The sequence below is a fragment of the Salmo salar genome, chromosome 13 (genome assembly GCF_965601325.2).
Source record: "Salmo salar chromosome 13, fSalSal1, whole genome shotgun sequence".
Taxonomy (NCBI): Eukaryota; Metazoa; Chordata; class Actinopteri; order Salmoniformes; family Salmonidae; genus Salmo; species Salmo salar.
Window position 1 is genome coordinate 43,460,723 of NC_138303.1, and position 144,179 is coordinate 43,604,901.

Consider the following 144,179-nt stretch of genomic DNA (forward strand, 5'->3'; position numbering starts at 1 on the left):
AAACAAGATTCTCCCCATCCAACCATCGTTTTTGGAGTTCGTAATTATGGGAGGAAGTTCACCCTTCTTACTGATGACGAGCATCTCTGGACCGCATACTGGGTTTCCGTCACTTGCTGCAAGCTGATTGCAAAGGTGGGCTTTGTTGTTGTCAGCACACACCTACAACATCAAGTACCGCAAGTCAGAACTGCACTGCAACGCAGATGGACATTCCAGGTTGCCTGTGGTCAAGCCAGATTCATGCCAAGTGGACATCTTCTACTTCAGACAAGTGGAAAATGCACCAGTCACTTCAACACAAGTCTGGAAAAACACCAGAAATTACCCAGTGTTATCTGAAGTGATGGACATCATCATCAAAGGTAGAGCCTCAGGGGATGCTCCGGAACTGAAACCTTACATTTCGAGGAGAACTGAGCTGTCAGTACAGTCCGGTTGTCTGCTGTGGGGAAGGAGAGATATCATTCCTCCTTCGTTGAGGAAACCAGTGTTACAACAGCTACACTCAGGTCATTGTGGAATGGTTCGCGTGAAGGAAATCGCACAAAGTCACTTCTGTTGGCCTGGATTAGATGGAAGCATTGAAGAAAAAGTAAAAACATGTTCCTCATGCCATAAGGTTCGCAACGTACCACAACTTGTACCTCTTCATCCGTGGGATTGGCCGGACGAGGCATGACAACGCATACACATCGACTTTGCAGGTCCATTCGAAGACAGAATGTTTCTTGTGGTCGTGGATGCTCATAGCAAGTGGCCAGATGTTGCCATCATGAGGTCTACTACAGCTGTGAAGACCATCGAGATGCTTGGAGAAGTGTTTAGCTGCCACTCCAACTTGTTAGGGACAACGGACCACAGCTAGTGTCACAAGAAATGGTCACGTTCCAACAGGTGATTGGTGTACAACTCATCAGGTCCGCGCCGTATCATCCATCTACCAAAGGGTTGGTGGAGAGGTTTGTTCAGACCATGAAACATGTCTTAAAAGCATCTCAGGTTCAAGGGACTTGAACAGCTTTGTGATATCCTACAGGAAAACACCTTACTATGGGTTCTATGTATTGTAGACCGAGCACATTCAAGATAAATGGTTAAACTGATTCCCATCTCCCGTCACATCATTATTGAACTGTTATAAAGACATGGTTATGAAACCCACGAGACATGACAGAAGATGTTACCCTTTATAAAACCACCACCTTGAAAAAATTCTACATCCTTGACAAATTCTTCCTGGGTCAAAGGTTCATTGGAGGCGGGGCTGTTTTGAAAAGCACATGAGTCTGCACTCTCTCTTCATATGTTGGCAATTTGATGATTCATTTTGTAATTTTATGCAAGGCCTTAATGTGTCAATGGTGTTACACAGTTTATAGTAACGAAAAAATCTACGTTTAAAATAATTGATCAAATCACATGATTAAGTGATTTATTTACAATTTAAGAAGTGTGGTTTGAGCTACTAGCCACTGCATGGTGGTAATGGAGTAGTGTTAATAGTGTTACTGGTCTGGTGTTACTGTCACTGGTGTTAATAGAATAATGTCATACAATAACTTTACACATACCTGTTTAAAGTACATTATTACTAATCAAAACATGTTCTTAATATTATCATTAACCTTTTCTGTCTTTGATTATATATGCAAATTAAATAGTCAAATTAGATTCTAGAAAGCCTGAATTGTCATCTAAAATATAGGTAACACCAGTGACAAAAAGGCAGCACAAGCATAGAATGACCCAGTTAAGTCTTCATGCAATGTTGCTTGAGAAAGACAAACAGATGAACAGTGTGTTTACACAACATCATCATCAAGTAGGCCTAATAGGCCTAGCCCTAATATCATGGTATCCTATCTCAATCATCATACTTACACAGGGCCTGCTCTTGCCTTTCGGGGACCCTAAACAAGATTTGGTTGCCCCCCCCCCCCCCGTAACAAAATGTGGAAAAAGTCAGGGGGTCTGAATAATTTCCCAATGCACTGTATAGCCACCCTTATGCCATTTTAATGATATCTGAGTGAGAGTGACTAACAAAATCTATAGCGACCCCCTGGAGGTTAGGGCCCCTGGGCATGTGCCCTCCGTGCCTGGTCGGTATTCAGCCATTAAGTTTAGATAGCTGGTTAGATCAACTTATCAATCAAAAAATTGTTAGCTGACATGGCTAATTGAGTGACTCTCAGTGACAGATATAACAAGACAAAAAATGTATGATGCGCAACCAAATTTCATACTTGCACATTGTGTATTCTACTATTCTAACGCTCAACAGTAAAATGAGACCCCAACTTAATATATTTTTTTTTTTAAGTTGTTTATTAATATTTTTGGGGGCCCTCTAGCAGCCTGGGGCCCTAAGCAACTGCATATGTCGCTCATGCCTTGAGGATGCCCTGTACCTAAAAATCCCTGCATATTAATCTAAACGTTATCTGATCAATTAGGCCTACATTTGTTGTCTGCTCAATGGGCCATCTCGACTATCATCCCAAAGAAAAAAAAATCTGAAAGCATGCCATAAAGGGGGTTGAGGTGACAACGATGGGATTACAGCTCTCTCTAGTGACAAAAGAATGAACTGCAATTGATTGTTACCATATTTATAATCCAGCCACCAAGGGGCGCATTCTTCTTGCAAACCAGCAGGCATTTATTTGTGCAGGCTCCACAGAAGGGGAGAACAAAATTCAAAAGGAAGAGACCTTCTTTAAGACCATTATGTGTACACAAGCCACATTTGACCACTGCGGGCATATGTCTTAGTAAATTAACATTGTAGGCCCTATCTATAACAGGAATAAGTTGCACTTGATGGGCCCCTGAATTGACTAAAACTAAAATACTGTATGTTATACTGGCATAGTCTACATTTCCTCCATTAACACACACACACACAGTCTTGTATAACTAACCTTGTGGGGACACACAATTCAGTCCCATTCAAAATCCTATTTTCCCTAACCCGTACCCTAACCTTAAGCCGAAAACCTAACCCTGACCCTAAACCTAACCCTAGCTCCTAACACTAATTCTAAACTTAACCCCCCTAGAAATAGCATTTGACCTTGTAGGGACTAACAAAATGTCCGTAGTTGGTCACATTTTTGTTTGTTTACTATTCTTGTTGGGACTTCTGGGCCCCACAAATATAGTTAAACACGTCCACACACACACATACAAACGTATGACAAAGCGGCCATACTTCCGAACATAAGCAACCATTTAAATGTAAACAATTTCTCTGGCTCAAAATGCGTATCAACCAATTAACGTGACAGGTGACAGAACGCTAAATTGTAGTTGGTCCCATTAGATAATGGCACACATTAGCCCTATGCGCACCTCACCAGGTGGCAGTGGTTATATCCTGAAACAACCAATTAAATCGTTAAAGTAGATGGATGTGTTCACACTTGTTCACGGAAGCATCCTTAACATACAGTACCTCAGTCCAACAGCATGTTCTGATCATCAAAGCAACTCTCCTGTGTATTTGACTGACCGGTCAAATTGCTCTCTGTGTAAAGTGACGGGTCCACGTAATTGTCGCAGATTGAGCAAAGCGTTCGAATCTCACATGAGTCCCCCCTCATTTGCATTTTGATTTACATGTATTGTGTTAGTGTGTTGAAAAGGGACACAGTCTACATCCAACAGCTTGAATATGCATATGGTACACCTCAATTCATGATGAGCCCCATTAGCCACCTTGGTTGTATTCCATATGTAGCCTCTGCTTCCAGGCTGATGGGGTGAAAGCCTGGTGGAGTCTACCCATAGACTGATTACGCCCTCTCCTGGCGAGGAGACATCAGTGTAAGCTATCATTAGTAAGCTATATTGTTATGTATGCTACACTCACATGTAGGCCTACAGCGTTGTATAGGCTATGCATTATTATAATCATCCACTTCGTCACATGAGTTTTGAATCGAGCATCAACTTGAACCCACGATTAAAGTGCACTATCAATTTCAAGTTAACCACTTTAAGCGGTGCGCGCCACCTAAAAGCAATGATGATAATGGTAGCCTTCATGACTGCTGTTTGACAAATCCCTAAGTCTCTTCTGTTTTTTTTTTACGATGTACAATAACGTACATGTTGTAAGGAACTCATTTATCTTTTTGCCTTAAAAGCACATGGAGGTGTGTGAAACAGATGAACAAAAACATAGGACTTTGTCATATACGCGAAAATGTTGTCTAATGTCAGTAGTAGCTAGAAGCCTAGACAAGCATGCATCAATGCAATATCGGCTCCCAACATTTTGTTTCAGACCAACAGAACAAAAGTAAACCTTGAATTTGTAGGTTTAAAATAGCCCTCCAGTGGCGAAGGTTGATCTATTTTACGAAATGCCATTGGTTGGTGCATATAAAGTCTAAGATCTTTGATAGGCTGATGAAGAATTTGTTACAGGATATAATCAGTGCCACCTGGTGAGGTTAGCATTAGGGCTAACGTGTGCCATGTTATCTGATGGGACCGGCTACAATTTAGCGTTCTGTCACGTGCAAGTAAATCGATGATTTGAATTGGCTGATAGGCATTTTGAGCTGGAGAAAGTATTTACATTGAAATGGTTGCTTATGTTCGCAAGTATGGCCCCAACGTGTATTACTTGTTTGTTTATATTTTCGTAAGACACATGATCTGAATGTTTGGCCATCGACTTCAAGTAGCACCACCGCTACTAACAACAACAAAAAAATCGGCCCAAAATCTCCACAAAATATTACCAAGAAATTAATAATTTTTGTATGGAGGTCAATGAATGTCTCTATTTTCGTTAACAACAAAAAAGTATTGCTAATTTCCTACGTGAGGCTTGTTTGATCAAATAGAAGTTTCATAATGGTTAGGTAGCATTTCGGCAACTTTGAAAAAAACTACATTATATCAAGAGTTGTGCCTGTTGGCGCCTATCTGCCCTCTCATTGACTAGAATGGTCCTACCTAATCTCGCCTCCTCCCGCCTGCCGCCTGCCTTCCATCTTTGAGGACATGTATTTCCATTGTTAGAGCGGTCCCTCGACTATCTTGTCAATATAGTAGATCATGGTCGCACTCCCCTGCTCAGACATTACATGCATCAACCAATGGTTGGGCGTCACATAATCGACAGTGTCATCGACTGAATGATTGCTTTAACATATAATACGGTTTGCTAATTCTTAAAATACCTGTAAGATCTGTCATGTGTCAGTAATGCAACGCGCCCAATCTTTGTAACAACTACCATACCAGTCACGGTGAGCACTGCCCATTGTGCACGTGCCTCATCCTCCCACCTCTCGTTATGGCACGCTCAGTATTATGCATAAAATGTATGTCAGTAGGGCAGCGCTGAGCGCTCGCCCCGGCACATGCACAGTGCACATGCATCGTGGCTTTAGTAAACACATAGCAGGTCAGGTTGAATAAGCACATTAAAACTCCCCTCGGATCGAGGTACCGGCCAATGAGAACACACCCAATAGCAAAAGGAAGGAGGGAGAGAGTGACAGTAGAGTGAATTAACAGGGGACATATAGTGAGATGAGATGCACCCCTTTAACCAAACAGACACAACCGAAGTTGAGAGAGGACATAAGGAGCGAGTCACATTTATTTCAGTTACCTGAAAACGTTATTGATGTGGAAGTGGGTGGGTAGCTGTATTATTGGGTGTGTCTAGCCTGACTAAATTCAGTTCATTCTCGGAGATGCTGATGTGTATTCTTGGGATTTCAGAAAATCCCTTGTTTGTTCTCGGCTTGTGACACTCAAATCCGCTGAACCAAGCAACTCACTAGTCTAGTAGCCTGGAGTTTTTCAGAGCGCAGAACGGATTCAGGTAGCTTCCGAGAAAATCTCTCCTGCACACCTGAGACAATTAGACATAACTGTTCTGCATAGCATACAGCTGGACATAACTGTGCTTACAGTATACGACGGAAGTTTCAGTCGTTTGGCAGATCAATACGATTGTCTTCAACCGCGCGCTCGTTCTATGGGTCAGGTATCCACGCATAACTAGTTCTCGACTCCTACCTGTCTCCACTTGAGTATTGATCCTGCAGCTATATATCGAAAAGTCAGCATCATTCACCACAGCAAACAAAAGACACATCAAGAAACATGGACACTCCAGGTGGTAAGTACTATGATTGTGATTATATTTGTTGCACATTTTTTTTGTAGCTCAATATTGCATTTGGCGTTGGAGTTATACCCGTTTAGTTGAGAATGCTTAAGGTTTTTTAATATCTTTTTTTACATTTTTGTTATTGTATTGCATTGGTATGCTTTCTCTTTGCAGTCGTCCGTAATCATGGGAACGTATTTGCGCACAATGAGGTTTTGCATTAAAAGTGTCTCTTCATCACCATATGTTAGACAGGCAGTCGAGTTAATACGATTGAAAACAATGTTATTAGGCTAGCACTGTATGTCCAATTCTATATGTTTATCAAATTGCGAGATGAGAACAATTCATCTTTACAGCAGGACCGTCATGTTTTTTTTTTTGCATTATCCTCCCATGCATGAACCTGGAAAATGAAATGAACCCTGATTTGATATAAGTTATGAAAGTTGTAATATCCCAAGAAGTGGTTGTTTTCTTTTAAGCCTGCAAAGGTGCACTCCGAAAATGTTACAAAGTTTGACGATGATGATAGGTGACAGTGCTTGAAGTTCACGCAGCTTTGATCCACTTCGTGTTTTTCCTCATAAAAACAAACTCGCGTGGAGCGAGCTGTCATTGGTTCCAACGCATGCGATGCCTTTTGCAAACAGTAGGCAGATTATTTGGTTTTCGTGCGTATCTAAATTAAATTATTCTCTATACCAGTGGTTCCCAAACTGTGGGGCGCCCCCCTTTTTTTATATACACCTCCGTTCAAACGTTTGGCTTCACTTAGAAATGTCCTTGTTCTTGAAAGAAAAGGGGGAAAAAATGTGTCCACTCAAATTGATCAGAAATACATGGTAGACATTGTTCATGTTGAAAATGACTGTTGTTGCTGGAAACTGCTGATTTTTTTTGTAGTTGATTTTTTTATGGAATATCTACATATGCCTACTATCAGCCCATTATCAGCAACCATCACTCCTGTGTTCTAATGGCACGTTGTGTTAGCTAATCCAAGTTTATCATTTTAAAAGACTAATTGGTCATTAGAAAACCCTTTTGCAATTATGTTAGCACAGCTGGAAACTGTTGTCCTGATTTAAAGAAGCAATAAAACTGGCCTTCTTTAGACTAGTTGAGTATCTTGAGCATCAGCATTTGTGGGTTCGATTACAGGCTCAAAATGGCCAGAAACAAATAACTTTATTCTGAAAGTCGTCAGTATATTCTTGTTCTGAGAAATGAAGGCTATTCCATGCGAGAGATCGCCAAGAAACTGAAGATCTCGTACAACGCTGTGTACTACTCCCTTCACAGAACCGCGCAAACTGGCTCTAACCAGAATAGAAAGAGGAGTGGGAGGCCCTGGTGCACAACTGAGCAAGAGGACAAGTACATCAGTGTCTAGTTTGAGAAACAGACACCTCACAAGTCCTCAACAGGCAACTTCATTAAATAGTACCCGCAAAACACCAGTCTCAACGTCAACAGCAAAGAGGCGACTCCGGGATGCTGGCCTTGTTGGCCGAGTTGCAAAGAAAAAGCCATATCTCTGTCCAGTGTCTGTGGCCCATCTTAATCTTTTCTTTTTATTGGCCAGTCTGAGATATGGCTTTTTCTTTGCAACTCTTTTTAGCCCATAGATTGTCATTTTTTAATCACTCAAATATCACACAAGTACACATTAGACATGTCACAATTTATAGAATTGCATGAAAATAAGCTTTAAAACTGCTAAATGTTCTTCGCACCACATGACAAAATGTCTTGAATTGCAGGAACTAAGATATAAACCGGCAAAATTCTCTCCACCAACAATAGGGGTGTGAACAATTTGTGTCAAGAATAGTGCTTGTGCACACAGAAATAGACATGGTGCATGGGGCCATGGGATATTCCCTAATGATGAAAGGGGGGCCTGAGTGAAAAGGTTTGGAAACCCCTGCTCTATACATTAGCATTGAGATAATAAATAGGTAGAAGTGTTGTGATTACTATTGGAGGCGGGAGCAGTGATATTGGTTCATAAGGCAAAGTTTATGGCCATGGGAAGGTCTACAGTTACGCATGGAGCATTGGGCTTTTGTTTCCGTGAGGTTAGCCAAAGTACACCAGGCACCATAATATTCGTTCAACTATTCCACTTCCAGCTGTTGAGTGGTAATTAATTTACTAACTCTGCAGTCACGTTCCAGTACATGGATGGAAACGACTGTGGAAACGGCTTTGGTCAAGGCACCTGTTTCCACAGTCGTTTCCATCACATGTACTGGAACCACTCAACAGCTGGAAGTGGAATAGGTGAACGAAATATTATGATGCACTCTGCAAGTGCATCGCCGTGAGGAGGAATGGAGAATGCGAGGAGTGCATTCAGTGGGAAGACTCACGCTGCATGAAGCTCCCATCAGAAGTCAGAACTTGTTCCATGTCAGTTATTATCTGTAGAGGGCAATGGGGCGTGTCAGAGCTCTGCATACTTTACTATGTTAATAATTTATTGGTAAAAATAACTAAATTCAATAACGTATTCAGTAACTATTGGCCTTTTGTATGTGCCTACATTTGGCTTGGCTAGGGGTTAGGGTTAAGTTTAGGATTTAGGTTAGCTAAAAGGGTTAGGGTTAGGTGAATGGATAGCTAATATGCTAAGTAGTTACAAAGTAGCTAATTAGCTAAAATGCTAATGTTGTCTGTGATGAGATTCGAACTTGGTTTGCTAGATGTTTGTGTTATACACCCACCCATCCACTATGTCTTATGTAACCATACCAAACATAACATATCATACTAAATGGAGTGTTCCTGATTTACATACAGAATAACACGAAGTGCTCTGAGACCAGGTTGTGCTATGCGGTGCATGGGTCTCCTTGGAGTGGGCAGCGAATGATTCTGGAGCGAACTCAGAACATCCTCAGCCAACGCTACATCCTGCTCTATTTATTTTTCCCTCTTTAATTATGACAGAGACTATATGCTGCGTGCGGTGCTTAGAAATTCTGACTTCTGATGGGAGCTTCATGCAGCGTGAGTCTTCCCACTGAATGCACTCCTCGCTTTCTCCATTCATCCTCACGTTGATGCACTTGCAGAGCCGCGTGCGGCGCGTGATTTCCCAGGACCTCCTCCCCTACGGTTCTCTATCTCTCTCAGCTATGTCTTCTCTCTCTCGTACACTTCTGTTGTGATGCCGCCTGAAGTGATGGAAAGGGGGGGGAGGTTGGTCAGTGGATCAGCGATTTCATGCATTAACTTTATCTGTAGTCACGTTTTCCCACCTCATGCGCGCTTTATTGTATTCTAAGCAAATCAATTAGTCCTGTTTCCTATAGCATATGTCCCTTGCATAAACATCTGTCCCAAACGCATACATACAATATAAATATACATGCAGGCAATCCATAACATAATATAATTCATTCTATTCACCCCCATTGAGGCCCTTTGGCCCACTGGGGGCAGGTGAAATTGGACAAGCTGTGAATGCTTCCTCCTGCTGCAGCATCTGTTTCAGCCACAGAGTGGATATCCAAATACAATTCACCTTTAACTGAGACAGTGATCTACTTCTCTACTCCTAGCTAGGTTAATCTTATAGACATAGAAACACACTCCTCATAGGTCAATGATGTTTACTGTAATGTACAGTATTTACTTAGATCATCATCCTGTTGCATCCTTATATTACATAGGATGCATTTGCAACAGTACATTTGGATCCTGGCTTTAATATTATATCAACATTAATTGACTGACTGTTATAATCTAACATTATGTGGGGTAAACATCGTATGGAGCCGAATGTGTGCCACCCTCCATGACCGGTCATTGCACAAAACACTAGCAGCCTTACCAGGCTTACAGCGTTGTGTGTGTGTGTGGCTTCATGACCCACAGCAGAGAGCAAACAAAAGAAAGGATAGAATAGGGAGGAGGAGGAGGGGAGGAAGATGGGCGGAAGGATTGTTGTGCCTGTAAAGTGCTCAATGCTCACGTTTCTCTGCCTGCCTGGCTCTACTCACCCACTCAGGCAGATTAGTGGATGTAGGGGTTACTGACCTCACGATGGGAAGCTGCTCGCCTCACTCTCCAACCTGCTGCCGATTCCACAATTAACACCAGTGTCTGTCTGCGCTGACCTCAATTCTAACTGGCTTGCCAGTGAGTGTATGGCTCTTTTGTCTTCTCTGAGTTACATGGGGCATCCTCTGGAGTTTGCTATAGGCTATGTACTACTATCCTACTGGGTAAACATCAAAGACAATTCACAATCCAAATTCCTATGGCCCCCTATATTTTCTCTACTGTCATGAGGGCCATACCATGATGTCCTCTGAATTGGAGTTAATTGACAAAAAGGCCCTATACTCTACATAGAGCTCTTGGCCAAGTATATGGTATATTATGGGAGCACCGAGCAGTATAGTCAAGCTTAGCCTTGGAGAGGCCTGTAAAAGCTGATTATTAATTGACTAGGCTACCATTTATGGCATGGTAGTTCAGTCCTAAAGGCCACTCACAAACGTAAACACAGAATTAGCTTACATGTGAGTGTTCAAGTGGACATGCAATGTGTTTGGGTGGGTGTGGAGGTTTGGCAAGCCCCGGCTGGGTCTGCAGGCTGTCTGTTTCCAGTCTCAGGTAGTGGCTGGCCAGGACAGGACAGCAGGTCCCTCCCTGTCATATGTCTGCTAAGACTTGCTCTAGATCTCTGGCTCTGCAGTGTGTCAATAATAAATCCTGTAGCACGTGCTGCCTGAGGGATTATAACAACACTTGAAATAAACAAATACTTGGCGCAGCAGCATCAGCAGCCCCACAGGGAAAAACTGAGAAGTCAATAAGAGGAAAGAAATACAAGCCCAGGGCATATTTACTAATGTTTCTCATACAAATGTAAGACTCCATGACAGGTGCATAGTATTTGGGAATATACAGTGCCTTCGACAAGTATTCATACCTCTTGACTTTTTCCACATTTTGTTACGTTACAGCCTTATTCTAAAATTGATTAAATATTTTTTTCTCTCAGCAATCTATACAAAAATAACCCATAATGACAAAGTGAAAACAGGTTTAGCAATTTTAGCAAATTTATTACAAATAAAAATCTGAAATACCTTATTTACATTAGTATTCAGACCATTTGCTATGACACTTGAAATGGAGCTCTCAGGTGCATCCTGTTTCCATTGATCATCCTTGAGATGTTTCTACAACTTGATTGGAGTCCACCTGTGGAAGATTCAATTGATTGGACATGATTTGGAATGGCACACAACTGTCTATATAAGGTCCCACAGTTGACAGTGCATGTCAGAGCAAAAACCAAGCCATGAGGTCAAAGGAATTGTCCGTAGAACTCCGAGACAGGATTGTGTCGAGGCACAGATCTGGGGAAGGGTACCCAAAAATGTCTGCAGCATTTAAGGTCCCAAAGACCACAGTGGCCTCAATCATTCTTAAATGGAAGAAGTTTGGAACCACCAAGACTCTTCCTAGAGCTGGCAGCCCGACAAAACTGAGCCATCGGGGAAGAAGGGCCTTGGTCAGGGAGGTGACCAAGAACCCGATGGTCACTCTGACAGAGCTCCAAAGGTTCCTCTGTGGAAATGGGAGAACCTTCCAGAAGGACAACCATCTCTGCAGCACTCCACCAATCAGACCTGTATGGTAGAGTGGCTAGACGGAAGCCACTTATCAGTAAAAGGCACATGACAGCCCGCTTGGAGTTTGCCAAAACAAACAAGGTTCTCTGGACTGATGAAACCAAGATTGAACTCTTTGGCCTGACTCCCAAGCGTCACATCTGGGTGAAACCTGGCACCATCTCTACATTGAAGCATGGTGGTGGCAGCATCATGCTGTGGGGATGTTTTTTCAGAGGCAAGGAAAGGGAGACTAGTCAGGATCAAGGCAAAGATTAAAGGAGTAAAGTACAGAGAGATCCTTGTTGAAAACCTGCTTCAGAGGGCTCAGAACCTCAGACTGGGGCGACGGTTCACTTTCCAACAAGACAACGACCCTAAGCACACAGCCAAGACAACTCAGGAGTGGCTTCGGGACACGTCTCTGAATGTCCTGGAGTGGCCCAACCAGAGCCCGGACTTGAACCAGAACGATCATCTCTGGAGAGACCTGAAAAAAACTGTGCAGTGACGCTCCCCATCCAACCTGACAGAGCTTGAGAGAATCTGCAGAGGAATGGGAGAAACTCCCCAAATACAGGTGTGCCAAGCTTGTTGCATCATACACAAGAAGACTCAAGGCTGTAATCGCTGCCAAAGGTGCTTCAGCAAGTACTGAGTAAATGGTCTGAATAGTTATGTAAATGTGATATTTCAGTTGTTTTATATATTAGCTTTGTCATTATGGGGCCTGAGAGGATATCGGTCCACCCACTTTGGGGGCCACGCCCACCCACTGAGGAGCCAGGCCCAGACAATCAGCATGAGTTTTTACCCACAAAAGTGCTTTATTACAGACAGAAATACTCCTCAGCACCTCCTCAGACAATCCTGCAGGTATTTGGTATTTTATTAGAATTCCCATTAACTGTTGCAAAAGCAGCAGCTACTCTTCCCGGGGTCCACATGAAACATGACATAATACAGAACATTAATAGACAAGGACAGAACTGGTTACATGGTTACATGTGGTCTAAGGTTGTGAGGCCGGTTGGAAGTACTGCCAAATTCTCTAAAATGACATTGGAGGTGGCTTATGGTAGAGAAATTAACATTAAATTCTCTAGCAACAGCTCTGTTGGTCTGTTGGACATTCCGGCAGTCACCATGCCAATTGCACGCTCCCTCCACTTGAGACATCTGTGGCATTATGTTGTGTGACAAAACTGCACATTTTGGAGTTGCCTTTTATTGTCCCCAGCACAAGGTGCACATGTGTAATGATCATGCTGTTTAATCAGCTTCTTGATATGCCACAACTGTCAGTTGGATGGATTATCTTGGCTCTGAGAAATGCTCACTAACAGGGATGTAAACAAATTTGTGCACAAATGGAACATTTCTGAAATCATTTATTTCAGCTCATGAAACATGGTACCAGAACTTGTTACATGTTAGTTTATATTTTTGTTCAGTGTAGTTTATATTCTATGTATACATACGATAGGCTAACTATTACCATGACACCTTGTGTAGGTGGCTGCTATCTTTTTATCACTGCCCTGTCTCACAAACTCACCAATAAATGTTTGTAGTTAGGTAGCCCGTTCGAGTGGTTCTCTCTTTATGGGAAAACGGGACTCACTTTCTCCATAGCTTACTGTCGGTGACGACACGAGTACAGTTCTCTACCACAGCATCCCTGGGAATCCCCCAGTATATGTCTTTTAATCACATAACCGGTTTGTGATTGTTGTAAATGTCTACACGATACTGCAGATTTGGTCCAGGCAGTAACCGTGTCAGAAGTCCATGTGAGTCGGCGGCCAGGTGTCGTGCTGCTTGCGGGCGCCGGGCAAGGAGGGAGCGGAAGCACCGCATAGCCCGCTCGGCGGTGTCTCAGAGATGCAAAAGATTTTTAGAGAGGATGCGAAGGCAGACGAACAGAGGTTTAAAAAAAAACGAAAAAAGAGCAACGTTGATTTATTTACTGTCATTTATAATGACTACCTATATAAATACTGAAGTTGTTTGCATGAGGCAAAAAAGTCTATAGCTAGATTTCCATTCAATTGGCGACAGATTTTCATGTGAATATTCTAAAATCCGCATAAACAATATGCGCACTTTCCTACCAGAAATGTGTTTCCATCCAATTTAAATTCCCATGTACCGAATAAGAAAAATGCAAGTTAAATGGGTTTTCATCGCAATTTTACTGATGGGTTTTCTCACATTTTTAAAAACGTGCTAAATAGCACACGTATAGCCTACATCTGGGATCATCAACTAGATTCAGACCAAAAAAATTTATTGAGCGGATGGTCGGGGGGCGGAACATAATACAAAATACATTTTAGATTGCAAAATGACCGAAAGAAGCCAAAACAGATATTTGACTAAAACAATAATTTAATCCCTTGCTTACATTTGTATAAGATCACATACAGTGCCTTCAGAAAGTATTCACACCCCTTGACTTATTCCACATTTTGTTGTTACAGCCTGAATTCAAAATTGATTAAATACTTTTTTCTCATTCATCTACACACAAAACCCCATAATGTTAAAGTAGAAACATGTGTTTTTAGAAATTTTAGCAAAAATATATAAGTATTTACACCCCCGAGGCAATGCTTTGTAAAAGCACATTTGGCAGAGATTAGTCTTTCTGGGTAAATCTCTAAGAGCTTTCCACACCTGGATTGTGCAGTTTTTGCCCATTATTCTTTTCAAAAATTTTAAAACGGTCAAATTGGTTGTTGATCATTGCTCGACAACCATTTTCAGGTCTTGCCATAGATTTTCAAGCAGATTTAAGTCAAAACTGTAATTCGGCCACTTAGATATAGAAACTTACAAACTGCTTTGTCATTTAAAAAAAAAGTATTACTTTAGTGCCTTGATGCAAAAATTATGCATGTTTTGGAATATTTGCATTCTGTATAGGCTTCCTTCTTTTCACTCTGTCATTTAGGTTAGTATTGTGTAGTAACTTCACGGTTTTTGGTCCATCCTCAGTTTTCTCCTATCACAGCCATTAAACTCTTAACTGTTTTAAAGTCATCATTGGCCTCATGGTGAAATCCCTGTGCAGTTTCCGTCCTCTCCGGCAACCGAGTTAGGACACCATCTTTGTGGTAATTAATAACTTCACCATGCTCAAAGGAAAATTCAATGTCTGCTTTTAAAAAAATTATTTTCCCATCTACCAATAGCTGCCCTTCTTTGTGAGACATTGGAAAACCTCCCTGGTCTTTGTGGTTGAATCTGTGTTTGAAATTCACTGCTCAACTGAGGAGTACAGAGATGAGGCAGTCATTCAAAAAACATGTTAAACACTATTATTGCACTCAGTGAGTCCATGCAACTTATTATGTGACTTGTTAAGCACATTTTTACTACTGAACTTATTTAGGCTTGTCATAACAAAGGGTTTGAATACTTATTGACTCAAGACATTTCAGCTTTGAATTTGTATTCATTTTTTATTTAAATCTCAAAAAAAATATCCACTTTGACATTATGGGGTATTGTGTGTGTGTGTGTGTGTGTGTGTGTAGGCCAGTGACAATCTCAATTTAATCCATTTTAAATTCAGGCTGTAACACCATTTTTTTTGGGGGGGGGGAAAGTCAAGGGTTGTGAATACTTTCTACATCTCTCTATTATGCATGGGAATACATGGGAAAAGATTTCCAAAACAAAAATCACTTGGAGTCGATTTCCTGGTGTTTTTACAGTCAATGAATTAAAAAAATTATTTAAGCACAATTTTTTTGTGCTCAGAACTTGGGGGGCCAAATGGCCCGCGGGCTGCCATTTGGGGAACCTTGGCCTACATGATGAGATTATTATGGACAAAAGAGCAACATTTATTTTCATATGTCAAACGGTAGCCAAGCATTGATGATCATGTCACCAGAATAAGACCCTTGTTATTTATTGGAAAGTAGCATCAAGCTCATCAGCTTGCACTTCACCACCCTGTGAAGTACATCACAATTTATTTAATCTGGTAGCCTAATAAACTTGCATGCTTTCCCAACGAGTCATAGTGGAAAGACCACACATGTCATCGTGTGACTCCAAGTTTACTTCGATATGATGGTTATTATATCTATATTTGCGCATAGAATAATTTCCACCGCTTTTCTCGCATCATTTATTTTACAGACACAAAAAGATCCCCATGTCAAACAAACAAATCATCTGTTGGCATTTATGAAATTGTACCGGCACTTCCTGTTTCCATCACAGCTGTTGTGAAAAATGTTTTTATACGGTATGACTTTACACGCATAAAACTGTGGATGGAAACGTGGTTAGTGTGAGTTTGGTTGGGACAGAATCCGCGCTTACTCTGTTACTGTGCTTCCAACCATTTTTGGCACCTTTTTTCTCCCTGAATGCACAATTATACCTATTAGTCCTACAGAGAGCTAGCTGTCTTTTGCCACCATCTACCACAAATGGTAGCGGCATAACCTCAACTTTTAAAGGAAGAACCACTGTATGCTTTTGCATGCCTTTAAACGTTGCATTCTGCACCACGTCTTGAACTTGGTGACCTTTTTTTAGAGTAAACTTCTTTTCAGCTATCTGACTAACCCCACTACCTCTCTGTCTCTGTTTTTCCAACAGGAGGTGTTATTCTGTATGCACGCTCCTCAGGCAGCCCCAGCCCTGGCAGCCCGTCCAGTGGGTACCAGACCCAGTCCCCCTCCTCCACCCTCTCCCAGCCCTCCTCCCCAGAGGAGATCACCTTCACAGAACTGGGGTCCCTGAAGGGCCAGAGAGGGGGAGGATGCACACCTCCATCCTCCAAGCTGGTGTTCCACTTCCCAGAAGTCTACAATGTGGCTACATCAACGTCCACCCACCAGCACACGTACCAACACCCCATCGCTGGGAAAAGACCTAGTGGATTCACAGGACCTTTCACCAGTGAGTAGCATTCCTTCCGGACTTCTTTTGTCATCCCTCCTTACTCTTTCTAGCCTAAACCAAAACATCCAACCTATCCAATACTCACCTCCTCCCAATCTCTTTCTGTAATGTACACTACACGACGTGCTTTGTTGCTTGTAACGTCGGTCGGTAGTCACCTTCACTTATGATCACATTTCTGACTGGCTGTACCTCTGTCTCTCTCTCTGTATATCTACAGAGACTGGTGGTATGGTGCTCCTGTGTACAGTGTGTGGAGACATTGCATCTGGGTTCCACTACGGAGTGCACGCCTGTGAGGGTTGCAAGGTAAGAAGACCATGATGACTAAACACATACAGTAAGTGCCCCTGAAATGGCTCCCTATTCCCTATATAGCACACTTCTTTTGACCATTTCAGATGCACTCTTACTGTGTATAATAAGGTGGTGGGTCACTTTCACTATTTTAAAACCAACCAGGATGCTAATTAACTGTACATCTGCTTGAGTTTCCTATCTAGGGCTTCTTCCGTCGCAGCATTCAGCAAAACATAAACTACAAGATGTGTGTGAAGAACGAGAACTGCCTCATTATGAGAATGAACCGCAACCGCTGCCAACACTGTCGCTTCAAGAAATGCCTCTCCGTGGGCATGTCCAGAGATGGTAAGAGTTATAGTGAAATCTTACTGAGAGTGCAGGCTCAGACAATCGTTTGAGGCCATACAATGCGAGTTTCTCAGCACTGCACCAGCCTTATCTTTCACCTGAGACATAGCTCTGACCTACTGTTGAAGGGCACACGTTGGAAAATAACCTATATCCACACAGCCTCTTGCACATTCATAAGTTTCAAAGTCAGTCTTTCTTCCTCTTGTTCAGATTCCTCCCCTCTCCATGTTCCTCCCCTCCGTGTTCCCTGAGCTCTCCCTCTGTACCACTCTTCTCTCCTCTCCGACAGTGATTTATGAGAACGGGAGCCTTGAAGTCCCTGAAGCTATCTGTCATACAGAAAACTGCAGCAAACACAGGAATTATTTTGGGGAATTGGAACAGGGGCAACTTGATTACCTTGTATACTGTTTACCCTTATAACATCTTGTACAATTAATGAGGGAGACGGCAAACAATTAAGCTGGAGATGCAGAACAAAACAGCCCGTCCTTGTCACACAATTAATCAGCCGTATGCAAAGCTAATCTCACCTACTTTACTTTTAGCCTTGATAGCTAAGTATTGATAAATTGCCCCATCGTAACGGATTACGAAAATAGTGTGGGATGGTTTCAGTTGACCTAAAAAAGCAAAGCAAGCATTTTACCTATAGCATGCTGGTACATGGTGACCTAGTTGGGATAGTTTGCCTGCCTTTAGTGTCTTCTCAGTGTGGCTTCAACCCTCCTGTGTTCTCTCTCTCGTGCTTAATCCATTGCCTAATCTACAAGAGAACCAAGTGATTTCTGCATGCAGTCGACATTTTGGGCGCTCAAAAGGTGGGGTACGAGAAACGAGGGTAGTGAAGATGTTTTGATGGAAGGAAAAACACTCATATTGACCCTGTTAAAAACACGATCTCGAAAGTGTCAAGAACCACAACCTAGAAACCTATTTCCTTCGCCTGCAGCTGTTGTGAAAACAGAAAAACCTCAGTCAACTGTCTGCAGTCCACATGGCAGAAGACGTCCTGATTTCTCAGGAGCCTGTGATTGGTGTATCTTGGGATTACCATATAAACAAGGCAAATATTGAAGTCACTTTCCCTCCCTGAAACCAGTTCATCTTCTTAAAAGACACAGCCAACACTGTCAACCTCAACACAGTGCATTAAAGCCCATTCTCACAACTGTAATGACTAGCTAAAGTCTAGACAGACTATCCATGCACACATAACAAAGTGGATTGATGTAAATGAATATAGCAGAATTCCATAGATCTGCTGTAACAGAATGTCACTGTTATAGCCCTTTTTTAGCATGATCTAGATCCTATGCTCTTTAGGGACAGTGCATTGCACACTGCAGAGAGAGACCCAAGAGATCATGTAATGATGCCAGAGATGTGTTAACACAGATGTTCACAGTCATACATTTAACTGAAGCAGAACACAAATAATTCTTCCCGATGTCATAGCTTAGTGCAGTATCTTGTTTTGATCTCAAACACTTTAAGTTAGTTTGTTTCTATGAATTATAGATCATTTACATCTTGCCTGACGCATTGTGCTGGCTTGGTTGAAGAACTCTCAGCAGCAGGACTGCCATTTGAAGTTTCTCTTTTATGTCACACTCCACTTTGTGGTGTTTCACTCACTACTTTCTCTCTGCAAGCTCCTATTTTCAACACTACTCTTCACTCTCACGAACACCCTCCTTCTCTGCAACCTCTCCTCCCTCACTCCCTCCTTCCTTCTCTACATCCTCTTTCCTCCCCCTTGCGTGCTGAGAGCCCACCTCTATTTCTCTCCCTCCGTCGCAGTAGCGGTGACATCACGTTCACGATGAGCCACTGCCCTACTTACAAAGTATAGAGGGAGGGAAGGAGAGGAGAGAGAGAGATGGATAGGGGGTCTATAAATAGCATTTTCAGCTGATGGATATTGTTGGAGAGGGGGATGGAGAGTAGGAGGGATGGGATCCACAAAAGACTGCTTACACATTCATGCATGAAATACACAAGATGCAATTAATGCATTTTTGTTACAAAGGGGAATGTATGAACATTATATATTTGTTTCTGTGTAGACTGGACCTTAAGACTTAATATCTATAAGAGAACTATGGCCAGAAGTTGACCACTCTGTTTGTGTCTTCATCAGCTGTGCGTTTTGGCCGTATCCCTAAGAGGGAGAAGCAGAGGCTTCTGGATGAGATGCAAAGTTACATGAACAGCCTGAATGAGTCTAACACCATGGACATAGAGTCCTCCCCCGTCTCCGAAGCTCCTCCCAGCACAGCAGAGGTTCCTTCTAAAGAGGCCATCAGAGCCATCTCACGGGCCTATCAGGACATCTCTTCCAGCAGCCAAGACAGGGCAGCCAAGAGGGAAATCAACATCACCAACTTACCAACAACATCTCTGTTCAAGAGCAACACATCTCAGGAGACCAGCTACACCAATGGCTCCTCCCACCTCAGCTCTGACTCCACCCAGGGGTACCAGTCCTGTCTTGCAGGCCTTGCCCCTCACTGCCCAGACACCAATGACAACCACCATACGTTCCCCTCTGTAGACAAAAGTCGCTATAGTTGCCCCGCTACTTTGTCCAATCATGACCACGGACAGTCTAATGTGGGCACACCTCAACGGGCCAGCTCGGCCAATCACAACAGTTTCTCCATGAAGGAAGAGACCCAAGAGCCCCAACCTCAGACATCCTGTCCATGGAAATTAGCTGCTGGAACCAAAGTGCTGGTGAGTAAACCAAGAGTCGTTAGAAAGTTATGAAGCTTTACATACGTGAAGTTTAAAAAAAAAACAACAGTATGGATTTGAATCTAACTTTCTCTATCCCTCAGGCCTGTCCTCTCAATGCGTGTCCTGTATCTGCGGCCAGTCGTTCTGGACAGCAGATATGGGAGTCTTTCTCCCAGTGTTTCACCCCGGCAGTGAGGGAAGTGGTGGAGTTCGCTAAGGGTATCCCTGGCTTCCAGGAGCTCAGCCAGCACGACCAGGTCATGCTTCTCAAATCAGGCACCTTCCAGGTAATAACCGCTTGTTTTTTAAAGTAGTCTATTTTTGTCCAGGACTAAGCTTTACCTGTACCCAGGAAACTGGCCCTAAATCAGATTTTTTCAGCTGTGTTTACAAATATAAAAAGGACAAAACACCTTAATTCTCTCTCCCAATTAATGCAATCCCAATCCATATTGACTAACCTTCCACTGGGTCTTCTGTCTCGGTCAGGTGTTGATGGTGAAGTTCTGTACAATGTTTAACCCTGAGGAGCGGACGGTGACCTTCCTGAATGGCCAGACGTACCCTCTGTCCACCCTGCGGGCGCTGGGGATGGGGGCCCTGCTCGACGCCATCTTTGACTTCAGTGAGAAGCTGGGATCTCTGAGGCTGGAGCCTGATGAGATGGCTCTGTTCATGGCTGTGGTGCTGGTCTCTGCAGGTGAGGGGGAAAATAGCCATTGAATTCATCACTAAAGCAGTGTCAATATGAACAACATGGCATTAGGAAGTCATAGAAGAGAAGTACATCTTAAATGGTATGATAAGAAAATGTGACCGAGTAAGTATGAAGAGCTTATTATGAGCATAACGATAAAGCTGTGTAGACATCCATAGATGGATAACTATTGTGTCTCTCAAACAAGCTCTCACCCTCTCTTCTTGTCTCCTTAGACCTTTCTGGCATCGTTGATATGGGGGCAGTAGAACAGCTCCAGGAGGGGTTAATCCGTGCCTTGCATTCCCTCATCCACTGCCGTCGTCCCGAAGAGAGTGCGTCCATCTTCCCCAAGCTGCTCCTGCACTTGCCCGACCTGCGCACCCTCAACAACCTGCACTCCGACAAGCTGCTGGCCTTCCGGATTGACTTGTGAACAGCCCTGAACACACACACACACACACACACACACACACATAGCAATTCAGAACTCGCCGACCACCACCACTCTCTCAGGGCAAGACTTCCCAGGAGATTGAGGAACACTGACTTGGGCAATCAATCAACAACAACAAAGATGTTTAAGATGCATGTTTGAAAAAGGACAATAATTAATATATTGATCTCCATCCTGTTTTCATGCACACACACACACACACACACACACACACACACAACCTCAAGATCTACACTTGGGGAAAGATGGTCTGTTAGAACGTACATCAGTGTTTTAGGCTTACCGTTACCCTTTTGGACACATCAGATGTGTATGGCAGTTTACCCATTGTTTTCCAGTCTTTAGGAGACCAAAAGCCAGTTCACTTACTTGTTTAACTTATTCCTAATCTCCTGACCATTGCCAAACCACAGTTGAGAGAGAATCAGAGAGGAAGATGTTTGTGGACAATGATAAGTTAGGGACCATTATTGGTGACTGAATGTGTGGGTGTTTAGTGTTTGTATATATTATTATAATAATACATACAATTTACACTTAAGATCATATGACTCCCATTTCACTTATAAACACATCTGGGGTTTAAATATACAATTAAGTCTCAAATATATTCAACAGACTAATTGCATATAGAAATGCGATATTCTGTATATTGGCAAATCAAATTGTATTTGTCACATTCACATGTTTAGCAGATGTTATTGCGGGTGTAGAGAAATGCTTGTGTTTCTAGCTCCAACAGTGCAGTAGTATCTAACAATTCACACAACCTAAAATTAAAAGAATGGAATTAAGGAATATATAAATATTAAGATGAGCAATGTCGGAGTGGTATAGACTAAATACAGTAGAATAGAATATAGTATATACATATGAGATGAGTAAAGCAAAAATATGTACACTACCATTCAAAAGTTTGGGGTCCCTTAGAAATTTCAATTTTTTTGTCCATTAAAATAACATAAAATTGATCAGAAATACAGTTAATTGTTAATGTTGTAAATGACTATTGTACCTGGAAGCAGCTTATTTTTTTAATGGAATATCTACTGTTGAGGTTGGAAGTTTACATACACTTAGGTTGGAGTCATTAAAACTCGTTTTTCAACCACTCCACAAATTTCTTGTTAACAAACTATAGTTTTGGCAAGTCGGTTAGGACATCTACTTAGTGCATGACACAAGTCATTTTTCCAACAATTGTTTACAGACAGATTATTTCACTTATTAACTGTATCACAATTCCACTGAGTCAGAAGTTTACATACACTAAGTTGACTGTGCCTTTAAACTGCTTGGAAAATTCCAGAAAATTGTCATGGCTTCTGATAGGCTAATTGATGCAATTTGAGTCAATTGGAGGTGTACCTCTGGATGTATTTAAAAAGCCTACCTTCAAACTCAGTGCCTCTTTGCTTGACATCATGGGAAAATCTAAAGAAATCAGCCAAGACCTCAGAAAAAAAAAATGTCCTCTGGTCTGATGAAACAAAAATGTAACTGTTTGGCCATAATGACCATCGTTATGTTTGGAGGAGAAAGGGGGATCCTTGCAAGCCGAAGAACACCATCCCAACCGTGAAGCGCGGGGGTGGCAGCATCATGTTGTGGGGGTGCTTTGCTGCAGGAGGGACTGGTGCACTTCACAAAATAGATGGCATCATGAGGGAGGAAAATTATGTGGCTATATTGAAGCAACATCTCAAGACATCAGTCAGGAAGTTAAAGCTTGGTCGCAAATGGGTCTTCCAAATGGACAATGACCCCAAGCATACTTCCAAAGTTGTGGCAAAATGGCTTAAGGACAACAAAGTCTAGGTATTGGAGTGGCCTTCACAAATCTCTGACCTCAATCCTATTGAAAATTTGTGGGCAGAACTGAAAAAGCGTGTGCGAGCAAGGAGTACAACTGTACAAACCTGACTCAGTTACACCAGCTCTGTCAGGAGGAATGGGTCAAAATTCACCCAACTTATTGTGGGAAGCTTGTGGACGGCTACCCGAAACGTTTGACCCAAGTTAAACAATTTAAAGGCAATGCTACCAAATACTAATTCAGTGTATGTAAACTTCTGCCCCACTGGGAATGTGATGAAAGAAATAAAAGCTGAATTAAATAATTCCCTCAACTATTATTCTGACATTTCACATTCTTAAAATAAAATGGTGATCCTAACTGACCTACAGACAGGGAATTTTTACTAGGATTAAATGTCAGGAATTGTGAAAAACTGAGTTGAAATGTATTTGGCTAAGGTGTATGTAAACTTCCGACTTAAACTGTACATAGACGTAGAGTGGCCCATTATCAGCAACCATCACTCCTGTGTTCCAATGGCACGTTGTGTTAGCTAATCCAAGTTTATAATTTTAAAAGGCTAACTGATCATTAGAAAACCCTTTTGCAATAATGTTAGCACCGCTGAAAACTGTTGTGATGATTTAAAGAAGCAGTAAAACTGGCCTTCTTTAGACTAGTTGTGTATCTGGAGCATCAGCATTTGTGGGTTCGATTACAGGCTCAAAATGGCCAGAAACAAATAACTTTCTTATGAAACTCGTCAGTCTATTCTTGTTCTGAGAAATGAAGGCTATTCCATGCGAGAAATTGCCAAGAAACTGAAGATCTCGTACAATGCTGTGTACGACTCCCTTCACAGAACAGCGCAAACTGTCTCTAACCAGAATAGAAAGAGGAGTGAGAGGCCCCGGTGCACAACTGAGCAAGAGGACAAGTACATTAGAGTGTTTGGTCTGAGAAACAGATGCCTCACAAGTCCTCAACTGGCAGCTTCATTGAATAGTACCCGCAAAACACCAGTCTCAAAGTCAACAGTGAAGAGGTGACTCCGGGATCCTGGCCTTCTAGGCAGAGGTGCAAAGAAAACGCCATAACTCAGACTGGCCAATAAAAGATTAAGAACACAGACACTGGACAGAGGAAGATTGAAAAAAGTGTTATGTACAGACGAATCTAAGTTTGACGTTTTCGGATCACAAAGAAGATCATTTGTGAGACGCAGAAAAAAATGAAAAGATGCTGGAGGAGTGCTTGACGCCATCTGTCAAGCATGGTGGAGGCAATGTGATGGTCTGGGGGTGCTTTGGTAATGGTAAAGTGGGAGATATGTACAGGGTAAAATGGATCTTGTAGAAGGAAGGCTATCACTCCATTTTGCAACGCCATGCCATACCCTGTGGACGGCGCTTAATTGGAGCCAATTTCCTCCTATAACAGGACAATGACCCAAAGCACAGCTCCAAACTATGTAAGAACTATTTATGGAAGAAGCAGTCAGCTGGTATTCTGTCTATAATGGAGTGGCCAGCACAGTCACTGGATCTCAACCCTATTGAACTGTTGAGGGAGCAGCTTGACCGTATGGTACGTAAGAAGTGCCCATCAAGCCAATCCAACTTGTGGGAGGGGCTTCAGGAAGCATGGGATGAAATCTCTTCAGATTACCTCAACAAATTGACAACTAGAATGCGAAAGATCTGCAAGACTGTAATTGCTGCAAATGGAGGATTCTTTGACAAAAGCCAAGTTGGAAGGACACAATTATTTAAATGAATCATTATTTATAACCTTGTCAACATCTTGACTATATTTCCTATTAATTTTGCAACTAATTTCATGTATGTTTTCATGGAAAACAAGGACATTTCTAAGTGATCCCAAACTTTTGAACGGCAGTGTAAACTTTATTAAAGTGGCCAGTGATTTCAAGTCTATGTTTATGGGGCAGCAGCCTCGAAGGTGCAGGGTTACGTAACCCGGGTGGAAGCCGCCTAGTGATGGCTTTAACAGTCTGATGGCCTTGAGATAGATAAAAGTGTGTGGGTTTTAGGTGCCAAGCCAAATTTCTTCAGCCTCCTGAGGTTGAAGAGGCACTGTTGCGCTTTCTTCACAACACTGTCTGTGTGGGTATATTAAGTCTACATCAGGAATCACATCAGGTGTAATGGAGACAGAACCAGAACTTTGTCTCCAAGCATGTTAGGTTTGTTTTGATTATTTTGTTGTTGTAAATAATATTGTGTTATTCAAATGTCTCTGTATTAATAACAATATATGGCAGATCTGCTGGGCAAGATCAGAGTGTATAAGATAAGTCTATGGATCAGAGATTATAGGAGCATAATAGAGTATCTGTAAAGGGTGGGGGTTGGCAATGAAGAAGTGGGTTATGCACAGGAGGAAATTATGTTGGAGAGGGCTCTGTATTGTATTGGTGAGAGGGACTGTGCCAGTAACACTCACCATGGTGTCAGGTCAGATCAGATGAGGTACCAAACCAGCGGAATACCTGCATTCACCAGCACTCCTCACTCCACAACCCACAAAATGCACCTTCTCCCCTATCCCCATCCCCAAGGTTTGTCATACAAACTGAAAAAAGATACTTTCAAGGTGGAGGATCTCATTTGATTGCTACAGATCTGATCCACTCACTGCTAGTTGAGATTATGGTTGACTAAGCACATCTTCTACATTTTGTAAATTGTTATTTCTTCCATATAATAAGATATAAATATGAAATGATGTACCTATTGAATTCTGCCTCTTGCGTTTCTTCTTTGGTGTTCATTCTGTCCTATGAACAGAATAAAAATCAACATGTAAACATTACAGGAGGTTTGACAAACAATCCATGAGATACATATTTACTTTTTTATGTAAAATGTAAAATCTTTAACAAAACAGCAACCAACATATTAAACAAAACAAATACAAAACCACATAGGGAGATCTTTCCTGATAAATTCTATGCTATTTCATGCCAAAGTATTATTTTTTTGTGCCCTTAGTAAGGAAACACAAGAATCATTCCCATATATTTTTGGAGTCTGTATTTTTCTCCAGCCTCTTTGCTAAGATGAGTTCATATGACATTGTTTTGATCAACATACTCATCCACTCCATGAACATTGGCTCATTAGAGCTTTTCCAATGTTTCAGGACCAGCCTTAACACAGACACAATACTTAAACATAATATTTTAACCTCTGTCTGGTTAATCCCTCTTATTTAAGCCTTGTCACTCAACAGTCTTGGTGGAATCCAGCCATGGAATCCAAGGCCATTTCCCATGCACTGTGAGGCTTTGTCCCATAGGGGGTGCACAACCGGTCATTTCCACAGCGCATGTAGGAGGGTTCCTTTTGCCCCTTCACATCGCCAACATACATCATCCTTTGACAAACCCATCCTATGTATCCTTGGGGGAGTGAAATAAAATCGATGAAAAACTTTAAATTGGATACCTTTTCCCTTAGCTTTTCTGACAATTTACCCAATATTTGAAATAATATACAACCATTCTAAATCCCTTTGCCACACAATTCTCACGTTTTCACAGGTGTCATTATTAACCTTTAACAGCATTTTGTAACACAAAGAGGCTGATTGTACAGAGGTTGGTAGTGAAAATAAATCTTCTACAACATTGTTGCCTTTGGACATAATCAAATCAAATTATATTTGTCACATTCGCTGAATACAACAGGTGTAGACCTTACTGTGAAATGCTTACTTATGAGCCCTTAACCAACAATGCAGTTCAAGAAAGAGTTAAGAAAATATTTACAAAATAAACTAAAGTAAAAAATAAAATAACAAGGCTATATACAGGGGGTACCGGTACCGAGTCAATGTGCGGGGATACGGGCTAATCGAGGTAATTTGTACATATACACTACCGTTCAAAAGATTGGTGTCACTTAGAAATGTCCTTGTTTTTGAAAGAAAAGCACACTTTTTTGTCCATTAAAATAACATAAAATTGATCAGAAATACAGTGTAGACATTGTAATGTTGTAAATGACTATTGTAGCTGGAAACAGCAGGTTTTTTAATGGAATATCTACTATCAGCCCATTATCAGCAATCATCACTCCTGTGTTCCAATGGCACGTTGTGTTAGCTAATCCAAGTTTATCATTTTAAAAGGCTAATTAATTATTAGAAAACCCTTCTGCAATTATGTTAGCACAGCTGACAACTGTTGTTCTGATTAAAGAAGCAATAAAACTGGCCTTCTTTAGACCAGTTGAGTATCTGGAGCATCCGCATTTGTGGGTTTGATTACAGGCTCAAAATGGACAGAAACAAAGCACTTTCTTTTGAAACTGGTCAGTCTATTCTTGTTCTGAGAAATGAAGGCTATTCCATGCAAGAAATTGCCAAGAAACTGAAGATCTCATACAACACTGTGTACTACTCCCTTCACAGAACTGCGCAAACTGCCTCCAACCAGAACAGAAAGAGGAGTGGGAGGCCCCGGTGCACAACTGAGCAATAGGACATTAGTGTCTAGTTTGAGAAATAGATGCCTCACAAGTCCTCAACTGGCAGCTTCATTCTTGTTGTCCTGGCACCACACTGCCAGGTCTCTGACCTCCTCACTATCGACTGTCTCTTCTTGTCGATGATCAGGCATACCAAATTTTTATTGTCGTCAGCAAACTTAATGATGGTGTTGGAGTCGTGCTTGGCCACACAGTCGTAGGTGAACATGGAGTACAGGAGGGGACTAAGCATGCACCCCTGAGGGGCCCCCATGTTGAGGATCAGCACCATCTAGTGTTAACACACAGCTTTTAATTAGCATATATCTCTATATATCATTATCACACAGTTTACACTTATTCCACATTTCTTCAGATTCAGATTTCCACAAAAATCATGCTTCAACATAATGCGTTGCAATGACCCAGTTCCTCATTTCATAGGCAAAACTGGAAGTTGCATGAATAATATTTTTGACTATGGCATTAGATTTATGAAAATACCCCAGTAAAAATCTCGTTATACAGTGCTTTCGGAAAGTATTCAGACCCCTTGAATTTTTCCACATTTTGTTACGTTACAGCCTTATTCTAAAATGGAATTGTTTCCCCCCTCATCAAACTACACACAATACCTCATAATGACAGAGCAAAAACAGGTTTTTACAAAATGTTGCACTTTTTTTTTTTTATAAAATAATATTACATTTAAATAAGTATTCAGACACTTTACTCAGGACATTGTTGAAGCACCTTTGGCAGCGATTATAGCCTTGAGTCTTCTTGGGTATGACACTACAAGCTTGGCACACCTGTATTTGGGGAGTTACTCCCATTCTTCTCTGCAGATCCTCTCAAGCCCTGTCAGGTTGGATTGGGAGCGTCGCTGCATAGCTATTTTCAGGTCTCTCCGGAGATGTTCTGGGCTTTGGTTGGGACACTGAAGGACATTCAGAGACTTGTCTCAAAGCCACACCTGCATTGTCTTGACTGTGTGCTTAGGGTTGTTGTCCTGTTGGAAGGTCTACATTCGCCTCAGTCTGACATCCTGAGTGTTCTGGAACACGTTTTCATCAAGGATCTCTGACTAGATCCTGACTAGTCTCCCAGTCCCTGCTGCTGAAAAACATCCCCACAGCATGATGCTGCCACCACCATGCTTCACCGTAGGGATGGTGCCAGGTTTCCTCCCGACGTGACGCTTGGCATTCAGGCCAAAGAGTTCAATCTTGGTTTCATCAGACCAGAGCATCTTGTTTCTCATGGTCTGAGAGTCCTTTAGGTGCCTTTTGGCAAACTCCAAGCGGGCTGTCATGTGCCATTTACTGAGGAGTGGCTTCCATCTGGCCACTCTACCATAAAGGCCTGATTGGTGGAGTGCTGCAGAGATGGTTGTCCTTCTGGAAGGTTCTCCCATCTCTACAGAGGAACTCTGGAGCTCTGTCAGCGTGACAATCGGGTTCTTGGTCACCTCCCTGACCAAGGCCCTTCTCCCCCGATGGCTCAGTTCGGCTGGGTGGCTAGCTCTAGGAGGAGTCTTGGTGGTTCCAAACTTCTTTAATTTAAGAATAATGGAGGCCACTGTGTTTTTGGGGACCTGCAGAAACGTTTTGGCACCCTTCCCCAGATCTGTGCCTCGACACAATCCTGTCTCGGAGCTCTACGGACAATTCCTTCAACCTCATGGCTTGGTTTTTGCTCTGACATGCACTGTCAACTGTGGGACCCTATATAGACAGGTGTGTGCCTTTCCAAAGCATGTCCAATCAATTAAATTTACTACAGGTGGACTCCAATCAAGTTGTAGAAACATCTCAAGGATGATCAATGGAAACAGGATGCACCTGAGATCAATTTCAAGCCTCATTGCAAAAGGTCTGAATACTTGTGTAAATAAGGTATTTCTCTTTAAAAATATATATAAATTTGCTAAAATGTATAAAAACCAGTTTTTGCTTTGTCATTATTTGTATTGTGTGTAGATTGATGAGGAAAATGTGAATTTAATCAATTGTAGAATAAGGCTGTAACGTAACAAAATGTGGAAAAACTCAAGGGGTCTGAATACTTTCCGAAGACACTGTAAATAAAACTATGCCTTAAAGAATTTCAAACCAGTATTCACAGTAGTACAATGGCCAATATACCACGGCTAAGGGCTGTTCTCAGGCACGATGCTAAGCGGAAACCCCAGAGGTGCCTTATTGCTATTCTAAACTGGTTACCAACATATGTAGAATAAAGGTATTTTTGCATCAAACCCGTGGTATATTGTCTGATATAGACACGGCTGAAATGCTGTTCAAGCCAATGGGTCGGTGAAAGTGACTCGAAGTGGAATCGTGTTGATTTTTTTGCGTTTCTTCCGTCCAGAGGGCACGTGAGCTCCCACATCACACGACTGGAGACAAGAACTGTGACTTGCTTTCCACTCCAGAGCAGGGCGCCATTGAAAGGAGTGATAACTGGAGTTGAAGATTCCCAGTGTCTGTGACTCCCGCCATTTGGTGCAACGCAGACCCGGTGGAGAATGTGGTGAAACAGAGAAGATACTGTCTGTACTACTGAACTTTGATGCAGTCTTCACCAGATAAAGTGAAGTTAGGATGTGTCAGTTATCCTGTAAGACCTTTTGTCCCAAATCCATTACGGTGTTTTAGGTGTCAAGTTTATGTTCATGTGGCAGCAGTGTGTAGGAAGGAGATTCCTAGATGTGAGAAGTGTGCAGGAGGACATGAGACAAAGGAATGTGTAGTATCGGTGGGAAAAGTTGTGTGTGTAAACTGTAGGGCTACCCATGGTGCTGGAGATCAGAGGTGTCCTGTGAGAGAAAGGCAGGTTGAGGTTGCCAGGATCAGAATAGTGCAGAAGGTGTCATATGCTGAGTCAGTGAAGAGTGTAGTAGAGGAAGATGGGTCCAGGTTCATTGATCCTAAGAGGACAATAGAGTGATAGAGAGTGATAGGAATAGCATTTTCTAGGTTGTTTTTTTGGCCGTCATGGCCATGGTTGTCAATAGTACCACAGGAATGGAACGGAAAGTAATGGAACGGAAATCACAGAGGATATATGTTGGCTGTGGCAGCTGCAGAGAAGCACTTGAGTGTACAAGATTTTACTGCAGAATAGTTAAGATGTTTTGAACGATAGTGTCCCATCCTCCCAGGCTGCTGGCCTGGTGTAGGATCATGTAAGGCCAAAGTAGTGGAATAGGGGTGAGGGTTTTAATGGGTGCAGAGTTAGTTGGTATGGCAATTTTTTCACAAAATGTAATGAATTCATACTACAGCATTGTGGGCTGATACACAGCCAATATAATATCTGGCGGCGTGCACCTATAACCTTTGTTTGCGGACCGCCATAATACCAAAGAAGAAGAAGACTGACCGCACCATCGGTATAGAGAAAGGCTGCCGCTCAGTGGTGAAGTTGAAAACAGAACTGCAGCAAAACCCGGAAGTTGGAGGATGTTGTTGTCGAGCACGGTTTATCGAACTTCGAAGCTAGCTATCTAGCTAATTCCTTTCTTATTGATTTTAACACGACTTTGAGCATGTAAAGTGGTATGATGCGAGTATCAAACAAGATGGTAAGCAAATCAGTCAGCTTGTTTGTAGCCGATTAGGTGGCGTCACATGGCAAGATGGCTAACTATGCTATCTGCCTAGCTCTGGCCCAGTGCAGTTGTAACTAGTTACCACAGCCACAAAGTCAGAATGGGCTATATCGTAAAAATGCATGAAAACAAACATGTGCCTATTTGGTCTTAAGGTACGGGTTAGTCATAGGGGTAGAAGTTTGGTTTAGGTTAGGTTCAAAATCAGATTTTTAAGAAATTGTAGAAATGGGCGGGGTTTAGCCATAATTGTGACTGTGGTAACTATTGACGACCGTTACGTGAGGCCAACTCCCTGAATCTTTCCATTCATGCCTCCATAGTATGTTTTTCACGCTTTTGTTTAATGACTGGTTTCAACATACTTTTGTTACTCACCAAAGTGTAAATGTTCCTGTCGAAGTGCTGAGGAACTTTTATTCCAATGTCGCCAAAGTAGACTGTTTAGCTGTTTACTTGCGCATGTGTTGTTTGCGCATTGACCACACCACAGCTAGACTGGCGGTAAACAAATTGTTCAAAAGTTTAGGTCGTATTTTAGAAAAACGATAGTTTGCACATACATAGAAAACTTCGCAGTCAGTACGAAAATAATACTATATGGAGGGATAAATGGAAATATGCACGGCGTTAAAGAAGGCTTTGGCTACATATAACGCACAAGATCAGAGCTACTAGCTAACTGCCTAGGCTAGTTGCTTTTAACTTGTGCGTTATCGTCAGCAAACGTACACCATTTACGTTGGTGGTCAGTGAGTTTGCCACCTTACAGACCTTTGGTTCAGTTTTCAGCCTCGAACATTTCGAACACAGTATAGACCTGGCTACATTCTATGTTACCATGAAGGATGATGACACTACGCAAACAACTTCTCTGGCAAGTGTGGATGCCACGTTGACATGACCTACCTTATTTATGTTACCAGATATTCAATATTTCTGTCTTTAAGTAAAGGTTATGTCCTCTCTTTCTCCACAGCCTTTGATTAATCCTCCTAGGACTACAAGACTGGAGTGAATAGACCTCCCTCATCCCTCGAACAGTCTCACTTGGACAAACTCACCATGTTGGTGACAGCCTACCTGGCCATCGTGGTCCTACTGGCTTTGTGTGTCGGTCTGGAGCTCACGGCACGTCGCCTCACCCCTCCTCAACCCACTCCCTCTGCTGAGGGCACCAACCCTGCTTTCCGTCGCTTCCAGGCCCTGTTCCTAAGATGCTACCTCCTAGCCCTGTGGGCTGACTGGCTGCAGGGGCCATACCTCTACAAGCTGTACCGTCACTACAGCTTCCTGGAGTCCCAGATAGCCATCCTGTATGTTGTTGGCCTTGCCTCCTGTGTTCTGTTTGCCCCTGTGGCCGGCTGGCTCCCTCAGGTAACAATAATGAAGACCACAAAGTAAATACTTTGTTAGACTTTTTTATTTTATCCTCAATAATTGTTTTATGTATGTATGGCTAAGGCAATTGTGTTTATTGAAACTTTTTTTTAAAAAATGCATTAATTCAGGTCCTGGGGCGCAGACAGACCTGCCTGCTCTTCTGCGTAGCCTACTCAGCCTGTTGCCTCACCAAGCTGTCCCGTGACTACTTTGTCCTTATCGTGGGTCGCATGCTAGGGGGCCTGTCCACCTCTCTGCTCTCCACAGCCTTCGAGGCCTGGTATGTGCATCGACATGTGAACGCCCACGACTTCCCTAAAGAATGGATCCCCAGCACCTTCACCAAGGCTGCTAGCTGGAACCACGGGCTGGCGGTGGGGGCAGGGCTGGTGGCTAACATGCTGGCTGAGTGGCTCCACCTGGGGCCTGTGGCTCCCTTCCTCCTGGCTGTGCCCTGCCTGGGGGCCTGTGGCTGGGTGGTGCTGACTGACTGGGGCATGGAGGAGAAGGGAGGCCTGGAGGGGGACAACAAGACATCCTTGCTTGGTCCTTCTGCTTCAGTGCCTCTGGCCCGGGCATCTGCACGGGCCCGGTTCTGGCGCAGCTGTCAGGAAGGTCTCCGCTGTCTGTTATCAGACAGACGGGTGATGCTGCTAGGAGGTGTCCAAGCTCTGTTTGAGAGTGTACTTTATATATTTGTCTTCCTGTGGACCCCGGTCCTGGACCCCCACGGCCCTCCGCTGGGCATCGTCTTCTCCTGCCTGATGGCAGCCAGTATGGCTGGGTCCCTGCTCTACCGCCTGGCCACCTCCACCCGCTACCGCCTCCAGCCTGGTCACCTCCTCTGCTTCTCCATGCTGCTCGCCTTTTTCTCCTTCTTCATGCTTATCTTCTCCACAGCCCCAGGCCAGCCCAGACCCCGCGAGTCCCTGCTGGCCTTCCTGCTGCTGGAGCTGGCTAGTGGCCTCTACTTCCCCGCTGTCAGCTTTCTCCAGGGGAGGGTGATCCCAGAGGAGAAGAGGGCCGGGGTGCTGGCCTGGTTCAGGCTGCCTCTGCACCTTCTGGCCTGCCTGGGGCTCCTCGCGCTCCATGGGGAGGTGTCTGGGACCGGAGGGGGCGAGAGTGGTAGTGGAACTAGAAACATGTTTGGGGGCTGTGCTGTTATGATGCTAGCTGCACTCTTGGCTGTGGTCAGTCTCTTTACTCTGGGAAGGAATGATGTGGATCTCAGACTAGAGGGGCCCAAAGGAGAGGGAGAGATATGACATTCAGAGAACTTTGTCCCAACATTGGACAATGACTAGGAATACAGTTACTGCTTTGTTGACAGATGAAGACTCGTTTGGGAAAGTAAAATGAACTTTTGAGGGACTGAAACCTGACATTTAATCAACCGTGGAGTTACCAATATTAGACAATGATTTAAAATAATCTGGTGTCGGTAAGGTGTATATATATTTGTTTACAAGATTTCCTGATATTTATTTGTTTTTGTTTTGTTAACTGGGACTAGCAATTGTTTAGCTATATTGTTGGGTATATGAAGAAAAATATTTTTATTTTGAGTTATTATGCTGCAGTCTGCGTCATCTCTTGGCCTTCTTTTGAAGCACACTTGCATACGCACTGACGCACATGCTGGTGTAATAATGTTGTGCCAGTAGGTGGTGCCAGTCTAGCTCTAGGATGTTCTTCATATTCTAGCCTGTACATGTTGTAGTGTTTATCAACTGCGTTGTTCAGGGTGTACCACTCAGCCACGGCAGAACAGGGCTTACAACACTAGCACAGCTGCTTGCTTCAGCAGAAATATCACCCACTCTCATATCATTTAACAAGTACAATATATCAATTCAGTCTTACTGTTTATGATGAAAGCAACTGTGAAATCAATCAATAGGCATGTGTAGCTACACTTTGGAGTTCTTGACATTATCAGTAGTGTCCAAAAGGAGAAAAATATTATACATAGCTTGTTGCGTGGACGAATATCGGTGCCATTCCATTATCAATGCCTGTTTTGGTATACAAACAGTTGCTATTTTGACTTATGGGGCTTGCTAGGTACATTGTAGTAATTAAACACCAATGTTAAGGGTGTTTAGATTCTGAATGGATATTTCATGTGTCATGGAGAGGCATGTATATTTGCCTTGTTCTTTTTCGCTTTCTATTCTCCAGAACCTTCAGTAAAATAGGACATATTGTAAACATGGAATAAATATGATTTTAATAGTGTCTTTGTCATTTTGTGATTCTTTTGAATTGCAGTGATAATGTCAGACAGATTCAAGTTGTGATACTACACATGCACTCGCTGTCCAGTTTATTAGGTACGCCACCCTGTTCACAAAAATGGATCGCATCAACAGACAGTGAGTCACTTGGCCGTGGCTTGTTATATAAAGCAGGCAAAGGGGTGATGGGTTCACACTCAAAAAGCTTACTTCATTATTCTATGTGTTTTATTATTTTCACTGCATCAGGGATAGCATACACAGACGTTTTGGCATTCCAGCCTTCTTCAGTATGTGTAGGTACAATTTTCTTTTAATTTGCCTATCAGGAATGTGGCTTTTTTTGGTCTACCTGTGTACAAATTAGTCACAAAGAAATACAGAATTATAGGGTATGGGATTGGGCACGAAGGGCAACTCACAAATCAATTGCCCCAGGTGTCCGCTCACCTAAATGCATCATATCAATTCAAGGACATTAGGCAAAGCCGTTCATAAATATGTGGGGTCAACTCATAAACAACATGCAAAATTTGATATGGACTGTTTCTTTGAATATTTTTTTTTTCACCTTTATTTAACCAGGTAGGCAAGTTGAGAACAAGTTCTCATTTACAATTGCGACCTGGCCAAGATAAAGCAAAGCAGTTTGACACATACAACAACACAGAGTTACACATGGAGTAAAACAAACATACAGTCAATAATACAGTAGAAAAATAAGTCTATATGCAATGTGAGCAAATGAGGTGAGATAAGGGAGGTAAAGGCAAAAAAGGCCATGGTGGCAAAGTACAGTTGGGGGAAAAAAGTATTTGATCCTCTGCTGATTTTGTACGTTTGCCCACTGACAAAGAAAGGACCTGTCTATAATTTTAATGGTAGGTGTATTTGAACAGTGAGAGACAGAATAACAACAAAAATATCCAGAAAAACAAATGTCAAAAATGTTATAAATTGATTTGCATTTTAATGAGGGAAATAAGTATTTGACCCCCTCTCAATCAGAAAGATTTCTGGCTCCCAGGTGTCTTTGAAACAGGTAACGAGCTGAGATTAGGAGCACACTCTTAAAGGGAGTGCTCCTAACCACAGCTTGTTACCTGTATAAAAGACACCTGTCCACAGAAGCAATCAATCAATCAGATTCCAAACTCTCCACCATGGCCAAGACCAAAGAGCTCTCCAAGGATGTCAGGGACAAGATTGTAGACCTACACAAGGCTGGAATGGGCTACAAGACCATTGCCAAGCAGCTTGGTGAGAAGGTGACAACATTTGGTACGATTATTCGCAAATGGAAGAAACACAAAAGAACTGTCAATACCCCTCGGCCTGGGGCTCCATGCAAGATCTCACCTCGTGGAGTTGCAATGATCATGAGAACGGTGAGGAATCAGCCCAGAACTACACGGGAGGATCTTGTCAATGATCTCAAGGCAGCTGGGACCATAGTCACCAAGAAAACAATTGGTAACACACTACGCCGTGAAGGACTGAAATCCTGCAACGCCCGCAAGGTCCCCCTGCTCAAGAATACATATACATGCCTGTCTGAAGTTTGCCAATGAACATCTGAATGACTCAGAGGACAACAGGTGAAAGTGTTGTGGTCAGATGAGACCAAAATGGAGCTCTTTGGCATCAACTCAACTCGCCGTGTTTGGAGGAGGAGGAATTCTGCCTATGACCCCAAGAACACCATCTCCACCGTCAAACATGGAGGTGGAAACATTATGCTTTGTGGGTGCTTTTCTGCTAAGGGTACAGGACAACTTCACTGCATCAAAGGGACGATGGACGGGGCCATGTACCGTCAAATCTTGGGTGAGAACCTCCTTCCCTCAGCCAGGGCATTGAAAATGGGTCGTGGATGGGTATTCCAGCATGACAATGACCCAAAACACACGGCCAACGCAACAAAGGAGTGGCTCAAGAAGAAGCACATTAAGGTCCTGGAGTGGCCTAGCCAGTCTCCAGACCTTAATCCCATAGAAAATCTGAGGAGGGAGCTGAAGGTTCGAGTTGCCAAACGTCAGCCTCGAAACCTTAATGACTTGGAGAAGATCTGCAAAGAGGAGTGGGACAAAATCCCTCCTGAGATGTATGCAAACCTGGTGGCCAACTACAAGAAACGTCTGACCTCTGTGATTGCCAACAAGGGTTTTGCCACCAAGTACTAAGTCATGCTTTGCAGAGGGGTCAAATACTTATTTCCCTCATTAAAATGCAAATCATTTTATAACATTTTTGACATGCGTTTTTCTGGATTTTTTTGTTGTTGTTATTCTGTCTCTCACTGTTCATATAAACCTACCGTTCAAATTATAGACTGATCATTTCTTTGTAAGTGGGCAAACGTACAAAATCAGCAGGGGATCAAATACTTTTTTTTTACTGCTCAAAAAAATAAAGGGAACACTTAAACAACACATCCTAGATCTGAATGAAAGAAATAATCTTATTAAATACTTTTTTCTTTACATAGTTGAATGTGCTGACAACAAAATCACACAAAAATAATCAATGGAAATCCAATTTATCAACCCATGGAGGTCTGGATTTGGAGTCACACTCAAAATTAAAGTGGAAAACCACACTACAGGCTGATCCAACTTTGATGTAATGTCCTTAAAACAAGTCAAAATGAGGCTCGGTAGTGTGTGTGGCCTCCACGTGCCTATATGACCTCCCTACAACGCCTGGGCATGCTCCTGATGAGGTGGCGGATGGTCTCCTGAGGGATCTCCTCCTAGACCTGGACTAAAGCATCCGCCAACTCCTGGACAGTCTGTGGTGCAACGTGGCGTTGGTGGATGGAGCGAGACATGATGTCCAGATGTGCTCAATTGGATTCAGGTCTGGGGAACGGGCGGGCCAGTCCATAGCATCAATGCCTTCCTCTTGCAGGAACTGCTGACACACTCCAGCCACATGAGGTCTAGCATTGTCTTGCATTAGGAGGAACCCAGGGCCAACCGCACCAGCATATGGTCTCACAAGGGGTCTGAGGATCTCATCTCGGTACCTAATGGCAGTCAGGCTACCTCTGGCGAACACATGGAGGGCTGTGCGGCCCCCCAAAGAAATGCCACCCTACACCATGACTGACCCACCGCCAAACCGGTCATGCTGAAGGATATTGCAGGCAGCAGAACGTTCTCCACGGCGTCTCCAGACTCTGTCACGTCTGTCACGTGCTCAGTGTGAACCTGCTTTCATCTGTGAAGAGCACAGTGCGCCAGTGGCGAATTTGCAAATCTTGGTGTTCTCCGGCAAATGCCAAATGTCCTGCACAGTGTTGGGCTGTAAGCACAACCCCCACCTGTGGACGTCGGGCCCTCATACCACCCTCATGGAGTCTGTTTCTGACCGTTTGAGCAGTCACATGCACATTTGTGGCCTGCTGGAGGTCATTTTGCAGGGCTCTGGCAGTGCTTCTCCTGCTCCTCCTTGCACAAAGGCGGAGGTAGCGGTCCTGCTGCTGGGTTGTTGCCCTCCTACGGCCTCCTCCACGTCTCCTGATGTACTGGCCTGTCTCCTGGTAGCGCCTCCATGCTCTGGACACTACGCTGACAGACACAGCAAACCTTCTTGCCACAGCTCGCATTGATGTGCCATCCTGGATGAGCTGCACTACCTGAGCCACTTGTGTGGGTTGTAGACTCCGTCTCATGCTACCACTAGAGTGAAAGCACCGCCAGCATTCAAAAGTGACCAAAACATCAGCCAGGAAGCATAGGAACTGAGAAGTGGTCTGCGGTCCCCACCTGCAGAACCACTCCTTTATTGGGGGTGTCTTGCTAATTGCCTATAATTTCCACCTGTTGTCTATGCCATTTGCACAACAGCATGTGAAATTTATTGTCAATCAGTGTTGCTTCCTAAGTGGACAGTTTGATTTCACAGAAGTGTGATTGACTTGAAGTTACATTGTGTTGTTTAAGTGTTCCCTTTATTTTTTTGAGCAGTGTATAATATAGCAAGTAAAACACTGGATTGGTAGATTTGTAGTGGGAAGAAAGTAGAAATAGAAATAATGGGGTGCAAAGGAGCTAAATAAATACAGTAGGGGAAGAGGTAGTTGTTTGGGCTAAATTATTGATGGGCTATGTACAGGTGCAGTGATCTGTGAGCTGCTCTGACAGCTGGTGCTTAAAGCTAGTGAGGGGGATAAGTGTTTCCAGTTTCAGAGATTTTTGTAGTTTGTTCCAGTCATTGGCAGCAGAGAACTGGAAGGAGAGACGGCCAAAGGAGGAATTGGCTTTGGGGGTGACCAGAGAGATATAATCATAATTTGTAGACCGGAAAAGCCACATCCCTGGCAACCCTGATTAGAAGCACCTGCTGCTCATCTGTGGATCTTTACAAATGCTGTTTTCAATTAAAGAAAAGTGTACCTACGCACACGCTGAAGAAGGCTGTAAAGCCGAAACGTCTGTACGCTATCCCTGATGCAGTGAAAATAATTAAACATAGAATAATGAAGTAAGCTTTGTGACAACTTTTTGAGTTTGAACCCATATGTTTGTCTGAATTCGCAGGCTTTACGCACCAGCCAAGCTTCTGGGAGAGCGCTATGGTTCTCTTTTGATGATAAAAGGCTGGCAGACAGGCATTGAGGTATTCAGTTACTGAGGTTGTTGCAGCACCTCCTGATAAATTGAAATTAAAACATTTATAATAACGTTGACATCACCCCCAACATCTTCCCGCGGCCACGGGTGTGCGGAACGGCATCTCGAAACGCACAACTCGTCGATCCTTGTGGCGGATGGGCTATTGCAGCAGACGACCACACCGGGTTACACTCCTATCAGCTAAAAACAAGAAGCAGCTCCAGTGGGCATGGGATCACCAAAACTGGGCAATTGAGATGTGGAAAAACATTGCCTGGAACATGACAGCAAATTCAGTTTACTTGAGTGGCCTGCGCAGGACCCAGACCTCAATCCAATAGAGCATCTTTGGGATGAGATGCAATGGGCTGTTCACAGCATGAATGTACCAAGGTCCAATCTGCAGCAACTGCGTGATGCCATCGCATCAGCATGGTCCAACATTCCTGTGGAAGGTTTCCGACACCTTGTAGAATTCCCTGAATAATTCAGGCTGTTCTGGAGGCAAAGGGGGGTCTGACCCGGTACCAGATGGGTGTACCTAATAAACTGTCCATGTGTATGTAGATAAAATGCAGGCCTCTTCTACAGTCTTACATGAATGTTTTATTAGTAGGAGCTTCTAGTATTTTCATGAATGTTAGTAGCCTTTCATGAATTAATGCAGAACGCTGCATCAGTGCATTACCTAAACATTGAACATATTAAACCAGTGATGCTTTTTCTTGCTCTTTAGTTAATGGAGAAAATATATATGTGATGTCAAAACAAGAGGGAAAAAAAAGGTTTTATTTTTAGCCTAAGTGCTACGGACAGAGAAGTAGAGGGAAAAGATGTAACTTTCAGATCATGTATTCCCTTCTACGCCACCCTCTCTCCTTTTTTACTGCAGACCAAATATTCCAGTTCTCTCTGGCCCTATCCTCACTTGAGTCACATACTGTTACAACATCTGTCCACCCCTTTTTGCCAAGCAGTTTGGTACTGTCCAAGCTTCCCACAGCACTGCTGCTTCACCTGGATGTTTCTAGAATGTTCCTTTTTTTTGGGGGGGGGGGGGGGCTGTGAGAATCCTAACTGCGTGGGCTGTTAGATTAAGCCACTGCTGCAGCATCAGAAGGGGTTTAATCTACGAGAAGCAGCAGCAGAGAGAGACACTATTTCCCAGGCTCTATCTTACCTAGTGTCAGTTCTTTTATTTGACTGTACAAGAACCGCTGGTCATCAAGGACACATACAAGAGGATAGAATATCAAGGAAGGAGGAAAACTGAGCTTCTTTGACTGGAGCAGAGAGATAAATAAAGCATCATAGTGTCTGCTGCAGACACCAGACACAGCCATTATGACCCAGGGCAAGGTAAGGGCTTTACAGATACATTATATAGATCTCATTGTATCCTCATTCATTCCATGCTCATTCTGCAGTAAACCCATAGTAGAAAGGGAAGGTTCTTGGCTTATATTTTATTTCAGTGCGTGTGGTGCACAATGTTATGTAATCATTGTGGCAGCATGTACGTAGGCTGTATCTGTCGCTCCATCCTCTCACCTGCCTCTGTTGAGGAGCTAATCTCATTGTGTTGCTCAGTAACGATGCAACGTCTCTTCAGCAGCAGAGAATAGTATTGTCATCAGAGAATGGCAGAGTGAATGAAATGACAGCTATAAACTAGATTGTATAGAGATGGAGAGAGGGTAATGTTCCACCTGCGTCACTATGCTTCAGTTCAGAGACATGGACGTACCCCCCCCCCCCCCCATTATATATAACCTTAAGTGTTGCTGTTATGCATTGACTCAAAGCTGAGGAAGTTAAAGAAATAGGATTAACCTACCCTTACTAATGACTGTAAATGACATCACAATAGACTACTACTTCTATTTTTATGTAGGAAATATGGAGAGAGAGAGAGAGGAGAGGGATATTCATATTCATTGGTACATTCATTAGCCATCTGGACAGTGTTGTGTAATGATGACTCATTCACTGATCCTGGATCGTCTACACCCACAGTGTGGAGCTATGCTACAGCAGATGGTTCGTCTAAGGACTGATCTCAGTCCAAATCTTACAGTCAGCAAGCAGAGCATCAGATCAGATATCAAATTAGTCCCAAATTGTGAATCTGAATTCATCGTATTTGCTTTTAAAATGTGGACTTAAAAAAAAATAGTTGTTAAAAAAGGAATTTGGATTTAAAAGTTTCTGCTCAAGTTTCTCAGTTGATTAGTGGCTCATAATCTTCTTCTGTTGTTTTATTAAAAGGTATTTTATTTCCAAACAGCTATTTAGTCCTGATTCGTTATCTTATGTTATGTACCCTCAGCTTACAGTCGCAAACAAGGCTGCTGAAGCAGGAGAGAAGCAGTATGGCACTTCGAGTGGAGAAGCAGGAGGGCCACCGGCCCCTCCCACCTATGAGGAGGCCACTGGCGCAGGTGAGAAAGGTATGTCAGTGTCGCAGAAACAACCGTCATTTCTTCACTCCTCTCTCTTTATAAACAAAAGTGTGAAAAACAACTGACCATTTACTGTGTGTTTGTGTTGAACTTGCCAGCAGGCCTCAGCGGCAGCCCCTGTTACAGCGGGGCTTATCCTAGTGATGGGGAGATGCTCACAGAATTCAGCTGGAGTGATAAAAACATCAGACGGATCTTTATCCGCAAGGTAGGCTTTGACTATAGCTATTAGTACCTTATTACTACCTTATTACATTGCACTACCTATACAAGCCAATTACTACTATAATACTACCCCATTACTACATTATTACTACCGTATGTTAAGGCCATACAGATACTGTATGCTGTTTTTAAACTGTATTTTTCATTACCTCCTTTTAGTTGTCTTTTCTTCCCCGTTACCACCGTTTAGGTTTACGCCATCTTGATGATTCAACTTCTTGTCACTCTTTCCATTGTGGCTCTCTTCACATTCTGGTAAGTGTTCTATAACCTCTAAATATGGATGCTACTCTCCATCCTTCAATAGTTTTACCTGGTCAGGCAATAGATGGTCATGACAATCGCAGGAAGTCCTACACTTTGATACAGTAATGTTACATCACTGTGTACCAGACATGAACCTGTCACAGGTGCTAGATAGGAACACACACAGGAACAAGTACTTCGATGAAAATGGGCAAACATTGCATATTTACAATTATTTCTGGTTCCTTCATCAGTGAACCAGTGAAGAACTACATTCAATCCAACCCTGGATGGTACTGGGCTTCTTAGTAAGTCACAGCTTTGATCTTGCATACATCATTACTATGTTGATTTCATTCTGAAAGTACTAAAATATGTGTTATTTCTTTACACAGTGCTGTGTTCTTTGTCACATATATTACACTCGTCTGCTGTCCTGGACCAAGGTGAGTTTACAATGTTAATGTGTGTGGTTAACACAACTCTCAGTTATTATGATACTAGAGAATGTATCATTTTAGCAGAATTTAACGACAGTACTTATTATGTTTGATTTGTATTTCCTACAGGAGACAGTTTCCATGGAATCTGATCCTGCTCGCCATCTTTGTACGTATCATAGAGTGTTTGAAACAATCCATATCTTTACAACATTTAAACACATTGTCTAAAGACTTTAAAGTACTACACATACTTCAGAATCACAGACTTCTCCTTTGTGTAACCCCTCTTTCTCGGTAATGTCTGTTCACTTTGTCATCTCTCCTGTTGCAGACCCTCTCTCTCTCCTATATGACAGGGATGCTATCCAGGTACAGTCTCCCATAACAGTGTCTACAGTTTGTTTGTCTCCGTTGTCCGCTATGCTTTGCATGCCTGCTTCTTCAGACTTTCAGTATGGCTAACATGATGGTTTTTGCAGCCAGGTAAACAGCTAATGTGTTACATTAACTTCAGCTAAGGTTTTGGTGAACAGCTAATAAGTAGAATCAGGTGGGTTAAATTAGTTTGGGATTGAAAACACGTATGGGTTGGTAAATCTCTAGGAAGAGGTTTGGGCAGCCCTGCATTAACCGGTGTCAGTATCAATCAGATATGCCAAAGATATACATGGGCTTAGTAACACTGTTATACATTTTAGGCTTGCTTAGTTACTGTGTATTCACCAAAATAAGTCATTAATATGTTATTCCTGTATCATTTTTTTTTTGAGTATGTCATTTCTTAGTAAATAAATACTTGGCAAATAATTCCTGTACCATATCTTCCCCCCTCTAATAGTTATTACAACACCAAGTCAGTGGTGATGTGTTTGGGTATTACTGCTATGGTCTGCCTTACTGTCACTCTTGTCAGCTTCCAAACTAAGGTCAGTCTGCCTGCGAAAAAGGAAATTCTATAATTTAATAGGATCTCTGTGCTTCTATGATTCACAATTTGTTATAGGTTATTTTTCCTCATGGCCAAGTTACCTTCTCTTTTTCTGGCCTATCTTCCCTTTTTTCCTATTCAGTTTGATGTGACATCATGCCAAGGTGTATTGTTTACCTTCTGCATGGTTATGATGGTGTCTGGACTGGTCCTGGCCATCGCATTGCCCTATGGATATGTAAGTTATAATAATAATACACTTTATTTGTAGAACACGTTGTCATACATGAAAGCCTGCAAAGTAAAGTGCTATACATAGCAGGAAGTAAAACTACCCTAATCAGAAACTATATAATGAATGAGGTGAATAAATAAATGCAGGTGGAGACTAACATGAGGAATTAGACAGAGGTCTCCAACGCTGTGTTTAGACACGCTGCCAATTCTGTTCTTTTTTTCCCCCACTAACTAGTCTTTTGACAAATCAGATCAGATCTTTTTCAGAGCTCATCCGATTGGTCAGAAGACCAATTAGTGAGAAAAAAAAACATCAAGCATACAGCTGCGTCAGATCTAATTGTACATTCACATTTTCAAGAGATATAATATCAGCTTGTTTTGTGCTCCAGGTGCCCTGGGTGCATGGTGTCTATGGTGCCTTGGGAGCGTTACTTTTTACCATGGTAAAGTGTAAAACCTATATAGTCTGTTTTTACTTGACAGTCCACAAATGACAAAGAGAGATGTACAACTACTGTAATACTTCAACTCTTTTCTCCGTTTCAGTTTTTGGCGTTTGACACCCAGCTACTGATGGGGAACAAGCGCTACACAATAAGTCCAGAGGAATACGTCTTTGCCACTCTCAACATCTACCTCGACATTATCTACATCTTCTCCTTCTTCCTGTCCCTGTTCGGAACAGAGAGGACAAACTGAATCCACCTCCAGGCCAGCATCTCAGCTTTTCCATCCAAACACGGCCCGTATTCATAGTCTCAGAGTAGTAGTGCTGATTTAGGATCGGCTTTGCCATTTAGATCACGGTGAAAAGTGTCGTACACACATTTGAGCCTAGGTCGGCACTACTCGGAGACACGGTATGAATACAGGCTCTGATCTCACCATCAAGATGTACTGTACACAACCTATTGATCCTTGATCCACCACTTCTTCCCACAGTCTCAGCTTAGTGTGATCCTCCTTCCCCCTCTAGCATGATATGGACCTATACTACTTTATTGTCTGCTTAGCTGTCAATCTCCAGAATGTACAGTACTTTTCACCTATAGGGTCGGCGATCTATAGAATTACATTGCTAACGGTAGATAGGTGTGAAAAACACATGCAAAATCCTGAGTCTGTCTAAAAGCTAGAACTGTAGGTGTTTTTGTCTTATGCAGATGTGATGTCCTTGCTTTCTCCTGTCTTTTAACAACAGCAGTTATGAATGACACTGCTCTACAGGGGATTATCACCTCTTATGAAGAGGAACTTAAAGTATCTGCCCTAAAGGCATGAATATCTGAATATATTTCAGTGTAGCAACATAGACATCATTGTGCTTAGTTCATCAGTAGTGCACTTGGCTACATCCAATTCCATCAGTGTATAACACATTGTGATGACCCTCAGCTTTAGAGTAGAGAGAGAGAGTGAGTGTAAAGTATTACTTTATTGACCTGAACTTGGGAAATTGTTTTGTCACTCAGCATCGTCAATAAATTAAAAATGACAAGACACGTATCCATGACAATATCAATTAAACACATATTAAGACACATATAAATCAATGGCATCTGTGCACAGTATGTCTGTGGTTTGTTGTTTCTCCTCCAGTCTGTCAACTCTTAACCTACTGGTTGAAATCTCAAAGGAACATAAGATCTGGAACATGCAGGCAATTCAATCCAATTCTGATTTAATTTGAATGTAGGCAAATTACTTGGCTTTCCTTAGCTGCTTTAGACTAAAATAGTTAATCTAGTTGCACTAAAACTGGAGATGTAATGCAATCCTGTCAATATGATGAGCCATAGTCCAATGATGTCAGTAGGGGTTTACTCACCACCCTTCTCTTTCTTTGTAACATTCTGTTCTGTATTATTGTGTTGTGTTAACACACCCCTCCATGTTAACATTTTCCAGCTAGGTTGGCGGCTATTTAACTCTTCACTTTTTATTTATTTACAGATAGCTAAACCAGAGTCATCCCACTGGGCACAGATGTCAATCCAATGTCTATTCCACATTGGTTCAACGTCATTTTTGTTGAAATGACGTGGAAACAACGTTGATTCAACCAGTGTGTGCCCAGTGGAATATATTTAGAATCTAAATATCTGGTTCTGGGACTGGGTTAAACCAATGATTTGATACATATGCTTTGCTAAGCATGTTTTGGGGGCCAATCTGGAAAACTTTTACAATGTGGGGATGTGGAAAATGTATGTATTTGCTCCAGTAGTTATACAGTGCCCTCCGTAATTATTGGGACAGTGACACATTGTTGTTGTTTTGGCTCTGTACTGCAGCGCTTTGGATTTTAAATTATACAATGACCATGAGGTTAACATGCAGACTGTCAGGTTGAATTTGTGGGTATTTTCATCCATATCGGGTGAACCATTTAGAAATTACAGCACCTTTTGTATATAGTCTGACCATTTTAGGGGACCAAAATTATTGGGACAAATTCCCTTTATATGTGTATTAAAGTAGTCAAGTTTAGTATTTGGTCCCATATTCCTAGCACACAATGATTAAATCAAGCTTGTGACTCTACAAACTTGTTGGATGCATTTGCTGTTTGTTTTGGTTGTGTTTCCGATTATTTTGTGCCCAATAGACATTCATGGTAAATAATGTATTGCATTACAATATCAGGGGAGGTAATCATAGTAGCATCCACATTAATGTAGAAGTGTTTAGAAATATTATATTCTTATTTACAGTAAAAGTGACTCCAAAGTGACACAATACATTATTTACCATTCATTTCTATTGGGCACAAAATGATCTGAAACACGACCAAAACAAACAGCAAATGCATCCAACAAGTTTGTAGTCAAAAGTTAAATGTAATTGTTGCGTGCTAGGAACATGGGACGAAATACTACACTTTTGACTACTTTAATCAAATCAAATTTTATTGGTCACATACACATGGTTAGCAGATGTTAAGGTGAGTGTAGCGAAATGCTTGTACATATATAAGTGAATTTATCCCAATACTTTGGGTCCCCTAAAATGGGGGGGGGGGGGGGGGGGGGGGACTATGTACAAAAAGTCCTGTAATTTCTAAACGGTTCACCGTCATTGTATAATTTCAAATCCAAAGTGCTGGAGTACAGAGCAACAACAAAATCACTGTCCCAATAATTACGGAGGGCACTGTAAATTGATGGCTTAACCTTGTGACATAATGTTTTTATAGACACTGAAAGAGTTGATATTTTTTTGTAAAAGCAAAGAGTTTTGATTATTGTGACAAGAAAGAGTTAACTTTAAACATGCTTGCAAACTTTCTTGATGTGTACATGGCAAGAAAATAATACTACATTGTATTTGGCCTGAAAAACGCATACATATATTTTCTTAATAAAACCCTGAATGGTTCATCTGTGTATGAAATATGTGGCCTTGGAATAGTCTTATCTGAACAAATTGTAATTAATTTGCTGTTGTAAAAAAAATGCTTCTCTTGGTTAAGTGCGTTGAGTGTTATTCCATAGTGTGTTAAGAAATTAATTTCTATTTACAATTCTTGCTGTAAATAAAAGAAAAATGTACTCACCAATCTTCTAGTTTTTTTTGTATCTCAGACACTAAACTAGATACGAGCAACGATTTCTATTATATTGACAAGACAGTGGAGGGACCGCTCTAGCAATGGATATTTTTCCAAATTCGACAATCATTTTATCCTCCACAGAAAAATTCCTCACTTTGTGGTCTCATTTTGGTGGACACATTTCGGATGTAGTAAACCCTCTCGTTCCTCTACTTTTTCGATACGCGTTGAACTGACATTGACATCGTCAAAGAAGCGCCATAAAAAAGTATTCCAACCAGCCAATCACGTTTCACAATAATTGTATCTATACGATTTGCTCATCCAATGAAAACGTTTCATGGTAGAACGCCAAGGTCGGCCATGTTGTGTGGTTTCCACTAGTTACCACAGCCACAAAGTCAAACGTGGCTATTTCCTACAAATTAATTGGTAAGACATTCGCTTTTTGGTCCTAATTTAAGTTTAGTGTTAGACACATGGTTGGCATTGTGGTTAAGGTTAGGTTTAAAATCACATTTTAAAAATATACATTTTAGAAATAGGGATGGTTTATGACTTAGTGGCTGTGGTAACTAGTGACGACCATGTTGTGGTTTTGAATGAGGAAGAAGCGGGAGAGGTTAGAGGTTATCGTTTAATGAGTTATTTTTTATTTAAAGTACTACATTGAGTTACTTTGGACTTCTTTGCTATTTAAGAAAGATGCATGGCATTGTCGAATGTGGTACTAGTGATTAAAATCCTAGTCGCTTCAGCCACATAACCCGGATTGTTAGCTAGCTAGTTTAGCTAACCACAAGCTAGCTAATTTCAAGGGAAGGGGAAAGGTAACTTGATAGCTAGCTGGTTAGCAGTGTTGTTTAGCTAACTAGCTACGATTTACTTTCCCCGGTCGAATGACGTTGGGTGGCTTTATGTGCTTTTTCCTGCGCTGGCAGGCGGGTTGGAAGCAACCATAGCGATACACATTTTCGCGGGCGGGAGGTTTTAAACTTCTCTAAACATGTTCAATAAATTTTACGAATTAATTGGAACGGGTTTCGCTAATCTCCGCAATGGAGTACCAGCTCCCGACCAACAAGATAATGATACACACGGAGTACAACAAGGGGGTCGGATAAGGAGAAAAAGACCCATCGACTGGTAAGTTAAGGTTATTCTAATGTTAGCTAGCTAATTTATCTGTAATATATTTGTTGTGTAGTAATCTAATTTAGCTAACGTTACGTAGCTAATTTAGCTTAGTGTACTAGCTGGTGGCGGCACTGGATGACCTAACTAGATGGTTAACGTTAGCTAATTGTCAACTATGTGTGAGTTGTAGCTAAACTTGCGGACTTGTCTATTTGAGATGGTGGTGAGATTTTGACCAGCCAGTTAGCTACTACTAGCTAGCTAACGTTACAGAAGTATGGCACACTGTCTGACACGTTTGGGAGTCGGGTTGAGCAACCAACGTGCGCCCCCTCCCAAATACCATGACCGAATATAACCCCGATGAGTGGAGCCGGTCACTGACTAAAGTGAATGTAGCTAGCTTGCTTGCTATACCAGAATTATCACAGCAAAAAAAAAAATATGAGGCTGCCCGCACAGTCAGTGATTCTCTGGCACGTATTCATGTTGGATATTGTTTCCCCCCTGTTTTTATAGTTTGGAGGATGGTGACCAGGCACTAGCAGTGAAGAGATTTCGGATGGGTAAGCTAACTGCAATCTTGGTAGTGCATATATGCAAAAGTATTTGGACACCTTTTGAAATTAGTGGATTAAGCTATTTCAGCCACACCCATTGCTGACAGGTGTATAAAATAGAGCACACCGCCATGCAATCTCCATAGACAAACATTGGCAGTAGAATGGTCTTACTGAAAAGCTCAGTGACTTTCAAAGTGGCACCACCTTTCCAACAAGTCAGTTTGTCAAATTTCTGCTATGCTAGAGCTGCCCCGGGCAACTATAAGTGTCGTTATTGTGAAGTGGAAACGTCTAGGAGCAACAACGGCTTAGCCGTGAAGTGCTAGGCCACACAAGCTCACAGAACGGGAGTGCTGAAGCACGTAGCGCATAAAAGTTATGTCCTCGGTTGCAACAAGTTATCGAGTTCCAAACTGCCTCTGGAAGCACAAGATCTGTTCACCGGGAGCTTCATGAAATGGGTTTCCATGGCCGAGCAGCTGTACACAAGCCTAAGATCACCATGCGCAATGCCAAGCATTGCTGGCGTGGTGTAAAGCTTGCCGCTTTTGGACTCTGGAGCAGTGGAGCATGCTTCACCATCTGGCAGTCCAACGGACAAATCTAGGTTTGGTGGATGCCAGGAGGACGCTACCTGCCCCAATGCATAGTGCCAACTGTACATTTTGGTGGAATAATGGTCTGGGGTTGTTTTTCATGGTTCGAGCTAGACCCCTTAGTTTCAGTGAAGGGAAATCTTAACACTACAGCATATAGACAATTCTGTGCTCCCATCTTTGTGGCAACAGTTTGGAATGCCCTTTCCTGTTCCAGCATGGCAATGCCCCTGTGCGCAAAGTGAGGTCCATACAGAAATGGTTTGTTGAGATCGGTGTGGAAGAACTTGACTGGCCTGCACAGAGCCTTGACCTCAACCCCATCGAACAACTTTGGGATGAATTGGAACACCGACTGCGAGCCAGCCCTACTCGCCCAACATTCCCGGTGTCACTAACGCTCTTGTGGTTGAATGGAAGCAAGTCCCTCCAACATCTAGTGGAAAGCCTTCCCAGAAGAGTGGAGGCTGTTATAGCAGTAGAGAGGGTGACCAACTCCTTATTAATGCCCATGATTTTGGAATGAGATACTTTTGGTCATGTAGTGTATCGTGTGGTGTCGAAACATGTTCCCGGCACAACGGTGTATACAGTGTTTGATAAACAGTCCATGGTTCCCTATCTGACCTGATATGATGTGTTTGTGGATATGACAACAGGGGTCTTCATTGACACAGTGAAGACTGCGGCTGAAGGGGTGAAGAGCCATAGCTCTAACGTGGCATCCTGGGTACGGAATAGTGTGACTCCTACCTTGAGGAACATACTGCCCGCTTCCCCAGACCCCCCTCCGGAAGAACACTTTGATGAAGAGCCAGCAAAAGAGCTTCAACCGGAACCCTCAACTAATGCACCTCGTCCCTCAACTGTCTGGGAAGAGACTGAGGTATTGGATCTCTTTATGATGTTTCAGGGCTCTTAATTCACAAAGTATTAGTGCTGATCTTGGATAAGTTTTTGAGTTTTAAATCAAAATGAATAAGGGGGGGACTTGATCCTAGATCAGCACTTGAGACCGTTTTTGAATATGGGCCCAGATCTAGTACTAGATTTATACGTATTCATTACTCCAGTTTATTACAGGCCAGCACTCTCTTATAGTCATATTGAACAATAATGTCATTTGTTTTTATGGTATTTTTTTCAGGTCCTTGAGGTGAGGTACTCTGATCCCCTGGATGGGATGTGTGTTGCTCCCTCGACAACTCTGGAATGGAAAAGCTCTAAATCAGGCAAGACTCTATTCTAAGAATGTCTATGAAACCATTCCTGCTGCCGGCTGGAAATGTCAGTAATGTTGCTATGGAAATGGAACAGTTGTTTGATCCACACACTCTTTCTCTCCTTCTCTGTTCACTGCAGAGTCCTTTAGAATTGAGAAGACGATGATAGGATCGAAGGTTTGCAGACGCCAAGTGTGCATGGCTCTCACACATCGTGATGCGCCCAAAACGAATGGGCACTCTGTCAGTCTGCCTCATTCCTCTAGCAGTACCCCTAAGCCATGTCCCTCTACCCGCCTGGGCAGGAGCCAACTCAGAACACCTGCATCAACAAGGTATGCTCGTATTGTCAATCGATATAGGCCTGCCTTTCTCACTGGGTAAAAAATGCATTCTGCTATTAATCAAGCATTGAAAAGGCTTGATTTCTGATCAGGGCCGTTTCAAGGTTGTTAGAGCTTGAATTTCAAAGTGCTTGAAACTGTTCCATTTTCTGTGCATGATATTGTTCTATTCACAATAATATGAGTAACATGTTTGGTGCAGTAATTGAATTCTCTCTGTAGCCAGTTGACCTCCGCAGGATGCAGCTCTTTCACCAGCATGTATGAGAAGTCCTTCCCCATCCGCGTTGTGCAGAGTCCTTCACACGGCAGCCCTTCCACCCGCCTCCTCAGAGCCAGGGCTCGCTGCACCGCGCAAGAGGTGAGAGACCACCTACCAGAATATTTAGGGCTCCCACTTGCTGAACTTTTGCTATTGGTCTGTTTTCAAATAACGCTGTTATGTAACAGAGTTATTTGAAAGCAGCCCAATAGCTGAAAGGATCCAGCTATATTCTGGACTACGTGATATAAGCATGGTGTAACTGAACTTCCCTCTGGGGGAAAGAGTTATTCTATTGTATCTATCTATCTGTGTGTGTGTGTCGACTCACATAAGTCCATATAGATACAATAGAATAACTATTTTTTTCCCCCAGAGGGAAGTTCAGTTACAACATGCTCATATCACGTAGTCCTGAATATACCTGGAGAATGCCACATTGAGTTTTGTTGCCTCTACTTCATATCCAAGCTTTATTTATAATATAGAGTGATGGGTCCTCTCTGTGTTGCTCCAGTCTGTCTGTGAGGAGGAGAAGATGGTGTACAGACAGCTGCTGGCCATGGTCTCAGGTGGCCAGTCCTTGTCGTTCCACAACGGCAGCTCCCATGGCTTTCCGCGCTCACACAGAGACTTGTGAGTACAACAACCACAAGGCTAATGCTACAGTCCTCTCACTCTCCTCAAGTCCCCGAGGATGACTGGCAATTCAGTTGTGCTCAATGACCTGTACTCGCCCGTTGATGCAACCACACACATTTTCATGAGGAAATCTACCCCTTTCTACTTCTCCCCAGGTTTGATTGTCCTACATCTTGGCCATTTGGTTTGCTGGTGTTCCTTTCTAATAATCTCTCTCTCAGCACCAGCTTCCTGAGCACCAGCAGGCATCTGCTCCAGTGTTCGTCCCCTACGGGGGCAGGAGATGCCTCAGAGGGCCCCAGTGAACCCCCAAGCCCCCGTCCAGAGTTCAGCCAGGGCTACAGCAACGTCCCCAGCCCAGGGAAGGGCTCCTCCAGTGGGGCAGGGAACCACACCTGGGCCCCTGACTCAGACCTCAGCCCCAGGGGACCAGAGATACTACAGTCTGCCCCCTCTCCAGCTACCCTACAAGACACCTCTTCTCAGGACACACAATCATCAGGTGAAACGCCTTAGCCCATTTCCACTTCATCAGAGTTGATGTAGTAGTTTATTGACCCCAAGGAGGGACATTGATTTATCACCACCAGCATCAGCAGTATACAGAGACAGGACATGATAACGCCTTAGTGCCATCTTTAGTTTTATGTGTTGTGTTTCTATAAAAGCCTGTTTGTCTCTCTCGTACTAATTTTGACCATGGCTTGTTCTGCAGCGCATGATGGGGACTCCGTAATCATTGTGAAAGAGCAGAAGGGCAAAAAGCCATGCAGTTCAAGGTATGTGTTTTGAATAGTTTTTGTTGGTGTGTGTTATGTACTTTGTTTCCCATCTAGCCTGGTTACTCTCTCTCTGTCTCTCCAGTGTACCATGCTTCCAAGCTGAACTCTGGATCAAGGAATTGTAAGTCCCCTAATTTGTCACCGTTCCTTAGTAAATTCATACGGCGTATCTTGCTATATATCGCCGTGCGCCTGTGCTTACTGAATAGAATTGAAATCCTCCTCTAGCTCATTCTAGAAGTCCTCAAGTCGGATGTGTGTGTTTTCCAGGACTAGCATGTATGACTCTCGTGCCCGGGAGAGACGGAGGCAGATAGAGGAGCAGGAGGCCCTAGCTGCTCAGCTGCTGAGACAGGTAGTTAGCATCTCCTTCTCTGTCCTCATTGGCGTGACGTCAGCACTCATGTCTATACCAAGTCCTACATTTACCACCGATGCGGCCAATGGAAATAGATGGGAAGTTTTCCCCTCTATGCTTCATTCAAGCTATAGTTTATTAACTATATGAAATGAGATGCTCTTTTACACGGTGAGGACCGCAATGAAATCAACATTCAACTCTATAGTTGTCCTACTAAGCCTTTACTCAATAGAAAATGATATGGTGGTCCGTCTAACCCTCCTGTCCTGTGGTCTGGTCCAGCGTCTGTCAGATGACAGCCAGCTGGGCAACAGGTCCGTGGAGCTGCATGTCAGAGTCCCCCTGGAGAAGGAGGTTCCTCTTGCTCCTCTCATAGAGGGACCCAAACCCGCTGAGGAGTTCCCTGAGCTCACTGAGGTACCATTCACAGTATTTTAGCTCTGTGTGTTGTGCATATTTCTGCACTTTGTTTGTGAGCCAGCGCATTACCAATAAAATGCATTGTAATAATTGTACTAAGTGCTTTTTTTGAGACGTTTTGAGATTTTATCACTGTGTGCGTCAGGAATGTACATAGCGCGCAGCCTTTAGCTGAGCCGGCATGTTTGTGTGTCTGTGACCAGGATATGGAGGGGGAGGTGTGCCGGGCGCTGAGGGGAGGCAGCCAGGACGAGATGCTGAGTGAAGGATTCAGACTCACCATCACGCGCAAAGATCTCCAGACGCTCAGCCACCTCAACTGGCTCAACGACGAGGTGAGAGCACGTCACACTCTGCTTCTGTTTATATCGCCGTCTCATACCTCTGTTTTTGGAGACTGCTAGTCATTTCTTCTCTCTCTGTGTGTCTGTGCCTATGCCGATACAGAAAAGAGAATAACTAATACAGGAGGTGTTGATCCGTGGGCCTATGCTGTTTTCTTTGCTTGACCCCGCTCTCTCCTTCCTCTCTCCAAGGTGATCAACTTCTACATGAACCTGCTAGTGGAGCGCGGGAAGGATCCCAGCCTGCCCACGGTCCACACCTTCAACACCTTCTTCTTCCCCAAGCTCCGCGGCGCAGGCTACTCTGCCGTACGTCGCTGGACCAAAAAGATGGACATCTTCTCAGTGGACATCATACTGGTGCCCGTCCACCTGGGGGTGCACTGGTGCCTCTCTGTGAGTTAACATACAATATATTGTACTTTGCTGCTGCCCGTCTACCTGGGGGTACAGTGGCCTGGTCTGGTTATGCATCCACCATAGTTGCTGGAACCATGCTGGAAAGGACAACGTGAAAATGAAAAAGTTGGAGCCAGCAAAGTACGGTTTAGATGGGTTCTATAGTGGTAATCACACTAGACAGAATCTGTAGTGTGATGTTTATATTGACTATTAATTTTATATATATATATATTTATTTTCTCTCAGGTGGTGGATCTCCGTAAGAAGACTGTCACATACTTAGATTCAATGGGAGGGAACAATGACGAAGCCTGCAGGATATTGCTGCAATACCTGCAGCAGGAAAGCAAGGACAAGAAGGGCAAAGACCTGGATACGTCAGAATGGACTCTGCAGAGCAAGAAACGCAACGTACGTGTTACACTATCTAACCGAGATCTCTGTCAACTCAACATGCTTTGACACTTCACTGATAGATGTTGCCGTCTTTTGAAAAATGGATCTCAAACTATTTCTCCCAACAGGAGATTCCTCAGCAGATGAACGGAAGTGACTGTGGAATGTTCACCTGCAAATATGCCGAGTACATCACCAAAGACAAGCCAATCACATTTACACAAGTAAGTACTTCAACCGCCAAGCTGCCCCTGTGTGTTGGGGAGAGGCCCGTGTTTAATACCATCTGAGGTGTTTTGAAAAAGTTTTTTTTATTTGATACAATTTTGAATTTGGCCTTTACTACTACAGTCCAACGCAGTGAATAACACATTCATAAATGGCAAAGACAGTCCAAAAAATGAATACGGTGTGGAAGTGTCTGTCCTTTATCTAGGAGATAAACAAAACTTTTCCTCACCCTTTTTATTTTTGACACATTTAACCCCTTATTTTTGTAGGCACAAAACTCATAGCTTCAGATGAGTCCCGTGACACTTGTGGGGGTCATAGAGCAAAACGGAGAACACCAGCGTGTTCGTGAGAGTCAACTTTCCATGGATGGTTCATATTCGTTTTTGTAGGCCTAACCGTTCGGACGCTAAGGATCATTTTTGTGAGAAGACTGATTTTTTTCCCCCGGGATGTTTCATGGTCTGACAAACACCGACGCGGTGGATTGAGACGCAGCCCATGCAAATAAACTTATATCTTTAGCTTAAACTGTTGGATTTTATTATTATATTACTTGGATTGACGCATGGGTGTGTCGATAGACTCTAAAACAGCCTTGTTCTATATTTGGAACACTGGTTGCATTTAGAATGCACTGCATATGTTGCCAAAGCCATTGAATGAATCAGTATTTCTCCCTGGTTATACGGAGAGACTTGCGTTTTGAAATGCAGGGATCAATCGTTTGGCGCGAGGTAGAGAGATGCTGTGAAATTCCACCAGAGCACACTGGCCTGAAGCTTTTTTGACCTGGCACTTGTAAGAGACCGCTGTTTATTTGCTCAAATGTGATGCCCGGTCACTATAAGAGACTGGCACTTGTTGGCGACTCTGCTTTTAATGGAAGCGTAACGGTAAGCATGAGCATTCCTGCCAGTACTGAAAATGTCCTACAATCCAATGACTTGACTGGCTCAAGCCCCCATCCGTCCGTCGGTGGAAGTGTCCCCCTCAAACAGAGAAACTAGTGGTAGGGAGAGATGAATAACCCTGTGGAACGGGACATCACTCGAGAACAACAGAAGCGGCCAAAGGGTAACCTGCCACGCAATTCATTGAGGACGAGCCTTGTTTTTCACAGTGCCTGTAGCTGCGGTAATAATAGCTTTCCTTCCATTTCTCACTGTATGAGAAGTACAAAATACCAATGTGCCTGTAGTGTTACCCATCCTCTGGCTGTAGTCCAATGTGGAGTAGTACTGAAGCATGACGTTGCATAATAGCAGTTTGCTAGCTACATTACTTCAACTGCATTGCATGACCAATATTTTCAATCTCTAATGTTACCACAATAAAGAACAATGACAAGTCAGACTTTTACTCTTTTATTTTTATTTTTTTTTTATGAACGGGAAGGCAAGCTTACGAAAATAGTTTTTTAAATTTGCAGAAAGTTAAATGCTTTAGCTAGATTCTTTTAAATCCGCTGGTTTGCTCAGGAGTCCCTAAAACACGAGTAACTAACTCAGTATTTCCCTTCCCTCCAATTGACAGAAACACATGCCCTACTTCAGAAGACGCATGGTCTGGGAGATATTGAATCGGAAACTGTTGTGATGAAATTGGGAAGAGATTTCTGAACAGGTCAAGAGCGAGGAGGTGTCTGAAATGATGACGGTGCCCATGACACTGTGGCTGTTCCATTCAGGAGGATACATTTATTGCAACCACAACCTCCTGTGTATTAGCAAGCAAAGGTCTCTCTTTCAATTGAGGTTCTCATTTACAAATCATACTCTGAAATGTTCCTGTCAGAGCGTGAAGTTGGTCCAACCAGTGCAACTGCTTGTATTTTGCCACTGATATTTTTGTAAACTACTCAAAAGTATAGTTCAACGAGAGCTTGGTGTTCTGATGCGATGACTGTTAACACCTTTATTTTTATAGTCTATGGTCAACACCCATACCTGGTTCAATAAACTGGTTCAATGAGAGAACAGAGCTCGAGATGCAGTGACATTCTTTGATTTATATCTGGACACCCACATTTGATAGTCGTTTTTAGCCAAATAGAAAATATATGCAACTGACCTCAGAGTATAATTTGTAAAAGGGTAGGCCTAGATATGGCACTGGTGTGTTGCCATACATGGCTATTGTGTGGTACTTCAGGTGACGCGAGTATCTTCATTGGTTATTTGGACCCCAAAACAGATAAGCAGCAGTGATGCTTCCTTGACCAAGAGACCCGTTATTCCAAGATGAAATTGTGTAACCTGAAATTGAAAGTCTATTTTGTTTAAATAAGCAAAGCAACAAAAAAAATAATTGTGCATTTCTCTGGATATTTTCAACATGTATATACTGATGAGTATACCGTTTCTTGGATAATGTATTTAATATACATTTTGTACCTTTTTTATTATCTGTTTTGTATCTAGAACAAAATCTTTTTAGAAATAAATTCCTCAAGTATTGTGTGTGTGCATCTGTTTGGAAAGGTGTACTTTACATGACATACACACTCTTGGTAATGAAAGGCACATGGACAAGCTGTTAAAAAAAACTGGATTCCTTTTAATAAAAAAAAATGACCTAGTTCAAAAACAACAGCAAACCCCAAAAAATATTTTGAAAAGCTGTTAGTCTAGAAAGGGGAATGTTTAGGCTGTGTTTTCACAGGCATCCCAATTAGAAAAAGAGCAGAATTGAGCTGCCTGTTTAAACAGCCATAGACCTGCTAGTGTGGCACATAAGGACAAATTAACCATTGACAAAAGTGAATAAGATTGGACTTGATAAAGCCAGGGGATAGTAAGGCTGTGAGCCAATGACTATGAAATGTGTTCCTTTTAACCTGTCTGACAGTTCCTTACATGACGTGGATGACTTATTGCTGGACGGAGCTTCAACTAATATTTTCTCCCTCTAGTTGGCATTGTACAATGAAAGACAACGCTGTAGAGCCCACTCCTACGCAACCTTTAAAATCCTAAATTAGCAGCAAGATGTTTCAAGTGGACTTCATGGTAAATGATTGAACTACGGCAAAGGGCATTCTGACATCGCAAACTAATGCTGAATATTTTTGATTTAAACAAAAATCTGGAATGATTATGGCCTCAAATGAGTGTAACAAACATTAAATTGTGGTTTCCTAAGATTGATACTACATGGGAGTAAATCTTACAAGAAAATAATTCCTGTTATATCAAACTATTTGCAGACAGTGCATGAATGTTTCCAGATAGCAATTTAGTGTGTAGCACCCTTTTAAATCCTCTTGATGAAATCTATAAGGCATTTCTGATATTCTTCCTACCACAAATTAATTCATAAAGCTTATTACTAGTGTCAACAAACCTTTTCATGTACAGTCACAAATCAAGGAAAAAGAAAGAACTACAGAGGTATTCTAAACCAAGCATTGATCACTTAGAAATGTCTACCGGATGTCGTCTTTGGTAAAAAAAAATCTACAACCAATATTTCGGTTGACCAACAATAAGGACTGTGTCTGGATGGACAAGGTAGTCACTATCCCATTTTTAGGACATGGTGTGATGCCTTCAGCAAGATAGCCGAGTGAATTTTCTCCAACCTCATGAACCATGCTGTACATGAAAACATGGTTAGGGTTAGTAGATAGCCTGTAGAGCATATACAGATATTCTCTTCTATGCAGCGATCTCACTGTCATTAGATGAACAATGAGGCGTATAATCTTACAACTAAACGTTTTGGATGAACTGAAATGAAAGACACCAATAGCAGAATGCTACGTTTCAAAAGTCACTACTGTTGTCACCTGAAAAAGAAAAAGTTCTGAAATTCATCGACAGCGTAAGTATTGCATTATTGTGGAGTTAAATTTTGTTGTTGTTGCATAGATCACTGGCCATTTTAAGAAACAAAACAGTCTGATTGGATGTTTGATCTGGGATTTAGGCCTGGTTTGCGAACGTTTTACGGAAGAGCGAAGCTATGGAGACAGTACCCGCTGTGACTGTGCGGGACAGCCTGGAGAACCATAGAAGTTATGAGCTTAGAAAACGTCTCTGAATCTTGCACACTAACACTCAGCTGACTTTACATTGCTCTTGTTGCGTAGGAGGTAATGTTACTTTTCACACTGCATTCCCTAACCACTGACTTAGTGACTACTCTACCACATAGGACACATTTCTAAGAGGTATTACACTTAGAGCTCGATTCAGTCTGTAAAGCTGAACTGTTACGGATTGCGCAATAGACATTTAAAGGTAATTTCCAATTGAGCCGACATATGCAGCGTTTACCGTGAATGCGGTCTCCGACCAATGCGGGAACATTGCCTTTAAATTTCAATTGGGATTGAAAAGAGCCCGTAATTATCTTGGAGTGATGAGCAGTTGAGCACACCTCTTTAAATGGTGGACGTGCCAAAACTGATGACACAGACTGATTTTGAAATCTCTCAAACATTTAGAGCATTTTCCATGTGTTTGAAAATTAAAACAGAGATTGAGAAAAAGAAAAATGACCGTAATGACAGACATTATTTCAAAAGAAAAAGACAAATCTTTCAAAAACAAATCTACTTGTCCATAGAAACATGTAACTACTCAATGCACGCTACCAATTAAATGTATCAATCTGAAAAGTATTAAATCGAATAAAAAAATCTCACAAACGTTCTTTAAATAAAAAAACAGTCACTCGGAATCAAAACCAAATAAACAAAAACAGAGGCATCTATAAACAGACAGAGAGAAAGTAGCGTTGTGGGAGCAAAAAGACACAGCAATGCATCTCAGTAGCCTACTGGCCATAGGTTTAGGATCTCTAATTTACTAAACTACTAGCGCAACACTCAATAATGTAAACTCCTAACAACTATGGGTCTGTTTAAAGGGTAGCAGCTTAACCCACTAAAACCAAATGTAAAGACTTATTTATGTTGTTGGTTGGTATTGGAGCAATATAGGATTAAATTCCCCAAATATAACCAGCAACTAAATGTATTTCATGTCAAATTTAATCATGCATATATTTTTTATTCCCTGTATGATTTTATTATAATTGGCCAGAATCAGGAAATAATCAATTCAATGTTTGATTGTCTTAAGCTTTATTTCTAAATATCTATTTAGATTCTGAGAATTATTGTGAGAATTTCAACTAGGGACCCAAGTGCTAAAAAACGTATCTGAGTTGATAGTACCAAATATGACACCGTCTATGATCTAAGTAACTTAAGCAGTTGGTTCAGCCTTCTCTCGTCAAACATTAAAAACACGTGAAGTGAACAAAAACAACAATGGCATTGTGAAATTAAGAAAACAAATCTTTGATTAGTGACTTTGAATCTATACCAAAAAAGCTTACAAACAACAGATGATGAAATGAAAAACGAAATCAGCATATTTTACAAAAAAAGTACAGCTAATCGACAACACATGTTGTTGTAACTTTATGTTCCTGATTTCATTCTGGCTCCCCAGAATATTTAGGAAAATAATTTGTTAATATGTGCACAAAAAAAATCATGTGTGTGTTTCTTTCTTCGACATGTTCTGTGGTCAAAATAGATGCTCCGTGTTCTGTTCGTTTTCACAGTATCCATTCATCTGTATTCAAGAGTTTGCCATAACCTCTGATTTTTAAATATCCTTTTGTCCTTAGTGTGACTGTCTGGTGCTTCTGTCCAGAGTCACTATCCACTAAGCTGAGCTGTACGGACCGCAGGTGGCCCCAAGAAATAGACTCTAGTATAACCCACCTGTCCCTCCTCTTCACTTTCTAAGCTGATAGGAGTAACCTGTGTGTTCTGTGGGAGTCTCCATGGAAACCTGTTGTTGGATGGCACTATCCTGTTAAACATATTGAAGAAGTATTCATCAGTCAATCAACCATTCATCAGTAAAGAGACCAGTTGTTTCATACCAGAACACTGTAGTTTTAAATGTGTACATGATACTGCAACACATTTTCCCCACGGGGACAATAAAGTCAGTAAAGTAAATTGTCGTAGGATGTTTCTTACCTCGACTGAAACAGTGGTCTGAGGCACTTGGGTGTACTGGGGGATGTAGGTCCCTTGCATAGATGTGTTTGCAGGCATATACTAAAATAGAGAGGAGAAAACTATTAGAACGTATCATCAGGGGCACAACTTTCACTGGGGACGGGGGGGACATGTCCCCCACCCACATTCTGAAATTTCATTTTTGTCCCCCCCAGTTTTATCATTGGAATGTGATACAAAACGAGGCAACGTTGTGCTTTAGGACCATGTGGACGCCTCCAAGCGGCCGGGTAGGCTGTTTGGAGTGTTTATCCGACTGGATTAAAAAATATATACAGTGGGGGAAAAAAGTATTTGATCCCCTGCTGATTTTGTACGTTTGCCCACTTACAAAGAAATGATCAGTCTATAATTGTAATGGTAGGTTTATTTGAACAGTGAGAGACAGAATAACAACAAAAAAATCCAGAAAAACGCATGTCAGAAATGTTATAAAAGGATTTGCATTTTAATGAGGGAAATAAAAAAAGAAAATGGATTATGCCCCCCCACTTCTAAAACCAAAGTTACGCCCCTGGTAATCATTATAGAATCTTATTCACGTTTGTCTCTTTTCTGAGTAAAACTGTCTTCATTGAGGGATAGAAAGTGGCATTATAGATGGCACTGACAACACAATGTCTTTGTCCAAAGTATCTACTGTATGTCTATACAGTAGTGTTCTGTTGGGACTGACCGTGCCACTGCTGCCCATAGAGAGGTGGCTGAGCTGCTGTGTGAGAGGCCCCATCATAGGGGTTGGTTGGATAGACATGGTGTGGTCCATGCCCGGCGTCAGGACTTGGCCCTACGGGGACACACACACACACACACACACACACACACACACACACACACACACACACACACACACACACACACACACACAGAGTTAACATTCACAAGACAAACAAAAATGCATGTATGTTTATGCTTAACAGGTGTTTCTCTCAGACACAGAAAGAGAGAGACAGGCAGATCACACTGGTTCACTAATAGGCAGTAACAGACCCACAGCAGCAGTGGGTAAAACTCACTGAGGGCTGCATGAGGTACGACTGATGATGATGCATCCAGGACTGTGGACTGTGGATCTGCAGCAGAGAAGTAAGACAGACACACAACATAAGATGTATGCTTTCTTCAAATTTTCAGAATTAAGCAATAAAGGCCGAAGGGGTATGGTATATACATTTTAGTCTTTTAGCAGACGCACTTATCCAGAGCGACTTACAGTAGTGAATGCATACATTTCATAATTTTTTTTTCTTTTTTCTCTCCGTACTGGCCCCCCATGGGAATCGAACCCACAACCCTGGCGTTGCAAACACCATGCTCTACCAACTGAGCCACAGAGAGTATATGGACAATATACCACGGCTAAGGGCTGTTCTTAGGTGCAACGCTGAGTGCCTGGACACAGCCTTTAGCTGTGGTATATTGGCCATACACCACAAACCCCCGAAGTGCCTTATTGCCATCATAAACTGGTTACCAATGTAATTAGAGCAGTAAAAACAAGTATTTTGTCATATCCGTGGTATACAGTCTGATATACCACGGCTGTCAGCCAATCAGCATTCAGGGCTCGAACCACCCAGTTTATAATAAGAAATAAATCCTCTGTACACAGCAATATATCCACAGAAATACAACAGACAAACCTGGTAGGTATTAACAGGAGAGTGCATGTAGGGGGCGAGGGATGTCTGAGCTATCATTCTGTTAGGGGCCATACTGTAGGGAGATGAGTAGAACCTGCAGAAACAGAGAGAGAAGAAACCCATCAATATCCCACACACACTGTCATCCCTGCTGTACATATGTCCAGGATCATCTCATTGAGGTTTTATACCTTGATCAAACCGATAGCGTCGTTGCGCAAAATGGTGCGCAGCATCATCTGGCTACGTGTGCAACAAAAGTTCAACATTCACCTTCTGCTACCATTTCTGTCAAGCCGTCTACAGTTTGACTCGTACGTTCGATAAATCCAACGTCTGCACCACACAGCGCACCGCCACTGTCTCCGCAACGCAACGCTGCATGGCAAACGCAGCGTTCCGTTGGAACGGTGTACCAAAATGCAATGACTGCCGTCGGTGTGATGGAGGCATTGGTGGAGTATTCGCTCACCCGTTCTGTAAGGCTGTGGTGGGGTCATAGGTCAGTGTCATTCCTCCCTGTGGTCAAACACATTCAGATACAATGCAGTAAGCACACATACAGTAATACATGTGTTTGACTGACAAATATCGAACCAGAAAGAAGTTGTAACAAAAAATCCCGTTTGAGCTTTAAAGTAACTGTCTCACTTTCAAAAGTTCATGTTCTGTTACCTCACACCCAAATGATGTTGTTTACTCATCCTATACTCGTATTTGTGGCCAAAGCATAAATTGGAGAGAAAACACTTCAAACTCGTATCTCAAACCGACCGTTTAAAAAATGCTTGCTATTTCCTTGTAGAAGATGAAGCAACACTGGACAGTTACTTTAATGTCACTGTACTTAATATAGTTGAAAGTACCTGAATAGCCTTGGTGAAATGGCAACAAGAAAGACTACAGGGAAGACGGCAGACTGTTTACTGTCGGAATGAGAACTCACCGTTTCCCCATCTGTTGTCCAGGGACGGCCATTCTGCAGGTACTTTCCCTGGCTCTGTCTCTTTTTCTGTCCTCCATCTGCAAACTTACATAACAGGGGTTCCAAGGGCACTGGGAGGAGAGGAGAAGAAGAGGGTTGAGTGACTTTGGAGCACTGAAGGATATAATCTGTGTGTTTACACTGTATATTGTACATTATAAACTGGGTGGTTCGAGCCCTGAATGCTGATTGGCTGGCAGCTGTGGTATATCAGACCGTATACCACGGGTGTGACAAAACAGTTATTTTTACTGCTCTAATTACGTTGGTAAACAATTTATAATAGCAGTAAGGCACCTCTGGGGTTTGTGATATATGGTCAATACACCACAGCTAAGGGCTGTGTCCAGGCACTCGGCATTGCGTCGTGCTTAAGAACAGCCCTTAGCCGTGGTATATTGGCCATATACCACACCCCGTGGGGCTTACTGCTTAATTAAAATATGACAGTGAATCAAGATACTGTGGAAGATGTGAGCCTTTTTGTTGCTCCTGACCCTTTCAACCAAGGCATCATACAGAATAAACTTTGTTCTAAAAAGAAATAGAAAACATGATGAGATAAAGATGACTCACCTGGTACTCCAGGTGGAGTCTTGATATATTTGCCATTGAAATGTTGAATGATAGTCTCACATTTCTCTGTTGACTCCATCCTGCAAATAAAGCTTGATTTACAGAATGCTGTACTATCCCCAGTAACCAGCAGAGGGCTCAGCAGAGGGCTCAGCAGAGAGTTGAGTTTACCAGGGGTGCGTTTAGCAGGACACAATGTTTTGGAACGTTCAGATAGAAATAGGCTATGTAGAACAAACATGCCTCTCTAACATACGGAATCACATCAGCTCTATTCATGGCATTTCTATCTGCAACGTTCGACAACATTTGGCAACTGAATGTGACCCTGGCAAGCTAGCCATGCCTTGACAAAGCCAAGATATATATGATCATTACATTGCATTTGTCAATAAATGTTTAAGTATGGAGGTATACATGATACAGTACGCAGGAATCTATTTTTGCATCTCCTACATAGCTGTGACCTAAGACTTTATTTCAGAGGTGTAAAAGTTGGTTACCTGGCAAAGCCCACTCCTCTGCTGGTGCCGTTGGCATCTCTGAGGATGCGTGTAGAGATGACCTGACTGAAGGGCTTCAGCATGTTCTCCAGCTCCTGCTCATCCATGGACACAGGCAGGTTGGAGATGTACAGGTTAGTGGGGTCCTGCTCCTGTTGCTGTGGGGGGAGGGAGGGAGGGAGGGAGAGAGAGAGAGAGGGAGGGGGGAGACAGAAATACAGAGTTAAATTTGCTCGTCCATAGACACAGGGAGGTTGGAGAAGCACAGGTTAGTGGGGTCCCGCTCCTGTTGCTGGATCACAGACAGGGAGGAGAGAGAGAGAGGCCTTTAACAACATACACACTTGCCTTTCTAAGCTTGAGGACATTTTCAGGAGGCTGTGGAGAGGAAAGAAAGGCACTGGAGATGTAGAGAAAAACTATTCTAGGGAGAATGTTCTTGTAATGTTACCTGTAATATTCCCTTAATGTTTGAGTGTCCAGTTTTCCGTAAGTTAGGGGAACATTTTTACCTATGTTAGCAAAATCCTTCTGAGAATCTTTTTAGCATGGTTTGGTGTTAGAGTTGGGAAAACATTCTCATAATGTCAAACAGAACATACACAAATCAAATGTTATTTGTCACATGCGCCGAATACAACAGGTGTAGACTTAGCGTGAAATGAGCCCTTTCCCAACAATGCAGAGTTAAAAATATATATTTTTAAATGGAAATAGTAACACAATGAAATAACAAGACTATATACAAGGAGTACTGGTACTGAGTCAATGTGCAGGGGTATGAGTTACTTGAGATAATTGAGGTAATATGTACATGTAGGTAGAGGTAACTAGGCAATCAGGATAGATAATATAGAGAGTAGCAGATATATATATATACAGTATGTGAAGGGTGTGAAAGTATGTCTATGTGTGTGTGGCATCAATATGCATGTGTGTGTGTTTGTTTTGTGTGTGTGAGCATATGAAGTTGTATGTAGTCTATGTGTGTGTTGCAGTGTCATTGTAGTATGTCTGAGTGTGTGAGTAGAGTCCAGTGAGTGTGCATGGAGCCGGTGCAAGAGAGTCAGGGCAGATAAAAAGGGGGTCAATGCAAATAGCCTGGGTAGCCATTTGATTAACTGTTCAGCAGTCTTATGGCTTAGGGGTAGAACCTGTTCAGGAGCCTTTTGGTCCCAGACTTGGCGCTCCGGTACCACTTGCCGTGTGGTAGCAGAGAGAACATTTTATGACCAGGGTGGCTGGAGTGGTTGATACTTTTTAGGGCCTTCTGACACCGCCTGGTATAGAAGTCCTGGATAGCAGGTAGCTCGGCCCCAGGGATGTACTGGGCTGTACTCATTACCCTCTGTAGCGCCTTATGGTCGGATGCCAAGCAGTTGCCATACCAAGCGGTGATGCTGCCAGTCAAGATGCTCTCAATGGTGCAGCTGTAGAACTTTTTGAGGATCTGAGTGCCTATGCCAAATCTTTTCAGCCTCCTGAGGGGGAAGAGGTGTTGTTGTGCCCTCTTCACGACTGTGTTGGTGTGTTTGGACCATGATAGGTCCTTAGTGATGTGGACACCGAGGAACTGGAAGCTCTCAACCCACTCCGCTACAGCTCTGTCAATGGGGACGATGGGGAATGGGGACGTACTCTGCCTTCCATTTCCTGTAGTCAACGATCAGCTCATTTGTCTTGCTGACATTGAGATAGAGGTAGTTGTCCTGGCACCAAACTGCCAGGTCTCTGACCTACTCCCTATAGTCTGTCTCATCATCGTCAGTGATCGGGCTTACCACCGTCGTGTCGTCTGGAAACTTAATGATGGTGTTGGAGTCGTGCGAGCCCACTCAGTCATTGGTGAACAGGAGGGGACTAAGCACGCACCAATGAGGGGCCCCCGTGTTGAGGGACAGCATAGCGAATGTGTTGTTGCCTAAACTCACCACCTGGGGGCAGCCCGTCAGGAAGTCCAGGATCCAGTTGCAGAGGTAGGTGTTCAGTCCCAGGGTCCTTAGCTTAGTGATGAGCTTGGAGGGCACTATGGTGTTGAACGCTGAGCTGTAGTCAATGAACAGCATTCCAGGTCGGAAAGGGCAGTGTGGAGTGCAATAGAGGTTGCATCAATTGTGGATCTGTTGGGGCGGTATGTGAATTGCAGTGGTTCCAGGGTGTCCGGGAGGATGGTGTTGATGTGATCCATGACCAGCCTTTAAAAGTATTTTATGGCTACAGATGTGAGTGCTACGGGGCGATAATCATTTAGAGAGGTTACCTGGGCGTTCTTGGGCACAGGGACTACGGTGGTCTGCCTGAAACATTACAGACTGGGTCAGGGAGAGGTTGAAAATGTCAGTATAGACACTTGCCAGCTGGTCAGCGCATGCTCTGAGTACGCTTCCTGATAATCCATCTGGCCCTGCGGCCTTGTGAATGTTGTTTGAAGGTCTTCCTCTCCCGAGCTTTCACTGGCCTCCAGCACACACACACACACACACACACACACACACACACACACACACACACACACACACACACACACACACACACACACACACACACACACACACACACACACACACACATATTGCAGACTTTGGACTGATCCGAATTTTAGGTAGGCTAATTAACTTGTGAAGCTTATTATGTGAGCTTCATCAGAAGCTCTTTAATTAACTGGTATAGGACTACTATTTATTGATTTTATCTCAGACTTTTGTAGCCTACTGGACTCAGAGAGCTACTCTCTCAAGTTGTCTTGTTGGGGCGAGTGACTCTTTGAACTTACAACGGCCAGCCTCAAGTCGTTATATCTATTTCTTGTGCTTTATGCTATTTGCCTCATGACTCAAGCGTGCTTTGTTGACTATGAACGTGCTTGTTTACCCAACTGTGGGACAGACTATGTTTGTTCCCACACTCGGGACTCTGACTCTCTATTGGTTACACAGACTCTCGGCCTCCCATCCTATTCTAACCACCTCTCGCCGGCTTTGTATTCATGTTATCTGATGACATTGCTGTACAATAAAATCTCGTTGCCATCTGATGCACATTCAAATGTCATAAAAAATCCACACTGCAGAGCTCTCCCTGTCCTCTGCCGTGCCCTGATTGTATTACTGCTGATGATATCTGGAACTGTGCATGTACAACCTGGCCCATCTACTGTTGCTATCCCCAATTCTGACTTGTGCTCTGATATCTGGTCCACAGATTTCTGCTCTCGTAAAAGCCTGGGTTTTCTGCACACTAACACTAGAAGCTTATTACCTAAAATGGATCAATTGAAAGTGTGGGTTCACAGCTCCAATCCAGATGTGTTGGTCATTACTGAGACGTGGTTAAGAAAGAGTGTTTTGAACGCTGACGTTAGCCTTTCTGGTTATAACCTTTTTTGGCAAGACAGATCTTCCAAAGGTGGTGGAGTGGCAATCTTTACCAAGGATCACCTTCATTGCTCGGTTGTCTCCACCAAGTCTGTCCCCAAACAATTTGATATGCTGGTTTTAAGCATTACACTTTCAAATAGGTTCTTGTTGACTGTTGCTGGGTGTTATTGTCCACCATCAACACCGGCCTGTACCCTACCTTCCCTAAATTCTCCCCTGGCCCCTTACACTAAGTCTGAATTTGTCCTAAACTGGAACCTCCTTAAACCACATGACCAAGCCCTAAAACAATGGGACTCTCTAAATCTTTCTCAGATTATTACCAATCCCACAAGATATGACTCCAAACACCCAGAAAAGGCTCCTCTCCTCGATGTTATCCTCACAAATAATCCTGATAGGTATCAGTCTGGTGTTTTCTGTAATGACCTTAGTGATCACTGTTTTGCAGCCTGTGTTCGTAATGGCTGCTCAGTGAAACGACCTGTCCTGATTTGTCATAGACGCTTGCTAAAAAACTTTAATGAGCAAGCCTTCCTTCATGAACTGGCCTCTGTAAAATGGAATAGAATCAGCTTGATCCCCTCTGTCAAACACGCTTGGACCTTCTTTTTTGACATTTTCAGTGGTATTGTTAACAAACACGTCACATAAAGAAAATTTGAATTAAATTTGGTTCAGCCCCTGGTTCCACTGTGATCTGACAGAGATACTCCAACTCAAGAATTCCATTTGGCGAAAGGCTCGGCACACACATACTCAGGCTGACTGGCTCTCGTTCAGGCAAATGAGAAATAAGTGCACTCAGACTATCTGGAAGGCCAAAGTTAGTTACTTTAAGGAGCAGTTCTCTCTCTGTGGGTCTAACCCCAAGAAGTTCTGGAAAACGGTTAAAGACCTGGAGAATAACCCCTCCTCCTCACAGCTGCCCATGTCCCTTAATGTTGATGATGTGGTTGTTACTGACAAGAAGCTCTTTAATCACAACTTCATTAAGTCAGGATTCCTATTTGACTCAACCATGCCTCATTGCCCGTCCAACATTTCCTCATCTCCCACCCCTTCTAATGGAACTAGCCCCGATGCTCTACAAAGTTTCTCCCTGCAGGCAGTCATTTAGTCTGAGACGTTAAAGGAGCGCCTTAAACTTGACCCCCAAAAAACATCTGGGTCAATTGGTTTAGACACTTTGTTTTTTAAGGTTGCAGCCTCTATCATCGCCAAGCCTATCTCTGACTTTTTTAACCTCTCTCTCCTCTCTGGGGAGGTTCCCTTTGCTTGGAAGGCAGCCACGTGTGTCCTTTATTTAAAGAGGGAGATCAAGCTGATCTTAACTGTTATAGGCCTATTTCTATTTTGCCCTGTTTATCAAAAGTGTTGAAAAACTACTAAATAATCAACTGACTGGCTTTCTTGATGTCTATAGTATTCTCTCTGGTATGCAATCTGGTTTCCTCTCAGGTTATGGATATGTCACTGCAACCTTAAAGGTCCTCAATGATGTCACAATTGCCCTTGATTCTAAGCAATGTTGTGCTGCTATGTTTATTGACTTGGCCAAAGCTTTTGATACAGTAGACCATTCTATTCTTGTGGGCCGGCTAAGGAGTATTGGTGTCTCTGAGGGGTCTTTGTCCTGGTTTGCGAACTACCTCTCTCAAATAGTGCAGTGTATAAAGTCAAAACATCTGCTGTCTCAGCCACTGCCTGTCACCAAGGCAGTACCAAGGTTCGAACATAGGCCCCACGCTCTTCTCAATTTACATCAACAACATAGCTCAGGCAGTAGGAATCTCTCTCATCCATTTATATGCAGATGATACAGTCTTATACTCAGCTGGCCCCTCCCCGGATTTTGTGTTAAATGCTCTACAACAAAGCTTTCTTAGTGTCCAACAAGCTTTCTCTGACTTTAACCCTGTTCTGAACACCTCTAAGAAGAAAGCCTTCTCCCCATTGGTGTGATTCCTATCTCTGATGGTTAGAGCTTGAGGTAGTCACCTCATACAAGTACTTGGGAGTACGGCTAGACGGTACACTGTCCTCTCAGCACACATCAAAGCTGCAGGATAAGGTTAAATCTAGACTTGGTTTCCTCTATCGTAATCACTCCTTTTTCACCCAGCTGCCAAACTAACCCTGATTCAAATGACCATCCTCCCCATGCTAGATTACAGAGATGTAATTTATAGATCGGCAGGTAAAGGTGCTCTTCGGTAGCTAGATGTTCTTTACCATTCGGCCATCAGATTTGCCACCAATGCTCCTTATAGGACACATCACTGCACTCTATACTCCTCTGTAAACTGGTCTCTGTATACCTGTCGCAAGACCCACTGGTTGATGCTTATTTATAAAATCCTCTTAGGCCTCACTCCCCCCTATCTGAGATACCTACTGCAGCCCCCATCCTCCACATACAACACCCGTTCTGCCAGTCACATTCTGTTAAAAGTTCCCAAAGCACACACATCCCTGGGTCGCTCCTCTTTTCAGTTTGCTGCAGCTAGTGACTGGAACGAGCTGCAAAAAACACTCAAATTGGACAGTTTTATCTCCATCTCTTCATTCAAAGACTCAATCATGGACACTCTTACTGACAACTGTGGCTTCTTCGCATGATGTATTGTCTCTAACTTCTTGCCTTTGTGCTGTTGTCTGTGCCCAATAATGTTTGTACCATGTTTTGTGCTGCTACCATGTTGTGCTGCTGCCATGTTGTGTTGCTACCATGCTGTGTTGTCATGTGTTGCTGCCATGTTATGATGTTGTCTTAGGTCTCTCTTTATGTAGTATTGCGGTGTCTCTCTTGTCGTGATGTGTGTTTTGTCCTATAAATATATATTTTATCCTAGCCCCGTCCCTGCAAGAGGCCTTTTGCCTTTTGGTAGGCTGTCATTGTAAATAAGAATTTATTCGTAACGGACTTGCCTAGTTAAATAAAGAATACATTTAAAAATGTAAAAGACACATTGGCTACGGAGAGTGTGATCACACAGTAGTTCGGAACAGCTGGTGTTCTCATGCATGGTTCAGTGTTGCTAGCCTCGAAGCAAGCATTAAAGGAATTTGGTTCATCTGGTAGGCTTGCGTCACTGGGCAGTTTGCAGCTGGATTTCCCTTTGTAATCCGTGATAGATTTATATTTTCCATGTCCTTGTTCAGCCATGACTCGGAGATTCATAGGATATTACAGTTCTTCAGATCACATTGATAGGATAGTCTCGAGCGGAGCTCATCAAGTTTATTCTCCAGTGATTGCACGTTCGCCAATACAACGTAGGGTACAGGCGGTTTATCCACTCGCCGACGTAGTCTCGTCAGGTATCCCGCACGCCGGCCTCTATAATGCTGCCTCTTCCTTCTTTGAGTGTTGGGGATTTAAGCTTGGTCCAGGATGAGCAATATGTTATTTGCCTCCAACTCATTGAAGTAGAAATCATCATCCAAATTGAGGTTAGTGATCGCGGTTCTGATGTCTAGAACCACTTTTTGGTCATAGGAAATTAACAAAGAAAATAGCACAATGGGTCAGGAACCCGTAAAACGGCTGCTATTCCCTCCGGCGCCATCTTGGTTACCATGTTCCCAGAATATACAACATTAATGTTCTTCACACGTTTCATGGGACGTTGCAAGAACATTCATGTGACCTGTTTCCTGAGGGTTCTGAGAATATTCCATCAACGTCCAACCAAATGTACACACAACATGGTTGTCATATTCTCAGAATAAAATATATTAATGTTCTAGACACGTTTCAATAACATTGCTGTCTATCAGTTGTCACCTGATGGAAGGAACATGCCCTGATTCATTCATAGCTCTTTGTCTACTGGCAAAGATACTCACACACAGTACTTTTAACTTACATTTTTGACATACATGACTGCATTGTGCATGTATACAGTAATTATTATTCTTCAGTCCTCACATGGGATTTGAACTCACAACCTCGTGGTTCACAGTACGCCGATCTTCCTGCTATGCCACCATGTACGTGTCATTTAAGATGACTATTGTCCTCACTGATTTGAGATACTTATTTCAACGATATAAGGGCTTTCTGTATAGTCGTCTGATGTTGGTGGGTCATGTTAACCTGTTTTAAGGATATTCCACTATGATCAATCAAAAACAATTACCAGAGCTGAGATTTACTTCAAAGTGCATGCACCCTATTACTTACACCTATCAAGTTGTTTCACATCCACAGAAGTGCCTAGGGTTTCTTTGGGACATTCCTAACTATACTGGGCCAATAATCACATGTCAAAGAGGGGGGGTGTAACTCAATATTAGGAAGGTGTTCTTAAATTTGCCAACAGACAGAGCAATCAGTGGTTCATCAATCAGGGTCTTGATTGGCTCGGTAACAAGGCGTGATGTATAATTACGTACTTTTTTTTGGGGGGGGGGACCATCAGGCGACGTCCTGACAACTGACACACAGAAATGTTCCTGCCATGTTCCCATGATACGTGCCTAGAACATTGATATCTCATGTTGTGAGAACAAGGTAACCACGTTCTGTGTAAGTTCTACTTGACATTAAGGGAATAGTCTATTGGAAACATTCCTTGCACATCACAGGAACATTCCTATGAAAATGTTAGTTAATGACCTAATGAGACTCTTAAGAACACGTTCTCTCAAGTTGTGGGTACGTTTGTTGTTAGCTGGGAGTCTGGCTGGACTTCTCTCTCCCTACTCCTCTCACTCCCTCGCTCGCTCTCTCTCTCTCTCTGCCTCACTCCCTCGCTCGCTCTCTCCCTCTGCCTCACTCCCTCGCTCGCTCTCTCCCTCTGCCTCACTCCCTCGCTCGCTCTCTCTCTGCCTCACTCCCTCGCTCTCTCTCTCTCTGCCTCGCTCGCTCTCTCTCTGCCTCGCTCCCTCTCTCTCTGCCTCGCTCCCTCTCTCTCTGCCTCACTCCCTCGCTCGCTCTCCCTGCCTCACTCCCTCGCTCTCTCTCTGCCTCACTCCCTCGCTCGCTCTCTCTCTGCCTCACTACCTCGCTCGCTCTCTCTGCCTCACTCCCTCGCTCGCTCTCTCTGCCTCACTCCCTCGCTCGCTCTCTCTCTGCCTCACTCGCTCTCTCTCTGCCTCACTCCCTCGCTCGCTCTCTCTCTGCCTCACTCCCTCGCTCGCTCTCTCTGCCTCACTCCCTCACTCGCGCTCTCCCTCTCTGCCTCACTCCCTCTCTCTCTCTCTCACTCTCTGCCTCACTCCCTCGCTCGCTCTCAAGTCTTTGCCCCCCCCCCCCCCCCAACACTTTATTAGACAGCCAGTCACTGAGAGAGAAGAAGACAGGCCCATTGTGTGAGACTAGCTGTGTTAACAGGACTGAGGGTTCATGCGTCAGTGAAGTAATATGATATCACAGAATAATTGCAATTCAATGGGCTCTGAGTCTCTACGATAATTGGGTGATCTTTGTGGAGAATTACACACTGTGTGAGGGCAGATTTGGACAGAGAATTTTGGAAAACATTCTGATTCATTCCAATGGCTCCACACACCATCGTATTCCCAATGGGGCTCTGACCAGGGCATGACAAAATGTGTCAGTCACATGCATAATCCTGACCTTGAATTCATATGCAGGTATCAGTACAATTATTCAGCTCTGACAAATACGATCTGAAACTCAAGGAGCCAAGCAGTCCTTCCCAAGTAGGAATGCTTGGATTATGTCATATGCTTTTGATTAATTCAATATATTTTCCACTTCTACTCAGTAAACTACCTGCCTGCCCAAACAAATTGAATTGAAATAACAGCAAAGTAAGATAGTTGTATGATAGCGTATCTAAATCTCAACCATAACTGTTTTGCATATTCATTAGTGTGCAGATGTGATTAAAAACCTGTAAAATGCATTTGATATTCATCTCAAGCTCATGAATTATGCATAGTGTAATCACTGCGACCTGCAGTGAAGGTGATTTGTCTCTCCCTGAGGAACACACACACACACACACACACACACACACACACACCTCTCATTGTCACATCAACAACAAACACCAAACCCACACTTTGCAACCACACACACACTATTCCAACCATCACAGACACACACACCCAACACCCCTGACAACCCAACTATTTTAGAGAACGTTCCCTTCGAGGCAATCTGCAGTTCAAACAACAACAAAGCAGTTTGGTAAACAGCTAAGGGATGGGGCTGGAGAAATGTAACCACTCTCAAATTCATAGACAGAGATATGGATGCAAGGACTGACCATCCATGATATCCAAAATATTGTTTTAATCATGTTTTGAGGCTATGGAGTGTTGGTTTACAATTGCATTGTTTTCAAACAATTGTGTAAACAAGCTTATATTATTGGTTGTGATGGGGTACGACAGTCTCAAAAGGTCATTAACTGATGTTTTCATAGGAATGTTCCTGTGATGTGCAAGGAATGTTTCCAAGAGACCATTCCCTTAATATAACATAGAACTTACCCAGAACCTGTTTACCATGTCCTCAGAACGTAAGACGTTCGTGTTCTAGACACGTTTCATGGGAACGTTGCGAGAACGTTTCTGTGTCCGAAATATAAAACGAATTACACATCGTCTTGTTACAGGGTCAATCAAGGTCCTGATTGGTGAACCACTGATCCATTCATAGCTCTTAGTCTGTTGAAAAAGTTAGGGATACTCCCACACACAGTGCTTTTATTATACACTGAGCGGACAAAACATTAGGAACACCTTCCTAATATAGAGTTGCACCCTCTACTTTTTCCCACAGAACAGCCTCAATTCTTCGGGGCAGGGACTCTACAAGGTGTCGAAAGCGTTCCCCAGGGATGCTGGCCCATGTTGACTCCAATGCTTCCCACGGTTGTGTCAAGTTGGCTGCATGTCATTCGGGTGGTGGACCGTTCTTGATACACACGGGAAACGGTTGAGCGAGGAAAAACTCGGCAGCGTTGCAGTTCTTGACACACTCAAACCAGTGCGCCTGGCACCTACTGCCATACCCTGTTCAAAGGCACTTAAATGTTTTGTCTTGCCCATTCACCCTCTGAATGGCACACATAAACAATCCATGTCTCAATTGTCTCAAGGCTTAAAAATCTTTCTTTAACCTGTCTCCGCCCCTTCATCTACACTGATTGAAGTGGATTCAACTGATGACATCACCTGGTGTCACCAATTGTTTGTTCACTCAGTGTACAAAACTTTTACCTTACATATGTGACATACATGATTATATTGTGCATGTTCATTTATACAGTAATTATTATTCAACATATCCTCACCTGGGATTTGCACTCACAACCTCCTGGTTCATGGTATGCCGATCTTCCTACTACGCCACCATGTCCATGGCAGGTACCACTTAATCTGACAGTCCTCATCAGTGACTTGATTGACTTATTTCAACAATTTCATGGTTTTCAGTATAGTTGTCTGATGTTGGTGGGGCATATTAACCTGTTTCAATTGTACTCCTGAATCACTATGACCAATACAAGTTCTTCTTGAATGTACTTTTAACAGAGCTTTCCATATCTCCCTCACTAACTTTATGCACCAGCTGTCAGAGCAGCTCACAGATCACTGCATCTGTAAATAGCCCAGCCAACTACCTCATCCCCATACTGTTATTTATTTGCTCCTTTGCACCCCAGTATTTCTACTTGCACATCTATCACTCCAGTGTTTAATTGCTAAATTGTAATTATTTCTCCACTAAGGCCTATTTATTGCCTACCTCCCTTATCTTACCTCATTTGCACACACTGTATATAGACTTTTTCTCTATTGTATTGTTGACTGTATGTTTGTTTATTCCATGTGTAACTGTTGTTGTTTGTGTCGCACTGCTTTGCTTCATCTTGGCCAGGTCGCAGTAAATGAAAACTTGTTCTCAACTGGCTTACCTGGTTAAATAAAGGTGAAATAAAAAAAGACTTCAAGGTGCATTCACCCTATTGCTAACACCTATAGTTACTATATAAATGAACATGTCGAAGTCTGACAAAAATGTATGTTGAAAGCACTGTGTGTGTGTGTGCGTGTGTGCGTGTGTATCCCTAAACTTGCCAGCAGACAGAAAGAGCTGAGAATGGATCAGTGGTTCACCAATCAGGGCCTTGATATTGATATTTTATTAGGATCCCATTAGCTGTTGCAAAATCCCAACTAGCTGTTGTGAAAGCAGTAGCTACTCTTCCTGAAACATGACATAATGAGAGCATTAATAGACAAGAACAGCTCAAGGACAGAACTACATACATTTTTTAAAAAGGCACACGTAGCCTACATATCAATACATACACAAACTATCTAGGTCAAATAGGGGAGAGGCGTTGTGCCGTGAGGTGTTGCTTTATCTGTTTTTTGAAACCAGATGGAAGGGAGTTCCATGTACTCATGGGTCTAGATAATACTTTAAGTTGTGTCAGTGCTGAGTGTAAGTTGACTATGAAAACAATGTGGAATTTAACACATTGTTTCTTTATAAAAATAAAAAAATTATGCAGTCAGTCTTTCCTCAACTCTTAGCCAAGAGAGACTGGTATGTATAGTATTTATATTAGCCCTCTGATTACAATGAAGAGCAAGACATGCAGCTCTGTTCTGGGCCAGCTGCAGCTAGGTCTTTCTTTACAGCACTTGACCACATGACTGGACAATAATCAAGATAAAACAAAACTAGAGCCACCAGTGTGGTGTCAAAAAAGCAGAGCACCTCTTTATTATGGACAGACATCTCCCCATCTTTAAAACCATTGAATCTATATGTTTTGACCATGGCAGTTTACAGTCTAAGGTAACATCAAGTAATTTAGTCTCCTCAACTTGATCAACAGCCACACCATTCATTACCAGATTCAGCTGAGGTCTGGAGCTTACGGAATGATGTGCACCAAATGTAATGCTCTTAGTTTTAGAGACGTTCAGGACCAGTTTATTACTGGCCATCCATTCCAAAACTGACTGCATCTCCTTGTTAAGGGTATCAGTGACTTCATAAGCTGTGGTTGCTGATACGTATATTGTTGTATTGTCAGCATACATGGACACAGGCTTTGTTTAACGCCAGTGGCAGATCATTGGTAAAAATAGAAAAGAGTAGAGGGCCTAGAGAGCTGCCCTGCGGTTCATCACACCCTACATATGACATTATAGAGGCTTCCATTAAAGAAAACTGAGTTCTATTAGGTAAATAGCTCTGAATCCACGATATGGCAGAGGTTGAAAAGCAATAAAACATGTTGTTTTCTCAACAACAGGTTATGATCAACAATATCAAAGGCTGAACTGAAATCTAACAGTACAGCTCCCACAATCTTTTTATCATCAATTTATTTCAACCAATCATCAGTCATTTGTGTCAGTACATATTGAGTGCCCTTCTCTATAAGTCTGTTGTCAATTTGTTTACAGAGAAATAGCATTGTATTTGGTCAAACACAATTTTCTCCATCTGTTTGCTAAGAACTGGCAACAAGCTGATTGGTCTGCTGTTAGAACCTGTAAAGGCCGCTTTACCAATCTTGGGTAGCGGAATGACTTTGGCTTCCCTCCAGGCCTGAGGGCAAACACCTTCCTCTAAACTCAGATTTAAGATATGACAGATACTTTGCCAATTAAGTAATCATTAAAATAATTCGCAACACCATCTGATTCGACAAAATAGTAAAATTTGTCTTTCTGCCCCTAATTTCATTTAAAGTACTCAAAAGTTTTTGTTCCATCATTCTTGGCTTCATAATACAGTTTGTTCTTCTAGTTGAGTTTAGTCACATCATTTCTCAATTTGCAAGAAGTCAGCCAGTCAGATGTGCAGCCAGACTTATTATCCACGTCTTTTGCACCATCTCTTTCTACCATACAGCTTTTCAATTCCTCATCAATCCATGGAGCCTTAACAGTTGTAACATATAGATTCTTAACAGGTGCATGTTTATCAATAATTGGAAGAAGCAATTTCATAAATTCATCAAGTGCAGCATCTGGATGCTCCTTATTAATCACCAATATTTTTTAGATCTATATTAGTCTCAGCAAAATCTTTTGTATGATCTCTGATATACAGTTTTAGGCCCAGCTATTGGAACTTTCCTGGATGTAGCCACTATATTGTGATCACAGCATCCAATGGGGACAGATACAGCTTTAGAACAAAGTTCTACAGTATTAGTAAAAATGTGATCGATACATGTGGGTGATCTTGTTCCTGTAGTGTTTGTAAATACCCTGGTAGGTTGATTAATAACCTGAACCAGATTACAGGCACTGGTTACAGTGAGAAGCTTTCTCTTGAGCGGAAAGCTTGATGAAAACCAGTCAATATTCAGGTCCCCAAGAAAGTAGACCTCTCTGTTTACATCATATACACTATCAAGCATTTCACACACATTATTTAAGATACTGACTGTTAGCACTTGGTGGCATATAGCAACACCCCAAAATAATAGGCTTTAGACAAGGCAAATGAACCTGCTACCACAACACTTCAATAACAATTGGCATGAGATCTTCTCTAATCATTACAGGGATATGGCTCTGAATATATACAGCAACACCTCCCCCATAAGCATTTCTGTCTCTTTTATAGATGTTATATGCTAGTATTGCTACTGCTGTATCAAAGGAATTATCTAAGAAAAACCAGCCCCGTCGCGGATCACGATGCCTTGCTCCCAGACTGAACAACTTTTTTGCTCGCTTTGAGGATATTACAGTGCCACGGCCCGCTACCAAAACCTGTGGGCTCTCCTTCACTGTAGCCAACGTGAGTAAAACATTTAAACGTGTTAACCCTCGCAAGGCTGCCGGCCCAGACGGCATCCCCGGCCGCGTCCTCAGAGCATGCGCAGACCAGCTGGCTGGTGTGTTTACAGACATATTCAATCAATCCTTATCCCAGTCTGCTGTCCCCACATCCTTCAAGAGGGCCACCATTGTTCCTGTTCCCAAGAAAGCTAAGGTAACTGAGCTAAATGACTACCGCCCTATAGCACTCACTTCCGTCATCATGAAGTGCTTTGAGAGACTAGTCAAGGACCATATCACCTCCACCCTACCTGACACCCTAGACCCACTCCAATTTGCTTACCGCCACAATAGGTCCACAGACGTTGCAATCACCATCACACTGCACACTGCCCTAACCCATCTGGACAAGAGGAATGCCTATGTAAGAATGCTGTTCATCGATTAAAGCTCAGCATTTAACACCATAGTACCCTCCAAACTCATCATTAAGCTCGAGACCCTGGGTCTCGAACCCGCCCTGTGCAACTGGGTCCTGAACTTCTTGACGGGCCGCCCCCAGGTGGTGAGGGTAGGTAACAACATCTCCACCCCGCTGATCCTCAACACTGGGTCCCCATAAGGGTGCGTTCTCAGGCCTCTACTGTACTCCCTGTTCACCCATGACTGCGTGGCCATGCACGCCTCCAACTCAATCATCAAGTTTGCAGACGACACTACAGTGGCAGGCTTGATTACCAACAACAACGAGACGGCCTACAGGGAGGAGGTGAGGGCCCTCAGAGTGTGGTGTCAAGAAAATAACCACACTCAACGTCAACAAAACAAAGGAGATGATTGTGGACTTCAGGAAACAGCAGAGGGAGCAGCCCCCTATCTACATTGACGGGACAGTAGTGGAGAGGGTGGAGAGTTAAGTTCCTCGGCGTACACATCGCGGACAAACTGAAATGGTCCACCCACACAGACAGCGTGGTGAAGAAGGCGCAGCAGCGCCTCTTCAACCTCAGGAGGCTGAAGAAATTCGGCTTGACACCAAAAACACTCATAAACTTTTACAGATGCACAATCAAGAGCATCCTGTCGGGCTGTATCACTGCCTGGTACGGCAGCTGCTCCGCCCAAAACCGGAAGGCTCTCCAGAGGGTAGTGAGGTCTGCACAACGCATCACCGGGTGCAAACTACCTGCCCTCCAGGACACCTACACCACCCAATGTCACAGGAAGGCCAAAAAGATCAAGGACAAGGACAACAAGCACCCGAGCCACTGCCTGTTCACCCCGCTATCATCCAGAAGGCGAGGTCAGTACAGGTGCATCAAAGCGGGGACCGAGAGACTGAAAAACAGCTTCTATCTCAAGGCCATCAGACTGTTAAACAGCCATCACTAACATTGAGTGGCTGCTGCCAACATACTGACTCAACTCCACCCACTTTAATAATGGTAAAATTGATGTAATCAATGTATCACTATCCACTTTATATTATATAATGTTTACTTACCCTACATTACTCATCTCTTATGTATATACTGTACGCTATACCATCTACTGCATCTTGCCATCTGATGTATCACTAGCCCCTTTAAACAATGCCACTTTATATAATGTTCTCATACCCTACATTGCTCATCTCATATGTATATACAGTACGCTATACCATCTACTGCATCTTGCCTATGCCGTTCGGCCATTACTAATTTATATATTTTTATGTACATATTCGTATTCATTCCTTTACACTTGTGTGTATAAGGTAGTTGTTGTGAAATTGTTAGGTTATATTACTTGTTAGATATGACTGCATGGTCGGAACAAGAAGCACAAGCATTTCGCTACACTTGCATTAACACCTGCTAACTATGTGTATGTGACAAATACATTTGATTTGATTTAAGTGAGTCAGAAATGGCTAATATATGAATGTTATCTGATGTTAGCAAGTTATTGATTTCATGAACCTTATTTCTAAGGCTACATATATTAATATGGGCTATTTTCAGCCTTGGGTAGCTTCTCAGAGATAGACATAATATGGAAAAGAACAAATGAATCAAAAGAAAATAGAAAAAAAAAACATTCAGCAGGCCATTAATCAGTTGGTGTGTGTGTCCTGAGGGGTTGAAGCTACAAACCCATAGGCTTGGAAACAGTAACAAGGCCTGAAAACTCTGAAAACTGGAAACCAGAATGTTCTTTCAACATTCTCATAAAACTTGTCTAGAACATTCATATCTTATATTCTGAGAACATGTCAACCATGTTCTGTGTATGTTTGATGTGACGTTGATGGAATATTCTCCTAACCCTCCGAAAACTGGACACCAGCTTGTTCTTGCAGCGTTCTCATGAAACGTCTCTAGAATATTCCTATCTTATATTTTGAGAACATGGCATCCCTGTCCTGTATATGTTTGATGGGACGTTGATGGAATATTGGTTTTGAACCCTCAGACAACTGGATACATGAATGTTGCGGCAATGTCCCATTAAACGTGTCCAGAACATTAATGTTGTTTATTCTGAGAACATTATAACCACATTGTTGATAACTTATTCTTGACATTAAGGGAATAATCTCCTAACGTTAACACCAAAATATGCTAAAAAGGTTCTCAGAACGTTTTTGCTAACATAGATTTATTTTTATTTAACCTTTATTTTACTAGGCAAGTCAGTTAAGGTCAAATTATTTACAATGACGACCTACCCCGGCCCTAACCCGGACGACGCTGGGCCAATTATGCCCCACCCTATGGGACTCCCGATCATGGTCGGTTGTGATACAGCCCAGAATCAAGCCAGGGTCTGTAGTGACGCCTCTAGCACTGCAACGCAGTGCCTTAGAACGCTGCGCCACTCAGAAGCAATAGATAAAATGTTCCCCTGACTAACGGAGTCCTGGACACTCAAACGTTAGGGGAACATTATGGGTAGCATTACAAAAACGTTCTCTCTCCCTAGAATTGTTAGCTGGGAAGCTGATCTCCATTTGTGCTGGATTACTGACATTCACAAGTGTTCTCACATACTGAATAACCCATATTTCAGTCTGCATGCATGTCTGGTGTTCATTGGGAGGTTTACAACCTTGGCTGATACGTACCCAGACACATTTCTGACTCATTGTGAGTCATTCTGGTGAAATTTCATCTGCTCTGTTCTGATCCTCTGTTCTGATCCTGTGGGCTGTGTGTGTGTGTGTGTGTGTGTGTGTGTGTGTGTGTGTGTGTGTGTGTGTGTGTGTGTGTGTGTGTGTGTGTGTGTGTGTGTGTGTGTGTGGTTGCCAAGTGTAAGTTGAGTGTGAGTCAGAAATGGTGTAGGGCTGAGGTTGGAGCAGTGTGTGCGTATGTATGTATGTATGTGTGTGGTTGCCAAATGTGCATTTAGTGTGTGTCAGAGATGGTGCGGGGCTGAGGTTGAAGCAGTCTGTGTGTGAGTGTGTGCGGATGCCAAATGTGTGGTTTGAGAGTGTGCCGAGAGGCCAGCCCGTGGGACAAGGCTCGTGGCTGGGCACTGGGCCCTGGTACTGGGCTGGGGAGGCTGGGGAGAGAGCTGCTCAGACAGTGACTAAGCCTCCTGCCTCCCTCCACCAGGGAGAACAGGCTAGCCCTTTGTACAGGTTGCTGAGGGAGCAGGAGCTTCCTGCCTGCGACACACTCCCTGAGCACCTCTGTAAGACACACACGCAGGCAAGTGCAGGCACACATACACACACCGATGGGCTTAATTGGTCAACACACTACTCTCTCAAGGGTCACCACACAAAGACAAAAGGACAACCACAACAAGGACAGCCCTGCTCTCAGAAAGGGGGGAGCGATATAGAAACAGGGGGAGCTAGAGAGAAGAGAGAGAGAGTAGATATCTTACCTTAGCCATCTGAGCCTGGACTCCACCAGCTTTCAGTGCGGTCACTGCTTTCTGTGCCGCGGACGGACTGTCAAAGTCAACAAAGCCATAGCCTGCAGGGACAAGGACAGACAAAAATACTTTGAGTTGTGACACTGAGAAGTACATACTACGGCAACAGGCCTAGGGCAGGGAGTTCTGACAAGGACTGTGTGACCTGACCAGGAAAAACAGAAAACTATCACTAGGAACCAGGGTTATTCCTTGCCAGGTAACATGATAATGAAAACCACCTGTCCCTAGGCATGAACATAGAGATAGATACAGTATCTACCTATGGCCATGACACCTCAAATCATGCAGGTCCTGTGCAGGTAAGCGTTGAATGGGGCTGAAACAGCAGACAGGTTAAGGATAATATGACAGAACAGAATCTCTCCACTACTGCACTGTGGACAGGTTTAGGATCATGCTACAGAACCTCTGTGGTGGAGGCAGGTTTAGGATAATGCTACATAACCTCTGTGGTGGAGGAAGGTTTAGGAGTATAGTCCATCCTTCTACTGTGGACAGATGTGGAGTTCCTGTATGTAACCAACGCTATGCTGCCCACGTTTTGGGTTACATCACGAAAATACCCGCTGAGAATAAACAGACAGAGGCTCTCTGGGATGTTTGAGCTGTGCGTGACATACATCTGCGTGTACTGTAGGTGTGAGTGCGAGTGTGTATGTTTTTTTTTTTTTTTTTTTTTAACCAAACACCTCTCCTCACCTTTGCATTTGTTGGTGGTCTTGTCCAGGATGGCTTTAGTGGACACAATCTTCCCATACCTGGAAAACACAAAGGTGGATGGATGGTCAGGGTTTCTGGGGACCAACGCTCCTGCTGTGTACAGACCTATAACTACTGTCATATTAGTACAGTTGGCAGGGTGGAGGTATTATAAAGGCGTTGAGGGTCTAATCTAGTTCAACGGGATTACGGTGTGTGAATTGAACTAATTTGATCTGTGGAGATACATGTTTTAAGAAGTGGAACGTGGTGGTATAGAACCGGTGGAGTGATTCCCATGAGGATTCCCACATCCTACATCACTCCATCATTGTCTATGAGGCTCATCCTAACCCTGTCATCTCAAGGCAGAGCACACTGGAATGGAATGTTGGTGTAGTGTTGTATTTCCTGAATGGAAATTGTAGATAAGCAAAACTACATTACACATTGTGTAGTACTAAACATACCAATACGATCTGTTTCCCTAGCAACTACACATTTCCATCTTACTCATCTGACTTAATCTTTTTTTCCAGGAGGAACATATAGGGCCTGGACATGCTGTCTATTAATGCATATTATAGACCTAGCTTATAACAAATGACCCAATGCATGATTGATAATTATGTTGTTGTAGTTGGAAATACAGTGATCTCCAAAAGTATTGGGACAGTGAAACATTTTGTGGTTCTGGCTCTGTACTCCAGCACTTTGGATTTAGACTGATACAATTACATTATTTGCCATTCATTTCTATTGGGCACAAAATAATCTGAAACAACCAAAACAAACAGCAAATGCATCCAAGAAATGTGTAGAGTCACAAGCTTGATCTAATCATTGCGTGCTTGGATTATGGGACCAAATACTAAAACTTTGGACTACTTTAATACAGTGAATTTGTCCCAATACTTTTAGTCCCAAAAAACTGGTATGAAGGGTCGGGAGACAGGCGCAGGAATGCGTAATCGTTTTTTTTATTATACCCAAATTACGGCGTGCCGTGTAAAGGCACGGGGACGAAGACCAAACAAACACTATACAAAACACAGGGTAGAAACCCAAACAAAAGAGCGAGGAGTACCTCGAATAAATACACACGCGCACAGTGATTAACACACAGGACCAGACCCATAATCATCTGCGCAATCCAATGGCACGACAGCCCAAAACACACAGCACAGGTACTCACGCACCAACAGACATAGTAACAATAATCAACCGGACAATGGTGAACCAAGGACACACTTTTACAAATGCTAATCAGTGAGAATAGGGGACAGGTGTGCGTGATGAACAGGGAGTATGTAAAAAAAAAAAAAGTGCTGTAATTTCTAAACGGTTCACTCGATATGGAAATACCCTCAAATTAAAGCTACAGTCCGCACTTTATTAACCTCAGTCATTGCATCATTTCAAATCCAAAATGCTGGAGTACAGAGCCAAAACCAGAAAAAATGTTTCACTGTCCCAATACTTTTGGAGCTCACTGTACATGTAGAAGTCTTGACTCAATCATCTTTGTTCCAGGAGGAACATATTGGGCTTGTACATTGCTGTCTACTAATTATTTGTACTGTAGACCTAGCTTTACAATCTCCCCTGTTTGTGCACCAACACTGCAGTAGCAGGATATCAGCTCCCTGCATCTCTCTAGGCATGTGTATGTTCTGTAACCTGATCTCACTCTCCTTGCCTTAGCTGTGCTGTACAAGCAACCCTGCATGGCTGGCTGGCTGGCTGGGTTCCACAGCAACACTTTCTCTCTCACTCTGCTAGCTAACACAACACCCAGAACAGAGCCTCATCTCTGGGTCCTACTGCCCCTCTATCTCCCTAGCATAGCTCCCCCAGCTTTACAGCAGGGTATAGGCACACACTAACCAAAGGAGTAAGGGCTGCCCTTTCTCTTTTTTACCACAGCACATGAACATCACACTTGTTAAGGAGACGGGTGTTTTGAAAATCCTCTCATTGTTTCTCAACCTGCACTGTGCTGTACTAACAGAGACAGACAGGACAGGGACTACCTGTCCTTTCTATACACATGTTCCTCCAACTGGAATATAAAGGTATTTGGTATCTTCCAAAAACACGCTACTAAATGCTAACAGGAAATTAAGCTATTCTGCATATATTACACTGGTGTCTACAATTCCAAACAACTTTAGAGATTGAATTAGCTGAAGGACATTCTCCACCATACTGGTAATATGCTCTAAAGCAAACTTGTCCCATACGCATGACCTCTAATGTAACATTACTATTTCATGTTACGTTTGCTGATCTATGCAGGATGCCATCAAATACATTATGCTTTGACATTACATATCTACTGTTTTCTGGTAACATTATTTATGGATAGTATTGCTCTGTGTGCAAATGAAAATCACCCCTAGAATAGGCCAACTGCATGGTGGGAACTGGTTGCTACCAGCTCTCTGCATTATATCGTATTTGCAGGCCTCCTTAGTCGAGCTATGGATATCCCCATAGAATACTGCATGAGGGAAAGATTGCTACAAGCCCTCTCTATCTCCTCCTGGGTACAGTACAGTATTTGCTGGCCTCCTTAATTGTGCAATGGAGAGATGCCCATCTACTAGAGCATTCAGCTGGGAGGTCTGACTGTGGCTATATGGTGTGGAGAGAGGGAGGTTGGAGGGGCAGGAGACTCAGCCATGTGTGAGAGAGCAGAGAGTACAGTGTCTAGCATAGCACCCATAGTCAGCTAGAGCCAGGCCAGAGCCAGCCACCCAAAGAGGCTGCGCTGCTGGGGCTAGGAGGCACAACAACCTCCCATCCATACCCCCCATGCCTGGGTTCAAACAGTATTTGTTTTCCTTCAAATAATTTGAGAGTTTGATTAAGCATGTCAAGTGTGTGCCAGATGGGCAAGGTTGCAATTTATGAAACTCATCCATTGATTCCATTGCACCAGGAAAGCCTAATCACGCACGGAGTAAGTATTTAAAGGGTTGAACATACTATTTGAACCCAGGTGTGATACCCCCATCAGAGCTCAAAGCTCCTCGCCTCACATGGAGCAATTGGCAGTTAGTTATGTCAAATTCATGTTTCCTGTAGTTTTCACTTTGTCATTCAGTTCATGACTTTATTCATGTTCTTCCCTGTATTGCCAAGCTCTCTATAGTTACATGCACTGAGTTGACAAAACATTAGGAACACCTTCCTAATATTGAGTTGCACCCCTTTTGCCCTCAGAACAGCCTCAATTCGTCAGGGCATGGACTCTACAAGGTGTCAAAAGCGTTCCACAGGGATGCTACTCATGATGTCTCCAATGCTTCCTACAGTTGTGTCAAATTGGCTGGATGTCCTTTGGGTGGTGGACCATTCTTGATACACGCAGGAAACTGTCGAGCGTCAACCAGCAGCGTTGCAGTTCTTGACATAAACCGGTGCGCCTGGCACCTACTACCATACCCTGTTCAAATGCACATAAATATTTTGTCTTGCCCATTCACCCTCTGAATGGCACACATACACAATTAATGTCTCAATTGTCTCAAGGCTTATAAGTCCTTCTTTAACCTGTCTCCTCCCCTTCATCTACACTGATGGATTAAACAAGTGACATCAATAAGGGATCATAGCTTTCACCTGGATTCACCTGGTCAGTCTATGTCATGGAAAGAGCAGGTGTTCCTAATGTTTTGTACACTCAGTGTACAGTAGAGTAGACCTTGCATAGTGCCATCCATTCATATTTTCATCTCAATAATGGTATAGAAAACCATACATCTTGTTTAATACCCTCCTCTACTCACAAGCAAATGCAGTGATTTTATCTACTATGTAACAGCAGAACTACCCACACACCACCTCACACAGAAAACCTTAACTCCCTACATTCCTCCGCCTAATTCCCTCTCCCTCCATCCCCTCTCTCTCCCGCTGTCTCTCTCCATCCCCCTCTTCATGCCACTGGCCTTGTTTGTATTTCCCTTTCCCCTGGGCTCAGGGTTTCCTGTGGGTTTGGGCAGCCTCATGTGAGCCATATCTTCCAGACAGCTGGAAAATAGCAGGCCTCATTCACTCTGCTTCTCTCCTCCCCCCTCCCTCGCTTTCTCTCCCTCTGATTCCCTTCCTCTCCCTCTACTTCCCACCCTCTTTCATTCACTTTCTCCCCATTTATCTCTCCTTCCCTCTCCCTCCATCTTTACATCTCACTTGTTCTACTGTTTTGTTTCTCCTCAGGCTCCAGTATTCAATGAAGAGCAGCCAACACCTTCATCTTCACCCAACTGGCTTTCTCATTTGGTGTTTCATTGAAGATCGAACAGACACAGACCAAGTGGCTCTGGCATGACAGTTCTGGTTATCACTGCCGTGTGTCTAATGCATATTGGAAATGCTGTAATCATAAGATTTTTTTGAATGCAGAGATACCAACCACTCAGACCACTGGAAGCTGAGTGAGCCCATTCTCTGGTGATGGCAAGACCATCATACAGAGAGGAAGCACCAGGGAGTGAGACAAAACATGCTTAGTAAGCTAGCTGTTGGAAAGTCTGCCCTCAGTTGTGCCTGCCTGAAACATCCAGTTGATCTGTCCACAGGCCACTGACATACTTGTGAAATGTGCACCCGCTTCTTGCCCTTTTCAGCTAAAGCATTATTTCAGGCCCTGTCTATCCCCATTAACACAATTTCCTCAATCACTATTCTCTTCCACCACAGTTCATTTTACACCGAGCCATAGATTCACTGAGATGTGTGGTGGCGGAGTGATTTGTTGATGAGATACTCACGGCTGACACAGTTTGACCAGGTCCTGGTCTGTGGTTCCCGGGTGGAGGCCGCGGATGTAGAGGTTAGTTTTGCTCAGCTGCTCTGCGCTCAGGCTGCCGTTACTGCTGCTGCTGGTGGTGTGGTTGGGGCTGGGTAGAGCCATCTGGTGGCTGGAAGACACATACGTCGGCTGGAACGAGGCAGAGACAGGGTATGACATCAGAAACAGGATATGATTACATTGGGCAGTAGCTGGCTAGCGTGTATGCAAGATTTGATTCTGGGTGAGATTAGACATTTGGTGAGGATGTAAGGGCGGTGGTTTGGTAAAACCAATTGGCGTGGTGAGTAGGCTAACCTTGCTTGAGACTTTATTCATATAGGCTTTGGCTCAGCAGGCTAAAATGTGCAGGAAACCCAGATTTGAACCCCAATCTGTCACAGTAAAATGCTACAATCCTCGACAGTCCACAATCCTGAATAGGCACGTCCATTAGATCACATCCAGGCTGTTCATGATCCACCAATTTATATTTAACTAGAGTGTAACCTAATCTACAAAAATCTATTCAGGAAACAATTAGCAGGATAACCAGTTACAGTGGATGGTTAAGCAAAGGGCAACATGTCAATATAGTACCCTACAAATCCAGGGCCAGGGCTGAGAAATCAATAGCAATTTGGTTATTTCACTACACTGCCTCCTAGATGGGCTTTCAGTGTAAGGCTACCATGGTCTGCTAATGGGGGCAGTAATAACATAAAACATTACCATCATGACCTATAAACACCAGACCATGGATACACTTCTAGACAGAGAACTCTTCACATGAATCACATTTCAGTCGAGTCGGCACTCTGTAGGGCTGCTATAGCCACAACTCAATTTATATCAATACTGAGCTCAACACCGCTTTGGAGGGGAAATCAGTTACTGTTCGAACCTATAACAGTCCCCTGTGAATCAATGCTGTCAGTTCGGTCGAAAATGAGAGCATATTAGATACAGCATAAAATTGGAAAGCGACTAGTGTCTCAAAAGTAGCCGAATGAGCTTGATTCCAGCCCTCAGTAGTCCCCTCCCGCTCCAGTACTGACCTAGTGGTGTCCAACTAGCTGGCCCATTGTTTCCTGCGAGTGTGATTGGTAACCCGCTCTAATGGAACAGTTCCTCTTCTTCTTACCCCTCCTCCTCCTCTCTAACAATTTAAATCCTTCCCAAACCAATGCTCTACCATTCTGTGTTTCCACAGTTTTGCATTCACCATGGCCTTCACAACACCCAGCAGCACGCAGCCTTGAACTCCTTCATAAGATGGAGTTTTACCACCCCGTCATTAATCACTGTTGTTACTCTCACAGAGCCCATTCATTCACCATACCATTCTACACCTCTAATCTGCCTCTTTTCAGCATCAGTAGCAGGGCAGCACATTGTTTGTTTTCCCACAATCACGACCTCTTCCTGTGGCTTGCTCTTGCCTTCACTCCCAGCCTACCAGCCTGCATGGAAACCCTGTCAGGAGGGATGCACCTGCCTGGGTACTGGGATCTGTATGTGGCTGGTGAATGGATGGAGCAGGGTCTGGGTGTGGCTATAGAATCTGTATGATACAGAATGGAGCTGTATGAAGCCTGGTGGTAGATATAATATGTATGCTGGATGGGGCCTAGATGAGGCCTGTTTGGATTTGTGTGTTGGATGGATGATAGGGCTGGATAGATGTGGCCTGGGCCTGGCTAAAGGATTGGTGTGCTGCTTGATAGATGGAGCCTGGCACTGGTGCTAAATAGAGCTGTATGCTGCTGGACGAGACCTGTCTGGATCTATGTGATGAATGGGGATGGATGGATGGGGCCTGGGCCATTGAAGCCTATCTAATTGGGGAGATAATTGGAGAGCTTGCTAGCGGAAGGCGCTAATCCCTCTCATGTGCTCTCCAGTCAGAAGGTACTGTCTCATTAAGGCTGCTCTGCTCGTTCTGAGACAAGGAAGATGGCAGAGAACCAGAGAATGAGATGGATCCATACCCACCAGGCTCCCATCTGCCTGCCTGTTTGCTGTCTGTCTGCCTAATGCCTGCCTATCTGCCTGCCAGCTCCAGGTGTTCTGTTCTACCAAACAGTACAGAAGGGCTCCCATGAAAAAGAGATTGATATCTCAGTGGGATTCACCTGGTTGGATAAAGAACAAACACAGTGCAGGATTAATAGCAATGGTATAAATAAATGGATTTGTGGAATTTCCATGATGTATAGGTGCATACACTAGCTGTAACTAGTTACACCCCAAATATACATAGAGGAAGCTAATGTGCTGCAATGTGTGCAGTTCATCTTTCATTTGTTTCTGAACATGCTTATGAGTCACAAATCTTGTGTCATTACCATTCGGTAGATACCGGTAGGTTGGTTTTGCAGCATTGTGTGCTCTTATATGCACCCTTGATCACTGCACTGAGTTTGACCCACACTGGCATCTGATGGATGTCCTTCCTGTCCTGTTCCCCTACTGTAAACACAGCCTCCAACATGTTTGTTCACACTGCTCCTTGCAGACAGCAGCATTAGAATGTGGAGTTAAATAATTTATTTGCATTCCCACGCCATAAACAAATGTTTGTGTTAGTTACCCTCAGAATTGGGGGTAAGACAGAGGGGGTTTCTTTTCTACAGCTGTTTTCACATTCTCCACATTCCTAAAAGCCTCATTAGTACCGGAACACAGACTAAAGAATGTGTCTCTCAAGACAATGAAGGTTTAAAGGAAAACTCCACCCAAGAACTCTTTTGGTATTTGTTTCATTAGTCCATTGTTGATATAGTCCCCAAATGTTTTGCATGTCAGCAATCAAGTTTAACATATGTAACTTTCAAATACAGACATATGATGCTGAGTTTTGCCTCACATGATACAGAATGCATCATACTGGCTGTATTTCGAAAGTTATACATCTTCAAAACTTGATTGCTGACACGCAAAATATTTTGCACTTTTTTTTGCTCCCGAGTGGCGCAGCGGTCTAAGGCACTGCATCTCAGTGCTAGAGGCATCACTACAGACCCTGGTTCGATTCCAGGCTGTATCACAACCAGCCATGATTGTGAGTCCCATAGGGCGGCTCACAATTGGCCCAGGGTTAGGGTTTGGCCGGGATAGGCCGTCATTGTAAATAAGAATTTGTTTCGTAACTGACTTGCCTAGTTAAATAAAATTGTTACGAATCCCTTTGGCCCTGCAGTCTAGGGGGGTATGGAAACGAGACCCGTAACATAACTCATGCAAATTATAACAGTGAAAAGGAACAGTGAGAACAAAAAACAAAAAGACAACTTGTCTACCGTCAAACACTATAGGTTTATTTGGAAAACACACTGTAAAGGGGGGGGGGGGGGGGGGGGGGGGGAGAGGGGCTGAGCTGAACCCAAGGAAAGAAAAAATAAATATCCAAAAACACCCCTAAGATAGACTAGCCTGCTTTAAGAACAGCTAGCTAACCAAAAATACAGTGGGTGGTCCGCCCAGTTCTAACTAGGGTATTTAGACAAAGTTTCCCTACGGGTAGTGTATTTCCCATGGGCGACTTGTCTTGGTACCCCCTTTTCCCACCAACAAACAGTCATGAAGCACAACAATACATACTCACATAATTCCGGACAAATGTGACATGTAGCAACAAAAACCAAATATGAGAGCGAGACACAGAGATTGAAACAGAGATTGAAACACAGAGAGATCGAGCTCCAGAGAAAACAACTGACTGGGTTTTTAAACCAAGGGAAAGGGGATGTGATTGGGTAAGAGAAAAGGAGCAGGTGTCTTCTGATTGCCGACTGATTGGCGACACCTGTGAATAGGGGAGAAGGAAAGAAAATACACACAGGATACCTGTATCCATAACACTCCCACCCTATAAGGATTGCTACCAAAGTATTTACAACGAAAACCAACAAGATCAACAAACAAAGGCAACCTTACGAAACATACAAAAATCATCAGTTTTACACACAAGACAAAGCATCTGCTAATTCATTATCAGAACCCTTTTTGTGGCGGATCTCCAAATTATAATTCTGCACAATAAGCGCCCAATGCATAAGGCGCTGGTTCTGGTTGTACATCCGGTGGAGAAACACTAAGGGGTTATGGTCAGTATATACTATCACTGGTAGGGCACTGGAACCAATATATACTTCAAAGTATTGCAGAGCTAACAACAAAGCTAGAGCTTCTTGTTTGATGGTTGTATAGTTCGCCTGACATTTGTTAAATCTTCGTTAAAAATAACAAACAGGACGATCCACTCCACTCTTGTCCTGCTGCAGTAGAACGCACCTCTGGCACTAGCATCTACCTCAAGTTTAAACGGTCGTTCAATATCCGGAGCAGCAAGTACAGGGGTATTACATAAGAGTGCTTTAGTAGTATCAAAAGCTACCTGACAATCAGGGGACCACTCAAACGATCTAGCCGGACTGAGCAAATCGGTCAATGCAGCAATTACCGCAGAGAAGTTTACAGAAATTACGGTAGTAGCCAACCATCCCTAAAAAGCGGCGTAGCTCTCGTCTGGTGGTAGGTGCAGGAAATGCAGTTATAACCAAGACCATGGCATCAACAGGGCGCACCTGTCCATGGCTGACCTCTTTGCCGAGATAGGTAACAGTAGCCTTCCCAAACTTGCACTTTGCTAATTTCAGGGTTAGAGAAGCAGCTGCCAAACGCTCACATACTACCCTTAGAGAGTTAACATGATCTGACCACTCAGACGAATAAATCACTAGTTCATCAAGGTAGGCACTAGAATTGGGAACGCCAGCTAATACGGAGTTAACCAGTCGTTGGAAAGTGGCTTGTGCATTCCGCATCCCAAAAGCCATGACAGAGTATTGTAGGAAGTTGTCTGGGGTCACAAAGGCATAAATCTCAGAAGCACGTGAGGTTAACGGAACCTGCCAATAACCTTTTAAGAGGTCCAACTTTGTTACATAAGTAGCAGCACCAACAGTGTCGATACAGTCATCCAGTCTGGGTAACGGGAATGAATCTGGCATTGTGACAGAATTTACCTTTCGATAATCCGTACATAACCTGGACGTACCATCAGGTTTAGGAACCAGAATGCAAGGAGAACTCCAAGGGCTTGAACTTAGCGTAGCCAGGTCATTCTCCAACAAATATCTCACTTCATCCCTCATTATCTTCCTCTTAGAAGTGTTGACACGATAAGGGTGTTGCTTGATAGGGGCAGCATTTCCAACATTAATGTCATGTTCCAACATGTTTGTGCGAGTAGGAACGTCATTAAAGAGACATGGAAAACTGTGTAGTAGCCTCACAATATCGTAGGCCTGTCCGTCCGTTAAATGAACCAGACCTGACTGGAGAGACAGCAGCATTTCTGAGTTGGGCAATCTCACACGCTGCTGCTGAGTATTGCCAACTCTAATCCATCTCCATCAACATCATTAATATGACAGCCCACTATCAGAGCAGTAGAAGCAGAGGAGACAGCAGAACCTTCCGCTGTTTTTTAACTATCTAACTGGGTGATGGGTTGGGTGTGGTATGCCTTCAACATGTTAATGTGGCACACACGAGATTTGCGTTTTCTATCAGGAGTTTGAAGCACATTATCAGTTTCACTTCCTTTTTTTTCAATGAAATAAGGACCAGAGAAGCGAGCTGACAGTGAAGATCCTGGAACAGGCAATAACACCAGTACTTGGTCACCTGGCTGTAGTGGATGAGAAACAGCCTGTTTATCAAAGTGTCTTTTCATACTCCTCTGTGAGGAAGACAGAGCTTCCTTTGCGAGAGCACAGGCTTGGTGTAGGCGCTCACGAAAGCAACGAACGTAGTCCAACACATTCTCATCTCCCGTACACAACTCTTGGAACAAAAACTGTTCTTTAAGGACTTTCATTGGTCCTCTCACTGTGTGACCTAACACTAGTTCAGCCGGGCTGAACCCTAGGGACTCCTGTACAGTTTCACGAGCAGCAAACAAAACTAGAGGAACACCCTCATCCCAATCTTTCTCAGATTCCAAACAATATTTACGTAACATAGACTTCTGTGTCTGATGCCATCGTTGAAGCGCACCCTGAGACTCTGGGTGATATGCGCTTGCCACACGGTGCGTAATTGACAAGGATTTTAACACCGGCTTGAAGAGCTTTGATAGGAAATTGGTACCTTGATCACTGTGTACCACTTTAGGTAACCCGAATGTCGTGAAGAATTTAATTAAGGCTTTACTCACTACCGGAGCTGTAATCCTTCGCAGAGGAATGGCTTCAGGGTATCTTGTTGCCATACACATAACCGTTAACAGAAACTGGTTACCCGATTTTGTCTTCGGTAACGGTCCAACACAATAAACCACCACCTGTTCTAATGGTTCACCTATGACAGGTATTGGACAAAGAGGAGTGGGAGGAATAACCTGATTTGGTTTTTCTGTTATCTGACATGTGTGGCATGTCCGGCAGAACTGAGCCACATCCTGTTTTAAACCTGGCCAAAAGAAATGTTGAAGGATCCGACCATAAGTCTTTGTGATTCCTAAATGACCGGACCACTGGTGATCATGAACAAGGGATAACACATTTTGTCGAAAGGCTGTAGGAATCACTATTTGGTAAACAGCATTCCAATCTCCGCCCGCGTCAACATGGGATGTCCATTTACGCATGAGGAGATTACCATCAATGAAGTAAGCCACGTTCTTCTTCTTTACCTCTTCCAATGAGACAACACTAGAAAAACATTTAGCAAACTTGTCAACCTTTTGGTTAGCAATCAGCTTCTCACGAGTGACTGGTAACTGTATTGCATCAGCAATAAGTTCAATATTCTTTGATTCTTCCCTGGGCTGTTGGTCAGAGGTGATCAGCTTCTCAGGGGTGGCACACAACCCATCCTCTTGATCAAACTCTTTGAACAGAACGTCACCCACTTGTCGTGCCTGTGCACGAGTGACAGCACAAGCGGGGAACACATGGATAACTCTGTGCCAACTCATTGGAGCGAGAGTGGTCACTGTTATCCAATACGGGTACTACCTTTCCTCCGGCAATATCGTTACCCATTATAAAGGTCACACCTTTTACTGGCAACATAGGACGTACCCCCACTCTGAGTATTCCACTGATTAACTCGTGTACATTCACAAAGTGCAATGGCACTGGAACAAAACCCATTTCAATACCCTGAACTAACACACTGGAACCACAGTATGTATTGTCGGATAAGGGCAACACATCAGACAATATAAACGACTGCGCCGCACCAGTATCTCTAAGGATTTTAACCGGACGCTGAGATGCTTCGTCATTCGTTACAGACACAAACCCCTCTAATGAACGGTTCATAACTGCGGTCGGGGACTGAGACTTTCAAACTACATTTACCCTGAGGCACTTGTTTCGTTTCAGACCTCACAACCGTACGAATTAGCCCAACACCTGTTGACTGCGTCGCACGAATAGGCATCCCTTGTTTGCGTTTAACAGGAAGCAATCATTAATCGTATGTCCCACCTTATGACAATAGAAACAGGGACGCTAATTTTTCGGGCGTGCTTGATGTACTGTTGGCCAACTAGGGCTAAAAGTAGGCAATTCAGGGGCTCTACTCTCAGTATAAGCCGAAAACACGCTCTTGTGCATCAACACAAACTCGTCTGCTAACACAGACGCTTCTGACAGGGAGGATACTTTCTGTTCGTTTAGGTAAACTACAATGCGTTCAGGTACGCAATTTTTAAACTCTTCCAACAAGATTAACTTCCGGAGAGAGTTGAAACCAGTTACCATGCTAGCAGCATGCCATTTATCAAACAGATTTCCTTTGTCTCTAGCAAATTCCACATAAGTCTTACTAGAAGACTTTCTATGAGACCTAAATCTCTGTCGGTATGCCTCAGGAACAAGCTCATAGACGCGAAGAACAGTAGCTTTGACCACTTCATAATTCAACCTGTCTTCAAGAGGTAGCGCTGACAAAACCTCTTGGGCTTTACCAGTTAAATTACACTGAAGTAATAGGCACCATACCTCTTCAGGCCATTTCAATGCTATGGCTATACATTCAAAAACACAAAAATAGGAGTCAACCTCTGATTCTCTGAACAAAGGTACCAAGGAAATCTGCCTACTAATGTAAAAAGTGTTGGAAGCTACAGCTGGTGAGGACGCCTCACTAACAGCAGGAATGAAGGCTAGCCTCGCTGTCTCTGCCTCCAGTTCCATCTGGCACATTTTGAACTCCATCTGCCGCTGGTCTCTTTCTGCCTCAATTTCACACATCTCCAACTGCCGCTGTTCTCTTTCTGCCTCAATTTTACACATCTCCAACTGGAGATTCTCTCGCCTAATTTGGGCTCTCTCGTCCGCCTCCAGTTGGAACTGTATCGAGCGGACATCCCTCCTGGCATCACCGGTTGACAGTGGGGAGAGTGGATCAAAACGGGGCAATGTGGCTGGAGCTTTAGCCTCGCCCTTGTTCTCAGACACCGACGGGCTTACAGGAGCAGCAACATCCCCTACATGGGTAGTAGGCTCAGGCAGCGGTAACACAAGCACTTGTTCTTCCAACAAAACATTTAACACCAGTTGTTTAACCTCCGCTTTAACTAAACTCTGCGGAATCGATACAGAATGGTCAGCCAAGGTCAGTAAATCAACTCTACGACATTTGTCAAAAACCCCCCACGAAGGGTTATCCAAAAAGGATTTCAAATCAAAAGTAGCCATTTTGAACTACTACACAAGAGCCAACAAATAGCAAACACTAATACTACATCAGCTATGACGCTCAACACTGAACTAGATCACTACAACAATCTGCATGAACGGCATGGGTGTCAGTAATGACAGTCAGTAATGACAATATCCCGGATGAGCCCCCACTTATGTTACGAATCCCTTTGGCCCTGCAGTCTAGGGGGGATGGAAACGAGACCCGTAACATAATTCATGCAAATTATAACAGTGAAAAGGAACAGTGAGAACAAAAACCACAGACAACTTAAATCTACCGTCAAACACTATAGGTTTATTTGGTAAACACACGGTAAAGGGGGGCGGGAAGAGGGGCTGAGCTGGACCCAAGGAAAGAAATAATAAATATCCCAAAACACCCCTGAGCTAGACTAGCCTGCTTTAAGAACAGCTAGCTAACCAAAAATACAGTGGGTGGTCCGCCCAGTTCTAACTAGGGTATTTAGACAAAGTTTACCTACGGGTAGTGTATGCCCATGGGCGACTTGTCTTGGTACCCCCTTTTCCCACCATCAGAAATAAATACAATAAAAAATCAACAATGGACTAATGAAACAAATGTCAAAATATCATTTTTGGGTGGAGTTTTCCTTTAAATGTGACTGACTGAGTAGTGGAAAAATCCTAGTCTTGCCTCATACTGTTTGTATGTGCTGTAGGCGACACTTCTACCATTGGCAAGCCAAACATCTTAGGCATCGAACATAGAGAGGAGTTGGCTTATAGCACAAGCAGACTGGGTCCAGCACCATGCTAGGAAAACCCTACTTTTAAAATCACATGGTTTACACTTTATTACCTAAATATACAATGCTCTATATATCGTTATAAGCACGTAGAGCCTTTAGAATTTATTGTAATACAGGGATATTTATAATATCCCATCTGTGTGCAGTCTTTCCATTCTTTAACAGTACACAATAGGACATATTTAAGAGACATTTTAAGTGTGGGTGATAGCTCTGAGCTGTTCCTTCCTCTCTCATTGAACTATAGCACTGTAAGTATTAGCCCTGGAGGTTATTGGATGTACGTTTCCACAATGTACAGTATGTTACTGTACACAGCACATGACAGAGTTTTGCTCCCACACCTCAGGCCACAGCTGGAATCTCCAAAATGTGTTCCTCGATTCCTCACATCCACCCTCCTTGCCTCCTTCTCAAATCATCACAGGGAAGCAAGGAAAGCTTTGGAGGAGAAGATCCAAGGAGAAAAAACCTTGATCTCCTACTGAAATGATCCCAGTTCTATTTATACTCAGTTCTCAATAAACACATTTTCAAAATCTGTCAACAAACACACCACACATTGCATGACAGTCCATTTCTGTGAAAAGAAATACATGTTTTATCTGGCTAAATAAGCAAAGGCCTACCTGCTTGGCACAAGAGATTTTCAAAGGCATGGTAGAAAAGATCATGTTTCTGAAAGTACAAGCTTTCTGTATTTGCTGCCTGGTTCTGTATTCTGCCACAGTGTGCAGAAAAGGTTTTGGGGGGAAAACACAGCGATGGCACTCTTCTGATGCTTCTACTTCAACCTGCAACCTCACCAACTCTTCAACAATATAGAGACGGCAGGTGGGTCTTCAATCTTCCTCTCCACTCTCTGAGTCAATCCAACTCTACACTCAAAAGTACAAAAAACCTGAACCGTTTTTGTTTTAGATATGCAGAAAAGACATTGAAGAAAGAGAAAATGAAGACAGAGCAATCGGAAGAACAAGACAAACACATAGGGTTTGAGATAAGTGGCTCACTTTACTCTATACAGAGGAAAGGTCTGGTGGCTCCCTTGTCCACGGGAACTGAACCCCTAACAACCAAAGAAATCAAGGTATGTGAGAGGGAAAAAGAAGAAAATGGGGGAGGGAAGAGAGGAGGGGAAGGGAGGGGTGTGTAATCGAAAGCAGAAGAAAGAAAGAAAGAAAGAAAGAAAGCAAAAAAATCTTAATCCCTCTCTTTCCTCCACCCTTTTTTCCTTGTATAAAAATACACAGAGCAAAGCTTACCACTTGACCTTGGGTTTACATGTTTCCCCTCAGAGTGACTTTTGAGCTCTCACAATGAGCAAAAAAAAGGCATGAGTTTGCAAAAGCAGAGTAGCAGACACCCCTTCTATCCATGACATGAGCACATTGTTTGAAGACAGAGTAGTGCACTGTATAGCGAATAGGGTGCCATTTGGGACGCTTACAGAATTCCAGGAATTCCAGGCCATTAATCTGAGCAATCTGAATTCCTGCAAACCATGACGCAGGGAAAGGAATAACACAACCCTGGGAGGTGGGAGCTAGGGTTATGTTTCAGGAAAGTTAAACACCACCAATGCAGAGTTCACCAATGTTGCACCAAGTCAACACCAAGATTCACAATGCAGAATATTAAAATATGCTATTGACAAAAGAAACATGCATTTTTTTTCCCATCCATAATGTGAAAGCATCAGGATCAAACTAGGAAAAAGTTAATTAAAATGAACAATTTTACAATTAGGCTACATTTGAAAAAAATATATGCTTTATCGTTTCTTAATTTCAATTCCCGTAATATCTCACCCAATCCAACACTCCATATTCAACTTCATCTTTATATTTTTTCTGTTTTCTGGATGTTCATTTTACAATAAGAAAATCTTATCAACTACCAATAAATATAATTTATCATTACAAACTGTTAAGTTGTTACAAATATGTTAAATAATAATCAGCATATTGAATTGAACAATTTCAATAGGCTACACTATGTCCAGCAGTGCATATTCATATTTCCATATCTATAAATCACTGTTTTATACTGGCCAATGTTACCAGCCATCAGATCATATAGGGGTTCACAGCCTGGTCTCATAGACTAGACGTAACATAGTAAATGTGAATCCGGGACATGCAAATTAGTATGCTGTATTATGTTTGGTATGGTTACGCACATTGGGGTGGATGGATAGGCGTATAACGCAAACATCTAGGAACCCAAAGGTTGTGAGTACGAATCTCAACACAGACAACTTTAGCGTTTGAGCTAATTAGTAACTTTTCAACTACTTACTACTTTTTAGCTACTTTGCAACTACTTAGCATGTTAGCTAATCCACGAACATCTAGGAACCCAAAGGTTGCGAGTTCAAATCTCATCACAGACAATGTTAGCATTTTAGCTAATTAGCAACTTTTCAACTACTTACTACTTTTTAGCTACTTTGCAACTACTTAGCATGTTAGCTAACCCTACCCCTAACCTTAACCCTTTAACCTAACTCCTAAACTTAACCCTAACGCCTAACCCCTAGTCTAGCTAACATTAGCCAGCTAGCTAATGTTCGCCACCTAGCCACCTTGCTAACCTATCATAAGTTTTGCAAATTCATAACATAACATACAAAATTATTTATGGACAGCCACAAATGAATACATATCATACGAAACATAATATATCATACTAATTACAGGTGAATACATTCAGTTTCCTTTCCCTTTAATTTGGGTGTCTCGAATTTACATAAAGAATCATATGAAATACTCTGAGACCAGGTTGGATTTCAAGGGGTGGTGTAAATCTTTACACTAAATAAACTTATTTGGTTAACTTACATTACGGTCTATTCAAAGAGAGATCTTACTCTAATCACGATGAAAAATGTATTTGACACATCCAACAATTGGTCGTTAAGTTTACAATTAGACATTGGTATAAACCCGAGAACGAGCGCAAAAATTATCTTGGCTATTCGCCGCGCAAGTTTAATCCGTACATTGACTTTCTCTGTGCCAATGACCAGAGCGAGGAAGAGCACTAACGTTCACCCCGACGCGTAGCCTACAATAAATTCATCATTATACCGGTATTATATTCTATTATCTATTGACAATCTTGTTTGGGGGATAGACAAGAGTTAAAAGCTATTTTAAATCGACAAAATAGCCTATAGTTATTTTGTAGCATAAATGGTCCACTTTCAAGGACACTGCAGCTTAATAGCCAGGCAACCTAACTGCCACAAACGATCCAGGAGAAATGAGACCGGCATATAGTCTACATATAGCACATTATTCAGATGGAGTAAAATACAGCATCGCTTTACCTTTTTACTAGTTCTGTTAGTATAGCCGTTGTATGGGTTGAATCCTGTCCTCGGCGGCACAGAGAGCAGCATTTTTTCAGCAGCAGCACTATGTCTGGAGCGAAGAGCACAGCCAAGGCAGGCAGTCAGCTGACGTCAGACAGGGAAATTCAGTTCAGAATCTGACTGGGGTTGTGATTTGACTAGCGCTCTCTCAGCTCCCAGCCACTGGTAGTGTGTAGCCTTCTATGTGACTTTGCGTTAAAAAAGCGCGCTTTTCTGTGCTCCTCTTTCCATGTAGGCTTTTTGGTAAACCTGGAAACCACCAGACAATGAACATGCATGGCTTTGAACATGTTACTATTCCGTATGAAAGTCTGGACACACATTTAACTTTTATTGGCATTTTATAAAGGCTTTTTGTAGCTTGTATAGTCTTCAATAACATTATCAATAATAAATACACATCATTAATCATATCTAACATTGGGACTAATAGACTAATGTAATAATATTGATCATGGCCCAACCTGATGATATTTTGGCATTACACTATCATCATCAGTATAATGCATGGCAGTGGGTCATGAATGATCTCAAAACCTTGTCACTATCAGGACACTGATGTCCTGGGATGGCTCATATTATCATGTAATGGCACAAGTGTTTTTATAATCAACTGCAAGTTGCTTGGCAACACAGTCCCTCAACCCTCTGCTTTGACTCCTTGTGTATCTACCCTGATTAGCCCTCAAGTGTGCACGTGTGCATGCAAAAGCTTACTCTCAGCCACATAGTAGTATGTATGCATGTGCATAGAATAGAATATAATAAAATAGAATAACTTTATTGTTCCCAGAGGGAACTTTGGTTGTGGCATTCATATTAGATAATAAACACATAACAGCATAATTCATTAAGTCACATGACAGATACAACTACCAGTGTTCTTTCTGATAGAGAAATACACAGAACAGCCGCAAATGACAGTTTAAACCTCCTTTAAATGACAGTTTAAACCTCCTTTAAATGACAGTTTAGGCTAGTCAACACACAGAAATAAGCTCTTATCTACTTGATATACAGTATATAAGGCACTTGGGATTTCACCCAGATGTCATCATAGTGTGATCATTTGTTTCCATCTTGAGCCAGGACCGTGTGACTAAAGTGACTGAAACCAAATTATGAAATGTTATTATTGGCTGGGTGCAAGTGGCCTGCATTTAAATCAAAGTTATCCTTTTCAGAGTATATTGTTTCATTTTCATGGGGACAGGCAGGCTGTAGCAGTTGTAAGTAGGCTACAATGTATGTAGCCTACCGCTATTGTTATTACCATAGACAATATAACAATGATCCATATCTTTGGCTATTACAATACATTGTACCATATAATTACCTCTATAGCCAGTTATATCCCTGGAACCTCCTACTGCATTTTTCAACATTTATGATTAGTAAGGAGACAATACAAACAACAAATCAAAATCATTTTTTTCATTTTATTTGGAAAAAATGTATTTTAAGCCATCCTGATTGGGAGGGCCAGTGTTCAATCTGGCAGGGCCTATGCCCGGCCTGGCCCTGCCATGGCTTCGCCTCTGTTGATGTTCAGTCCTGGCAAGAAGGAGTGTGTTTCCCTCTGCTCAAGGACAGTTTGTAGAGTGACTCAGTCAGTATGCGTCAGAGCCAGCATAAAGCCCACAGCCCACGCTGGGATTGAATTTCTAATGGCACTCTATTCCCTTTATAGTGCACTGCTTTTGACCAGGACCTATATGGCTCTGGTCAAAAGTAGTGTACTATGTAAAGAATAGGGTTCCATTTGGGAGGCAAGCCTGGGACTTCAGCAGAACTCTTCTCATCACAAGTAACGGGAAAGAAGTACTCAGGAAAGGGGCCGAGCGGCAGTGACTGAGGTCGTGGTGAATGAAAATGCTTAGGACACAAATTCCTCAATTTGTGAAAAGCAGACAAAGACTGATTACCCAGATATGCTTTTCAGTCTTTGGGAAAAACTCTGTTGTGTTGTGCAATGATGTACTTTTTACATTCATCCCTCGATATACCATTTTCGCTATGCCCAAAACACTGATAATTCCATTCCATTCAGCCTTGTACCAGCAGATTTTTTTCCTTTCCTTTAAAAAAAAGAAGATTACAGGTAATCTAAGAATTCTGTGAAAGCGTCAGGGTGAACTTTGAGCCTCACAGGAGAGAAGGTGTGCCGTCAAGGAGGGTTTGAGGGAGGAAGCGAGGGAAGGAAGGGGGTGAGTGTAATAGAAAGGAGGTAGGGGGATGCCAGTGTAGGGTGGAGGGAAGGGAAAGGTGAAAGAGTGTAGGGGGGAAGGTAAAGGTGAATGAGTTTCGGGGGAAAGGAGACATGGGAGAGAAGGGCAGAGGGGGAGGGGTGTAGCGGGAGGGGGAGGGGGGGGGGGGGGGGGGTTAGGGGGAAGGGAGAAGTCTACATTCCTGAGGTCAGCTTTGCCAGCTAAGTAATTACCTATCTGTGATAACATGCAGATACTCCCTTTACAATGCTAGATACCCTGGAAGGTACCACACACACACACACACACACACACACACACACACACACACACACACACACACACACACACACACACACACACACACACACACACACACACACCCTTAACTATGCTATAGCTACAGTACCGGAAAGGCAGCCTAGGGGAAGCAGCTCAGGAGAATACATACACTGAACAAAAATATAAACGCAACATGTAAAGTGTTGGTTCCATGTTTCATGAGCTGAAATAAAAGATCCCAGAAATGTTCCATACGCACAAAAACTTAATTTCTCTCAAATGTCCACAAATGTCTTAATATCCCTATTAGTGAGCATTTCTCCTCTACTAAAATAATCCATCCGCCTGACAGTTGTGGCATATCAAGAAGCTGATTAAAAAAGCATGATCATTACACAGGTGCACCTTGCACTGGGGATAATAAAAGGAAACATCTGGGAAACCAGGCCTGGTATTCATAGCTGACTTTGAAAAGGCTTTTGATAAAGTACGACTGGAATTTATATATAAATGCCTGGAATATTTCAATTTTGGAAAATCTCTTACAATGGGTTAAAGTTATGTATGGTAACCCTACGTGTAAAATAGTAAATAATGGCTATTTCTTAGAAAGGAGTAAAACAAGGTTGTCCACTATCGGTATATCTCTTTATTATGGCCATATAAATGTTAGCTATTAAAATGAGACCCAACAACAATATCAAGGGGCTTGAAATCCAGGGCTTAAAAGCAAAGGTGTCATTGGACGCTATTGATTCCTGCTTTCTTTTAAATCCACAATTCTGAGCACACCATAACCTCATAGAGGATCTAGATAATTTTTCTAACCTCTCTGGATTACAGCCAAATTAAAATTCTATATTATGTATTGGATCACTAAAAAAGACTACTTTTACTTAATAACTGTGTAATTTACCAATAAAATGGTCTCACGGTGAAGTGGACATACTCAGTGTTCATATCCCGAAAGAAAGAAAGGTTCTCACTACAATATATTTTTATAGAAAGTGAGCAAAAATAGATACAATCTTGCTACCATGGAAAGGAAAATACCTGTCTATTTGTGGGAAAAAATCAACCCTTACCTATTTGCTTATGGTCTTACCTACACCTAACAAATTGTTTTTTAAACTATATGAGCAAAATATATTCCATTTCATTTGGAATGGCAAGCTAGACACAATTAAAATGGCCTATTTATATAATTGATATGAATTCGGAAGGCAGATAGTATTAAAAATTAAAGCATTATGACTCTCACTAAAGTCTTAAGTCATACAAAATCTGAACTTAAATCTGAACTGGTTCTCTAACAGATTAGTAAGAATGGCTCACCCCGTGTTCAAGAATGTCCTTTTTTATCTTTATTCAGATTACAAACTCTCTCTTTTGGTTATTTGTAAATTAAATAACCTCCAAAATATCGCTATTTTCAAAATAAGCCATTGAAAGTTAGTTGCAAATTCAGTTTAATCCACCAGAAAAGACAGATGAAATATTACAACAAATATTATGGTTAAACACAAATATACTAATTGATTGAAAAATATATATATAAAAAAAAAAATACACAACACAAATACACCATGAAACGTTGTTCCCCTTGCTGCTATTGGACCAGGTCTCTCTTGAAAAAGAGATGTTATCTCAATGAGAAAAACCTGGATAAATAAAGCTAAAACATTTTTTTTTAAATAAAAAACAATTAATCACAGCATTACCGAAAAAATGGAAGAGGCAAGAGGAAGGGGGAGAAAGTAAGAAACTTGTCTGTTGGCCCTGCATTGAAGATGAAAATTGGTTAAAGAAAATTGTGATAAATAAAAAAGAATACCAGTTTTGTTTAAGGACCAAAAAAGGACACCTGTGCCATACAGATTGCTAAAGAGTTGGGAAGAGATTTTTGATGTAAAGTGCATTTGAAAAGTATTGAGACCCCTTCTTTTTTCAACATTTTGTTACCTTACAGCCTTATTCTAAAATGTATTCAATTAATTTTGTTCCTTGTCAATCTACACACAACACCCGATATTGACAAAGCGAAAACAGGTTTTTAGAAATGTTTGCAAATGTATAAAAAAACAAAAACAGAAATACCTTATTTCCATAAGTACTCAGACCCTTTGCTATGAGACTTGAAATTGAGCTCAGGTGCATCCTGTTTCCATTGATCATCCTTGAGATCTTTCTACAACTTGATTGGAGTCCACCTGTAGTAAATGTAATTGATTGGACATGATTTGGAAAGGCACACACCTGTCTATATAAGGTCCCACAGTTGACAATGCATGTCAGAGCAAAAACCAAGCCATGCGTTCGAAGGAATTGTCCATAGAGCTCCGAGACAGGATTGTGTCGAGGCACATATCCGGAGAAGGGTACCAAAACATGTCTGTAGCATTGAAGGTCCACAAGAACACAGTGGCCTCAATCATTCTTAAACGGAGGAAGTTTGGAACCACCAAGACTCTTCCTAGAGTTGGCTGCCCAGCCAAACTGAGCAATCAGGGGAGAAGGGCCTTGGTCAGGGAGGTGATCAAGAACCCGATGGTCACCCTGACAGAGCTCCAGAGTTCCTCTGTGGAGATGGGAGAACCTTCCACAAGGCAACCATCACTGCAGCACTCCACCAATCAGGCATTTATGGTAGAGTGGCCAGACAGAAGCCACTCCTCAGTAAAAGGCACATGACAGCACACTTGGAGTTTGCCAAAAGGCACATAAAGGACTCTGTCAATGAGAAACAAGATGCTCTGATCTGATGAAACCAAGATTGAACTCTTCTGCCTGAATGCCAAGCGTCACATCTGGAGGAAACCCTACGGTGAAGCATGGTGGTGGCAGCATCATCCTGTGGGGATATTTTTCAGCGGCAGGGATAGGGAGACTAGTCAGGATCAAGGGAAAGATTAACAGAGAAAACTACAGAGAGATCCTTGATAAAAACCTGCTCCAGAGCGCTCAGGACCTCAGACTGGGGCGAAGGTTCACCTTCCAACAGGACAACGACCCTAAGCACTCAGCCAAAACAACACAGGAGTAGCTTCGGGTCAAGTCTCTGAATGTCCTTGAGTGGCCCAGCCAGAGTCCGGACTTGAACCCGATCAAACATCTCTGGAGAGACCTGAAAATATCTGTGCAGCGATGCTCCCATCAAACCTGTCAGAGCTTGAAAGGATCTGCAGAGAAGAATGGGAGAAACTCCCCAAATACAGGTGTGCCAAGATTGTAGCGTCATACCCAAGAAGACTCGAGACTGTAATCGCTTCCAAAGGGGCTTCAAGAAAGTACTGAGTAAAGGGTCTGAATACTTATGTAAATGTGATATTTCAGATTTTTATTTTTAATAAATGTACAAAAATGTCTAAAAACCTGTTTTTGCTTTGTCATTATGGGGTATTGTGCATAGATTGATGAGGGGGAAAAATACTATTTAGTCCATTTTAGAATAAGGCTGTAACGTAACACAATGTGGAAAAAGTCAAGGGGTCTGAATACTTTCCGAATGCACTATATATGGGGGATACTCACAGTTCTGGACCATTTCCGGAGACCTTCTCCCTTACCTCACCTCGCTCATCAACTCATCCTTGACCGCTGGCTACGTCCCTTCCGTCTTCAAGAGAGCGAGAGTTGCACCCCTTCTGAAAAAACCTACACTCGATCCCTCCGATGTCAACAACTACAGACCAGTATCCCTTCTTTCTTTTCTCTCCAAAACTCTTGAATGCGCCGTCCTTGGCCAGCTCTCCTGCTATCTCTCTCAGAATGACCTTCTTGATCCAAATCAGTCAGGTTTCAAGACTGGTCATTCAACTGAGACTGCTCTTCTCTGTGTCACGGAGGCTCTCCGCACTGCTAAAGCTAACTCTCTCTCCTCTGCTCTCATCCTTCTAGACCTATCTGCTGCCTTTGATACTGTGAACCATCAGATCCTCCTCTCCACCCTCTCCGAGTTGGGCATCTCCGGCGCGGCCCACGCTTGGATTGCGTCCTACCTGACAGGTCGCTCCTACCAGGTGGCGGGGCGAGAATCTGTCTCCGCACCACGTGCTCTCACCACTGGTGTCCCCCAGGGCTCTGTTCTAGGCCCTCTCCTATTCTCGCTATACACCAAGTCACTTGGCTCTGTCATATCCTCACATGGTCTCTCCTATCATTGCTATGCAGACGACACACAATTAATCTTCTCCTTTCCCCCTTCTGATAACCAGGTGGCGAATCGCATCTCTGCATGTCTGGCAGACATATCAGTGTGGATGACGGATCACCACCTCAAGCTGAACCTCGGCAAGACGGAGCTGCTCTTCCTCCCGGGGAAGGACTGCCCGTTCCATGATCTCGCCATCACGGTTGACAACTCCCTTGTGTCCTCCTCCCAGAGTGCTAAGAACCTTGGCGTGACCCTGGACAACACCCTGTCGTTCTCCACTAACATCAAGGCGGTGACCCGATCCTGTAGGTTCATGCTCTACAACATTCGCAGAGTACGACCCTGCCTCACACAGGAAGCGGTGCAGGTCCTAATCCAGGCACTTGTCATCTCCCGTCTGGATTACTGCAACTCGCTGTTGGCTGGGCTCCCTGCCTGTGCCATTAAACCCCTACAACTCATCCAGAACGCCGCAGCCCGTCTGGTGTTCAACCTTCCCAAGTTCTCTCACGTCACCCCGCTCCTCCGCACACTCCACTGGCTTCCAGTTGAAGCTCGCATCCGCTACAAGACCATGGTGCTTGCCTACGGAGCTGTGAGGGGAACAGCACCTCCGTACCTTCAGGCTCTGATCAGGCCCTACACCCAAACAAGGGCACTGCGTTCATCCACCTCTGGCCTGCTCGCCTCCATACCTCTGAGGAAGCACAGTTCCCGCTCAGCCCAGTCAAAACTGTTCGCTGCTCTGGCACCCCAATGGTGGAACAAGCTCCCTCGCGACACCAGGACAGCGGAGTCAATCACCACCTTCCGGAGACACCTGAAACCCCACCTCTTTAAGGAATACCTGGGATAGGATAAAGTAATCCTTCTAACCCCCCCCCCCCCCCCCCTTTAAAAGATTTAGATGCACTATTGTAAAGTGGTTGTTCCACTGGATATCATAAGGTGAATGCACCAATTTGTAAGTCGCTCTGGATAAGAGCGTCTGCTAAATGACTTAAATGTAAATGTAATGTAATGTAATGGATACAACCATCCCAGTTCTGCAGACTTTGCTGCGAAGAGACAGAATCATTAGATCAGTTGTTTTGGTACTGTCCATATGTAGCTTGTTTTTGGTCACAGGTTTAGGAATGGCTGAAGAATTGCAACATTTACCTGGAGTTAACTCTGCAAGTAGCACTGCTGGCTGATCTGAAAAGTCATAATCAACCAATCAATAATATAATTATACTCTTAGCAATTAAAAAATAAAAAATGACAATCTGTAGAAGCTATGAGAATAAAAATGTTCAGAACTTTTGCGAAACATCACAGCACAGTTGAAATATATATGGCAAATGGTAAACTGGATGGTCTTCAGAGATAGATGGGAGGGGTTGAGGGTAGCTGAATGACGGGACTAAAAATAAACAAACTAAAACTAATATAAAATATACTGTGGCCGTAAAAAGTATACAGTTATGTATAAGCTGGAAGTAGAAGCCTAAGTGTTGTTGTCCATTAGTTTACTCCAATTAGGGGAGGGGTGGTAGGTTTAGCGGAAAATGACAAAGGAAAAAAAAAAAAATAATAAATATATATATATATATATATATATATATATATATATATATATATATATACTGCTCAAAAAAATAAAGGGAACACTTAAACAACACATCCTAGATCTGAATGAAAGAAATAATCTTATTAAATACTTTTTTCTTTACATAGTTGAATGTGCTGACAACAAAATCACACAAAAATTATCAATGGAAATACAATTTATCAACCCATGAAGGTCTGGATTTGGAGTCACACTCAAAATTAAAGTGGAAAACCACACTACAGGCTGATCCAACTTTGATGTAATGTCCTTAAAACAAGTCAAAATGAGGCTCAGTAGTGTGTGTGGCCTCCACGTGCCTGGATGACCTCCCTACAATGCCTGGGCATGCTCCTGATGAGGTGGCGGATGGTCTCCTGAGGGATCTCCTCCCAGACCTAGACTAAAGCATCCGCCAACTCCTGGACAGTCTGTGGTGCAACGTGGCATTGGTGGATGGAGCGAGACACGATGTCCCAGATGTGGTCAATTGGATTCAGGTCTGGGGAACGGGCGGGCCAGTCCATAGCATCAATGCCTTCCTCTTGCAGGAACTGCTGACACACTCCAGCCACATGAGGTCTAGCGTTGTCTTGCATTAGGAGGAACCCAGGGCCAACCGCACCAGCATATGGTCTCACAAGGGGTCTGAGGATCTCATCTCGGTACCTAATGGCAGTCAGGCTACCTCTGGCGAGCACATGGAGGGCTGTGTGGCCCCCCAAAGAAATGTCACCCCACACCATGACTGACCCACCGCCAAACCGGTCATGCTGGAGGATGTTGCAGGCAGCAGAACGTTCTCCACGGCGTCTCCAGACTGTCACGTCTTTCACATGTGTTCAGTGTGAACCTGCTTTCATCTGTGAAGAGCACAGGGCGCCAGTGGCGAATTTGCCAATCTTGGTGTTCTCTGGCAAATGCCAAACGTCCTGCACGGTGTTGGGCTGTAAGCACAACCCCCACCTGTGGACGTCGGGCCCTCATACCACCCTCATGGAGTCTGTTTCTGACCGTTTGAGCAGACACATGCACATTTGTGGCCTGCTGGAGGTCATTTTGCAGGGCTCTGGCAGTGCTCCTCCTGCTCCTCCTTGCACAAAGGTGGAGGTAGCGGTCCTGCTGCTGGGTTGTTGCCCTCCTACGACCTCCTCCACGTCTCCTGATGTACTGGCCTGTCTCCTGGTAGCGCCTCCATGCTCTGGACACTACGCTGACAGACACAGCAAACCTTCTTGCCACAGCTCACATTGATGTGCCATCCTGGATGAGCTGCACTACCTGAGCCACTTGTGTGGGTTGTAGACTCCGTCTCATGCTACCACTAGAGTGAAAGCGCCGCCAGCATTCAAAAGTGACCAAAACATCAGCCAGGAAGCATAGGAACTGAGAAGTGGTCTGTGGTCCCCACCTGCAGAACCACTCCTTTATTGGGGGTGTCTTGCTAATTGCCTATAATTTCCACCTGTTGTCTATTCCATTTGCACAACAGCATGTGAAATGTATTGTCAATCAGTGTTGCTTCCTAAGTGGACAGTTTGATTTCACAGAAGTGTGATTGACTTGGAGTTACATTGTGTTGTTTAAGTGTTCCCTTTATTTTTTTGAGCAGTGTATATATATATATATATACACTGCTCAAAATATATATATATACACTACTGGTCAAAAGTTTTAGAACACCTACTCATTCAAGGGTTTTTCTTTATTTTTACCATTTTCTATATTGTATAATAATAGTGAAGACATCAATACCATGAAATAACACATATGGAATCATGTAGTAACCAAAAAAATGTTTTATATTTGAGATTCTTCAAATAGCCACCTTTTGCATTGATGACAGCTTTGCACACTCTTGGAATTCTCTTAACCAGCTTCACCTGGAATGCTTTTCCAACAGCTTTGAAGGAGTTCCCTCAAATGCTGAGCACTTGTTGGCTGCTTTTCCTTCACTCTGCGGTCCAACTTATCCCAAGCCATCTCAACTTGGTTGAAGTCGGGGGATTGTGGAGGCCAGGTCATCTGATGCAGCATTCCATCACTCTACTTATTGGGAAAATAGCCCTTACACAACCTGGAGGTGTGTTGGTTCATTGTCCTGTTGAAAACAAATGATAGTCCCACTAAGCCCAAACCAGGTAGGATGGCGTATCACTGCAGAATGCTGTGGTAGCCATGCTGGTTAAGTGTTCTAAATAAATAACAGACATTGTCACCAGAAAAGTACCCCCACATCATAACACCTCCTCCTCCATGCTTTACGGTAGGAAATACACATGCGGAGATCATCCGTTCACCAACACCACGTCTCACAAAGACACAGTGGTTGGAACCAAAAATCTCAAATTTGGACTCCAGACAAAAGGACCCTATTCCAACTAAACTACTGAAAGAGCTGCTTCCTGTGCTTGGCCCTCCTATGTTGAACATAATAAACGGCTCTCTATCCACCGGATGTGTACCAAGCTCACTAAAAGTGGCAGTAATAAAGCCTCTCTTGAAAAAGCCGAATCTTGATCCAGAAATTATAAAAAACTATCGGCCTATATCGAATCTTCCATTCCTCTCCAAAATTTTAGAAAAAGCTGTTGCACAGCAACTGACTGCCTTCCTGAAGACAAACAATGTATACGAAACGCTTCAGTCTGGTTTTAGACCCCATCATAGCACTGAGACTGCACTTGTGAAGGTGGTAAATGACCTTTTAATGACGTCAGACCGAGGCTCTGCATCTGTCCTCGTGCTCCTAGATCTTAGTGCCGCTTTTGATACCATCGATCACCACATTCTTTTGGAGAGATTGGAAACCCAAATTGGTCTACATGGACAAGTTCTGGCCTGGTTTAGATCTTATCTGTCGGAAAGATATCAGTTTGTCTCTGTGAATGGTTTGTCCTCTGACAAATCAATTGTAAATTTCGGTGTTCCTCAAGGTTCCGTTTTAGGACCACTATTGTTTTCACTATATATTTTACCTCTTGGGGATGTCATTCGAAAACATAATGTTAAATTTCACTGCTATGCAGACGACACACAGCTGTACATTTCAATGAAACATGGTGAAGCCCCAAAATTGCCCTCGCTAGAAGCCTGTGTTTCAGACATAAAGAAGTGGATGGCTGCAAACTTTCTACTTTTAAACTCGGACAAAACAGAGATGCTTGTTCTAGGTCCCAAGAAACAAAGAGATCTTCTGTTGAATCTGACAATTAATCTGGATGGTTGTACAGTCGTCTCAAATAAAACTGTGAAGGACCTCGGCGTTACTCTGGACCCTGATCTCTCTTTTGAAGAACATATCAAGACTGTTTCAAGGACAGCTTTTTTCCATCTACGTAACATTGCAAAAATCAGAAATTTTCTGTCCAAAAATGACGCAGAAAAATTAATCCATGCTTTTGTTACTTCTAGGCTGGACTACTGCAATGCTCTACTTTCCGGCTACCCGGATAAAGCACTAAATAAACTTCAGTTAGTGCTAAATACGGCTGCTAGAATCCTGACTAGAACCAAAAAATTTGATCATATTACTCCAGTGTTAGCCTCCCTACACTGGCTTCCTGTTAAGGCAAGGGCTGATTTCAAGGTTTTACTGCTAACCTACAAAGCATTACATGGGCTTGCTCCTACCTATCTTTCCGATTTGGTCCTGCCGTACATACCTACACGTACGCTACGGTCACAAGACGCAGGCCTCCTAATTGTCCCTAGAATTTCTAAGCAAACGGCTGGAGGTAGGGCTTTCTCCTATAGAGCTCCATTTTTATGGAATGGTCTGCCTACCAATGTGAGAGACGCAGACTCAGTCTCAACCTTTAAGTCTTTACTGAAGACTTATCTCTTCAGTAGGTCCTATGATTAAGTATAGTCTGGCCCAGGAGTGTGAAGGTGAACGGAAAGGCTGGAGCAACGAACCGCCCTTGCTGTCTCTGCCTTGCCGGTTCCCCTCTTTCCACTGGGATTCTCTGCCTCTAACCCTTTTACAGAGGCTGAGTCACTGGCCTACTGGTGTTCTTCCATGCCGTCCATGGGAGGGGTGCGTCACTTGAGTGGGTTGAGTCACTGACGTGGTCTTCCTGTCTGGGTTGGCGCCCCCCCCCCCCCCCCCCCCTTGGGTTGTGCCATGGCGGAGATCGTTGTGGGCTATACTCGGCCTTGTCTTAGGACGGTAAGTTGGTGGTTGGAGACATCCCTCTAGTGGTGTGGGGGCTGTGCTTTGGCAAAGTGGGTGGGGTTATATCCTGCCTGTTTGGCCCTGTCCGGGGGTATCATCGGATGGGGCCACAGTGTCTTCTGATCCCTCCTGTCTCAGCCTCCAGTATTTATGCTGCAGTAGTTTATGTGTCGGGGGGCTAGGGTCAGTCTGTTACATCTGGAGTATTTCTCTTGTCTTATCCGGTGTCCTGTGTGTATTTAAATATGCTCTCTCTAATTCTCTCTTTCTCTCTTTCTGTCTTTCTCTCGGAGGACCTGAGCCCTAGGACCATGCCTCAGGACTACCTGGTATGATGACTCCTTGCTGTCCCCAGTCCACCTGGCCGTGCTGCTGCTCCAGTTTCAACTGTTCTGCCTGCGGCTATGGAACCCTGACCTGTTCACCGGACGTGCTTGTTGCACCCTCGACAACTACTATGATTATTATTATTTGACCATGCTGGTCATTTATGAACATTTTAACATTTTAACATTTTGACCATGTTCTGTTTTAATATCCACCCTGCACAGCCAGAAGAGGACTGGCCACCCCTCATAGCCTGGTTCCTCTCTAGGTTTCTTCCTAGGTTTTTGGCCTTTCTAGGGAGTTTTTCCTAGGGAGTTTTTCCTAGCCACCGTGCTTCTTTCACATGCTTTGCTTGCTGTTTGGGGTTTTAGGCTGGGTTTCTGTACAGCACTTTGAGAATATCAGCTGATGTACGAAGGGCTATATAAAAATAAATTTGATTTGAAATTTGATTTGATTTCCACCGGTTTAATGTCCATTGCTCGTGTTTCTTGGCCGAAGCAAATCTCTTCTTATTATTGGTGTCCTTTAGTAGTGGTTTCTTTGCAGCAATTTGACCATGAAGGCCTGATTCACACAGTCTCCTCTGAACAGTTGATGTTGAGATGTGTCTGTTACTTGAACTCTGTGAAGCATTTATTTGGGCTGCAATTTCTAAGGCTGGTAACTCTAATGAACTTATCCTCTGCAGCAGAGGTAACTCTGGGTCTTCCATTCCTGTGACGGTCCTCATGAGAGTCAGTTTAATCATAGCGCTTGATGGTTTTTGCGACTGCACTTGAAGAAACTTTCAAAGTTCTTGAAATGTTCCGTATTAACTGACCTTCATGTCTTAAAGTAATGATGGACTGTCGTTTCTCTTTGCTTATTTGAGATTTACCAAATAGGGCTACCTTCTGTATGCCCCCCTACCTTGTCACAACATAACTGATTGGCTCAAACACATTAAGAAGGAAATAAATTCCATAAATTAACTTTTAAGAAGGCACACCTGTTATTTCAAATGCATTCCAGGCCTCATGAAGCTGGTTGAGAGAATGCCGAGAGTGTGCAAAGCTGTCATCACGTCAAAGGGTGGGTATTTGAAGAATCTCAAATATAAAATATATTTTGATTTGTTTAACACTTTTTTGATTACTATAGTATTCCATATGTGTTATTTCATAGATTTGATGTCTTCACTTTTATTATACAATGTAGAAAATAGTAAAAAGAAAGAAAAAGAAAAACCCTTGAATGAGTAGGTGTTCTAAAACTTTGACCGGTAGTGTATATATATATATATATAAGTCAAATTAATAGACGGGCTCAGAGTCAGGACAGGAAAAGGTCAAAACCAGGAGAGCGAGAAAAAGAGAGACTGGGGAAAAGCACACCTGTTATATATATATATATATATGGAAATGTGCAGACAATTACATTGATAGAAGCCACAATCTATTTGCAATATTAAAGCTGATCCTCCCCCTAAAAAATTCTTATAAAAAAAACATGTTTGATAATGTTTGTGTGTGCATGTGTGTGTATATGAGTGTAACTGTCACACCCTGATCTGTTTCAACTGTCCTTGTGCTTGTCTCCACCCCCCTCCAGGTGTCGCCCATCTTCCCCATTATCCCCTGGGTACTTATACCTGTGTTCTCTGTTTGTCTGTTGCCAGTTCGTCCTGTTTGTCAAGTCAACCAGCATTTTGTCTCAGCTCCTGCTTTTCCCCAGTCTCTCTTTTTCTCGCTCTCCTGGTTTTGACCTTTTCCTGTCCTGACTCTGAGCCCGCCAGTTTGACCACTCTGTCTGACCTGATCTGACCTGACCCTGAGCCTGCCTACCATCCTGAGCCTTTGCCACTACTCTGGATTATTGACCCCTGCCTGCCTTGACCTGTCATTTGCCTGCCCCTGTTTCTGTAAATAACATTGTTACTTCAACACAGTCTTAATTTGAGTCTTACCTGAAATGTGATAGTAACAGCTAGGCTACATGGAGGGGACTACTTGGTAGTTTGGTTCATCAGGCTGACCCCTAGTCTACGCTTGAAGTTATTTAGGGGACTGATGATGTTTTGGCAATATGAAGATAAGAATTACAAAGAATGGAACCTCTGTATCTGCTAGAGAATTGACTATGTGAGGTGGGGAGGGTGAAGGTTATCGCAGTGTCTTGTGTTGTATGCATGGATTTTGGAATTAACCTGGCAGAATCCATTGAAGGGTTTAGGTAGGCTGTCTGGGAGGTTTGTGTATTTGTAGATGAAGGTGCATAATTGGAGTATTTTAACAGTGTAGATAGACAATATAATGAGTTTCTTAAACAGATGGGCAGATGGAGCCAAGTAGTTAGAGGAGGTGGCTAGTCTTGCAAATGTATTTTGTGTGATGAGTAATGTATAGAGACTGGAACCATATGTACTAGCTCAGATAATATTGCAGTAAATGAGATATGGGTCAATAAAGCTGTAGTATAGCGTTAGGAAGCAAGCCTGATGAACCAAACCACTAATCTATCTGATAATACCAATGGACTTCAGACAGAAGTACACACTCACACGGACTTTCACAAAATCGCTTGAGAAGTCATTCTTCTTAAAGACAGGCTTATTGAACAGACACACGTACTGTAACTGTCTCCAATTCATTCAAGGCCAAGGCTTTGTGTACAGGCACACACATGTTCCTGTATGTTTCCTTGCAAACATACTGTAGATGGAGCACAGCGTACTAGCGGAAGCTGGACATGCGTGACAGAGAACATCATTTCTTTTATGCAACAACAATCCCTCTAATTCCAAGGCTGAGGGCCGATGCAGTTGGGTAATGTTGACACAGCTCCAGTAGTGGGGCACCATTCAGCTGCTGGTATAATGGGGGTTTTACACCATTGCGAATGTGTGGACACATCTCAATCGCTGTGTGACACCCAACCTCCATCAATCCCATACTGTCAGCATATGGGTCCATGGATTCACATTTCATTTAGACAGCAAGTTAGCGTATCTTAGTTCACCTCCTTAGCTCTCGAAGACAGGTTTTTCCACCTGTGTTGTCTCTCATCTGTTCAATTATCCCATATATCAGCAGGTAGACCTAGTTCTCTTGTCATTTCACCTGGGCTGGGTTGTGTAGGGGTTGTCGGAGGGTTCTCTGTCTGTGATACTGAGGGAAGCAGGTTCTTTCTGTCTGGGAAAATGCCCCTCCTCACCACCTCCTACACTACTTTTCCCTCTTTACTCCCACAATAGACTCCCTCCCTCCCCCCTCCACTCCTTCCCCCTGGCATAGTCTCCCCCTCTACTCCTTCTCTTCCCTTCCACCCCTAGACTCTCTCCTCTCATGCCCTCCCCTGTCTCCTCTCCTTGGCTGGGTCAGCTAAGCAGGGGGATTGACTGTGTGCTGCTGCAGATGTGCAGTCTGGAAAGAGGCCAGATTGCCTTGCCTGGGAGAACATGTGGTCAGGCACCGTTTACCTTGGCACTCTCTCAAACTGTCTCCCACACATGCTGTGTCCATGCCAGCTTCACAATGCCAGCACTGACTTCTAGGGGGATTATCAGGTTGAACTGTGAAAAATGATCATTGTTGATTAATTGTATTAACAGAACAAATTATGACTAAATAAGATTATAAAAGGAATTCAAGTATATGCTAAACTAAATAGAAAAGCCAGTCAGATATGTTGCTTTGTAGTGAGGTTGATTCACTTCAGCTTCCCAAGCTTGTTTATTCTCAGCTAAGGGCTGAGGAGTGATTGTCTGGACATTCTGCTGGGGTCTAGGGATACCCAGACGCTGTTTTTCACAGATTCTCCACATACCTCACATTCTGCCATTCTGTGCTTCTGTCTCTTAACAAACATCTATGGCAGGGGTTGGCAACAGGTGGCCCGGGGGCCAAACCGACCCTCAAGTGTTTTATTTTGGCCCCCCAAACTTTAAAAAATATATATAAATAAATCACCATGAATTCAGCAAAAAGTATGTTTCATTTAGGAAACCAAGTATTCCCCCCAATAGAAAATAGACATATGTGATCGTGTCTCAATGTAATCAAAGTATGGAATGATTGTCATTTTAAAATACAATCTCTTTTTGGGCTTTGTTGTGGTCAATTTGCAGTGTACAAATTATTATAATTATGTTCGGGCCACCCAACCATCTGCGCCGACAAAAATCGTCCTGTGGCTGAATCTAGTTGCCTACCAATCTATGCGTTGGAACACTTCTGCACCAAACACACCCTGCAGCCTTTGTTGGTGAGAGTAAGCTCAAACGTCACGAATGAAAGCTGCAGCCGTTACTTCTATAAAATGTTCATCCCACTTTTAAAATGAATCTCTATGTTATTAGTATATTATTACAATGATTAAATGGCTATTGTGCTCTTAGATGAAATAACACAAGTAAACTTATTAAAGACCCCTAAATATGTGTTGATAATAATTTGTCATCAATAATAATTTATCCTACATATCTTGATGTTTGATATCCATTGAAAATCTATACTATAGTGAGCGTACGTTCCATTAACACCATGTGAAGTGTTCAGCGCCCTCTGCAGGTCTGGAAGGGTTACTAGAGAAATAGAGTTTCTGCAGTCTATATGATGTCGGTGTTTTCACGCTAAAATCAACTGACCATAAGGTCTCTATCTAAAATCCATCAGAAGGCATATCATCACAATATAATTAACTTTTTTTGCGGCGAGAGCTTTTTTGAGATAGTTTGCTGATATTGTAGTTTGATTATGGCAACAAACCAGGTCAACTCCTGTACGCAGAAGTCATGAGTAGAGGCATGCAAAATATGTGTTTGTGATCTGATGGTCTGCCCCTTGTCTGCCTCACTGGGTTTTATGTACAGCACACGTATTCTTAACTGCCCTAGGTATCACTGGTAAGGTAAATACAGTACTGTTATAGTCTCAATATGACAGATTTACTAAGTCTGGAAAGGGATACAGTGAACTCAGACATAGAGATTCCCTCCAAATCACTCCTCTCCATTTTGTAAAAAGTTGCTTACTTCTTATAACAGTAGGAGCCTAACCCAGCCTTATATTGTCTCCCTTTCAAATGACTCCCTATTCCCTACATAGTGCACTACTTTTGACAAAACAAGTACACTATATAGGGAATAGGGTGCCATTTGGGACATAGAGATTCTCTCAGAGGGGGGGATCTAGACAGGATCTCTGTTTGGATTCTGACTTCCCCTCTCGCTCCAGGCTTTGGAAACCAGGCCAAATCCCTGTATGTTTTCTAAGTCCATGATAATGGATTATGAATGGGCCGAACTTTGCTACATCCACATGTCTTGACACACCGTCTCTGTGCTTTAGATTCGAATCCACTGTCTTCCTAGAATTTCGAAGGCTGTTTTGAGTGACTTGGATAGTCATTCTCACTACACAGTATACTGTGTAGGATGTTGGAGCAGTTATCATTTTATTTTCAACTCAGTCACTTAGATTGTTAGAGTATCAGTCTTCAAACTAGACTGAGAGAGAGAGCCTGGAAGAGAGAGACTGAAAGCGAGAGATAGAGTTCAGTAATGACTACAGGCACAGTATAGTGGGCCCCACTAAACTCAGCAATCGTGTTCTGTTATGGCTAGTTATCTTAGCTAGCTTCAGATCTCTTACTCTCTCTCTGAGGGGGACATAGACAGTCTCATTGGCTCAATACACCAGATAGAAACCAACTTCCTCTAATGCCTCAAGCCTTGTCTGCTCCCCAACTGTCCTCTTCCCTGTGTAGTGCACTGCTTTTGACCAGGGCCCATAGGGAGTGCACTATACAGAGAATGGATTGCCATTTCAAATAAAAGTCTATTGGTCTCATACACAGTTCAGCAAATGTTATAGCGGGTGCAGCGAAATGCTTGTGTTATTAGCTCCTAACAGTGCAGCAAAAATGTCAACCAAGTACACAAACAATAATAATAATAATAATAAAAACAAGAAATCACGAATGTCAGAATGAATTCAGTTGACAATCCAAATAACAAATCCAAATGAACTCTATGCATATACAGTTGAATTCGGAAGTTTACATACACTTAGGTTGGAGTCATTAAAACTCGTTTTTCAACCACTCCACAAATTTCTTGTTGACAAACTATAGTTTTGGCAAGTCGGTTGCATGACACAAGTAATTTTTCCAACAATTGTTTACAGACAGATTATTTCACTTATACTGTATCACAATTCCAGTGGGTCAGAAGTTTACATACACTCAGTTGACTGTGCCTTTAAAAAGCTTTGAAAATTCTAGAAAATTATGTCATGGCTTTAGACCTCCACAAGTCTGTTTCATCCTTGGGAGCAAGTTCCAAACGCCTGAAGGTACCATGTTCATCTGTACAAACAATAGAACGCAAGTATAAACATCATGGGATGACGCAGCCGCCATACCGCTCAGGAAGGAGACGCGTTCTTTCTCCTAGAGATGAACATACTTTGGTGCGAAAAGTGCAAATCAATCCCAGAACAGCAGCAAAGGACCTTGTGAAGATGCTGGAGGAAACAGGTACAAAAGTATCTACATCCACAGTAAAACGAGTCCTATATCGACGTAACCTGAAAGGCAAGGAAGAAGCCACTGCTCCAAAACCGCCATTAAAAAGCCAAACTACGGTTTGTAACTGCACATGTGGACAAAGATCGTACTTTTTGGAGAAATGTCCTCTGGTCTGATGAAACAAAAATAGAACTGTTTGCCATAATAACCATCGTTATGTTTGGAGGAAAAAGGGGGATGCTTGCAAGCCGAAGAACACCATCCCAACCGTGAAGCACAGTGGTGGCAGCATCATGTTGTGGGGGTGCTTTGCTGAAGGAGGGACTGGTGCACTTCACAAAATAGATGGCATCATGAGTGAGGAAAATTATGTGGATATATTGAAGCAACATCTCAAGACATCAGTCAGAAAGATAAAGCTTGGTCCCAAATGGGTCTTCCAAATGGACAATAACCCCAAGCATACTTCCAAAGTTGTGACAAAATGGCTTAAGGACAACAAAGTCAAGGTATTGGAGTGGCCATCACAAAGCACTGACCTCATCCTATATAAAATTTGTGGGCAGAACTGAAAAAGCGTGTACGAGCAAGGAGGCCTACAACCCTAACTCAGTTACACCAGCTCTGTCAGGAGGAATGAGCCAAAATTCACCCTCCTCATTGTGGGAAGCTTGTGGAAGGCTACCCAAAGCATTTGACCCAAGTTAAACAATTTAAAGGCAATGCTACCAAATACTAATTGATTTTATGTAAACTTCTGCCCCACTGGGAATGTGATGAAAGAAATAAAAGCTGAAATAAATCATTCTTTCTACTATTATTCTGACATTTCACATTCTTAAAATAAAGTGGTGATCCTAACTGACCTACAGACATGGAATTTTTACTAGGATTAAATGTCAGGAATTGTGAAAAACGGAGTTTAAGTGTATTTGGCTAAGGTGTATGTAAACTTCCGACTTCAACTGTATACACCAAAATATACATTATATATACAAAAGTATGTGGACACCCCTTCAAATTAGTGGATTCGGCTATTTCAGCCACACCCGTTGCTGACAGGTGTATAGAATCGAGTACACCCCCATGCAATCTCCATAGACAAACATTGGCTGTAGAATGGCCCGTACTGAAGAGCTCAGTGACTTTCAATGTGTCACCATCATAGGATGCCACCTTTCCAACAAGTCAGTTCGTCAAATTTCTGCCCTGCTAGAGCTGCCCCGGTCAACTGTAAGTGCTGTTATTGTGAAGTGGAAACATCTACGAGCAACAACGGCTCAGCCACAAAGTGGTAGGCCACACAAGCTTACAGAACAGGACCACTGAGTGCTGATGCGTGTAAAAATCACCTGTCCTCGGTTGCAACACTCACTACCGAGTTCCAAACTGCCTTTGGAAGCAACGTCAGCACAATAACTGTTTGTCGGGAGCTTCATGAAATGGGTTTCCATGGTTGAGCAGCCGCACACAAGCCTCCTGAGGTTGTAGAAGCGTTGCTGCGCCTTCTTCCCCACGGTGTCGTTGTGGTGGGACCATTTCAGGTCCTCAGTGATGGGCACGCTAAGGACCTTGAAGCGTTTGGTACACATCCTTGAAACCAGAATACAACTCTGCTGCTTTGGGAGGAAAATTTAGATTTTTTTATAAAGCACTGTGAATTCAGCTGACATTCATAGATGGATGGGAAACCATATATCAGAAATGATTTGATCATGATGTCAGTCCAGAGTAAATTTTCGAAGAGTGCTGTTGTTTGGCGCTTTTGTCTGAAGTCAGTGCAAATGTTTGGGTATTTTATCGCTTAAAGTTATTGTTCAGCACGTTACACTATTGAGACGAACAGATGGTGCTCTCTGAATGATCTGCCATGTCCTTCATCTACCACCAGAGGGGGTTCTCTCCTGAGAAATGCACTTGGAGTGGGTCCGAGTCAGAAATGTTCTCTTGAGTTGGATGCCATAGAATAGAAAATTAAACGAACTGTTTAGAAAATAGCACATCCTTCCACTCTCCAACCCTGGCTGGGATGCATCTCATCTTTCAGTATGGTAACATAGTAGCCTAAGGTTACAATTCTGGAGAGTTCTACCATGCACAATTAGCAATACTGAAGATTGTGTATAACATAACCTTTAGAGCAGCTGTGTGTCAGTGGTGGGAAAAGTAAACGAGTCAAGTTAAAATGGAAGATCAGCAGCAGTAGGGATGACAAGTTATATTGATACGTGTGTGTATTAGACCATATTACTGTCCTGCCTGAGCATTCGAAATGTAATGAGTACTTTTGGGTGTCAGAGAAAATGTATGGGAGTAAAAGTACATACACTGAACAAAAATATAAGCACAACATGTAAAGGGTTGGTCCCATGTTTCATGAGTTGAAATAAAAGATCCCAGAAATGTTCCGTCCGCACAGATTTGTTTACATCCCTGTTAGTCAGCATTTCTCCTTTGCCAAGATAATCCATCCACCTGATAGGTGTGGTATATCTAGAAGCTGATTAAAAAGCATGATCATTACACAGGTGAACCTTGTGCTGGGGGACAATAAAAGGACACTCTAAAATGTGCAGTTTTGTCACACAATACAACAGATGTCCCAAATTTGAGGAAGCGTGCAATTGGCATGCTGATTGCAGGAACGTCCACCAGACCTGTTGCCAACGCCAATGCCTACTTCTGTTTGTAATAAAGCCCTTTTATGGGGAAAAACTCATTCTGATTGGCTGGGTCTGGCTCCCCAGGCCCACCCACGGCTGTGCCCCTGCCCAAGTCATGCGAAATCCATAGATTTGGGCCTAATGGATTTATTTAAATTGACTGATTTCCTTATATGAACTGTAACTGCGTTTATATTTTTGTTTCGTATATTTTATTTAGGAATATAAAGTTAAAGTTGTGAAAAATATAAATAGTAAAGTACAAATATCCCCAAAAACTACTTAAGTAGCCTAGTACTTCAAAGTATTTCTACTTAGTTACTTCACACGTGCACAAAGCTCAGGGGAAAACTTTTACAATGTTGCAAGACCCAGGTGGCATTCTTAATTTTGTATTTTATGTGTTAAAATATTTCTGACCTGTTACTTTAATGATACATTTGAGAGTGTCCACTTGTTTGCAAGTTGAGGCCTATTATTATTTTATGTCTAACAAATTGAAACAGCAGAGCACAACTATTCTTGCGCCAACATGGCTGGTGTAGGGGCGCCAGCTTCATGCTTGAAAAGCGTTGAAGTTAGGGAGAAAACGTTTGTGCAGAGGGAGCTTGCTTCGTAGTTTTCGCGATTTCCAAATGAATTTAATTGGTGATGTCATCTGGTTCGAGAGGGCTGTGTGTGTTGGTGCTTCAGAGTCACCATCCAGTCAACGTGTTGTAACCACCAGCAACAGAGGCAGTGGAGCTCCCAAATAAAAAGGCGCTTTTAGTTTTTGGTTCATGGCATGGGATATTTTCAACAATGCTGCAGTGACGGAGATCTGAGGAGCTCGAGAACTAGTTGGACGTTTCTAGAGGAATGTTGAAGCCATTGTGTCCACAATAGATTTTCCTTTGAAAAATAGTGTGTGGGTTTATATGGATTATGCATGCTGAAAGTGTATGTGTAAGACATATACATGACTGCATGAGCACAACCCGTAGCTTCACTAGGCTGTAGCAAGCCTTTTTTTTCTGCAGTTTTATCCATACCGCTGACTGTGAAGCTACCTTTGCTATTCGTAGTACGTGGTTGCAGGGCGTAAAGAGAACGGACAATCGCACCGGACCGTTCCGGGGTTCAGATGAGGTGTTTGACTAGATTCTTAGATTTGTAGAATTCTATCGAACTTTCTATCTATTATTTTCTACAGAAGTAATGCCATCGGGCATTGCAAATGTGCTAGCGATGAGGTTGTTCTTCGTGGGATTTCTACTCAGTTTGGAGATCCTGTCTCCTACAGGAGCTATTGATGGTAAGTGACATTCTAGTGTTCTAGCCTATGGCTTTGTGAAACTGCATGCCCACTTACCAATATAGGGCCTATACAGTGTAGGCCTATTCACCACACAGTAGGCAAATAGTAGGCTTGCCTATTTGCCTTCATAACACCAAATAGGCTTCAGACTCGATGTGATCGATATGAGCAATAGGCTTTTCCATTTAGCTAAGCTAATCATCCTAGGAGGTGCCATGTTTGTGTGACAGCCTAAAGGCTATCTAGCCTACCCACCTTTTGGCAATTGCTCATTTCATAACCACCTGCTGTATCCTAGCATACATGCTTCCTTTAGGGTGTTGTTGACATGACAAAAACAACTGTCGTCAACAGATGTTGAGTTTCATATGGCTTAATTTTGTTTGCTTTAATCAACGGGGATTCAAAGCGATGCATGGCTACATTGACTTCAGTGTTGTGCTGCCTGCTACTCTGTTTTGCTCCCATTCCCAGATGTAGCCCCACGAATGTTTCAAAATGAATATGACCTTTGTTCTTGTTCTGTTGTCATGCTCATGAAGAAGGTGTTCGTTCAATATTATAAGGTCGTTCAGCAGGTTGAAAAAGGCTATGGTATCACAGCACATCAGTGAAAGGCCTGCTTTCCCCCAGTTCTAGGTAGGCTAGACCGACACAGCAGCACACTACCTTGATTCGATAAGTAGGCTACACGGACCCGATCAACATGCCTATGCTTTTCCCCAATTTCTCCGCTGTAGAATCCCCCAATATTTGTATCATTTGCAGGTTCTAAACGGTAGCCTTTTATGTGTGAATCGTTTATGGTTCAGAAACTGTGGCTGTAGGTCTGGCTGCAACCTGCTCTCAGAGCATTTCGTATGATTCTCTACATAAATCCGATACACACATTTATTAAGATATGTATTAATTTGTGGATCATCCATTTTGTCTGATATGTTACGAATTGCAATTTGTATGGTATGTTATGAATGTGCAATTCATACAATGTTACAAATTTGGAAAACCTACAATGTGTTACGAATTCTCAACTTATGATATGTTACGAATTCCAATTTGCTGTGATTAATGTTACCTATGTGGCTAACTCTGACATTAGCTCGTTAGCTAGGTTAGGAGTTAGCTAACCCTTCCCCTAATGTTAACCTTCCCCTAATGTTAACCTAAGTAGTTGCAAAGTAGTTGAAAAGTTGTCTGCAATGAGATTCGAACACACAACCGCTATACACCCACAAACCACCCCAACCATCAACCTCCTTTCGTTTTTGCCAAAATATATTTTCACAATTGAGTTCCAAATATCTTTAACGTCGCCCAAGCATGATTTTTCTTTTTGAGCCCGTGATGTCAGAGTGCACTCGCTTCCAAAATGTAATTGTTATGCAACAGGACAGTTAACCCGTGCTGCCCTCAGGTTTTATTTGAGGCATGTTCTGCCTCATTAATTTACATAGAAGAAGCCCATTTCACTGTAGCAGACAATTTATATTTGAGGCTTTACTGAGTTGGACAAACTTCTCACATCAACGAGAGCCCAGGCACTTCCCCAGATCAAGTATGCAGACATTTGCACAGTCTTGCAGAAAATGTGCCAGGGGGGAAAAGTTTCTGTCTGGCACTTGCGTTGCTTTCATAGTTGTTTCGCGTACAAACAATAACTTTCTTTGAACATGTGTGCATTCCTATCAAAGTAAGTGCCTTTATTTTCTGTTCTTATAACAAAATGAGGTGAACGGATGGTTCACTTATCTATCTTGTACATTTCTGGAAGTGAAGGAAGGGAAGGGAATGATGGTAGGTGACACAATCCCTTTAACATGCATATTACAAACAGACCAAACTCATCTTGTCTCCTTATCTTTGGTTGACACGAAAAAACAAACATGGCAGCGTACACAAACTACCCATCGTCGGAATACTTCAGATGTTTAGAAAGTGTTATACAAAATTATTTTGATTATTCCTCAGTTAGCGCGTGGACTAATGTAGCCCACATTTTCCAGTTTGGATGATTGTGCTATGCTGCCGCTACTTCTGTGAATGTCTGAACATTGCATCTAAAAAAGAAACTGGTCACATTCAGGACATTGTAAGATCTGTGTTTGTGCAAAATGTTTCTGTGAAGAAAAAAAATTGTGGCCAGCTCAAATGCTGACTGTTGCATCAATCAAAACTGGCCGTTCTAAATAAGCTTTCTAATTACACTGGTTTGAGCGTACGCTGCAGGGACCACTGTAGAGTAAACACACCTGTGTGTTGGTATGTGTCAAAGGGTTAAGTTAACTTCTATCTTATGTAACCGTACCAAACGTAACATCATACAAATTTCAGTGTCCCAGATTTACATTTACTATGTTACTTCTACTCTGAGACCAGGCTGCTGTAAACTAAGGATTTTAGCAGTGACCAGGCTACACTTTATAAGGTGTAGTTTAAACAGAATCATTTTGTTGAATTATATGTTTTCATGTTTGTTTTGAGCTGCATGCAGTAAAAACAACTGTTTTTTTTCAGTTGTAATCTTTATAGCTAGCTAGGCTGTCGTGACTTGTCCCGACATGCAGCGAATATTAGAATGTCTTGGGGGGGGAACATTGATGACAGTCAGGTAGCCTATAGAGAACTGAATGAAGTGATGTTGCAATGTATTGCCATCCTAAGTCCTCATGTGCTTCTCAGGGCTGCGTGGGACTCTGCTAGTTCGAGAATAATGACTGGCTACAGTGCATCCTTGCAACAATGATTCTGTCAGGTGCAACACTGTGGCCATGCACTTGCAGAGCTAGAACATTGCAACATTGTAGCCAATGATCTGGAACATCTGGCAATGTCTTGGCAATACAAAGTGTCAAGTAGACAATAATTTGTAGTGTCACTGGCATGGTTAACTTGAATTTAATGGAATGAACCCACTAAGCACGGACTGACGCCAATGTCTTTTTTTTGGTCCTGTCTGGGCTGGCCATCTTTTTTTGGTGTGGTCTGGACCGGCCTTGATTTCAATGTCCACGGACGTTGATTTTTGGTCTGGGCTGGAATAGTGATGTGCATGGTTATGAATAGCCGAACGGTTGTTAGTATTCAAATACTGAGTGTTGTCTGTGTGTGTGCGCGAGTATTCCCTTTTTGTTGTTGCGTAAAACAAAAAATATAGGCGTATTTTTGACACTGAAAAGGCTTTTTCTAAATTTAAATAAAAATATCCACGTGACATGGCTACGTACAAAGATGCGTACAAAGATACACCATGACATTTTCAAGTGATTCATTTAATACAACAACAAACTTTTCAATGTAGTTTTTGACATGCGCCCCATAAAAATACCTGTAGCCGACCGGTAGCCTTCACGTTTGTAGCGTGTTGATTGCCAATCAAACCGGCAAAGGGGATCAATGTGGAATGTGAGTTCACTAATGCAATGGAAGATGGAGCTGTTGCCAGAGAATTGTATTAATTTCTCTACCATAAGCTGCCTCCAACGTTGTTTTAGAGAATTTGGCAGTACGTCCAACTGGCTTCACAACCGTAGGCCCACGTGTATGGTGACATGTGGGCGAGCGGTTTGCTGATATCAATGTTGTGAACAGAGTGCCCCATGGTAGGGTTATGGTATGGGCAGGCATAAGCTACAGGCAATGAACACAATTGCAGTTGGCAATTTGAATGCACAGAGATACCGTGACGAGATCCTGAGGCCCGTTGTTGTGCCCTTCGTCTGCCGCCATCACCTCGTGTCAGCGTGATAATGCATGGCCCCATGTCTCAAGAATCTGTACATAAATTCCTGGAAGCTGAAAATGTCCCAGTTCAATGGCCTGCGTACTCACCAGACATGTCACCCATTGAGCATGTTTGGGATGCTCTGGATCCTACGTGTACGACAGCGTGTTCCAGTTCCCGTCAATATCCAGCAACTTCGCTCAGCCATTGAAGAGGAGGCACAGGCCAAATCAACTGCCTGATCAACTCTGTGCAGGAGATGTGTCGAGCTGCTTGAGGCAAATGGTCTTACCAGATAGTGACTAGTTTTCTGATACACGCTCCTAACTTAAAAAAAAAAAAAGGTATCTATGACCAACAGATGCATATCTGCATTCCCAGTCATGTAAAATCCATAGATTAGGCCCTAATTGTTGCATTTTGCATTTATTTGCATTTGTTCCGTGTATATATGGATAAATGCTTACTTCATTGTGAATGTATGTGCTGTTGACATTTGGCCATAGGATCAATTACCAAAAAGGACTTCTGTAAATAATGTTTTTTCAACTTTCATTCAGAACTGAAAATTAACCTAACTTCAACGTCTCAAATACTTGAATTGTTATTTTAAAACCTCATGTCAGTCAATATTGCAGTACTGAACCAGCACAACGAGAGTTATACAATGCACTTTTACTAGTCAACCCACTAAACACCTTTGCAAAAATACCCCATTCTTTTCAATAACATGCATAAATAATGTGTTGGGTTTCCATGGTATTCCAAGGCATTGAAGGTCCCAGCTGATTTTAATAACAGTTGGCCTACATCTGCTCATTTTGTTTGTGAAATGAAAGATTGTAGTAGGTTCCCATTCATTTTTAAACTCCATATTGTTAAAGGTCCAATGCAGCCATTTTTATCTCTTTTTCAAATCATTCCTGGGTAGCAATTGAAGTACCTTACTGTGGTTCCTTTAATTAAAATGGTCAACAAGAAACAAAAATAGCTTCTTAGCAAAGAGCAATTTCTAAAGACAGTCTGGGAGTGGTCGGATTGGGGAGGGGAAAACTAGCTGGTATTAGCAAAGATGTTTTGGAACTCTATTTGTCTATTTAACTAATTTACCACCTGGCGGTGACACCAGGCAGGCCAAAACTCCATCCCACCAAAAAATAGCTGAAATTGAATTTGGCCTTTTCAAACAGCCCTTACACTAAGGTCATTATCATTTTTACAGTACTATTCCAATATTATAATGTGGACATGTATAACACAGGAAAATCATGTTTTTCACTGCACTGGGCTTTTAAGATCTGCAGGGGAGTACAAGGTACAATTTATGCTTTATTGACAATTCACAAAGCACGAAAAAGAATGAGCATTAAAATTGGCAAAAATAGCTTTTCTGAAGCAAGAATTTTGCTAGGACTGTCTGCGTGTGGTCTGAGTGGGTAGGGTAAAACTGAAATCTATCTGTTATTGGCAGAGAGGTTTGGAACACACTTTATTGGTCAATTAACCAATTTACTGCATGGTGATGTCATCTTTGAAAAGATTAAACTCCCGCCCATGCAAACCTGCTGATTAGAAGGTCCTGTGTAGATAGTGTTTTCAAGCAGCAAATATCAGGAAATGACACTGATCAAATTAGTTCACACTTTTACAGTGTTACAATGTTGTACAATATTAAATACATGAAAAACAGAATTTTGACTGCACTGGACCTTTAAAGAATGAACCTTCCAGACACTTTTCAGCCCAGATCCAATCTAACAATAAAGGGGAAATATGGGGGCTCCTTTTAATTTTTTTTTTTTTTTACGTGTCCTGGGATAAGGACCGTTTCTGAGGTTGTTAAAGAACCCTGTGTGAGCGAGCATAGGTCTACTCTCCCGGGCCCTAGCCTCCTACCTCCAAGCTCTGGGAAACATCTGGACAGAGTGAGACCATTAATCCACAGTGAATGTGATGTGACTATGGGGGGGAGGAACTGACTCCTCACTCACACAGAGGATAAAAACAAAACAAACGTTACCAGCAGGAATCAATCCAGCTGAAGTATGGACCCTCCTCCCCATGACGTCCGAGTAACATTTGTTTCCTTTGTTTCCCAACCTTTCTGGCTCAATCACCAGTGATGGCAAATATTGGGAAACATTGGACAGAGCAGACAGTACAGAATCTGATAATAAAAAAATAAAATAATAATACATACAGAAGTCAATCCCCCTTGACATCTGGGTGACACTATGTAGAGTATGACTAGTGTTGAGAAACAGTGGACCGTACAGTACAGGAACCTGATCTCGTGCTGCTAGCACAGAGAACCATGTCACAGATGTCCAGATGCAAGACCAGGGTAGGGAAGGGATAAGTGAGTGTGTGTTTGAGTGGATGCTGCTATGTTCGAGGCCAGGGAAGGGATGAGTGAGAGAGTGATGCTGCTATGCTAGAGGGCAGGGGTCAGCCACTTAAGCTGAAACACGTGGATTCATCAGCATCACCACTGGGCTCCGCTGGCTGACCGCAGCATGATTTAGGGGTTGAGGAGGGGATTGGACAGGCCAAGTTCAAAGGGCAAGGCCATCCCCTGGTCTGTTCTGTTCCAGGACTGTCCTTTCCTAGCTAGATAGTTTATTTATCCTTAGCTGCACATTTTTAAACAGCTATCTGGATCGTATTATCAGCTTTGTTGATCTTTTGAGTCATGATCCTCTAAAAGATGCCAAACCAGAAACGTGGGGTGACCTGGTGATCACATGCATGTGAATGCTGTAAAATTAGCAAATGCAATACCTTTTACAATGCATTAACTAAAATGTAAATAAGGGTTAAGATGGTGTGTAATGTTCTCATCAGCATGGTTCTGGATCATTTTACCACCACACTGCTTTAGAAGGGATTTAATAACACAGAGCAAGTGACCCTCAAATGACTCATGTGTTACAGGAATAGATTCACATGATGCCTCTGCCTCCTACAAATATAGGTTCAGGATCATTTTAACCCCACTCGATGAAAACGCATGACTCGTGGCTAAGTGTACAAAACATTAAGAACACCTTCCTGATATTGAATTATACCCCCTTTTGCCCTCGGAACAGCCTCAATTCCTCGGGGCATGGACTCTACAAGGTGTCGAACGGGTTCCCCAGGGATGCTGGCCCATGTTGACTCAATAATGCTTCCCACAGTTGTCAAGTTGGCTGGATGTCCTTTGGGTTGTGGACCATTCTTGATACACACGGGAAACAGTTGAACGTGAAAAACCCAGCAGCATTGCAGTTCTTGACACACTCAAACCGGTGTGCCTGGCACCTACTACCGAACCCTGTTCAAAGGCACTTAAATATTTTGTCTTGCCCATTCACCCGCTGAATGGCACAGACATAATACATGTCTCAATTGTCTCAAGGCAACAACAAAATATCCATCTTTAACCGGACTCCTCCCCTTCAACTGCACTGATTTTGAAGTGGATTTAACAAGGGACATCAATAAGGGATCATGGCTTTCACCTGGATTCACCTGGTCAGTCAGTCATGGAAATGTTTTGTACACTCAGTGCATGTTACTGTAAGAGACTGTGCATGTAAGTCAGTGGAGGCTCCTTTGTAGATAAAACTATACTAAATATATTCACAATTTATTGATTAAAACAGATTGTTTAGCAATGAAGGTCTACAGAAGCCTCAGCAGCCCTCTGTAGGGTAGCACCATGGTGTAGCTGGAGGACAACTAGCTTCTGTTTTCCTCTGGGTACGTTGACGTCAATACAAAACCTAGGAGGCTCATGGTTCTCACCCCCTTCCATAGACTTTCACATGAATTGTGACAACTTCCCGGAGGATATCCTCCAATCTATCAGAGCTCTTGCAACTTGAACTGACATGTTATCCACCCAATCAAAAGATCAGATAATTAATCTAGTACTGAAATCATAAGCTACAGCCAGCTAGCACTGCAGTGTATGAAATGTGGTGAGTAATTGACTCAAAAAAGGCAATAGTTGAACAGTTTTGAACAAATACATTTCTTCCAAAATGAAGAAGCAAGAGATTTTTATTTTTTACTTTCAGTTCCACCAGCAAGGTAAGCTTTTGGTTTTACAAATGTATTGCCACTGGGGCTCGCCGGTGTAAGTGCGAAACTGCTTACTGACCATACACTGCAATGCTACTGCATGATTGTACCGTGTTTACTAATGCGTTAGTTCTATTAGCTATGTTGACTATGAAGTTACTTTAGCTAATATGGTGACAACGATGTAGGCTGTGTGTAGCAGTTATATGGTTTGGCTTGGAAAGTATTTTTTAATTTTTTTTGGTTGCCTGGTCACATACAGCTGATGTGTTGTCCATTTGAAGTCCACAAATGAGGGGAAAATGTGAGAGGAGGGGAAAGCATAGATGTGAGAAGGAATACGACGTGGCTGCTATGAAAGTGAACTGTGTTTATGCGTGATCAGGGGTGTATTCATTCCGCCGACTCTGTTGATGGAAGCAAACTGAACGAAACCGGGATAAACATACCTGAATTTGTTCAATAGAAACTCTCGTTTACAACTGTTGGACTAATGACTACACCCTAGATCGGCTAGATGCAGTCAAGAGTGTACAAAGCCGTATTGAATGTGTCACTGGCTGTCACCTCAAATTTTTCTCTCAACCTGTGTGCACCTATGTTGTAAACTATAATTCATAGGCTAGGTTGTAGCAACCTCATGGTGGTTATAGGGAAAATGTGAGTATCATGTAGTAGCCTAAACCTATGGATGTTACATTGAACTGGGTGAATGGAATATGAATGACAGTCATCCAACATGCTGTAATAGAAATAAGGCCATGCTCATAAAAAACAACAACTTCCTCCATTAAAAACTGCACCGACCGCCACGGATGTGTTACCATAAGAGATCATGTGCACATGTTACCTCCTACATATCTAGCCTCCCACAAATCTACCAGTCTTGCTTCCAAGTACATTTCTATGCCCCTATGATACTGAGCAGACCCTACATGAGAACAACAAAGGTACGGCTGAGCTCAACTGTGGAGATGGGTCAGGAGGTTGAGGTTGAATTCCAGAGGAGCCTAGACTCTGTTTACCTGACCCTTTAAAGGGACACTTCACCACTTTTTTTAACATCCTATTATCTCCAGGATTATACTAGTGTCTAGTAAAAAATATAACAATTTAAGGTCCACAGAAAATGCCCCCCCCCCCCCCCCCCCCCCCATGATCATCAGGGGTCATTTTCTTTTGGACCTTTTTCTGTGGGTCTGGAGGGGAAGAAAGGGTGAATTCCAGAACCTGGGGCCTGTTCTAACCCTAATATTCTGACCACACTGGTCGCGCTGCTTGCGCGAGCGTTGCAAAATAAATGGGCATGGTGTAACACTCAGAACCTCCTGGAAACATCTGCCAGGAACATTCTAGAACATCCTGTGTCCTCCACACACATTAAACAGATCATAGATTATACATTGCGCTCTTTAGACTTTCTACCTAAGCCTGGGTGCCAGTCTGTTTCTGCACTCTTCCTAACTCTTTTTATGGAATTGTCGTGTTTGGCGTGACAATGACTGCAAACGAGTTGGCAAGATCACAAACAGATCTGGGACCAGGCTCTCTACCTGGCTAGTCCGTCACATGGGAATGGCCATTGATTGGGATGCTGCCTGGCCTAACACAGCTGAAGATTTTAGGTAGTCAGCTATAGCACTCTCTCAGGTGGCACACCAAATTCTATCATTTATTTTTCTGTAATGAGATTTGTGAAAAAGCAATGTATAATATGGTCTTAGGTATGTAAAGGGGTTGGGAAATGGAGCAGTGTCTTTTGGAATTAAGATGCAAACAGGTCTCCATGTTTTCACAAGGCAGCAGTTTAGCCTTTGAATAGATTGTAGTAAATGCAGGGTTATGGTGGTGGGTTTCTATTAATACTTCCTAGCGGGAGACAATGCAGGTTTAACCTAAACCGAAATAATAATGTGGCGATAGCGGGAGTCTTGACAATAACTGTATAAAATCCCTTTTTCTTTCCTCCCTCTTCCTGTATAGCATTGTAGATCCAGCCTGAGCACAGACTGGAGGCTAGAGGCAGGTTTGCGTCCCAAATGGCATCCTACTCCCTATATATGGCCAGGCCCCATAGGGAAATAGGGTGCCATTAGAGACGCCTGCACGGATTAGCATGAATGGTTCAGTGTGGTTTCTCCCTGTAGGAAGGCGTGAGGCTCGATAGATGAAAGAGTGTTTGTTGATGGTGAATTGCAGGGGTGTGTTGTAATTGGTGTTTTCTGCATTTAGCTCCCATAAGACCCTGAAAGGAGCAGATTGGTTTATTGAACATAATATGGGGGGGGGGGGACTTGTGGGTGTTGATGTGGAAGGGAGAACAAGGAAGATGCCTTGGATTTCTCTTTAGGTTATAGAAACGATAGGCGTTTTCACACTGCATTGTTCTTAGCCCTGGGCTATCCTTATCCCAAGGCTATGACTGACATTGGGCTAGCTTAGCCCGTGTTCACACAACCAGAGCTACCTGAAACCAAATGTCACGTTTATGGAGTAGAATATTCAGATTAGGTAACAGTGTAACTCTGTGTTTTGGCTAGCCCCTAAAAATCGGTGCTAACCCACTTTAGAATGTGCAAGTGTAAACACTCGCTTAGTCCCAGGCTAAAAGATCCCTTAATCCAATGTTTATGTCTTCTCCATGCTTTTCACACAAGGGGCTCTATTTTTCGGCTAGCTTTAAGGCAGCGCTAGTGTCAGACGCACGCTAGTTAGAAAGTTCGTCATGTAAAAACTGGGTCACTGGCATTTTCCAGCCCTAACGCCAGTTTTGGCAATTTACCTGTCTAACATTAGCATGCTTGCGCTCAGATGTGAGGGGTGGAAATATGAGGTGTGTCCTTTAAAACATGACCCAAAGGGCTAATTTCAGGTAGCGTTTGGTGGGGATATTTAAGACCAACCAAAAGCTGGTTTTAGCTGTGACGCACACTGCCATGGTGCCTGTACTCTTAGGATTTAGAAACCTAAAACAGTCCCCCCCCCCCCCCCCCCCCCCCCATTTCGTTTTAGTTGACAAAAATCCAAGCATGGCCTCTTCTCTCAATAAAGGCTGTTTTTATTTTTGTCCTGCCCAATGTACAGTAATCAAGTAAAACCGTCGATAAAGTTCGTGATTTCCAAGCTGTCTCAATCTTAATCACCAAAGCTTTATTCAAATATCAAGTTTGAGAGGCGCAAAACAGTGAGCTGACGTTCCCTTTTTTATCTATGTATTGTAGGCAGGCCTACATTATTTTAGCCATGCTTTGGAGGTGCATAAAACCCCCTCCATGATGGAGGCTACATGTGTCCATGCCCATAATGAAACGAGATGATAACCTTGGTGAATACCGGTGAACCTCGTATTTAGAAATGGTTTTCCTGTAACCATTTTTGTTTTCCGTTTTCATATTTTTAAAACCCAAGCCCTCCGTAGACTACCCTTACCGTAGGCCTATGATAACGAAGGCTGGTTCAACCATAATGCTTTTTTTTTTTATGCTGGTGATTTTGTCATTACATTTTACATCTATTTATTGTGGTTGGATTTATTGTGGCTGCAATTTATTAAAACCAAACTTATTAGAATTATTTACTGTCCTGATTTAATCGGGAGAATGTCCGTGGCACGCATGCAAAGCAACTTCAGGAGAAGTGGGAATGTGATCTGTAAGATGGTTTCGATATGTATATTAAACATTATATTTGGGAGCAGTATAATGGTCAGTGGACATTCTCCCTTTCTCAACATAATGGATCCTTGTTCAGCTGTTGTGAAAAGTTTTGGATATGTGTAAAACCCCTCCATAGTCTGCGTTGTTTTAATATTATATGCCCACGGGAAGAAATTATGGTGCCGGTAAGTGTATTCAGACAGCCTATTTAAAACAAGTTTTGATTAGAATTATTCGCTGTCTTTTTAGGCTTTATCAATAATGAATTTTAATCTTGCTTATTGACAACATTTAGCATGACCATGCTCAGTCATAATGCAATTTACTGTAGGCCTAGCCCCTATATCAGGGCGAATACTACAGTATGTAGGATTTCCACATTGAAGCCATGTATTTACTCAGAACAATGTGGACTACCAACAGGTTCAAGTTAACATATTTAGCAAAGATGGTATAGTCTACATTTTTGTTTCTGTAAACTGTTTAACAAACTATGACTAACATGTGGATGTCGATTTTTTTTTTTTTTTTTTTTTTTTTTTTTAAGGCAGCCCCCCTCACCTCTCTGATTCAGAGGGGTTGGGTTAAATGTGGAAGACACATTTCAGTTGAATACAATCAGTTCGACAACTGACTAGGTCTTTCCCTTTCCCTAACTTTGGATTTGATTCCAAGGCGATTATTTAAAAGCCGGTAAATACACAACCTAAATCAACCACATATTTAGCCATGGAGCACAGTCTGATTGGCCAGTGGGGCCAAGCCTCTACACACCCACAGCTTATTTCTTCATCAAAGCACAGCCCTTTCACGCCAATGCCAGCAACTGCGCCAATAATTGTGGTTGTCAAAATAGCTAAACTATTTGACACAACCCTGAACCTATAACACTACTTCCGGCGCTTAGATTGACTATTGCGCTAGGTTTGTTAAAAAAGGAGCCCAAGGAGTAAACCTAGCTCTTCAAATGTCGCAACTGGTTGCAACGTTGGCTGGACATCCGACACAAACGTGTGAATCCTGGCTTTGTGACTAAAGATTTGTTTTTCTATCTCTGATGATGAACTTTTCACCCGACGCCTGGGGATGACCAGCGAGGCTCAGCGAGGCAGACCGGCCATTACACTGAGCACTCTTCCAGTCTTATCGTATTGGTTCCACCTCCAGAAACACATTGGCTATTCCAAGGCATTTCCATGACTGTGTGTGTGTGTGTTTTGCGCTCGACTGGAGAATCGATTGAACAGGAGGCCCCAATCTCCTCCACTCTGCTGCCTGCTTTCACACCTGGCCAGGAGGAGAGAGGAAAGCGAGAGAGAGGCAACTGATGTGTGGTGATAAGATTCCAATTTCATGGACTACTGCCATGTGTCAGACCTGTCTGCTTCTGTTAGTCACAGCTATTGAACTCTGATTCAGGTGTGTCCTAAATGGCACCCTATCCTCTATCTACCACACTACTTTTGACCAGATCCCTATGGTGAATAGTGAATACGGTGCCATTTGGGACGCAGCCACAGTCATTGGCTTGATTGGCTATGCATATGGCATACATTAGGATGAGAATGAACCACTCTCCCGGTACTGAGATCTTTGAGGAGGTGGTGGGCCATATAGACTTCACACAGTTGCTCAGATTTTTCTTCTGTTATCCTTGACTGGGCATTTGTTCGACTTGTTTTCACAGCAAGGCTATACTGTCAGTGACAACTTGATCACTTTGTCAGCCTTATGTCACAAAGGTCTTTGACCACTGACCACAAACGGGTTAAATCAATGTCTCAAAGCAATTTGATGTGTTATTTTTATTTTTTTGAGCAGTGTGTGTTTATATATATATATATATATATATATACTGCTCAAAAAAATAAAGGGAACACTTAAACAACACATCCTAGATCTGAATGAAAGAAATAATCTTATTAAATACTTTTTTCTTTACATAGCTGAATGTGCTGACAACAAAATCACACAAAAATAATCAATGGAAGTCCAATTTATCAACCCATTGAGGTCTGGATTTGGAGTCACACTCAAAATTAAAGTGGAAAACCACACTACAGGCTGATCCAACTTTGATGTAATGTCCTTAAAACAAGTCAAAATGAGGCTCAGTAGTGTGTGTGGCCTCCACGTGCCTGTATGACCTCCCTACAACGCCTGGGCATGCTCCTGATGAGGTGGCGGATGGTCTCCTGAGGGATCTCCTCCCAGACCTAGACTAAAGCATCCGCCAACTCCTGGACAGTCTGTGGTGCAACGTGGCATTGGTGGATGGAGCGAGACATGATGTCCCAGATGTGCTCAATTGGATTCAGGTCTGGGGAACGGGCGGGCCAGTCCATAGCATCAATGCCTTCCTCTTGTAGGATCTGCTGACACACTCCAGCCACATGAGGTCTAGCGTTGTCTTGCATTAGGAGGAACCCAGGGCCAACCGCACCAGCATATGGTCTCACAAGGGGTCTGAGGATCTCATCTCGGTACCTAATGGCAGTCAGGCTACCTCTGGCGAGCACATGGAGGGCTGTGCGGCCCCCCCAAAGAAATGCCACCCCATACCATGACTGACCCACCGCCAAACCGGTCATGCTGGAGGATGTTGCAGGCAGCAGAACGTTCTCCACGGCGTCTCCAGACTGTCACGTCTTTCACATGTGCTCAGTGTGAACCTGCATTCATCTGTGAAGAGCACAGGGCGCCAGTGGCGAATTTGCCAATCTTGGTGTTCTCTGGCAAATGCCAAACGTCCTGCACGGTGTTGGGCTGTAAGCACAACCCCCACCTGTGGACGTCGGGCCCTCATACCACCCTCATGGAGTCTGTTTCTGACCGTTTGAGCAGACACATGCACATTTGTGGCCTGCTGGAGGTCATTTTGCAGGGCTCTGGCAGTGCTTCTCCTGCTCCTCCTTGCACAAAGGCGAAGGTAGCGGTCCTGCTGCTGGGTTGTTGCCCTCCCACGGCCTCCTCCACGTCTCCTGATGTACTGGCCTGTCTCCTGGTAGCGCCTCCATGCTCTGGACACTACGCTGACAGACACAGCAAACCTTCTTGCCATAGCTCGCATTGATGTGCCATCCTGGATGAGCTGCACTACCTGAGCCACTTGTGTGGGTTGTAGACTCTGTCTCATGCTACCACTAGAGTGAAAGCACTGCCAGCATTCAAAAGTGACCAAAACATCAGCCAGGAAGCATAGGAACTGAGAAGTGGTCTGTGCTCCCCACCTGCAGAACCACTCCTTTATTGGGGGTGTCTTGCTAATTGCCTATAATTTCCACCTGTTGTCTATTCCATTTTCCCAACAGCATGTTACATTTATTGTCAATCAGTGTTGCTTCCTAAGTGGACAGTTTGATTTCACAGAAGTGTGATTGACTTGGAGTTACATTGTGTTGTTTAATTAAGTGTTCCCTTTATTTTTTTTAGCTGTGTGTGTGGTGTGTGTGTGTGTGTGTGTGTGTGTGTGTGTGTGTATATACACACTCCATGATCAAAAGTAAATGTAATTTCTAAAATATACTTAAGTATCAAAAGTAAAAGTATAAATCATTTCAAATTCTTTATGTTAAGCAAACCAGATGGCACCATTTTCTTGTTATTTTAATGTATGGATAGCCAGTGGCACACTCAACACTCCTACATAATCTACAAACAAAGCATGTATGTTTAGTGAGTCTGCCAGCTCATAGGCAGTAGGGAATACCAGGGATGTTCTCTTGTTAATGTGTGAATTGGACCATTTACCTGTCCTGCTAAGGATTCTAAATGTAACCATTACTTCAAGGAAAATGTATGGAATAAAAAGTACATTCTTTTCTTTAGGAATATAGTGATGTAAAAGTTGTCAAATATAAACATTAAAGTACAGATGCCCATAAAAGCTACTTACGTAGTATTTTAACATATTTTTACTTAAGTACTTCATACCACTGCTATTTATGCCTATTGTAAATAGCATTTGGGAAGTCATCAACAGCTATTGTTTAAATTCAAACCAGGATTCAACTAAAAATAGACAGAATATAGAATCTACAAGTTAATAATAAATATGTTGGATTCACGTCTCCATCTCAACCCAAAATAAAAGTTGAATAATAGGATTAAATCAAACTGTATTTAAAATGCATTTTCAATGGTTGAAATCGCAGTGATAAGTAGGGATGCACGCTATATCGGTGAACATATCGGAATCGGACGATAATAGCTAAAAATGCCAACATCGGTATCGGCCGATATCTAGTTTAACGCCGAGGTCCAAAACCGATGTCAAAGCTGACCTGCATACCTATATAACGTTGGTACATGACGTAATGACGCCACGTAAAATTTGGCGCTATACGTGTAACACGGCATTCCTAAACTAGCCCACAATGTCTGCTGTGTGGATCGAGCAGTCAACAAGTGGAGTAGTCATTTGAAAGAGTAACAAAATTTCAGTGAGACAACTAAGGCGAAATCCATTAAAGCCATATAATGGAATTCATTGCCCTTGACAATCAACTTTTCTCTGTCGTGGGTGATGTTGGCTTTCGCCGACTGGTCGAGCACCGGTACACACTACCCAGTGCACTATCTTTCTGATGTTGCTCTCCCGGTGTTACGCAGTAATAGTGTCACTGCTATTAGCTCCACGACATGCATACTGTAGCGTGCCTTTTGGGTCTCTGTGTCAAAAAAGATACAGTAGCACTGTCAAAGCTGTACAAAAAAGTCTGCAAACACCGGCCACGAACAATGTGTTTACAATACCGCATTGGTAATAAAGCATAATTTGTTTGACCGCAACTTCTGGGGTAGCTAGCTTTAGCTTTGTATCTAGCTAGCACCAATACAACCAGATTGAAAATAATGACCAGTAGAAAGTGCAGTCATTTTCATTATTCTTAGCAATGATTTAGGAATCCTTGTGAGTAAGTATTAGATAGGTTGCCACTTGTTGTTTGCAAATTGAATTTCAGTTCATGAAAATAAATAGCTAGCCAGCTACTTAACCCTGTTGCCCAAAGCTAATGTTATAAGCAGCCAGCTAGCTTCCTCTGGCTAGTGAGGCTCGACCGGACCGGGTTGTGTGTTGTGAAGCCCGCCGCAATAAAGATTAGGCACAATAGTGGAATTTGCGGTTTGCCTTCAAAATAAAAGTATGTCATTGACAGTGATGCAAATTAATACATAATAGAATTTTGCCATACTTTTATTTTGAAGCCTAACTGCAAAGTCCACTACTGTGGCTAGCTTCACATAGATGGGTCCGACCACCATTAATCAAATAAAAACTGTCTTATAAATTATTTTAGATGATGACACCTAGCTATACAGTAAGCTAGCTACTGAAACAGATTGCAAAATGACAATGTTTATGGGGAAGAACATTGTTTGCATCCATGAGCTAGCTAGCTTTTTTTTATGACCAGCACTGTAGGTATGCGAGACAACTTTGCCAGCATCATAGCATATGTATCGATGAATCGTAGTGATTGTGTAATAACTACTTAATATTTTAACGTGTTCATACATTTATGTGATGTGCAGTCTTTCAGGTCCTGATTTGTCAAAAAGACTATTTAACATGTCAAATAAGATCTTTTTTGACACGCGAAGACCCAAACGGCGTTCCATATTAACCTGTTATGGCTAGGGGGCAGTATTTTCACGGATGGATAAAAAACGTACCCGATTTAATGTGGTTACTACTCCTGCCCAGTAACTAGAATATGCATATAAGTATTGCCTTTGGATAGAAAACACTCCAAAGTTTCTAAAACTGTTTGAATGGTGTCTGTGAGTATAACAGAACTCAAATGGCAGGTCAAAACCTGAGAGATTCCTTTACAGGAAGTGGCCTGTCTGACCATTTCTTGAACTTCTTTGCCATCTCTATCTTTTACGAAGGATCTCTGCTCTAACGTGACACTTCCTACGTCGTCCATAGGCGCTCAGAGCCCGGGAAAAAACAGAATGTCGTCATTCCAGCCCCAGGCTGAAACACATTATCGCCTTTCTCAAGTGGCCGATCAAGGGACTGTGGGCTTAAGCGCGTGCCCTGGCCGCCCCCGTCTTTGTGATTTTTCCTCTGTTTGCCGAAAAGGAGATTCCCGGTCGGAATATTATCGCTTTTTTACGAGATAAATGGCATAAAAATTGATTTTAAACAGCGGTTGACATGCTTCGAAGTACGGTAATGGAATATTTAGTGTCTGGGACGCACGAACAAAACGCCGCTATTCGGATATAACGATGGATTATTTTGGACCAAACCAACATTTGTTATTGAAGTAGCAGTCCTGGGAGTGCATTCTGACGAAGACAACAAAAGGTAATCAAACTTTTATAATAGTAAATCTGATATTGGTGAGTGCTAAACTTGCCGGGTGTCTAAATAGCTAGCCCGTGATGGCTGGGCTATGTACTTAGCTTTTTGGTGAAAGCACATTTTGCAATATTCTAAGTACATAGCCAAAGTACATAGATATGGTTTGAAAGCATATCTTACCTCCATTTGCACTCACTGTATATAGACTTTTCCTTTTCTTTTTTCTACTGTATTATTGACTGTTTTGTTTATTCCATGTGTAACTCTGTGTTGTATGTGTCGAATTGCTATGCTTTATCTTGGCCAGGTCGCAGTTGCCAATGAGAACTTGTTCTCAACTAGCCTACCTGGTTAAATAAAGGTGAAATAAAATAAAAATCAGTATCCGGGACCTCATGCGTACATGGAGCTTGTAGGATTTGCGTGTGCAACAAATCATTTGGATTTATCAAACGCAACATATACGCATGTTTTCATTGATAAATCCGAGACCTACTCGTGAACGAGCGTTAAAACCCCGTGGTTACACCCCACCACCTTTTTACGGTAACAGAAACCCCCTCATTTGCTGTATAATTTGGAGACTTTGGAACTGGGCCTTGACAGTTTCTAAAGGAAAGCACAATGGCAAATGTGCTCACATTTGTTCTGTACAGGTTTGGGCAGAATGTTTTTATCTTTTACAGTGCGCATTCTGCAATATTAATTGTCTATTCAAACAATTTAAAACTAAATGCGACAGCCCACACTTCCAAAAGACGAATTGTCGCTCAATATTTTGTTCATCAATACATGATTGTTTCTACTGCCTCGATATAGGCTCTGAGATTAAATCTAGAATGTCGTGCTCCTATCGCACAGCAATACTGTAGCCTACCCAGACTGTGAAATATTTTAAATAGGCTACCGGTTTATTTACTTTTGAGCATGCTTGGCTATTGAATGAGTAATGGATAAATGGTAGCAATCCTTTCTTCCCTCTCTGCCTTCTCCCCTGTTGATGCTGCGTTCATCTCTGGTCTACTCACCGAAGCCTAAACCTGCTCACTTGATCCTATGCCCACCTCCCTAGTCAAGACCTGTCTTGTGCTTTCTCCCCTCATGGTTGACATTGTCAATGTGTCTTATTGCTCTGGCACTGTACCCCCCCTGAACTCAAACTGGCTGCTATCACACCCATTCTGGGGAGGAAAAAACAAGGACTTGACCCAGAACCTCAACAACTACCAGCCCATATCCAAACTTACCTTCGTGGCTAAAGTCATTGGGCGTGCTGTAGCTTCCCAACTCCAGCAGCACATGGACTTCTCATGACCTCTGAGCATCTTCAATCAGGCTTTAGGGCCAATCGCAGCACAGAAACGACTCTGGTCAATGATCTATTACTAGCGGCTGCCTGGCAATCTCATCCTCCTCATCCTACTGGACTTACCAGCTGCCTTTGACACTGTTTGCCATTCCATCCTCCTTGAAAGAATGAAGACGACCCTGGGAATCACCGAAACAGCTCTGGCCCGGTTCAGGGCCTACCTGTTGGACAGGCACGGCCCGGTTCAGGGCCTACCTGTCGGACAGGTAGCAGTTTGTGACCTTGGGGCACTTCAAATCCGCCTGTGCTCCTGTCCGCCAGAGGTTACCCCAAGGCTTAGTCCTAGGGGATTCTCCTTTTTATTATCTACATCATTAACACGGTCAGTAATTCCACTGTTACACTGACGACACATCTGTTCACTCCAGCTGTCTAAAAGAAAGAAATAATATCTTGGATGAGCTCCAACTTTCTGAACCTCAGAGGCCATGTTGGTGGTCGCCAAGATGTCTTCTGAA

At 42.8% G+C, this 144,179-nt stretch overlaps 6 protein-coding genes across 11 annotated transcripts in view; 5 read left to right on the forward strand and 1 right to left on the reverse strand.

Moving 5' to 3' along the window:
- The first annotated feature begins 5,525 nt into the window (after nt 1-5,525).
- On the forward strand, nt 5,526-25,822 carry LOC106567064 (nuclear receptor subfamily 1 group D member 1). The gene is made up of 8 exons (XM_014135912.3): nt 5,526-6,154; nt 16,408-16,710; nt 16,934-17,022; nt 17,217-17,361; nt 19,511-20,106; nt 20,211-20,396; nt 20,599-20,809; nt 21,043-25,822. The coding sequence occupies exons 1-8, from the start codon at nt 6,139-6,141 to the stop codon at nt 21,240-21,242; spliced, it is 1,746 nt and encodes a 581-aa protein (XP_013991387.1). The 5' UTR covers nt 5,526-6,138; the 3' UTR covers nt 21,243-25,822.
- A 5,150-nt stretch (nt 25,823-30,972) lies between these two features.
- Nucleotides 30,973-34,791, forward strand: slc61a1 (solute carrier family 61 member 1). Of its 2 annotated transcripts, XM_014135581.3 has the most exons (4): nt 30,973-31,143; nt 31,956-32,047; nt 32,150-32,547; nt 32,682-34,791. In XM_014135581.3, exons 3-4 carry the CDS (start codon nt 32,236-32,238, stop codon nt 33,816-33,818), a joined length of 1,449 nt encoding a protein of 482 aa, XP_013991056.1. In that variant the 5' UTR covers nt 30,973-31,143; nt 31,956-32,047; nt 32,150-32,235; the 3' UTR covers nt 33,819-34,791. The 2 variants fall into 2 exon arrangements, with proteins under 2 accessions (XP_013991056.1, NP_001135385.1); NM_001141913.1 differs by lacking the exon at nt 31,956-32,047 and having other exon boundaries at nt 30,994-31,143; nt 32,682-34,789.
- A 5,704-nt stretch (nt 34,792-40,495) lies between these two features.
- Nucleotides 40,496-45,024, forward strand: LOC106567063 (protein lifeguard 2). The gene is made up of 12 exons (XM_014135909.3): nt 40,496-40,768; nt 41,739-41,859; nt 41,970-42,079; nt 42,287-42,351; nt 42,597-42,650; nt 42,738-42,788; nt 42,912-42,951; nt 43,117-43,154; nt 43,624-43,711; nt 43,856-43,951; nt 44,343-44,396; nt 44,500-45,024. The coding sequence occupies exons 1-12, from the start codon at nt 40,754-40,756 to the stop codon at nt 44,650-44,652; spliced, it is 885 nt and encodes a 294-aa protein (XP_013991384.1). The 5' UTR covers nt 40,496-40,753; the 3' UTR covers nt 44,653-45,024.
- A 2,900-nt stretch (nt 45,025-47,924) lies between these two features.
- Nucleotides 47,925-57,671, forward strand: LOC106567061 (sentrin-specific protease 1). 2 transcript variants are annotated; one of them, XM_014135903.1, is made up of 17 exons: nt 47,925-48,652; nt 49,163-49,209; nt 50,462-50,688; nt 50,950-51,034; nt 51,165-51,360; nt 51,592-51,730; nt 52,149-52,267; nt 52,495-52,775; nt 52,989-53,052; nt 53,138-53,176; nt 53,326-53,410; nt 53,699-53,833; nt 54,040-54,171; nt 54,373-54,576; nt 54,829-54,993; nt 55,107-55,202; nt 56,746-57,671. In XM_014135903.1, the coding sequence occupies exons 1-17, from the start codon at nt 48,513-48,515 to the stop codon at nt 56,806-56,808; spliced, it is 2,217 nt and encodes a 738-aa protein (XP_013991378.1). In that variant the 5' UTR covers nt 47,925-48,512; the 3' UTR covers nt 56,809-57,671. The 2 variants fall into 2 exon arrangements, with proteins under 2 accessions (XP_013991378.1, XP_082816240.1); XM_082960114.1 differs by lacking the exon at nt 56,746-57,671 and adding an exon at nt 55,479-56,563.
- A 76-nt stretch (nt 57,672-57,747) lies between these two features.
- On the reverse strand, nt 57,748-101,499 carry LOC106567062 (RNA-binding motif, single-stranded-interacting protein 2). Of its 3 annotated transcripts, none has more exons than XM_014135906.3 (13): nt 101,340-101,499; nt 88,490-88,659; nt 83,712-83,770; nt 82,959-83,050; nt 64,966-65,123; nt 64,463-64,542; nt 63,848-63,957; nt 63,374-63,420; nt 62,902-62,995; nt 62,275-62,331; nt 61,935-62,045; nt 61,217-61,297; nt 57,748-61,043 (listed from the first exon to the last, which is right to left on the reverse strand). In XM_014135906.3, exons 1-13 carry the CDS (start codon nt 101,409-101,411, stop codon nt 60,966-60,968), a joined length of 1,209 nt encoding a protein of 402 aa, XP_013991381.1. In that variant the 5' UTR covers nt 101,412-101,499; the 3' UTR covers nt 57,748-60,965. The 3 variants fall into 3 exon arrangements, with proteins under 3 accessions (XP_013991381.1, XP_013991382.1, XP_082816242.1); XM_014135907.3 differs by lacking the exon at nt 101,340-101,499 and adding an exon at nt 98,635-98,977; XM_082960116.1 differs by lacking the exon at nt 101,340-101,499 and adding an exon at nt 92,117-92,219.
- Nucleotides 101,500-123,879: 22,380 nt separating this feature from the next.
- The window catches only part of LOC106567057 (low-density lipoprotein receptor-related protein 1), a 138,972-nt gene continuing 118,672 nt past the window's right edge, over nt 123,880-144,179 (forward strand). For both annotated transcript variants that reach the window (XM_014135894.3, XM_014135895.3), the window contains exon 1: nt 123,880-124,588. In XM_014135894.3, coding sequence (XP_013991369.1) covers nt 124,492-124,588 — 97 coding nt within the window. In that variant the 5' untranslated portion in view covers nt 123,880-124,491. The remainder of the gene's footprint in view (nt 124,589-144,179) is intronic.

Coding starts and splice junctions, on each gene's coding strand:
- LOC106567064 (XM_014135912.3), top strand. Junction 17,023..17,216: donor ACGCCTGTGAGGGTTGCAAG/GTAAGAAGACCA, acceptor TTTCCTATCTAG/GGCTTCTTCCGTCGCAGCAT. Junction 20,810..21,042: donor TGTGGTGCTGGTCTCTGCAG/GTGAGGGGGAAA, acceptor TTGTCTCCTTAG/ACCTTTCTGGCATCGTTGAT.
- slc61a1 (XM_014135581.3), top strand. CDS start 32,236: ATGTTGGTGACAGCCTACCTGGCCATCGTGGTCCTACTGGCTTTGTGT. Junction 32,548..32,681: donor TGGCCGGCTGGCTCCCTCAG/GTAACAATAATG, acceptor GCATTAATTCAG/GTCCTGGGGCGCAGACAGAC.
- LOC106567063 (XM_014135909.3), top strand. Junction 43,712..43,855: donor TTGTCAGCTTCCAAACTAAG/GTCAGTCTGCCT, acceptor TTTCCTATTCAG/TTTGATGTGACATCATGCCA. Junction 44,397..44,499: donor GAGCGTTACTTTTTACCATG/GTAAAGTGTAAA, acceptor TCTCCGTTTCAG/TTTTTGGCGTTTGACACCCA.
- LOC106567061 (XM_014135903.1), top strand. CDS start 48,513: ATGTTCAATAAATTTTACGAATTAATTGGAACGGGTTTCGCTAATCTC. Junction 48,653..49,162: donor AGAAAAAGACCCATCGACTG/GTAAGTTAAGGT, acceptor CTGTTTTTATAG/TTTGGAGGATGGTGACCAGG. Junction 54,577..54,828: donor GGGTGCACTGGTGCCTCTCT/GTGAGTTAACAT, acceptor ATTTTCTCTCAG/GTGGTGGATCTCCGTAAGAA.
- LOC106567062 (XM_014135906.3), bottom strand. CDS start 101,411: ATGCTGCTCTCTGTGCCGCCGAGGACAGGATTCAACCCATACAACGGC. Junction 83,051..83,711: donor GACCACCAACAAATGCAAAG/GTGAGGAGAGGT, acceptor TTGTCCCTGCAG/GCTATGGCTTTGTTGACTTT. Junction 61,298..61,934: donor CTATGGGCAGCAGTGGCACG/GTCAGTCCCAAC, acceptor TCTCTATTTTAG/TATATGCCTGCAAACACATC.